The 144,179-nt window shown below is 41.2% G+C and overlaps 1 protein-coding gene across 2 annotated transcripts; it reads right to left on the bottom strand.

Annotated features, from left to right (window-relative positions):
* Window positions 1-81,814: 81,814 nt before the first annotated feature.
* Window positions 81,815-120,377, bottom strand: EGLN3 (egl-9 family hypoxia inducible factor 3). Of its 2 annotated transcripts, XM_007516824.3 has the most exons (5): window positions 119,697-120,370; window positions 90,997-91,116; window positions 89,005-89,141; window positions 86,187-86,260; window positions 81,815-83,453 (listed from the first exon to the last, which is right to left on the bottom strand). In XM_007516824.3, the coding sequence occupies exons 1-5, from the start codon at window positions 120,051-120,053 to the stop codon at window positions 83,422-83,424; spliced, it is 720 nt and encodes a 239-aa protein (XP_007516886.1). In that variant the 5' UTR covers window positions 120,054-120,370; the 3' UTR covers window positions 81,815-83,421. The 2 variants fall into 2 exon arrangements, with proteins under 2 accessions (XP_007516886.1, XP_060031176.1); XM_060175193.1 differs by lacking the exon at window positions 90,997-91,116 and having other exon boundaries at window positions 119,697-120,377.
* Window positions 120,378-144,179: the final 23,802 nt, after the last annotated feature.

The following is a 144,179-nucleotide window of genomic DNA, read 5'->3' as shown; positions in this document are numbered from 1 at the left end:
CATCTACTGAAAGAACTACAGCAATATATTAACAGCAACACAGTCATAGTAGGGGACTTCAACATCCCACTCTCTCAACTTGACATATCATCCAGGCAGAAAATCAATAAAGAAATGAGGGAGCTAAAAGAGGAGATAGATAACCTAGAAATACTTTGAAGTAACAGCAGATGTCGTTAAAGTTAGGGGCTCCAGCTGGCTGGTCTAGCTTTGCGGCGGTAGACAGAGACAGAGACTCGAGGACACACGGCTGGGCCGAGAAGCTGCAGTTTAATCTTTATTCATGAGCGAGCAAACAGTCCAGCACCTAATCACCACACCATGTGCTCCTCCATCATTCTCCAGCGGCTGCTGCTGGGACCCTGGCCCTCCTTAGCATAGGGGGCAGGGAGAAAGAGGGGCGCGAAACTAGCAGGGGCCAAACCAAATCTCTCAGTGGTAGAGGGAAGGGGACCAAACCAACACGAAGAATACCAACATATTCCCCCTTCTTTTTTTTTTTTTTTTTTAACTAAATGACCACAGTATCAGGGGTGTGGGGTGAACAGAAACCTATATCGTACAGGCATTTTCAAAAAAAGAAACTGGCACAAACATGGAGAAACATAGAAGCGAGTAACAAGAACCAGTGTGCTGTCAAGGGAAGGCCTGAGGGGGGGCATTTTTAACTCTGTGGGCAAAACTTTATCAGCTAGAAAAAAAAAAACATTTCCTGCCTCTGGGGGGTTCTTTTGCCTCTGGGGGGTGTTACTTGCCTCGACGGGCATTTTCTAGCATGGGGGAAGGGTGAGGCCTAGAGTTTCAAGGCAGCTGGCTAGAGTCAGTCTTTGAGAAACCCAGCAGCATAAAGGGAAGCTGGTAGTTTTGTGCAGTGTCCGAGGTGTACCAGTGAGTCCAATAGAAGTGCGAGTCCAAAGCAGATGTCCCCCGAAGAATTGCCAAGGGGTGAATTGTTGTACGTCTGACTCGATGGGGAATGTCAGCCATCGGAATTCTGCTTTTCTGTAGAGAACTTGACAGCTGCAATTCACTTACTTATGAAACAAAACTTGTAGCAGGTTAGAAGTTTACCACAATTGATAACTCTATTACAATAGGAAGTCCCTTCCAACATGATTCCAAGGCTATTTAAAGTTCAAACAATAAAATGTGGAAAGGCAAACATGAACCATAGAAATAAAAAAAGCCTCAGGCGTGAGAATTATTAGCATAACCGTAGCACAATCTAACGTTTCTAATTGAGAAGGAATTTGAGACTTTTACATATCAACAACGTCTTTTTAACCTTTTGTTACACCCATTTAAGATGGAGACACACCCTAGGTGTGTGCAGGTTTTTTTTTAGACCAACTTAGTTAAAATATATTGATTGTTAACTAATTTTTACCTCAGACTTTAAATGTAAGTTAATTTTATCTTTATGAGAATTACGTTGAAAACCTTTTTCATCTAACTTTGCCTGGTAAGAATTTAGCCTTAAAGTTACATTTTTAACCTTAAAGTTAATGTTACCAAACTTTAAACACACACATACACATGGTCTTCAATACACAAGGAGAAAAACTTTTGTTACGAAGACATGTCATTTTAAACACGAATTTAGATCTGTACTGTCTTAGCCGTTCGGGGAGTGCGTTGTCCAGCAGTGGCCTCTTGCACAACTTCAGCTTCAGGAATTGTAGGTAGCGATCTCTGGACGAATCTCTGCATATTCTAGCTCGTCTGCCTTTAGACCCATGCTGGAGATCTCGGCCAGGGGGCACAGTTTCGGCAGGGAGCCCGCGGTCTCCGGGCAGTCCGGGATCTGCCCAGACTTCATAGCAGGAGGGCGGGTGGGCCAGCCGTGTAGAAGGCGCAGCCGAGGTGCCCTGGGGTGGTGGCCACGATGGGCCCCCATGTCTGCTGCCCTGCTCCCAGCAGCCGAGCAGCGTGGAGGGAGCCCGCACCCAATGTCCTGCACCACGCGGTGGAAAGCCGGCTCCTGCAGGCTGGCATTGGGCTCCTGCGGGCTGGCGTTGGGCGGAAACCACAGAGTGGTCCAGAGATAAATGTTCCAGAAACAGCGAAACAGTCTCCTGAAGAAAGGGCAGAGGCCTTTGGAGATCACTTCACAAGCAGAAGAGAAGGCCATTGTAGATAAGTAGGCAAAGTCTTCACTTATCTGGGGGGATGCGCAGGTCAGGTCCACGTGGGCGCCATTTGTCGTTAAAGTTCGGGGTTCCAGCTGGCTGGGCTAGCTTCACGGCGGTAGACAGAGACAGAGACTCGGGGACACATGGCTGGGCTGAGAAGATACAGTTTAATCTTTATTCATGAGCGAGCAAACAGTCCAACACCTAATCACCACACCATGTGCTCCTCCATCATTCTCCTCCAGCAGCTGCTGCTGGGACTCTGGCCCTCCTTAGCATAGGGGCGGGGAGGAAGAGGGGCACGAAACTAGCAGAGGCCAAACCAAATCTCTCAGAGGTAGGGGGAAGGGGACCAAACCAACATGAAGAATACCAACAAGCAGACTTACTTCAATTCCCTTTCAACTAGAAACAGCAATGAAAATCACCTGAAAACTCGACAAAATATGACCAGGATGACCAGTACTTCTTCAGAAACTCACCTAGCCACAGTTGAGTACAGACACACATGTGGCTCATGGGCAGAAAAGGGGTGAGGGAGAGAGTTCAAGGACTATAAAGCCACACTTAGGGACTGCTGGTGCCAAGCTGGGACATTAGTAGCTAGGAAGCAACACTTCTGGGTTTAAGTTAAAACAACAACAACTATGGGGGGGGGGGGATAGACTTAAACCCTCACAAATTTACACCTGTGACTTTGTAACTTTCCAATCCTGTTACCCCACAAAGGGTGGAACAGCAACAGGGAGACCATAGGTGACATCAAAGTCACTAAACTAACCTGGGTACTCAGGATAGAATTTCCTCTTCCCCACAACTGTGATTTCTTAATAGCTCACTTAGCCACAAGTGGGTATAGACAAGCCTAAACTAGAGTGAGGGAAAAGGTCTCAAAACTTAAGACGTCATGCTCAGTGGCAGAATGTACCATTTTGGTATTTACAAAACAGAGCACATGGGCAGAGGAATTTGGGGGACATAAATCTTGATTTTTTTCATTGAACACTAAGGAGAAAGAAATTCCCTGGCTTTCAACATTATACTCAATGGTGAAAAACTGGAAGCATTTCCCCTCAGATCAGGTACTAGACATTATTACTATCATTATTACTATTCAACACAGTGTTAGAATTTCTTGCCATACTAATCAGGCAGGAGCAAGGAATTAAAGGGATACCTAAGAAGGAAGACAGGTAGAGAGGAATAGAAAACATATTCAAAGAAACTATAGCAGCAGGTTTTCCAAAGCTGTGCAATGTTCAAAATATAGAAATCCAAGGTGAATGCACCCTTATATTCTTGAATCCAAAAATAACAAACCTGCCTTGCAAGAATTACTAAAATGAATTTCATATGCTGAGACACAAAAACATCCCTAGTAAATATAAATATGTGAGTATTGAAATCATAAAAAGTGTCTTTTCTGACCATAAGGCAGTAACATTAGAAATCTCCCACAAAAAGAAACAAAGAAGTACACTCAAACTATGGAGAGTGAACAATAATAATGAATAATATCTGGGGCACCAAATAAATCAAAAGAGAACTTAAAATACTTGTAGAACAATGAAAATGAAGAGACCAACTCCCAGATCCTGTGGGATGCAGCAAATGCTGTCTCAAGAGGGAAATTTATAGCAATAAAAGCCCATAGTAACAAACAGTGATGATCTCAAGTAAGCTACCTAACAACACACCTGAGTCAACTAGAAAAGGAGCAACAAAGAGACCCAAAAGTCTGTAAGAGAAAGGAAATAGTTAAAATCAGCAGAAATTAATGTAACAGAATCCAGAGAGATGATCCAAAAGTTTAATGAAACCAAAAGAGGTTGTTTGAAAGGTCAAATAAAACAGATAATCCATTATCTAGACTCATAAAAAGAAAGAGAAAGCTATGATAAAAATAATCAGGAACAAGAGAGATAAAATTACAAATGAAGATAGGAAGGTACAAAAAAATTATAGATGAGTATAATAAGTATCTGTATGGAGATAAATTGTATAACCTAAAAGAGATGGATGCATTTCTAGAGTCATACCACCTGCCAAGCCTAACCCAAGAGGAAGTAGATAGCTTAAATAAGCCAATCACTAGTTTAGAAATTTTACTGGTAATCAAAATTCTTTCCAAGAATAAAAGTCCAGAGAAAGGAAAACACTAAGCAGATCTTGGACTGGAGTTGATGTACTGCACCAAAGTAAAAGACTCTCGGGTGGGGGTTCAAGTCCTGGATCATAATGGAAGAGGAGGACCCAATGGGGGTTGAACTGTTATATGGAAAACTGGGAAATGTTATACATGTACAAACTATTGTATTTTACTGTCAACTGTAAACCCTTAAACCAATAAAGAAATTTTAAAAAATAATAAAAGCCCAGGCCCAGGCAGGTTTACTAATGAACTATATCCCTCTTATACCACAATCTTATCAATTATCATTAAATCACTAGCAACAACAAAGACTTTCAAAGAAGAACGAACACCTATTCTCCTCAACCTATTCCAGAAAATTAAAGAAGGGTAAACACATTCTATGAGGCAAACATCACTTTGATGCTCAAAGCAGGAAGGAACTCTACCAGAAAAGAAAACTATAAACCTTTATCCCTGATGAACATTGATGCAAAGATACTGACCATGTTCTTAGTAAATTAAATCCAACAGCAGCAAATCAAGAGAATAAATTACCAAGATCAAGTGGGATTCATCCCTGGGAAACATGATGGCTCAACATCTGCAGGTCAATCAGTGTAATTCATCATATTCACACACACACAAAAAAAGATATAAATCACATGGTCAAACCAACTGATGCCAAAAAGGCATTTGAAAAGATCTAACACCCATTTATGATAAAGATCCTTCAGAAACTTGGAATTAAGGACCATCCCTCAACATAATAAAGACAATTTATGACAAACCCACAGCTAACATCATTCTCAGTGGGGAAAAGCTGAAAGCTTTCCCACTAAAATCAGGAACCAGACAAGGATGTCCACTATCTATCTCCACTGCTATTCTACATAGTTCTGAAGGTCTTTGCCAAGCAGGAAAAAAGAGATGTCAAAGGCATACAGATTAGAAAAAAAGAAATTGGGGCCCAGGAGGTAGCACAGTAGGTTATATGCACAGTGTGTGAAGCACAAGGGCTGGCATTAGGGTCCCGATTCAAGCCCCCAGCTTCATGGGTTTGCAGGTATTTATCTTTCTCACCCCCTCACTGTCTTCCCCTTCTTTCTCGATTTCTCTCTGTCCTATCCAATAACAGCAACAAGGGCAACAAAATGGGAAAAAATAGCCTCCAGGAGCAGTGGATTTGTAGTGCAGGCATGAGCACCAGTGATAACCCTGGAAAAAAAGGAAAAAAGGGGGGGGGAGATAATTATTAAATTCAGTAGAGTAGCAGGATATAAAATCAATACATATAAATTTGTGGCATTTCTGTACACAAAGAGTCAAAGGAAAGCTAAATAAAAGATTCTATCCCATTTACAATTGATCTCCCAAAGATAAAATATCCTGAGGTGAATCTCACAAAGGATATGAAGGATCTTTATAATGAAAACTATAAGACATTGCTAAAAGAAATAGAGACAGACATACAGAAGTGGAAAGACATTCCTTGTTCCTGGACTGGAAGAGTAAACACTATTAAAATGACAATTCTACCAAAAGCAATCTACAATTTCAGTAGAATTTTCAATTCCTATCAAAATTTCAACAGCATTTTTCAAGCAAATTGAACAACTTGTCCAAGAAGTTTGTGTGGAACCACAAGAGACCACAAATTGCCAAAGCACTTCTGAGAAAAAAGGAAAAATATGGAGCTATCACACTTCCCAACTTCAGTTTATACTACAAAGCAACAGTAATCAAAACACAAAGTTCTGGAATAAAAGTGGACACTTGGATCAAGGGGGCAGAACTGAGAGCCCAGAAATGGGCCCACCACCTAATATATGACAAAAGGGCCAATTCTATTCAATGGGGTAAAGAAGGTCTTTTCAACAGATGGTGTTGGGGTAATTGGACAGCCACATGTAGAAAAGTGAAACTATGACCACCACGTAACACCATACACCAAAGTTAAATCAAAATGGATTAAAGATCTAGATATTAGCCCAGAAACTCTAAAAGTCATAGAAGAAAATGTCAATGAACCTTTGCAGGATTTTCACATCAAAGATGTATTTGGAGACTCAACCCCCTGGGCCTGGGGAATGAAAACAAGAGTAAGTATCAAATACACAGCCTATATATTAAAAAGATTCAGTTTGTGTTTTGAAAAACTTTGAGACATACAATTGATTTTCCCCCTCTCATATTGATTAACTACTGATTTATATGTCTACATTTTGCTAGGAGTGTACATAAACATCATTCCCACCACCAAAAGACTGTGACCCATCCCTCCCACCCATTCCCACCCCCCACTGGCCCAGGAAGCCTACCCCTCACCACAGGGTTTTTACTTTGGTGCCCTACTTACAATTTGATCAGGTCCTGCTTTTAGTTTCCCTTTCAGATCTTCTTACTCAACTTCTGTTGATGAGTGGGATCATCCCATACTCATCTTTATCTTTCTGACTTAGTTCACTTAACATAATTCCTTCTAGCTCTGTCCAAGATGGGTCAGAGAAGGTGGGTTCATTGTTCTTGATAGCTGCATAGTATTCCATTGTGTATATATACCACAGCTTTCTCAGCCACTCATCAGTAGATTAGAAGCATCCAATAGCACAGCTATATACAAGATACTGGATACTGTACAGCAAACCCTAACAAAAGGACTTTTCAAAGTTAACCCAATTACCAAATAATGTGATGATAACATTAACTATCCATTGTCTTTTTGAACCCTAAGACAGCAGGAACCTCACATCTCCACTATAGAGCCCCTACTTCCCCCAGTCCTGGAACCCTTGGATAGGGCCCACTTTCCCGTATGCCTCTCCCAATCCATACCAAATAATATTGCATCCGCCCATCACAACCTAATCAACGCAACGATTGCCACCTCAACATGCTTCACCTCAGACTGTGTCCAGAGACTTCACGTGTGGAATGACAACCCTTCAGCTTCATTACTCGGGTGAGACCTTTCCTTTTATAGTACACTCTAATTTCATCTCAGGTGGTTCACTTTCTAACAAAGTCCCATAACCTAGATATACACCAGTTTCTGTGAGAGAGAGCTTACATTCACACATATCCATAAACTACTGCAAAATATATACCTGAAAGCAGAAGTACACTAGAGTTTAGAGTGAGTACCTCCCTAACACTTCCTCTCCACTATTCCAAGCTTTGGGTCCATGATTGCTCAACAATTTGTTTGGCCTCGTATGTTAACTCTCTTTTCAATCACCAGGTTCCAGATGCCACCAGGATGCCGGCCAGGCTTCCCTGGATTAAAGATCCCACCAATGTGTCCTGGAGCTCAGCTTCCCCAGAGACACACCTTACTAGGGAAAGAGAGAGGCAGACTGGGAGTATGGACCGACCAGTCAACGCCCATGTTCAGCGGGGAAGCAATTACAGAAGCCAGACCTTCCACCTTCTGCAACCCTCAACGACCCTGGGTCCATGCTCCCAGAGGGATAGAGAATAGGAAAGCTATCAGGGGAGGGGGTGGGTTATGGAGATTGGGCGGTGGGAATTGTGTGGTTTTGTTAATTAATCCTTTCTTAAATAAAAAAAAAAGAAAAGAAAAAGAAAACAAGAGTAAGTAAATGGGACTACATGAAACCAAAGAGCTTCTACACATCAAAAGCTAACTACACAAGGATAACCAGGCAACCCAGAAAATGGGAGAAGATATTTGCACATCACACATCAGATAAGCAACAGATATCAAACATCTATACAGAATTGACATAGATTTATAACAGAAGCAAAAAATAACCCAATAAGAAAGTGGGCCAAAGAACTAAACAGTTTTCCTAAGAAGAGATGCTCATCACTTATCATTAGAGAAATGCAAACTAAAACTACACTGAGATACCATCTCACGCTTGACAGAATGGTTTACATCAACAAACCAGGAAATGACAAGTGTTAGAGAAGTTGTGGAGAAAAAGAAACTCTGTGCCACACTGCTGGTTGATGTGCCAACTGGTGTAGCCTCTTTGGAAGTCTGCGTGGAAAAGTCCTTAAACAAAAACAGAATTACCTAATAATCCACAGTTCCTGGAAGCCATTTATTTATTTACTTCATGTTAACTTGCCAAAAACAAACAAAAAAAACCCAGAAGCAAGCAACTGTAAGACTTGTGAGAACTGCGGTGGTGATCTTTGGGAGGAGGGAGAGTGGGGATACAGAACGTGGATGTTGAGTGTGTCGTGGAACTATACATTGTAATCTTACAGTCTTGTAACATACTATTAATAAGAAGTTTAAAAATTTAAAATAAAACACCTCAATAAAAAGTAGCACAGTAAAAAAAAACAAAACAAAAAAAAAACCTGGTTGAGTGCACATGTTATAATGCACAAGGACCCAGGTTTGAGTCCCCGGTCCCCACCTGAAGGAGGAAAGCTTCACAAGTGGTGAATCAGGGCTGCAGGTGTCTCTCTGTCTCTCTTCCTCTCTATCTCCCCTTCCCTCTTGATTTCTGGGTTGTCTCTATCCAATAAATAAATAAATAAAGACAATTAAAAAAAACCATTTTTTTTTAAAGTAGCACACCTGAGTCCCAGGAGATAGCACAGTGGCTAGACCATGAGACTTAAGGCAGCATGATGGAAGGCCAGGAGGCAGTGTCTCACCTGCTGAAGCCCACAAGTTATCACATGCAAGGCCCCAGATGTAAGTCCCTGCTTCCTACCTACATGGGAGAAACTTGACCAACAGTGAAGCAGTGCTGCAAGTTACCTCTCCTCTCTGTCTTTCTCCATCTGTTTTCTCATCTTCTATGGTTAAATAAATAAATAAATAAATAAATAAATAAATAAATGGCTGCCAGGAACTGTGGAGTCATGCAGGCACTGAGCCCTAGTAACAATCCTGATGGCAAATATATGTCCAATAGGTTTCTAGTATTACGTGTGCCAGAGTGATACTTTGGTTATCTTTCTTTCTCTGTCATTTCATAAACAAATCTTTAAAATACATATGTCTATATATGTATATGTAGACATATATATATATATATATCCAATAGGTTTCTAGTCTTACGTATACCAGAGTGATACTTTGGTTATCTTTCTTTTCTTCCTGATTTCATAAACAAATCTTAAAAAAAAAAAAAGCAGCAAAGTCTAGAAGCTTTTTAACTCCCAGGCAATGTCTATATAGGCCAGGTGAGAGGAGAGTAGACCTGAGAAGTTATTTGCATCTTGCTGAATGATTTACATACAGAACAGAGTCAGGGTTCCCAAAAGGGTCTCCCCATGTCTCTGCCCTCACTAAGCCACAGATGATACAGCTTAAAAAAAGAAAAAGCCCCAAAACCTACAAGAGGGGTTTTGCCAAAGTACCTGGGAATTTGCATACCATAATTGTACAGAAATGAGACAGAAAAGCATCACTTTGTTTATCTTCCAGCATGCCCCAGAAGCAAGCTCACAGGAAGCCCTTACTGACAGAACATCCTAGGAGGTGGTTTCCAGAGAGTCATGGCAGATGGTGATTGACAGAGAGAACAACTGTGACTCTCATTTAGATGAGTGAGAATAAAGCCTTGAAGTAGCTGTCACCTTAAAGTTGCACAGAGATTGCATTTGAAAAGCAGAGCCTCTGTATTTGGTTTTTGCCTCTGCCTAACCCAATTCCCACCAGCTTAGCACCTTAAAATATCTTAGATATATCATTTCTGTTTCCATATCTCAACAGACCCTAACCAGGCTAAAAACAAGGTGGCAGCCAGGACTAGGGTCTCGTTGAGTTCTGGTGTTTTCCTCCAGGAACACTGGTTGCTGAGTAAAGAATCCAGTTCCACGTGGTTGTATGACTGAGGACCTTACTTCCTAGAGAAGAGAGCGCACAGATTTCTGCTATGTAACACTCTTCATATCCTGCCAATTCGCTCTTTCAAGGCCAACAGAAAGAAGACTCTGATCCTATCTTATATTTCTAGGCTTTCTTTTAAATGCTTTCTTGGTTGGGGGTGGGCTCATCTTCCCTTTAATTAATTCAAAGTCAAGCTGGACCAACAAGAAAGCTGACCTGGGAGGGTACCCATGTTGCCATGCATGCAAACCAGGTTCGAAGCCAGCCGCCACTGCATCAGGAGAAACTCTGGTGATGTGGTGTCTTTCCCTCTTTGTCTGTCTCTATCTCTACTTGAAAAAGTTGGCCAGGAGCAGTGGAATTCCAGCAATGACAATAAGTAAAATCAACTTCTCAGGGACTTCAGTTCACCTGTCAAATTCTCGTTTGCCAGTTCAAGGAAACACAACCCTGTGCATGTTTGTCTGTCACCTGTACCATATGGTTAGAATCAAGTCAGCAGACTGCCCATGCTTAAGGGGAAGGAATTACACCTGGGAGAGGTGTGGGCATTATCTTAGAAATCTGCCTACCACAAGACATTTCTTTGTGCTCCTTGGTCTACGTATGGAGGCTTCATTGTACAGCATTTCCTCTTCTGGCTGAAGAGAACCTTTTAGAAACAAAACTCCCTTCCCATCAGCACTGCACCCAGATTCTGTCAGTTCTGCTCTGAAATTTGGGAGCAGGGTGTAATGGGAACCTTTTTTACTCCCCAGTCTTAGAAAATCCTTATTCTTTCTATTGTTCTTTCTCTCAAGGGGGAAAAGAAAGGAGGCACAATACGGAGACCTCACAATCAACTCAAAATACCCACCAATTACATGGAATTGACCCCAGAGAAGGTCACCACACACAGGGAGACCTACAGTTGAAAGCACCTCAAGCAGAAAAAGTCTTTTGCCCAAAGGGAGATCATAAAGCAGGCTCAAGTTACAACACATTGCAAACACAGCGCCCGACTCCCTGTTGTTTCCCAAGGCAAATCAAGTGCTTATCTCTACCCCTATATGATTTTACAAAGTGGCCTACAGTCAGCAAGCTTCTTGACCTTACCCCACACTACAGCAATGAAGGGCAGAATTTCTGGACATAACATTTTTCAACAAGAAAAGGGTCTGGGGTTAATATGAGACTCCATGCTTTTATATTAAAGGAAAAAAATAATAGAGAGAAGAAGAAAATTTTGTTTCTGCACTCATTCCTGGCAGTCTTCCATACACCTGCCCCTTCACTGCCCCTTCTTCCTGGCACTTCCACCAGTTTTCTGCATCCCTCCTGCCTGGCTGGCTGGTGTTCAGCCCTCACTTCAACCCATCCCCCAGGCTCTCTGCCATCCCTCCTGGGCCTGCCTCCAACATTTGCCTTAATCCGTGATATGCTGATTTTCTAAAAGGAGAAGCCCTTTATAGTAATGAATAAACACTGCCAAATCACCAGTACAATTGAAAGAGAATACTCTTTACAGGGAAGGGAAAAAATTAAATAAATAAATAAATAAATAAATAAATAAATAAATAAATAGCAGGAGGGTGGGGAAGAGAAAGGGGAAGGAAGAAATACAGCAGGACCACCAAAAGACTAGGGAACCAACTCAATTTCTGTAACATAAAGCTAAATCTTCAGTCCAAGGCTGACTCAGACTCTGGGTGGGGAGAAATCTAGACTGAATCCAGGCACACAAAAGGAGGGATTGATAGCATTTCAAAGACCACATTGTTGAAGTCCCAGTTTCTAGGGCTCTGGAATGCTCTAGTTGACCTAACATTAACATCTCTGCAGAGCTGAAAGAGTTGTCCTCTGGCATCACTCAATTTTAATAAATAAGGCTCAGATAAGCCTGGGTCTGAATCCTAGTTCAATTACTTATAGATGTGTGATCTTTACCTGCTGTCTGTCTCAGTTTCTTGAGAATGGGAAGCAGCTTACCCATATGGTGGCAGCTGCAGTGAAGCCCATACTAGATACAGTTCGGTCTGTTAACAGGATTGGCAACTACACAGTTGGTGTGTAGCTGGTGCTCAGTAACTAGTGATGCTGGGTTTGGGATAATGCTGCTCTAGCTTCCACTTCCTGCTTCACTTAATTGTTTATTCAGTCTGGCTTCTTTAATGTTATGGAAGCCAACCTGAGCATCTTTAACTTATAGGAGGCAAGAGGCCACTTCCCTGCCCCCACCATTTTCAGAGTCTCTGAGACTTAAAATATAAAAATAATCACCTAAGATAGGAACTATGGAAATAGTCCTACTGTTGAGGCACATACTCCAGGCTGGGAAACTCAGGAGCTGTTTTCCTTTCAGTTAAACATCTGTAGAAGCATGTTGACAACTGAAGCCCAGAGTAAAGTAAGGGCTTTGGCCATACACACATTTTTACCATTGGTATCCCAAGAAGGTCAAAAGAAACAAGAATGCTTTTAGGAGAAGCTTTCCTGGAACAAAGTGAGTCAGATCAAGTCTATGAGCTCATTTGAAAACCCTGAAAACGCTGAACCAAGGAAAGCAGAATAACACAAGGAGATGCATTTTTACTGCTTAAAAACAGTCTTTAAAATATGTCTTGGGAGTCAGGCTGTAGCACAGTGGGTTAAGCGCAGGTGGTGCAAAGCACAAGGACTGGTGTAAGGATCCCGGTTCAAGCCCTGGCTCCCCACCTGCAGGGGAGTCGCTTCACAAGTGGTGAAGCAGGTCTGCAGGTGTCTATCTTTCTCTCCCTCTCTCTGTCTTCCCCCTCCTCTCTCCATTTCTCTCTGTCCTATCCAACAACAATGACAACAATAATAACTACAACAATAAAACAACAAGGGCAACAAAAGGGAATAAATAAATTAAATAAAAAAAGATGTCTCAAATATAAAGAACACATTGTTGATTCTGGAAAGATTTCTAGCATACAGTCAGCAAGTGACATGATAATTGTCTGTTTTGTTATAATCTCCTTAACTAGAAACCAAGTAGAAATGCCTCATGCATTAAATCAAATACTATGCCATAAAAGCACATGCTAGTCCTCACAACTATCTGGCAGCTGGTCCTAAGCTCTGTTTTCCAGGTGAGGGCAAAGTCACTAGATATTAAACAAAATATAAACAGTAAAGTCAAAACCCAGATTAAATTCTATCCCTGGCTTGGCTCTGAATACAAGCAGAATTCTCAAAATCTAGTGTGCCTAAGAAATAACTTGACGGGAGTTGGGCAGTAGCATAGCAGAGTAAGCACAGGTGGCGCAAAGTGCCAAGGACCAGAGGAAGGATCCAGGTTCGAGTCCCTGGCTCCCCACTTGCAGGGGCGTCGCTTCACAGGTGGTGAAGCAGGTCTGCAGGTGTCTCTCTTTCTCTCCCCCCTCTGTCTTCCCCTCCTCTCTCCATTTCTCTCTGTCCTATCCAACAACAATAACAACAATAACAACTACAACAATTAAACAAGGGCAACAAAATGGAATAAATATTTAAAAATATTTTTTAAAAAAAGAAATAGCTTGACATGTATAGTCAAGAACCTGCATACTCGGTTTTGTTTCCTCCTGCAAAGACTTATTGAATGTTCTATGTCAGTGAGAGTACAAAGAAGCTCTCTAGCCTCACAAAAGCTCATTGTCCACTGGTGGATATTAACAACACCAAAACCATGTACTGTAATACATGGTTTTTACTGTAATACAGGTTTTCAGTATGGTAATACTGAAAACCTGTCATCAGAGACAGCTCTCACTAATTCTTGTAAGATCTCCCCAACAACATGAGGGTTAGGGCAAAGAAAGCTTTTATTAGGCAAATATGAGGTGCTGGCCCATTTGTGTACATTTCCCCACTGGATGCTGGGGCAGGAGATGTGCACCTCTCATGGAAGAGGAAGAAAGTCCCAGATGTGCACCTACAGTGAGCCCATATCCAAGCCATCCATGACGGCCACTTTATAGCAGCAGTCTTGGGCTGTGAAGACACTGGAGGTAGAGTCAACCGGACCTTCCTGCTGGAATATTGTGCAGATGCAGTCACATCTGCCATGTTGTCCCCTCAGGCTACTGCTAGTTCCCATGAGAGTTGGGACATTCTCGGAGTGCCTGTTTCACCACGTTGTGCCCTCAGGGCATTGTCTATTTATCCCCTTGATATTTGGAGTGCTTTGGTCACTCCTCCCCCTTCCCATTCTCATGAGAGTTATTATCCTATCCTGGAGTGCTATAAGGTTACTCTTCCCCCTTCCCATTCTCACAAAAGCTGCTCCTATAAAAGCCCTTCTTCTCCTGCACCTCGCTCTCTTGCCAGCGCTTCACTTCACTTCGGTGTTCAGACGCAGGAAAGGTTACTGCAAGAGGCGGCCACTTTCGCTACCTCCACGTGGCCCAACCTGCTTCTCTAGCACCCAATTCTGAGGTGCCAGTGCAAATAAAGATTTGTGTTCCCTCTTCACTCTGGACCTTTTCTCTCTTCTCCGCGGCACCGAACAACACTTTCCAGTAGGTCAGTACCTTGATGCAGATCACAGAGAGAGAAACTACTGAATTAGAACACAGACTAGTCACACAAGAGAATAGTTTGGACAGAGATTACCAATTGCCAGACACCACTCACTCCCTTCTTGGCCCTGCTGAAGTCAGGGTGCAGGAGAACCCCTGAGTCATGGGAAAGCTTGACCACAAGAGGGCAGAGTGAGCATGAAACAGCCAGAACCCAAATCCCAAAAAACTCCTTGGTGAGATAGAAACCCAAGGCTGTGCACTTCATTAGTCGTTTCAATGCTGATAAATAATTGTTGTCCTGCTGTTCAGACAGGAATCAAAGAAGGGGTGTTTAAGCTAAATTATGGCACCTTGATACTGCATCACAGAACACAGCATGTGAGAAGAGGCTTCTCTCTGATCATCTCCATTTACACCCAATGTTCTTAGAGTTGAAATAGGGCCCATAGTTCAATCTGTGATATGATAGGACTCAGTGACTCAGATCTTCTGACCCCCACAAACTATCCCATCGCATGAAATATACAGTACTATACGCATCCCTTGGCCCCCAGTCATACAAGCATAGTAACAGTAATGTCAGGGACTTGGGAGTCAGCCTGCGTTCAAGTTTTAGCTCTATTACTACTACCTATGACTTTGGTCAGTTCACTTTAGGTCCATTACCCCCGCCCCCCTCCTTTATCCATGCATACAATAGACCCTGCGCAGGGGCCAAGTGGTAGAGCACGCAGTAGAACACATGTTATGTCCAAAGGTCCAAGTTCAAGACCCCAGACCCTATCTGCAGGGGTATTTCACAGGTGATGGAGTAGTGCTGCAGGTGTCTATAGTTCTATCTTTCTCTCTCCCCCCCCCATCAAAAGAAAGAAGAAAAAGAAAAATGAAAAGAATAAAAATGAAGAGGACTGGCTAAATAGCTTGGCTTGATTGCTGCCTTATGATATGCATGACCCAGGTTTGAGTCTGGATCCCACTGCATTGAAGGAAGCTTTGGTGCTGTGGTTTCTTTCTCTTATTTCAATTTTCTCTTTCTCTCTATCTCTGTATTTGTCAAAGAACGAGAGAAAGGAAGGAAGGAAAGAAAAGACCATGGTTGACATTAGAGAAAGCTGCTTCTGTAAAGCAGGGTCTCTGTAAAGCTGGCTCACAAAGGGAAAACAGCTTTGTGGAAGTGAAGATGGCTGTACTACTGTCACAGTTTAAGACTGGTGACATGGGAAGAAATCACTGACAGGAAGAAGCCTGGAGACTTGGTATTATTCACCATAGGTAAGTCACTCAAACTAGCATGACCCAGGTTCTAGCCTGGCCTCAATGCCACTGGGGAAAGCTTCAGTGCTGTAGTTTCTCTGTCTCTCACTATCTGAAAAAAGGTTAAGTTCAAGAGCAGTGAAGCACCAGGGATGACAAAAATAAACATACAAAAAAAAATTACCTCAGGGCCCAGGCAACGGAGCACCCATTAGAGTGCACATGTTATCATGAGTGAGGACCTGAGTTCAAGACCCCTGTCCCTGCTTGCAGAGGGAAGTGTCAAGAGTGGTGAAGCAGTGGTGGGGAAGAATCTCTCTCTCTCTCTCTCTCTCCCTTCCTCCCTCCCTCCCTCCCTCCCACTTCTTCTCTATCCCTCCTTCCCTCTCAGTTTCTTTCTGTCTCTACCAAAAGGAGAGAAAGAAATAAAGAGAAAGGAAGAAAGAAAGAAAGAAGGAAAGAGAGAAAGAAAGGGGAAAATCAAAAGCAGCTAGGAGGTGTGGATTCATTGTTCAGGCAATGAGCCCTGGTGGCAATAAAAATAAAAGAGAATCACCTCAAACTATGATCTCTAACCTCAGAACACAGAAAGTTGGTGGGGATCTGGGGAAAAGGAAAAGAAGATATGGCAGAAGGAAGACTGTTGTTATCTTGGGCCCAGCTGGGAAGCCCAGGCCAACCCTGGGCAGGAGCACTGGACAGAGCTAGAAGGGCAGGACTTTAATCCCCACTTCAGCCTGAGCCAGAAAAAGTACAGAACAACAAAGGATGGTTGTAAAACTTAAGCAGATCAGACACTATAAAATACTTTGTAATGCACCATTGAGGCGACCAAATAAGAGGCTTGAATAAATTTATATTCCAACTGCTAAACATTACAGTCAATTTAAATCCCACGAAAGTTTTGCAGAAGAACTATATAAATTAGAATGGATCTGCCACATTGTACAGTATCTAATAGACTGAGACATAAACAATCGGAGCTAACTCCCTCTTACTTGCTAAATCATCTTGAAATAGATCTGCTAGCTAAAGTCTCTCTCTACTTGTCTTGCATGAAACACTGGGAGGTAATTCTCAAGTTGATGCGAATTTTACTTATTATTTATTAGTGCTTTTCCTCTCAAGAGGGAAAAAAAAAGCTAAACCTGCCAGGGTCAGGAATTCATGGTATTTGATCTGCCTTCCTGTCTTGATAGTGCCCTGTCTGCTTTAGGATGGTTTTTCTTTCTTTTTTCTTTTTCATTTCTTTATTGGGGAATTAATGTTTTACATTCAACAGTAAATACAATAGTTTGTACATGCATAACATTCCCCAGTTTTCCATATAACAATACAAACCCCACTAGGTCCTCTGTCATCCTTTTTGGACCTGTATTCTGCCTCCCACCCAGCCCAGATCAGACACTATAAAATATAAAAATTCTTTTATTTGGTGCAATATGCCAACTCCAGTTCAGGTTCTACTTGTGTTTTCTCTTCTGATCTTGTTTTTCAACTTCTGCCTGAGAGTGAGATCATCCATATTCATCCTTCTGTTTCTGACTTATTTCACTTAACATGAATTTTTCAAGCTTCATCTAAGAACGGCTGAAAACAGTGAAGTCACCATTTTTTATAGCTGAGTAGAATTCCATGGTGTATATATGCCACAGCTTGCTCAGCCACTCATCTGTTGTTGGACACCTCGGTTGCTTCCAGGTTTTGGCTATTACAAATTGTGCTGCTAAGAACATATGTGTACATATGGGTGCATTGAGTTCCTTAGGATATATACCCAGGAGAGGAACTGTAGGGTCATAGGGTAGGTCTACTTCTAGCCTTCTAAGAGTTCTCCAGACTGTTCTCCACAGAGATGGACCAATTTGCATTCCCACTAGAAGTGCAGGAGGGTTCCTTTGACCCCACACCCTCTCCAGCATTTGCTGCTGTTACCTTTTCTGATGAACGAAACTCTCACAGGAGTGAAGTGGTATCTCATTGTTGTCTTTATTTGCATTTCTCTGACAATCAAAGACTTGGAGCATTATTCATGTGTTTCTCGGCTTTTGGATCTCTTCTATGGTGAATATTTTGTCCATTACCTCTCCCCACTTGCAGATAGGGTTATTTGTTTTCTTGTTGTTGAGATTTGCAAGTTCTTTATATATTCTGGTTATTAGCCCCTTGTCTGATGTATGGCATGTAAAGATCTTCTCCCAGTCTGTGAGGGGTCTCTTGGTTTGGGTAGTGGTTTCTTTTGCTGTGCAGAAGCTTTTAAATTTGATGTAGTCCCATAGATTTATGCTTGCCTTGGTCTTCTTTGTAACTGGATTCGTTTCATTGAAGTTGTCTTTAAAATTTATGAAGAAAAGAGTTCTGCCAATATTCTTCTCTAAGTATTTGATAGTTTGTTTCTGGTCTAACACCCAAGTCCTTGATCCAGTTGGAATTTACTTTTGTATTTGGTGAAATACAGTGGTTCAGTTTCTTTCTTCTTCATGTTTCAACCCATTTATTCCAACACCATTTGTTGAAGAGACTCTGCTTTCCCCATTTAATAGTCTGGGCATCTTCGTCAAAGATTAGATGTCCATAGGTGTGGGGGCTCTCAATTCTATTCTACTGGTCAGTGTGTCTATTCATATTCCATAACCAAGCAGTTTTGGTTACAGTGGCCCTATAATACAATTTGAGATCTGGGAGTGTGATGCCTCCAGTTCTGTTATTTCTTCTCAAGATTTTTTTTTTGGCAATTCTAAGTCTTTTCTGGTTCCAGATAAACATTTGTAGCATTTGTTCTACTCTCCTAAAAAATGTGCTTGGGATCTTGATGGGGAAAGCATTAAATTCGTAGATGGCTCTGGGTAGTATATTCATTTTGATGATGTTAATTATTCTAACCCATGAACATGGGATATCTTTCCACTTCATTGTGTCTTTCTCAGTTTCCTTGAGTAGTGACTCATAATTTTCAGTATATCAATCTTTCACTTCTTTGGTTACTATCTTCAGGAATTTTCCATCTACTCCCTTTTTTTGTAGTGTTTTGATCATAAAGCGATGTTGTATTTTCTCAAAGGCTTTCTCTGCATCTATTGATATGACCATATGGTTTTTGGTCTTGCTTTTATTGATGTGGTGGAACATGTTGATTGATTTACATATATTAAACCAACCTCACATCCCTGGGATCAACCCCACTTGGTGATGATGAGCAATCTTTTTAACATACTGCTGTATCTGGTTGGCTAGAATTTTGTTCAATATTTTAGCATCTGTTTTCATCAGAGATATTGGTCTCCAGTTTTCTTTTTTGGCTGTGTCCCTGTCTGCTTTTGGTATCAAAGTGATGTTAGCTTCATAGAAGCTGGAAGGGAGTATTCAAAAGTCTTCAAACTTCTGGAAGACCTTAAAAAGTAGAGGTATTAGCTGTTATTTGAAGGTTTTGTAGAATTCATTTGTAAAACCATCTGGTCCAGGACTTTTACTCTTGGGGAGGTTTTTGATAACTGTTTCAATTTAATGAGTTGTGATGGGCCTGTTCATGATATCTAGTTCCTCCTTACTTAATTTTGGAAGTAAGGTATCTAGGAAATCGTCCATTTCTTCCAGGTTCTCTAGCTTGGTGGCACAGAGTTGTTCCTGGAAGTCTCACATGAAATGCTGAATTTCTGCAGTGTCTGTTATGATATCTCCTCTTTCATTTATGATCCAATTTATTTGGGTCTTCTCCCTTTTTTGTTTTGTGAGTCTGGCTAAAGTTTTGTCAATTTTGTTCACTCCTTCGGAGAACCAACATTTACTTTCGTTGATCTTTTGCATGGTTTTCTTATTTTCAATGTTATTTATTTCTGCCCTAACTTCAGTTATTTCTGACCTTCTGGTTGCTTTAGGGTTCCTTTGTTCTTCTTCTTGTTGGTCTTTAAGATGTGGAATCAGGCTATTTATTTGTGCTTTTTCTTATTTCCTAATGTGTGTTTGTATGGCTATGAACTTGTTGGTTTAACCATTTTATATAGTATGGTAAGAGTTCCCTCTCTCAGAACTTTTCAAATTACTGATCACTCTTGCCTGCATGGACTTGTGTCTAAATAAGGTAACTAAAGGGTTCACAGTTGTGGAACTTGACAGTTTTTTCTATATTATTTTAATCCCTGAGTTGGAGCACAGTGGCTTAAAAGCCTCTTTTGTTCTTTTTCTTCCCTGTAGGCTATGGGAGCCTGAGGGATTTTAAACTATAAGTAGGCTTCTTAGCTTAATCATTGACTCCTGACCAAGAGATAAAGCAGGGTGGGACAGAGATAATCCAGTGGTTATGCAAAGAGACTCTCACAGCCCCACTGCTAGGCCACTGAAGCATAGATCTTCTCCTGAGTTTCCTTTTTAGTTCTCTGTCCCCTGGTGTCAGCACAGGGCCTCCCTGCTGATTCTGAGGGCAGTAGCAGTGGAGACTCACAGTTCCATTTGGTGAGTCTTAGGGGAGTCCTCTTCTCCCTTCAGCCGTCTTTTTGTTGGTGAAACAGACTGGAGGTCATGTCTCAACTGGTAAACTGCTGGACTGTTACCAGCCACTTAATCTCTCCCTAGGCTCCTCTCTGTCCATGAGCCACACGTGTTTGTAGTCACCGGTGATTTGGTGGATTCCTGAAGTCGTTCTAGTCCTGTTGTTGTGGTCCCAGGTGGTCTCCTTTGGTATTCCTAGTTGATCCAGGAGAGGAGAGGAGAGAATCACAGCTGCTGCTGCTCCATAGCCCCACCTCTGGAAGTCTGGAAGGTTTTTCTCTTACAGACACACAGAGGCTTACTGACACACAGCAAGTGGCTATTTTGCGAAAGTTGAAATCAACATGTCTATATAGTCTCACATTCTAATGCATATACATGCACTCACGTATGTACATACCCACAAGCAACACACTTGAAGAATATGGAATGGAAGGGGCCAGGCTGTGGCGTACCCGGTTGAGCACACATTATAGTGCACAAGGACCCAGGTTCAAGCAACTGGTCCTCACCAGCAGGGGGAAAGCTTCATGAGTGGTGAAGCAGCGCTGCAGGTGTCTCTCTGTCTCTGTCCCTCTCTACTTCCCACTCCCCTCTCAATTTCTGTCTCTATACAATAACAAATAAATATATTTTAAAAAAAGAAAATGGAATGGGGGGCAGCAGGTGGGTGGCTCACTCAGTACAGTGCACATATCACAATACGAGAGGACCAGAGTTCAAGCCTGGGCTACATGAGTAGTGCTTCAGGTTCCTTTCTACTCCCTGTCACTTCTCTATATCCCCATCTCTCACTCTCTTCAAAATAAATAAATTAATTAATGGCCACTTGGAGCAGTAGTGTTGTACAGGCATGGAGGCCCACTGATAACTCTGGTGACAAAAAAGAAAAGAAACACTACACACACACACACACACACACACACACACACACACACGAGGGTCAACAAGGCAACTCAACTAGACTGTGTAGATTTGTACCTGTTTTGTCAGTTGCACAAGCCATGACAAAGTCACTTTATTAAGTGATTGCTTTTAGGTTGTAAGCCTATATATCCCCAGGCCAGAAAGATGACAGGAAGTGGAGCAGAAGGGAGAAACTTCTGGGAGTAAGGGCAGGAACTGCTAGCTCCACCATGGCTGGATTTATTTGTTTGTTTGTTTGTTTCAGAAATGTGGAGAGGAAGTGGGATTACAGGCTGAAATGGACAGGGAGAGATACCTAATTGAGAAGTAAAATATCTTGCCCAGATATTTCAATTACTTCCCAACTTTATAGATAAGGAAATCAAGACCTGTGCATGTCAAATGACTTGTCCAAGGTCACCTTGGTTAGTTGTGGCTGAACTAGGAGTAGTACTTGAGCCCTCCTATTTCCTCTCTAGTACTCCGTCTTCCAGAAGTAAATCACTTACTTGACAGAGTAAGGGGGTAAAAAAAGTCTCAGGGTGGGTGAAAAAGCTCACTTGAATAATATGCTGCTTTACCATGCACATGGCTCAGGTTTAAGCCTAGGCCTTGCTGCACTGAAGAAAGCATTACAAGTATTGCTACCCCTCTCCCTCTCTCTCTCTCTCTCCCTCTCCCTCTCTCCTCGCCCCCCTTCTCTATCATGGAAAAAATAAATGAAAGTAAAGAAAGTTCTCAGGACATCACAAAGGACAGCACTACTAACAATCATGCCAAGAGCAAAGGTAAAGAATGACCAAAGAGTTTTGTGGTGGATAAGACCAGGCCAAATATCCCCAGACTTAGCCAAGTCAAAAGCCTAATCGGTATTAGGAGGGAAAAACGGGTCTGGGAGAAGGTGCAGTGGACAGGAGAGCAAAACGGGGCAGGGCGTGAGTGAGACGGGCATGACTGAACTTTAACTTTGACAAATACCAAATAACCCCTTATTTAGCCATCTGATATTTTGATGATTTTTTTTTAAGTATCAGTTCCACAAAATTCTTAAGGTGCTATTAGCTGAAAGTGATAGTTGGAACCTACTCTCTTTTGTGCCACTTGGGGGCAACACCTACATGTTTGATTTACTGAGATTTCCCACCTCCATTTGGTGCCTGAGAGCTGAAAGCAGTTGCAATACTGGACTGGGTAGTGGTGCACCTGGTTGAGTGCACACATTATCATGGACAAGGACCTGGGTTGAAGGCCCCAGTCCCCACATGCAGGGGGGAAGCTTCATTAGTGGTGCTACAGGTGTCTCTCCTCTTTCCCTCTCTATCCTCCTGTCTCTATCCTACTAAATTTAAAAAAAAAAAAAAAATGGAACAAGACCCCAACTACCAGCTTCTCAGAGCTCTGCACAGGCTTATGGATTTATTTAAAGCTAAACTGCTGTCTGTGTGGTTCAGGAAAAGGCAAATGTCAGCTGTGAAGTCTGGCCTGTAGGGACTGTTACAGGATAAGATCTCTCAAGGGGCTCTTCTCACAGAAGGACTACAGCTGCCAGCAGGGTGTCCACAGACAGAATGCAGTGAAAGCCCAGAATGACCAAGAGCAACAGGAAGGCCCATCAAGTTGCCTCTAGGCCCTTCTGAAGGGTAGGTAGGCAACATCCAGAAATTCAAGGAAGTTACTAGGCAGCCATCACCCATACCCTATATAGAGTAGCAGGGTAGTTCTCTTCTTCTTCTAGCGTTTGCCAGGGTAGTTCTCTGAAACACATTCTTACCAAATTACCATTCCTACTTCATAAATTTCAAAAACAATAGGACAAACCACAAGAGGATGGAAACTTGCAGGATATAACTCCAGGCCAGAGCAGAGGAAGAACAAGTGTGGGCCCTAGATGCAGAACCACTTAAAGATTAGCCTGGGAGTTTTGTTTGTTTGTTTGTTTTTCTCTTTTTTCTTTTTGCCTCCAGGGTTATTGCTGGGGCTCAGTGCCTGCACTATGAATCCAGTGCTCTTTTCCACATTTTGTTGCCCTTGTTGTTAGCTTTGTTGTTGTTGTTGCAATTATAATTGTCATTGCTATTGCTGTTGTTGGAGAGAAGAGGGGAGACAGAGAGGGAGAGAGAAAGATAGACACCTGCAGACCTGCTTCATCACCCATGAAGTGACCCCCCTGCAGGTGAGGAGCCGGGGGATTAACCTGGATCCCTATGCCTGGTCCTTGCGCTTCACCCTCTGTGCTGCCAAGCCTGGGAGTTTTTTAGGTCTACATCATAGCTCATTCCAAGCCTGGACCCCATCTAAGCAGTTTCCAACTTCTCTTTTCATCTCCAGATCTCCAGATCCTCTGTGACTCAGGGCTTCTCATTTGCTTGCTCACAAGCATCTCAATTCAAAGGAGGGAGATCAAAATGAGACTCATTAGCCTCCAAGATGAGTTCTTCCTTTTTTTTTTTTTTTTTTTTTTTTTTTTTTTACCTCCAGGGTTATCACTGGGGCTCTGTGGCTGCACTACGAATCCACTGCTTCTGGAGGCCATTTTTCCCATTTTATTGCCCTTGTTGTTTTGTTGTTATTGTTGCCATTGCTATTGTTGGGTAAGACAGAGAAATCAAAAGAGGAGGGGAAAAGACAGATACCTGCTGACCTGCTTCACCGCCTATGAAGCGACCTTCCTGCAGGTGGGGAGCCAGGGGCTCAAACCCAGATCTGTACACTGGTCCTTGTATTTCATGCCATGTGTGCTTAACTCACTGCTCTACCACCCAGCCCCTCCACTTATTCTGTTTTTTGGTTTTTTTTTTTTCCACTAGGGTTATCACTCCACCATTTCATAGGACATTTAATTGTTTTCTTTTGCTAAAGTGTGAGAAACAGAGTAGAGAGAAAGAGAGACACCTGCAGCACTTCTCTACCACTCATGAACCTCTCCCCCTACAGGTGGGTACCAGGGACTTGAACCCAGGTCCCTGTGCGTGGTAATGTATACACTCTATCAGGTGGTTCAATACCTCAGTCCCATTTTCTATTTGTTGGCATGGCTAATGTTTATACATTCTTCAAGACCCAAATCAGATATGTTTACCACAGGGGCCCCTCCAATAGCCTCTTTTCTGTTTCTCTCCTTGACTAATGCAACCCATTCTTTTCTGTGCTTCTGCAGTCTACAGGATTCTAGAGAAATCTGTCTCCTTCATGAAACAGCAAACACATTGGAAGCAGGTGTTATTTTTATCTATCTCTTTTTTTCATCAGTGATTTAACAGTGTTTTACAAAATTAATTTGGGGGTATATTTTCACATCCACATCAGAGTCAGAGGGCACTTTTATATAGCCAGTAGCTCATGCATAGGAGGTAATCAATAAATGTTGAATGATTCAGGCAAGACTTCAGTTATTAAAGGTGCTAGACAAGGTGAACTGGAAGTAATTACTCAGTTAGAATCCCTCAATATGCCTTTAACATACTACTAGAAATGGTCTGTGATCCAGGAGGTGGCACAGTGGGTAAGGCATTGGACTATCAAGCCTGAGGTCTTGAACTCAATCCCCAGCATTGCATGTTGCCAGAGGGATGCTCTGGTGTTCTCTCTCTCTCACAAAATATATATATTTGGTCATTACAAAATACAAGACTTGGGAGTCGGGCTGTAGCGCAGCGGGTTAAGCGCAGGTGGCGCAAAGCACAAGGACCGGCATAAGGATCCCGGTTCGAACCCCGGCTCCCCACCTGCAGGGGAGTCTCTTCACAGGCGGTGAAGCAGGTCTGCAGGTGTCTATCTTTCTGTCCCCCTCTCTATCTTCCCCTCCTCTCTCCGTTTCTCTCTGTCCTATCCAACAACGACGACAACAACAATAATAACTACAACAATAAAAACAACAAGGGCAACAAAAGGGAATAAATAAATAAAATAAAATATTAAAAAAAAAAAATACAAGACTTAATTTTTTAAATATAATTATTTATGTATTTCCTTTTGTTGCCTTTGTTGTTTTACTGTTGTAGTTATTATTATTGTTGTTATTAATGTTGTTGTTGGATAGGACAGAGAGAAATGGAGAGAAGAGGGGACAACAGAGAAGAGGAGAGAAAGACACCTGCAGAACTGCTTCACTGCTTGTGAAGCGACACCCCTGCAGGTGGGGAGCCGGGGGCTGGAACCGGGATCCTTATGCTGGTCCTTGTGCTTTGTGCCACCCGCCTTTAACGCGCTGCACTACCCCCCCTCCGACTCCCAAGACTTCACTTTTAGAAGTGGTTCTAGAAAGTAAGTATTTAGACAAATTGTATTTAGTTTTGCCTGCAGTTCTCAAGAGAATTTCCCCAGATATAAAGGAATTAGAGGCCAAATTTGCGCCACACAATCCAAACCCTTTGGCAACAGCTAAATGAGCCAGGAATGGATCGTTCATGAGCTGTTCCAAGTTCCAACTCTCAGAAATCAGTGGAATTTATAGTATCAAGGCCAGCATTGCCTTTATCAAGACAAAGTCATAGACAAGACAGCTAGGACAGAGGATAGGGTAATGTGACACTGATGTTACAATAGTAACCAATATTTTCACAACTTTCTCTGTGCCTTATATTGTTTTAAATGATTTTATCTAATGAGATACATCCTTGCCTGAAGTAACTATGAAGTAACTATCCTGATACTCTTTCAGTTAATTCCCCCTTCCTCTTTGCTTTAACTTTAATCTAAACTGGTTCCTATTTCTTGCTAAAAGGAAAACGAGTAAATTTACAATCTCCATTTCATAGAGGTAACAACAAAGAAAACAGCATTCTTCCTGGTAGGAATATGAAGATTTAATATGGAAATCTAGCCCTTCTACCTTCTAAACCCGAGCCAGTTTGGCCTCATAATTACGTGACATTCTAGTCCCATTAGACCATTTCTGTAGTTTACTAGACCAAAGCACCACTTCACTATCATTGTAATTACACTTGCTTTGTCTTTGGTGGCAAGACTCAAACCCAGAGCCTCATGAATGCTACCAAGCAGATGCTTTACCACTTCCTCCCTTTGCACCCCCTGTACTACCAGTATCCTTTACTGAAGATGGTTTACAAGTTGCCATATTCTAAATGAACTGAAGGAAGACCGACAAGGAAGCAGAATCAGAAGCTCATAACAATGGGATAAAAGCACGGTTCGAATCCTATAACAACTGTGAGGAGGGGGAAGCAGGCAGGGCTGGGCACTCAGCAGAAGCAGAGTGCTCTGTCTTCACAGAATCAAGTCAGGCCTGCAGAGCTGCATGGCTCTGGAATAATCCCCACCAGCAGGACAGAGAATGAAATCAGAACTTCTCCCTTAGTCCTCCAAGGGCAGAGATGAACCTGGACAGGGAGTAAATCCCAGAAAAAAGGAAAAACAGAGGCTGGTGTGTTTTCATATCCCAAAGCTCCCTAGGCTTCATTAGGCTACTTCAACCCTGATTCACCCAGGAACAAACAATCCTCCTTTGTAGCTAATCTGGGCTTCCTAGAAAGCCTCTTTAGAGAGGGAGCCTCTCCGACAGGTTTAGGCTTCCAACAGGGCTGCTAGTTGGCTGCTAGCTACTTCTGCTTTCATCTAGTAGATCAAGCCACAGCTGAAAATAATGATATAAAGCAATGTTACTTTAATAAAAATGAAAAGGAAATTTTTAATAAAAATAGTCATGGGGCCAGGTGGTGGCACACCTGGTTCAGCGCACATGTTACAATGTGTAAACACCTGGGTTTAAGCCCCTGGTCCCCTGCTGTAGAAGGAAAGCTTTGCGAGTGGTGAAGCAGTGTTGCAGGTGTTTCTCTGTCTCTCTCCCTCTCTATCCACCCCCTCCATTTCTGACAGTCTCTAGCCAATAAATAAATGAAAATAATTTTTAAAAAATTAAAAAATGATCTTGGAGGTGGTGCAGTGGATAAAGCACTGGGCTCTCTAGCTCTGAATTTGATACCTGGCAGCACATGTATCAGAATAATGTCTGGCTCTTTCTCTCTCTCTCCTATCATTCTCATTACTGAATAAATAAAATCTTTTAAACAGTTTAAAAATAACAAGTAAAATATAATCACTTGGGAGGGCATGTGCGGTGCCATGCGCAATACGCAGGTTCAAGTCAGGTTCTACATATGAACAACCAAGACAGCAGAGGAAACTCCAGTGCTGTGGCCTCTCTGCCATTTCCTCTTTCTGGAATCAAAAGAATGAAAATGTCTGATATCACAAATTAACTCACAAACATACCACACACAACACAAGCAACACACAGAACTACTAAAGTGATCTGCTTGAGAGACCTCTAAGAACAAACCTTGGGGTATTTAAGTAAATCACCACTAGGGTGCAGCATTAAACTTCCCCAGGGATGACACAAAAATGCAAACCTATTGAATTCAGCCAGGAACCCTAGATTAAGACCAAGGATAGGTAAACTGTTTTGTTTTGTTTTAAACCAACTGGAAGATAGCACAATGATTATGCAAAAAGACTTCTATTCCTGAGGCTCTAATGTCCAGGTCCAGCCCCTAGCACTACCATAAACCAGAGCTGAGTAGTCCACTGGGGAAAAAATAATCTCAGTGGAAACTTAAAAGTGTATAAAAAGACTGAAAGATAAATGAATAAAGAGTTGAAGGAAAGAAGGAGAGAAGGAATGAACAATTAACAACCTTTAAGGGAGGAGGAGCTGGGAAAAGATTACAGATAGTAAATCTAAAATCAATTCTGATGAGTCATTGCAATGACAGCTCTGATTTAGAAAGACAGATTCTTTTCACACAGTTTAAAAACTAGTAGCACCCAGCAAGAACAGAGCAAAGAGACAAGATGATTGATAACATGTTGAAGCTGCACAGTTGTACTACAAGATTCTATTTCTCTTGTATATTTACTGAAAATGTGTCAGTAAGAACAAAGTTAGAGCCCTGGAGTTGATAGGCATAGTTTTAAAATGCAGTTAAAGCTGAGAATAGCTGCCTGAGGCATGTTACCTCCTTAAACTTCATTTGCTCATCAAATACTAACTCCCTTTGGATTCAACTGGAGTCTATCTGAGGAGTTTTGTTTGGAGTATCTTAATAACTGCTCTTTTTTTTTTTCTTTGCCTCTAGGGTTATTGCTGGGGCTCAGCGCCTGCACTACCAATCCACTGTTATGGGAGACCATTTTTTCCATTTTTGTTGCCCTTGTTATTGCTGTTGTTGTTATAGGATAGGACAGAGAAACTGAGAGAGGAGGAGAAGACAGGGGGAGAGAAAGACACCTGCAGACCTGCTTCACCACTTGTGAATCGACTCCTCTGCAGGTGGGGGGAGTGGGGGCTCCAGCTGTGATCCTTATGCTGGTCCTTGTGCTTCATGTGCACTTAACCTGCTGTGCCACCATCTCACACCTTAATAGCTGCTTTCTAAGGGTCAATAATGTATTCATTTCAGTTGTTGGTTAAACACTCTGAAAGTGGTAAAGCCAATCCAGAAGAAAAGTTCAGAAATAATACTTGGGGGTCTGGGGAGAGATGGGAAAGTGGAGAAGTCTGGGGGTGGGAATGTGGAGAAGATGTCTGCGGCACTGTAAGGGATCCCCAATCTAGGGTGGGGAAAGGAAGGATCAGGGCAATAGGCTCAGGATGCAAAGAATTTAATGGTCAGTTTTTCTCCCTCATTTATTTATGAGAGAAATTAGAACTCATAAATCTAAACATAGGATGCCTCCATTTAGAAGCCCTTCCCCTTAAACAGTCAATTTTATTCATAGATTTATTTTTTTCAAGAATGAGAGTTACTTTCTCCTCTGATCCAACTTTCTAGCCCTTTACTCTGTCACCACCTTCTCAGGCAATATATTTTTTAAATTTTTTTCCTTTACTGGGGGATTGTTTTACATTTGACAGTAACTATAATAGTTTGTACATGCACAACATATCTCAGTTTTCCACATAACAATACAACCCCACTAGGTCCTCTGTCATTTTTTCTAGGACCTGTACTCTCCCCCCCACCACCCACCCACCCCAGAGTCTTTTACTTTGGTGCAATACACCAGCTCCAGTCCAGGTTCTGCTTAGTGTTTTCTCTTCTGATCTTATTCAGGCAACATTTTTTATCCAACTCCATGTTAGCTTATTAAACTCCAGCAAAAACTATTCTAGTGATAGTAGTGGACCCCTAGGAACATGCCTAAAATGGACTTCCTGGCTTTTTCACCCCTAAGATCCTTCTCATCTGCCCTACTCCTACTTTTTGTTTCCTTAAACAATCATTTTGGCCTGTTTTTCATCTTGCTGCCTTTCAACCACCAAATTGCAGGTGCTACCAGGACTCCATCCTGACTTCCCTGAGCAGACAACCTCAACAATGTGTCCTGGAACCTCACCTCTCCAGAGTCCTACCCAACTAGGGAAAGATAGAAACTGGCCAGAAGAGAAGCAATGATAAAAGCCAGAACTCCTACTTTACTTTCTTCGTATATATATATTGCCTGCAGAGTTACTGCTGGGGCTCAGTGCCTGCACTATGAATCCACTGCTCCTGGCGAACATCTTATTTTTCACTGTTGTTGTTATTGCTGTTCTTGCTGCTGCTGTTGCTGCTGCTATTGTTGAATAGGACAGAGAAATTGAGAGAGGAGGGGAAGACAGAGAGGGGAGAAAAAAATACACACCTGCAGACCTGCTTTTCTGCTTGTGAAGCGACCCCTGCAGGTGGGGAACCAGGGGCAAAAATAATTTTGATCGATATCCCCAGTGGGGGAGAAATGATAGTAGGTAGATATCAGAGTGCTCTGAACTCAAACTCCATCAGGAACTGGAGAGAGAGGAGGAAAAAGGGAGGGAGTTTTTGATGTAGTAATAGGTGTATGTGTAACTTGGGAAGGAAAATAAGATGGGACCTTAAAGGGGAGTGGGCAAATATATACAAATATAGACAGTTGTAGAAGTAATAGTTAACCCATATCTGCAACCTTGGGAGAACTTTAGCTTACAATGGAGAGATTAGGGATATAGAACGCTGGTGGTGGGAATAAGTGTGGAGTTGTATCCCTGTTATTTTGTAATTTTGTAAATCAATATTAAATATACATATATATGTAATTTCCCCCTTAGGTCAGGTATAAACTCTTGAGCCTACAGGAAACCCCATCTGCTTCCTTTCCCTGCGCCTGTTACTAGGTTCTTCATCACTGATGCCTTACCCAAGTGGTGAAACTCAAGCCCAACACACTTGGGCCTGGGGTAACTTTGGAGACTAGCCTAGAGAGGAAGAAAAGGAGATCTAGGGAGTCGGCTGTAGCGCAGCGGGTTAAGCGCAGGTGGCGCTAAGCACAAGGACCCGCATAAGGATCCCGGTTCAAGCCCTGGCTCCCCACCTGCAGGGGTGTCGCTTCACAAGCGGTGAAACAGGTCTGCAGGTGTCTATCTTTCTCTCCCTCTCTCTGTCTTCCCCCTCCCCTCTCCATTTCTCTCTGTCCTATCCAACAACAATGACAACAATAATAACTACAACAATAAAACAACAAGGGCAACAAAAGGGAATAAATAAATAAAAATAAATATAATAAATAAATAAATAAAAAGAAAAGGAGATCTACATGATCAAATGTAATAAGATTTCTTAACTTGGCGGCATGTAGGAATGAATTATAAGCAAGGACTTAGTTACACTATTGCTTTTGACACATTCCCTTGCTTAAAATCCAGTCATCTGTGTTTCTAATACTCAAGAGGAAGAGGCCAGGCCAGGCAGTAACTCAACCAGTAGAGAACAAGCCTAACACCATGTGTAAAGGCCCCACACCACATGGCAGGGCAGGAACAAGGTACTGCCCAGAAAAATAGGAGTGGTTATAGGTGTGGTTTGGAAGATGGAGGCGGGGCTTAGGTTTAAAAGCTCTCTTGCTCTCTCTCTACCTATGTAGATCATGTGTCTCTCTCTGTCAAGATTTCATTATGTGAGTATCAACACTGTTTTCTCTCTGCCTCTCTCTCTTCCTCTCATGTTCTAACATGTGAATGTTCTCAATTTTCCCAAATAAAAATTTAAAGTACCTAGGAAAAAGAAAAAAGAAAAAAGCTCACATTCACAAGTGACAAAAGCACATTATAAAGTAAATACATTATAAAAGTACATTATAGGGGTCCGGGTGGTGGCACACCTGGTTGAGCGCTTGTATTACAATGCACAAGGACCTGGGCTTGAGCCCCCAGTCCCCACCTGCAGGGGGAAAGCTTCATGAGTGGTGAAGTATGGCTGCAGGTGTCTCTCTGTGTCTCTCCCTCTCTATCACCCCCTTCCCTCTTGACTTCTGTCTGTCTCTATCCAATAAATAAAGATAATACATTTTTTTAAAAGTACATTATAAAGTAAATCCTATGCAATCTATAGTTTTGTAGGATGAAAAAAATGCCCCCCTCATAGTTACATTCATAATGAAATAGCATCCACTTAGACTTAGACACCCTCCTCACCTACTTCCTATTACAGTTCTCTCACTCACTCCAAAGCTAACCTTATCAAAGCAAGGACTGCAAAAGCTGAATAAGGGCAAGAAACTGTTATACTTTAACTATGATTCTTTAGTCACTATCAGGCCATTCCACCAGATGGGGCCCTAATCGGAGAATCCTGAGATTCCCAAACAGACTTGATTGGCCTTGAATGCGAATAAATCCCTCTCTCCATTGTTACCAGTCATTTCTGTCAGGAACAACAAAACAGACCTCTTTGTGGGCCCCCATAGGACCTTGCCCTCAACTTGGATCAACAATGTTAGATAATGTTACATCCTCCAAATGGAGGATGGACAACATACTCTATGCTGCACCTGAGGAAGATGGGTTGATATTGGGGCAGCTTAGAACGTTCCTACTTCTTCTTCTAGCATTTGCCCTTATTCCGTAGCCAGTCAACAGCGTCAGGTTGAGCCTGATGTAACGTTTCGAGACCTCCTTTGAATCTGGAGAGGTGGCAGTCGTTGACTATGTGGGTCATAGTCTGTCTGTAGCCGCAGGGGCAGTTCGGGTCGTCTCTGGCTCCCCAGCGATGGAACATAGGTGCACCAGCCATGGCCTGTTCGATAGTGATTGAGGAAAGCCCAATGTTCCTACTCATGACCACAGAATATGAGCTCAGATCTACAGGGATGCAGAGGTCACATAGGCTCCTAAGCTGAATATGGGCCCCAGATCGGTTTACAGTCAACAATATTTGGGGTTTACAGTCAACAATATTTATCCCCCTTTCCCATATTAGGGGGCTTCTCTCTCCCCTGATCCAGCTTTCTGGTCCTTTCTCCAGCCATGACATCATCTCCCCAGACAATAACTTGGATCCACCTGCATATCAGATTTCAGGCTCAGGCAAAAAAAAGAAAAAAACACTAGTATAGGTACAGGCCCTTTGTAATATAACTAAAATATGTCTACTAGCTGTCTACAAAATGGAGGACCCCCCAACACTTCATCTGCACTATTCGAGCCTTTAGGTTCATGACTGGTCAGCATTTGCTTGGCTTTGTATGTTAACTCTCTTTTCAACCACCAAGTTACAGATGCTAGCAGAATGCGACCAGACTTCCTTGGACAGACAACCTCACCAATGTGCCATGGAGTTCTGCTTCCACAGAGCCCTTCCCCACCAGGGAAAGAGACAGGCTGAGAGTAAGGATCAACCTGTCAACACCCATGTTCAGCGAGGAAGTAATTATAGAAGCCAGACCTCCAACCTTCTGTATCCTACAATGACCTTGAGTCCATACTCCCAGAAGTTTAAAGAATAAGAAAGCTATCAGGGGAGGAGATGGGATACAAAGTTCTGGTGGTGGGAATTGTGTAGAGTTGTATCCCTCTTATCCTATTGTTTAGTCAATATTTCCTTTTTTATAAATAAAAAATTTTTTAAAAAAAGAAAAAGAAATAACAAGACGATATTTGATTTGGCAGGGACAATACAATTTTGTATGTTACTAGATGTAATTTAATTTTTTTTCAATTAAATATCTTAGAAACCCCAAAAAATAAATAAATGGAAGATGATGAACTGGGTTCAGAACAGAAAACACTATGGGTGTTTCCACTGTAAAGGATGACAGAGAACAGAGCTAGTGTCTGTGCTTTTGCTGTGAGGTTTAACAAAAAGTTTAGGTATATAAAAATCACATGGGAAACAGTCAAGGGGGAAAAGGCCAGTTAGACATGTGGTGGGGGCATGAGTCTTTTAAACTTAGCTTGCCAGTGTTCAGTTACAGCAGATGAAGGTCCTAGGGAATAGCATCATTGCGTCTAGGGAAAGAAGACATGGCGAAGGAAAAGCATGAAAAGGGAGCAACTTCCACCAGATACTTGTTTTTGTAACTTCCTATGTCCATAATCCCTGGTGAGTTCATGTAGGTCTGTCCTACGCTTTTGACATCAGCCATATGCTAATTATGTTCACATCCCATAATTCCTTTTGCTCACCATAAGTAAAAACAATGTTCCCAACAATCATCCACAAGACAAAGGTTTTCAGACCTGATTTCAGTCTCATTTCCATCCCTAGTACAAGCTGTGCTGACTCATTTTCTGTCCTTTGAACATATCCTGCTTTACCTCTCCTGGAAACTTCTGCTCAAATTCGAAAGCTCTCAATTGCATGAGCAATTATCTCCCTTGATTCAGGTCTAACCTCAAGATTTCTTCTCTAAGAGTCATTCCACAGATACCATATTAACCTATTGGGTTAGGATGATAGCACAGTGGGAGCACACCAGCAGTTCCAGGCTTGACCTCTGCCATTGACAACGGAGTTGAATGGTGCTCTGGTAAATAAATAAATAAATAAATAAATAAATAAATAAACACAAACTACAAACCCTTTCCCAGTAGTTTATTCTAAGTCATAGCACCATGATATCTTTTCATCATGGCATTCACTATGTAGTATCACCTCGTCCATCCATGTGCTGTCTCCCCACACTGAGGGCAGGGCAAACACCTGATCTGTCTTATTTCTGACTGGGCATACAGAACTATTTCCAGCACACTTACAGTGATCGATGACTATTTGATGGAACGAAACATTATCAATGTGTGGAGTGTATACATACAGCCACTATGTACAGGAATGCTACAGTGTGTTTCTGTACATGCATATATACATATGTGGATTCACACATATCTCCAAAAGAGTGTGTGTGCAGATGAGTTGGCGAAATTAAGCACCCACGTCAGATAGCATCAGCTTAAACCCACCTTTGCCATTTAGTCAGGTGATTGCAGGTAAGATGCCTAGACTATCTCATTTTGCCTGGGTGGCAGTGGAGGTGATAAGGATCACCCTGGCATCACAGGCATCCAATGAAGTTCCCTGAGTCACTATAGACAGCACAGTAAGCTTTGAATATTTATTAAGAATTTAATCTGACAGAAAACATACTATACTGACCTTCTCACCTGTAGCAGGCTATCTTGACTATAGTAGCAGAATCTTTTGAGACCATCCTAGTCTTTCTTTTGAAAGATTATTCAATTTATTGCCAATAAAAGTTTTGTGTGTGTGTGTGAGAGAGAGAGAGAGAGAAAGAGAGAGAGAAAGAGAGAGGAGCCAGAGTACTACTTGGGTATATGCAACACTGAGAATCAAAACAGGGACCACAGGCATGAAAGTGTGATGCTCTACAGTTGAATTTTCCCAGCTGCAAAACTATCATCTATGATACCTAGTTGTAATGACAGCAATAATCAAGACCCAGAAGTTAATCAAAAGTAAATATTGCATCTAGTCAACTGTTAATTCATTGGAAGGCATTTCTAATTTAGATCATGAAAATTGAGAGTAAAAAAAAGATAAATAAAAAAGATGTAAACTATAATAATAATAATAAAAAAAACCATACTTGAGAAGTGAAAACTTCAGCAAACCCCAAGCTGCCGTGGCTGGTTGTTCAGCAAGTTGTACAAAGCAAAACTTCTTTATACAATAGTGTTACAGTCCTGGTTCTGACCACTAATGTTCCCAAGTGGGAGAGAATTGTCTAAAACTTAGAAAATCAGTTCATTTTTAGAAACACTGCCATACTTACCTGGCAGGGGAGATACCATGATCACAAAACAATGGCATTTCTCCCCCACTCCAGTACCTGGACAGTGAACTGCATCCCTGACACCTCTATCCAGAAGTCAATCAAAGAGCTATAATGCATAATACATGGAGTTCCTTAGGACCAGTGTAATGATCTCGGTTCAAGCCCCCGGCTCCCCACCTGCAGGGGAGTCGCTTCACAGGTGGTGAAGCAAGTCTGCAGGTGTCTATCTTTTTCTCCCCCTCTGTCTTCCCCTCCTCTCTCCATTTCTCTCTGTTCTATCCAACAACAATGACATCAACAACAACAATAGTAACTACAGCAACAATACAAAACAAGGGCAACAAAAGGGAAAATAAATAAAGATAAAACAAATTTTTTAAAAAATACATGGAGTTCCCTATAACTGCAGAAGCCAAAGTTTCATAGCTCAAGTGTTTGCATGGAGCCTCACACAAGCCTCCAGTGAGAGATGAGTTGAGTCTGGTCAGCTCTCTTCATCATCTATTCAGTGCCTTTTCAAGTCCTGACTTCAAATTATTGGGAAATATATAGGACAGAGGAAACTTTCAGTAGCTTGTGTTCTTCTGGATATGTGGACTTCCTCAGAGCTGTGGCCCCTGTCCTCTATAGTGAAACTATTTTGTGAATGTCTCATCAAATCTGGGGACTTCAGGAAAAAAAAAAAAAAGCCAAGGCACAGAAGTGATGTGAACTGCTCAGGGCAGAACCATGGCTGCAGATAGTCTCCCCAGTTCTAAATTCTGGGTTAAGTTAATTTTAGCAATTTATATAACATGATAGTTATGCAAAGAGACCTCATGCTTGAGACTCTGAAGTCCCAGGTTCAATCCCCTGCACCACCATAAGCCTGAGCTGAGCAGTGCTCTAGTTAAAATAATAATAATAATAATAAAAGGGTCAGGTGGTGGTACACCTGTTTAAGCACTCACATTACACTACGCAAAGACCTGGGTTCAAGCCTCTGGTTCCCACCTGCAGTGAGAAAATTTCACAAGTGGTAAAGTAGGGCTGCAAGTGTCTCTCTGACTTTGTCCCTCTCTATATCCCCTTCCCCTCGCAATTTCTCTCTGTCTCTATCCAATAATAATTTAAAAAATAAAACAAAATAGCAATTAGCAACCAGGATGTGACTGATCTCTTTGGGACTCACTGGACTTACGGGTGACAGCACAGGAGAAGCTCCATTTCTTAATTTAAATCTCTTGATGTGTGTGCAGAGTCATCTGTAACAGAATGGTTCGGTACAAACCAAGCTGTGGAAAATAAACATGGGGCCCTAGTATCTTTAGATATTTCTGAATACTATGCAACTGAGCTGTTCTTGAGTCTCAATAATTAATCACTGGGGGGCAGGGAGAGGAGGTACTCAGAGCTCACCAGGGAAGACGTAGGCCTCACTATGCATGCAGCTTGGCTTTGAACCCTGGTACCACACAGCAGTGCCACAGAACTGGTGGAAATTCTGGTGATATGAGTCCTCTCTCTCTCTCTCTTTCTCTGTCTGTCTGTCTGAAAATGTCTGTCCTGAAGAAATGAGTCACTCATGCACAAGACCCTAGCTCTGCAAAAATTGACAAATACTGTATTTCTTCACCTTACTCTGACCCCATGGTTGGGCCATGTTCTTGGGGGTTTCATATAGCACCAGGTTTTTCTTCCTGTCTCTCCAGTTATCAATGGTTATCACCAAAGCATGGGCATTTGTGACGTGGCTGTGAGCCCCCAAGCTGGCATCCAGCCTCCCTGAGCCATTGGTGGGGATTCTGCAGGCAGTCCAGAGGATTACTCTCCAAGGCACTGTTCTGTCCTTGCTTTTTACTCTACATAAAACCACCACCCAGGATACCTCACCTCCCAGCACCCTCTTTCCCCCTCATTCTGGACATGCCTAGCATCTTAAGAAAAAAGAAAGGAAGAGTCACTGACTTCAATGAGCTTATGCTTTTTGGTCCTGCAAAATCCCCCAGGCAGAAAATAGTAGGGGTCTAGCTACCCAATTAGAATTCAGGAGAGGAAAAAGAAATTCAGCCAACAAAATTCAAGTGAGTCTCTAGAAATGTTGCTGCCTAACCATCACAGGCCATGCTGCCTCTGGCTCCCTGGTGTTATCATTCTGAAAGGAAGATATTTTTAAATAATGGGATAGAGTTTTAACAAGACACCCGAGACAGCTGGACTAAAGTATGCATCCTTTGTACTGCATGAAGCAGTGGCTACACATAGGACTTTAGAATGATATTTTTGTTTATTGGTGTATGAAATGCTTTTAGTTCTATTTCAAAGCTCTTTAGAATTGTTTCCCAAAGTAAGGGTAATATCAAGTTATGTTTAAGATACTGTGGATCAGAATAGACTCCATGCTGTTACTTTAAGTCTCATTCAGAGGCAGCTCTTTGTGATGGTAAGGAACATATAGTCCAGTTGTAATTAACGGACCATTAAAAAAAATCCCTAAAATAACTCCAGTTAGCCCTTTTTCATGAAACTGGATAGTTGTTAAAACATAGATGTTCCAATTGGGTTCTCATTAGTGAAAGCAATGGTACTCAATAAAGATTCTATGGTTAGGTTACTTTATAAATGATAAAAAAACAAACAAACAAACAAAAAACCAACAACAACAAAAAAGAAACTATCTCAAATCTTAAATCAACAGAGCTTAAGCGTCTTTAACTAGAGATGGCAAAACAGCTCACTTGGATAGTGTCCATTTTGCCATGTGCATGAACCAGGTTCAAGCACAGCCCCTATTGCATTGAAGGAAGCTTTGGTGCTATGATCTCTTTCCCTCTAAGAAATCAGCATGGCAGAGGAAAGTCCCAGAAACAAAGAGCAATAAGCCACAAAGAGTAATCTTTAACTGGTTCATCTTGGTAGTCATATGTGGTTACTTAATGATGAGAATATAGCTAGGTCCACATTCCAAAATAATGTTCATTTGGGACACAGAGAAAGAACAGGAAAAAAAGGAAAGACATTTGGAAGTATTTATAGGTGTACGTGTGACTTAGAAACAAAGAAAAGGACTAGGAAGCTGGATCAGGAAAGAGAATAGTTCCCAAACATGGGGAAAATATGTAAGTCTTATTAACTATAAACCCCATAAATTTGATCTGGGGCCAATACTCAGCACTGGAGCCTATGTGCCTTCTGTATCCCTGTAGGTCTGAGCTTGCATTCTGTAGTCATGGCTAGGAACATTCCAGGCTGCACTAATTTCAGGACTCATTTTCCTCAGGTGGTAGAGTATGTTGTCCAGTCTCCCTTCTAAGAATGAAATAGTCCCTACCATTGTTGATCTACATTGAGGGCAAGGTCCAACTATGAGACCATCACCCCAGACAAAACCTTGGGTCCACCTGCATATTAGATATCAAGCTCAGGCAAAAACTAGTAAAGTCATGGGCCCCTTAGAATATACATAAGTAGACCTACTAGATTTTTCCAAAACAGAGACCCAAAATCTTCATCAGCAATACTCCTGCCTTTAGTTCATGGTCAAATCAATAATTTGTTCTGCTTTATATCTTAACTCTTTTTCAACCACCAGGTTCCAGATGCTACCATGGTGTCAACCTGACTTCCCTGAGCAGACGAGCAATGTGTCCTGGAGCCCTACCTCCCCAGACTCCTTCCCTACTAGGGAAAGCTAGAGACAGGCTGGGAGTATGAATTGACCTGTCAATTCCCATGTTCAGCAGGGAAGCAATTACAGAAGCCAGACCTTCTACTTTCTGCACCCCATAATGATCCTGGGTCCATACTCCTAAAGGGATAAAGAATAGGAAAGTTTTTAAGGGAGGGGACTGGATATGGCATTTTGGTGGTGGGAACTATGTGGAATTGTACCCTTCTTATCCTATGATCTTGTCAATATTTCTATTTTATAAATAAAAATTTTAAAAAAAGGAAGAGAAGGCAGGATCATATATATATATGTATATATATATATTTGCAGAATTAATAGTCAACCTATATCTGTGACTTGGGAGAACCACTGTAGTTTCTAATAGAGGGAATAGGAACACAGAACTCTGGTGGTGGGAATGGTATAGAATTGTAATTTTGTAAACCAACATTAAATCAATCAATCAATAAACTACAGACCAGAAACTATTAAATACTTAGAGAAAAATATTGGCAGAATTATTTTTCCATATAAATTTTGAAGACATGTTCAATGAAAAAAATTCAATTACAAAGAAGAATAAAACAAAAATAAACCAATGAGATTACATCAAATTAAAAGGTTTCTGCATAGCAAAAGAAACTACTACCCAAACAAAGAGACCCCTCAAAGAATGGGAGAAGATCTTCATATGCCATATATCAGACAAGAGACTAATAACCAAAATATATAAAGAACTCACCAAACTCAATAACAAGAAAACAAATGACCCCATCCAAAAATGGGGAGAGGATATGAACAGAATATTCTCCATAGAAGAGATCCAAAGGCCAACAAATATATGAAAAAATGCTCCAAATCATCGATTGTCAGAGAAATGCAAATAAAGATAAGAGTGAGGTACCACTTCACTCCTGTGAGAATGTCATACATCAGAAAAGGTAGCAGCAACAACTGCTAGAGAGGTTGTAGGGACAAAGGAACTTTCCTGCACTGCTGGTGGGAATGTAAATTGGTCCAGCCCCTGTGGAAAGCAATCTGGAGAATTCTCAGTAGGCTAGAAATGGACCTACCCTATGACCCTGCAATTCCTCTCTGGGGGATATATCCTAAGGAGCCCAACATACCCATCCCAAAAGATCTGTGTATACCTATGTTCCTAGCAGCACGCACATGCCCAATAACAGATGAGTAGCTGAGTAGTAAGTTGTGGTATATATACACGATGAAATACTACTCAGCTATTAAAAATGGTGATTTCACTATTTTCAGCCCATCTTGGATGGAGCTTGAAGGAATCATGTTAAATGAGATAAAGCAGAAACAGAGAGATGAATATGGGATGATTTCACTCATAGGCAGTTGAAACAAGATCAGAAGAGAAAACACTAAGCAGAACTTGGACTGGAGTTGGTATATTATACCAAAGTAAAAGACTCTGGGTGTATGTGAGGGGAAAGGGGGGGCTGAGGGAGGGTTCAGGCCCTGGAACATGATGGCAGAGGACCTAGTGGAGGCTGTATTGTTATGTGGAAAACTGGGAAATGTTATGTATGTACAAACTACTGTATTTACTCTTGACTATAAAAGATTAATCCCCCATGGGGATAGATAGCATAATGGTTATGCAAAGAGACTTTCATGCCTGAGGCACCAAAATCTCAGGTTCAATCCACTGTACCACCATAAGCCAGAGCTAAGCAGTGCTCTGGTAAAAAAAAAAAAAAAAAAAGGGATTAATTCCCCCAATAAAGAAATTTTTTTAAAAAGAAATAATACAATAAAGTAACATGTTCACTACACAGACCTATACAAGCTATTGGATTCGAGCTATGTATACTTGTTTTTAAATTTGGCTTACATTGTCTTTCCATTGAACATTAGTTGAAATGCTCTCTAGCTGTGGGAATAATACCCTAGTTTGACCCTTATATGGTCTTAGGTTCTGTGGCTGGCTCAATGGATTCTGCCGGGCTAGTGTTATGGGCGGGAGAGAGGATCCAGGAACTCGTGGCAGCTTGGTAACACAATTCTTTAGTCACCTGGGAGTGCCCCAGAGTTGGGTGTGAGCAGAGCGGGTTAAGCCACATGGCGCCAAACCACAATTGCTGCCTCCCACTCTGCACACCAGCCCATCTCCAGGTCAGGACATGGGAGAGAAAAAGAGAGCAAAACCAGGAACAAAAGTGGGTTTTACAGGAAAAAACTGGAAGTGGCAAGTCAGGAATGGAGATGGCTAGAAAAGGGGGTGGAGAAAAGAAAAAGGCACACTGGACGACTTCCGGAGGCGGAGCTACGAGCAGCAGATCGCTTTCTCTCCTCTCCTCTCCCGGATCAACTAGGAATACCAAAGGAGACCACCCGGACCGAAAACAAGACAGGACTATAATGACCACAGGAACCCAGTAAATCACCCGTGAGTACAAACATGCGTGGCTGGTGATAGAGAGGAGAGAGGGGCCTAAGGAGAGATTAAGTGACTGCTAACAGTTCAACAGTTTGTCAGTGGAGACACCACCTCCAGTCTGCTCCACCAACAAGGGGACAGCTGAAGGGAGGAAAGGACTCCCCAGAGACTCACCAAGTACAACTCTGAGTCTCCATTGCTACTACCCTCAGAATCTGGAGCAGCAACAGGGAGGGACACCAGGGTACACCAGGGTACAGAGATCTAACCGGGAAACTCAGGAGAAGACCTATAACTCGGTGGCATAGCTGAAGGGCTGTGAAAGTCTCTTTGCATAACCACTGGATTATCTCTGCCACACCCTGCTTTATCTCTTGGTCAGGAGTCATTGATTAAGCCAAGAAGCCTATTGACAGTTTAAAAGCCCTCAGGCTACCATAGCCTACAGGGGAAAAAAAAAAAGGCTTTTACACCACTGAACTCCAACTCAGGGATTGAAAAAACTGTTAACTTATATAAAATGGTTAAAACAACAAGAAAAAATAATGGAGACTCGAACCAGGACAAGAGTCCAGCTAAAAGTCCTCCAGAGGGCGAAGCACAAAACAACGAGTTCAACATCCAAACATTAGCTAAGGAAATAATAACAGGAGTGAGTAAAGAATTTGAAAAAATTGTAATCAGAACTGCAGGAACAACAAATGAGAATATGGAAGAAAATTCTAATAATCTCATGGTTATTAGAGAGCTGAAAGCTGAAATTGCTGACCTAAGAAGGCAACTAGCTGAACAAGCTAAAACAGTATCAGAGCAGGGCAACAAAATAGATGAACTCCAGAAAGCAGTAGAGGGCAGAGAGAATAGAATCAATGAGGCTGAAGACAGAATTAGCAAGATTGAGGATGAATTAGAGACAACTAAAGAAGAAGTAAGAGATCTCAAAAAGAGATTAAGAGATGCTGAAAACAACAACAGAGTCCTATGGGATGACTTCAAAAGAAACAATATACGCATTATTGGCTTACCAGAGGAAGAAAGAGAAGGGGAGGAAGAAAGCGTTCTCCAGGCCATAATAGCTGAAAATTTCTCTAGTCTAGACAACACCAAAGACATAAAGATTCAAGAAGCCCAGAGGGTCCCAAACAGAATTAACCCAGACCTAAAGACACCAAGACATATCATACTTAGATTGGAAAGGAATAAGGATAAAGAAAGGATCCTCAAGGCTGCAAGAGAAAAACAAAGAGTTACCTACAAAGGAAAACCCATAAGATTAGCAGCAGACTTCTCCATACAAACACTACAGGCCAGAAGAGAATGGCAAGATATCTATCGAGTGCTCAATGAGAAAGGCTTTCAGCCAAGAATACTATATCCTGCTAGATTGTCATTCAGACTAGATGGAAGCATCAAAACCTTCTCAGACAAGCAACAGTTGAAGGAAGCAACCATCACCAAGCCTGCCTTGAAAGAAGTTCTGAAAGGTTTCCTATAAACAACCAGACCACCACAAATAGAACATATATCAAAACACTCTAAAACTCTACAAGAATGGCGTTAAAATATTTTCAATCTTTGATATCAATAAATGTGAATGGCCTGAATTCACCTATTAAAAGACACAGAGTAGGAATATGGATCAGAAAACACAACCCAACAATATGTTGTCTACAGGAAACTCACCTAACGCAACAAGACAAACACAGACTTAAAGTGAAAGGATGGAAAACTATCATTCAAGCCAATGGCCCACAAAAAAGGGCAGGAACAGCTATTCTCATATCTGACATGATAGACTTTAAAATACATAAGATTAAAAAAGATAGGAATGGACACTACTTAATGCTCAGAGGATCAGTCAATCAAGAGGACTTAACAATTATTAATATCTATGCACCCAATGAGAAGCTATCTAAATACATCAAACTTCTACTGAAAGAGCTACAGCAATATATTAACAGTAACACAATCATAGTAGGGGACTTCAACACCCCACTATCTCAACTTGACAGATCATCCAGGCAGAAAATCAGTAAAGACATAAGGGAGCTAAATGAAGAGATAGATAAACTAGAACTATTGGACATTTTCAGAGTCATTCATCCCAAGAAACTGGAATACACATTTTACTCAAATCCACATGGATCATTCTCAAGGATAGACCATATGTTAGGCCACAAAGACAGCATCAGCCTATTCAAGAGCACTGAAATCATCCCAAGCATCTTCTCAGACCACAGTGGAATTAAACTAACACTTAACAATCAACAAAAGATTAGTAACAGTGCCAAAATGTGGAAGCTCAACAGTACACTTCTTAACAACTTCTGGGTCAAAGAGGAAATCAAAGAAGAAATCAAAATGTTTCGAGAGTTCAATGAAAATGAAGACACAAGCTATCAAAATATTTGGGACACAGCTAAAGCAGTCCTAAGAGGGAAGTTCATAGCTATACAAGCACACATTAGGAAACAAGAAAAGGCACAAATAAACAGCCTGATTGCACATCTTAAAGACCTAGAAGAAGAACAACAAAGGAACCCTAAAGCAACCAGAAGGACAGAAATTACTAAAGTTAGGGCAGAAATAAATAACATTGAGAATAGGAAAACCATACAAAAGATCAATGAAAGTAAATGTTGGTTCTTCGAAAGAGTAAACAAAATCGACAAACCTTTAGCCAGACTCACAAAACAAAAAAGGGAGAAGACCCAAATAAATCGGATAGTAAATGAAAGAGGAGAAATCACAACAGACACTGCAGAAATTCAACATATCATGCGAGGCTTCTATGAACAACTATATGCCACCAAGTTAGAGAACCTGGAAGAAATGAATGATTTCCTAGATACCTACCAACTTCCAAAACTAAGTAAAGAGGAAGTGGATAATATGAACAGGCCCATCACAGCTAATGAAATTGAAACAGTTATCAAAAATCTCCCCAAAAATAAAAGTCCTGGACCAGATGGTTTTACAAATGAATTCTACAAAACTTTCAAAGAAGAACTAATACCTCTACTTTTAAAAGTCTTCCAGAAGATTGAAGACACTGGAATACTCCCTGCCAGCTTCTATGAAGCCAACATCACCCTGATACCAAAAGCAGACAGGGACACAACCAAAAAAGAAAACTACAGACCAATATCTCTGATGAACATAGATGCGAAAATATTGAACAAAATTCTAGCCAACCGGATACAGCAGTATATCAAAAAGATTGTTCATCATGACCAAGTGGGGTTTATCCCAGGCATGCAAGGTTGGTTTAATATACGTAAATCAATCAATGTGATCCACCACATCAACAAAAGCAAGACCAAAAACCACATGGTCATATCAATAGATGCAGAGAAAGCCTTTGACAAAATACAACATCCCTTTATGATCAAAACACTACAAAAAATAGGAATAGATGGAAAATTACTGAAGATAGTGGAGTCTATATATAGCAAACCTACAGCCAACATCATACTCAATGGTGAAAAACTGGAAGCATTTCCCCTCAGATCAGGTACTAGACAGGGCTGCCCACTATCACCATTACTATTCAACATAGTGTTGGAAGTTCTTGCCATAGCAATCAGGCAGGAGCAAGGAATTAAAGGGATACAGATTGGAAGAGAAGAAGTCAAACTCTCCTTATTTGCAGATGACATGATAGTATACATGGGAAAACCTAAGGAATCTAGCAAGAAGCTTTTGGAAATCATCAGGCAATACAGTAATGTGTCAGGCTATAAAATTAACATTCAAAAGTCAGTGGCATTCCTCTATGCAAACACTAAGTTAGAAGAAATTGAAATCCAGAAATCAGTTCCTTTTTCTATAGCAACAAAAACAATAAAATATCTAGGAATAAACCTAACCAAAGAAGTGAAAGACTTGTATACTGAAAATTATGAGTCACTACTCAAAGAAATTGAAAAAGACACAAAGAAGTGGAAAGATATTCCATGCTCATGGGTTGGAAGAATTAACATCATCAAAATGAATATATTACCCAGAGCCATCTACAAATTTAATGCTATCCCCATCAAGATCCCAAGCACATTTTTTAGGAGAATAGAACAAATGCTACAAATGTTTATCTGGAACCAGAAAAGACCTAGAATTGCCAAAACAATCTTGAGAAAAAAGAACAGAACCGGAGGCATCACACTGCCAGATCTCAAACTATATTATAGGGCCATTGTCATCAAAACTGCTTGGTACTGGAACATGAACAGACACACTGACCAGTGGAATAGAATTGAGAGCCCAGAAATGAGGCCCCACACCTATGGACATCTAACCTTTGACAAAGGGGCCCAGACTATTACATGGGGAAAGCAGAGTCTCTTCAACAAATGGTGTTGGAAACAATGGGTTGAAATATGCAGAAGAATGAAGCTGAATCACTGTATTTCACCAAATACAAAAGTAAATTCCAAGTGGATCAAGGACTTGGATGTTAGACCAGAAACTATCAGATACTTAGAGGAAAATATTGGCAGAACTTTTTTCCGCATAAATTTTAAAGACATTTTCAATGAAACGAATCCAATTACAAGGAAGACTAAGGCAAGTATAAACCTATGGGACTACATCAAATTAAAAAGCTTCTTCACAGCAAAAGAAACCACTACCCAAATCAAGAGACCCCTCACAGAATGGGAGAAGATCTTTACATGCCATACATCAGATAAGAGTTTAATAACCAACATATATAAAGAGCTTACCAGACTCAACAACAAGACAACAAATAACCCCATCCAAAAATGGGGGGAGGAATTGGACAGAATATTCTTCACAGAAGAGATCCAAAAGGCCGAGAAACACATGAAAAAATGCTCCAAGTCTCTGATTGTCAGAGAAATGCAAATCAAGACAACAATGAGATATCACTTCCCTCCTGTGAGAATGTCACACATCAGAAAAGGTAACAGCAGCAAATGCTGGAGAGGATGTGGGGTCAAAGGAACCCTCCTGCACTGCTGGTGGGAATGTCAATTGGTCCAACCTCTGTGGAGAACAGTCTGGAGAACTCTCAGAAGGCTAGAAATGGACCTACCCTATGACCCTGCAATTCCCCTCCTGGGGATATATCCTAAGGAACCCAACACATCCATCCAAAAAGATCTGTGTACACATATGTTCTTGGCAGCACAATTTGTAATAGCCAAAACCTGGAAGCAACCCAGGTGTCCAACAACAGATGAGTGGCTGACCAAGTTGTGGTATATATACACAATGGAATACTACTCAGCTGTAAAAAATGGTGACTTCACCGTTTTCAGCCGATCTTGGATGGACCTTGAAAAAATCATGTTGAGTGAAATAAGTCAGAAACAGAAGGATGAATATGGGATGATCTCACTCTCAGGCCGAAGTTGAAAAACAAGATTAGAAAAGAAAACACAAGTGGAACCTGAAATGGAATTGGAGTATTATACCAAAGTAAAAGACTCTGGGGTGGGTGGGTGGGTGGGGAGAATACAGGTCCATGAAAAATGATGAATGAAATAGTGGGGGTTGTATTGCTAAATGGGAATCTGGGGAACGTTATGCATGTAAAAAAAAAAAAAAAGAAGTAGAAACGCAAAGCAGAAAATGACTGAGTTTGGAGTATGGCACCAAAGTAAGAAAGCAGAAGTATACTAGAGTTTGCAGTGAGTACCTCCCTAATACTTCCTCTCTACTTTTCCAAGCTTTGGGTCCATGATTGCTCAACAATTTGTTTGGCTTTGTATGTTAACTCTCTTTTCAGTCACCAGGTTCCAGGTGTCATCAGGATGCTGGCCAGACTTCCCTGGATTGAAGACACCACCAATGTGTCCTGGAGCTCAGCTTCCCCAGAGACCCATCCTACTAGGGAAAGAGAGAGGCAGACTGGGAGTATGGACCGACCAGTCAACGCCCATGTTCAGCGAGGAAGCAATTACAGAAGCCAGACCTTCTACCTTCTGCAACCCTCAATGACCCTGGGTCCATGTTCCCAGAGGGATAGAGAATGGGAAAGCTATCGGGGGAGGGGGTGGGATATGGAGATTGGGCGGTGGGAATTGTGTGGAGTTGTACCCCTCCTACCCTATGGTTTTGTTAATTAATCCTTTCTTAAATAAAATAAAAAAAAAATCAAAAAAAAAAAAAGGCACACTGGGAACTTCTGTAGCACCATTGCTATGGTTTTAGCTGATGGGAATTAACAATACCCTGAGGGGATAATGTGGTGGGGAGGAGACCTTTAGTCATTTATAAGACAAAGCAGAAGATTGGTATGTAGATAAAAGAAGTGGCCATACTAGCATAGGGTAGTTTGGACCCTGCCTAACTCAACCACATCTGCACAATTTCCCAACAGATTCTAGTGATCACAGGACTCAATCTGATCTGAAAACTTGGTTTCATGTTAAAGTTGCCAAAGAATACCCAAACCTCAACTAGTCCAGAGTGCTGTCTTTAAATCCAAGGTTCCAGGTGTGTAAAGTAAGGGTAATACTTTGTGTAGACTCTTCCAGATACACCTCCTCACTCTGGCCAGCTATGTGTGCCAGAGCACTGCCGAATAGTGGGCTTCATTCCAGTACTGATGTGCTATCTAGTGATGAGAACAGTGATGTGATGAAAAGGCCAGGAGGTGCATAGTTTGACCATAGCTGCAGATGTGTGAGCTGGATTACAGCCCACTGAAGACCCCAGTCTGTTGACTGGCAGGCTTAACTGCAGAACTGGAAGCAGACTATGGATCACACTAAGCCCAGCTGTTCTCAGGAGGTCAGAACTTGAGTCTTGTTCATTATTCTAAAGGAAAGGTGCAATTTCAGTGAATTATTATTATTATTTTAGTGGAGCAGAGCCTCACACATGTGCAATTTCACTGTTCTGAGCTGAGTTTTTCCAAAAGAGACAGACAGAGACACTGTAGCACCAAAGCTTCCTCCAGTACTATAGCACTCCCATGCAGGACCAGGGGCTCAAACCTGGGTCATGTATATGCCAAAGTAGGCTCCCTTCCAGCTGAACTATTTCACCTGACCCAGGAATTACATATGTGAGCTACAAAACATATGGTAGTGTTTAGTAACACATGAATTATATTTCTTTTTAAATTTTTAAAACATGTTTATTTATTTATTTTCCCTTTTGTTGCCCTTGTTGTTTTAGTTATTATTGTTGTTGTTATTGATGTCATAGTTGTTAGATGGGACAGAGAGAAATGGAGAGAGGAGGGGAAGACAAAGAGGGGTAGAGAAAGATACCTGCAGACCTGCTTCACCACTTGTGAAGCAACCCCCCCCACAGGTGGGGAGCCAGGGGCTTGAACCAGGATCCTTACACTGGTCCTTGACCTTTGTGTCATGTGTACTTAACTTGCTGCACTACTGCCTGACTCCCATGAATTATATTTTTAATATATAAGTATTCTGCACACACAAAAGATTCTTATGGTAAAATTCTCCAATGAATCATTCCTTCTAGTACCCATGCCTTGGCTAGCTGCCCTCTACCCCCACCTACACACACACACACACACATACACACACACACACACACACACACCTTAACTCCAGCATTGGCCATGGGACTTGCTTTTGCCTTGGAACATAAACAATGGGGATACGAGTGTAAGGTATGTTCAAGGCTTGCACCCCAAGAATACTACACTATATATATATAAAAAAAATCCCTGACTTTTAGAGATAAAGAACTAGATTGTTCTAACTTACCCCAGAACTAGCACCTACCAACTCACCCACCAACTGTGCACAGCTGCATTAGTGAGCTCAAGACAGAGCAGCTGTACTGTGGGAAACAATGCACATTGTTGTTTAAGTCTTTAAAGATACTAGGTTTGAGCTGGAGTGAGTTTGACTTTCTTGTGAAATTGTGCTGGTTAGTGGTAAACCCATCATTTGTCCAGTTAAATAATTTCAGTAACATTTTAGCCCAAAGTGGACATTGTACTTGATTATTTGTTTATCTATGAACTCAAAAAAAGTAATCATTTTAAAGTATCATGAAAGTGTGTAGAATGACCCTGAAGATGTTTTTAATAAATAATAAACTTGGGTCTTCTGCATTACAATCACAAAATTAAAAACAACATTTAAGAGTAAAAAAAAAAATAGGGATCTGGCAGTGGGTTAAGTGCACACAGTAAGAGTGTACTAGGCTTGTGGGAGGACACTTGTTAAGTAGTAATAGAAATCTGATATAATAGATATAAGAAAGGGGGGTCTGTAAAAATTAACCTCATTATTTACTTGTGATATTCTGAGAGAGAAAATGTGGGGGTCTTTTGGCTCCTGGCACATCGTTACTATGAGATGAAAGGATAATGCATGCATTGGTTTAATGCCCTCATTTGTAAGTAAATCTTAAGTAAATTTGTAAGTAAAAGTGTGAAAGACAGTGTGTCATATTGGAAAAAGACAAAAATCAGTGATCAGCAGTAAAAGAAAGGCAAAAAGGAAGAAAGGGGGCTGGCCAGTGGCATACCCCCTTAGAATACGCATGTTACAATGTACTAGGACCTGGGTTTAAATCCCCCTGGTTTCCACCTGCAGTGGGAAAGCTTCATGAGCAATAAAACAGTGCTACAGCTATCTTTGTTTCTCTGCCTTTTCCCTCTTTATTTCTGTCTCTACCTAATAAGCAAATTTAAAAAAAAATTAAAGAGAAAGACAATCTGATACTGTCAGACTTCCTGCTCCCAGAGTTCTCTCTGTATTGCAATGATGACATAGAAAAATATGAGACTATGTGTGGTCCAGGAGGTGGTGCAGTGGATAAAGCACTGGACTTTCAAGCATGAGGTCCCGAGTTCAGTCCCTGATAGCACATCATGTACCAGATGATGTCTGGTTCTTTCTCTCTCTCCTCCTATCTTTCTCATTAGTAAATAAATAAAATCTTTTAAAAAAAAGAAAAGTCTGAGACTAGTAGAAAGCATTTATTAACAAAAATGCTGTACATGAAAATCTGGATTTTAATATAAAGTGTTGTTGGTAATCAATTTTACCTAAATATTTCCCTCGGCTGATACCGAAAAGACTGTTCTTAGTGTGAAGCATACGATTTGTAGATTAGACTACTGAATGAGGTAGCCAAGAGCTAAGTCTACAGTGTATAGAAACTGCTGCATCAATATATGAAGTTTATCAAATCCTAATCTTTAATTATTTTTAAAATATGGTAACCTGTAAGAGACAGAAACTCTTTTTGAAAATCTAAAAATCATACAAGTAAAATAAATATGTTATCATAAAGGAGACAATATATGTTTTAGTTAAGGAGGCATGGCCTCCATGCACAGAATTATTAGAAAGTTGTAAGGATAGATGAATAAATGCAAAATTCATTAGTACACATAATAAGTGCTCAGACAGTTTTGGAGGAGAGATTAGTCAGGAATGAAATCTCTGGGAAAAGTCTTAGAGTAAGGAAACTTCCATTTAATATGGTAAACAACACATCCATTCCCTCCTGCTACTGCCTGTAATTATAGCAGAGGGAATGTTTTCAATGGCTTCACAAACAAAGAACATAAGAAACAACAGCAACAAAAGCTATGTACTAATAATATCTGAATCAGCAGACAAGGGAGAGTTAGAATGTGAGCTGGGTCTTTGATATGTTGAATCTCTTAAAAGCTTAGTCCAGGGAGAACAAAAGCAACTGGTGGCATAGCTATATGCAAATAATGCCAAAGGACATAAAATATGGTGATGGTGTGTATGATACAGCAAATCCTAACGAAGGGATTTTTCAAAGTTAACCCAATTGCCAAACAATGAGATTATTGAAATAACTATCTATTGTCTTTTTAAACCCTAAGATAACAGAAATCTCTCTCTTCCTCTATTGAGCCTATGTTTCCCCAATCCTGGAACCTCTGGGGTGGGGCTCACTTCCCTGCATGGTTCTCTAAAGTCATACCAAATGATATTGCATCCGCCAATCCCACCCTAATCAATGCAACGAGTACCATCTCAGCATGCTTCACTTCAGACTGTGTACAGAGACGTCAGGCACGGATTGCCAACCCTTCACCCTCACCACTCGAGTGAGACCTTTCCTTTCATAGTATTCTCTAATTCCATTCCAGGAGGTTCACTTTCTAACAAAGTCCTAAAACCTAGATATAGGCCAGGTCCCATTAGATAGAACATATATTCACATGTATCCATAAATTAGGACAAAATATATACCTGCAAGCAAAAGTACACAATGGTCTGCAGTGAGTCAGTATCAACTTCATAATGAAATAGCATCCACTTAGACCTTGATACCCTCCTCACCTACTTCCTATTATAGTTCTCTCACTCACTCCAAAGCTATCCTTATCAAAGCAAGGACTGCAAAAGCTGAATAAGGGCAAGAAACTGTTATACTTTAACAATGACTCTTTAGTCACTATCAGGCCATTCCACCAGATGGGGCCCTGAGATTCCCAAACAGACTTGATGGGCCTTGAACTTGAATAAATCCCTCTCTCCATTGTTACCAGTCATTTCTGTCAAGAACAACAAAATAGACCTCTTTGTGGGCCCCCATAGGACCTTGCCCTCAACTTGGATCAACAGTGTTAGATAATGTTACATCCTCCAAATGGAGGATGGACAACATACTCTATGCTGCACCTGAGGAAGATGGGTTGATATTGGGGCAGCTTAGAACATTCCTACTCATGACCACAGAATGTGAGCTCAGATCTACAGGGATGCAGAGGTCACACAGGCTCCTAAGCTGAATATGGGCCCCAGATCAGATCAAATCGATGGGGTTTACAGTCAACAATATTTATCCCCCTTTCCCATATGAGGGAGCTACTCTCTCCCCTGATACAGCTTTCTGGTCCTTTTTCCAGCCATGACATCATCTCCCCAGACAATAACTTGGATCCACCTGCATATTAGATTTCAGGCTCAGGCAAAAAAAGAAAAAAACACAAGTATAGCTACAGGTCCTTTGTAATATAACTAAAATATGCCTACTAGCTATCTACAAAACAGAGGATCCCCCAACACTTCATCTGCACTATTCAAGCCTTTAGGTCCATGATTGGTCAGCATTTGTTTAGCTTTGTATGTTAACTCTCTTTTCAACCACCAGGTTCCAGATGCTAGCATGATGCTGACCAGACTTCTCTGGACAGACAACCCCACCAATGTGTCCTGGAGCTCTGCTTCCCAAGAGCCCTTCCCCACTAGGGAAAGAGAGAGACAGGCTGGAGTATGGATCGACCTATCAATGCCCATGTTCAGTGGAGAAGCAATTACAAAAGCCAGACCTTCAACCTTCTGCATCCCACAATGATCTTAGGTCCATACTCCCAGAGGGTTAAAGAATAGGAAAGCTATCAGGGGAGGGGATGGGATATGGAGGTCTGGTGGTGGGAATTGTGTGGAGCTGTACCCCTCTTATCCTGTGGTTTTGTCAATGTTTCCTTTTTATAAATAAAGAATTTTTTTTAATGTAAAAAAAAGAAGCAGAAGAATGTGAGCTGGAAATGAAAGAAACCCTGAAACAAGCCAGCGCACTTTACAGAACCACTAACCTCTAAAAACCACACTAAAGGGTAGATAGACAGGGGGAGATAGTTCAGCAGTAGAGCCTGAGTGGTGCACTGGCCTCTTTCTCTGATTAAAAAAAGAAACTTTAAAAAATATTTTGTTTACTTTAGATAGAAACAGAAATTGAAAAGGAAGGAGGAGGGAGAAAGATACCTGCATCACTGTTCCACCACTCATGAAGCTTCCCTGCTGCAGATTCGGTCTAGGGGCTTGAAGCCAAAATTAACTTTTTTTAAATTTATTTTTATTTTTCCTCTTTCGTTGCCCTTGTAGTTTATCATCATTGTTGTTGTTATTGCTGTTGTTGTCATTGGATAGGACAGAGAGAAATCAAGAGAGGAGGGGAAGACAGAGAGGGGAGAGAAAGATAGATACCTGCAGACCTGCTTCACCGCTTGTGAGGTGACGCCTGTAGGTGGGAAGCTGGGGCTCAACTGGGATCCTTATTCCAGTCCTTTCACTTTATCCCATGTGTGCTTAACCCCTTGGGCCATCGCCTGTCTCCCTAAAATAACTTAAAAAAAAATCCTTAGGACCCTGGTCTCTTTGTCATAAAATAAACAAATATCAACATTGTCATGAAAGAGGATTAAAATATGGTGAGAGAAATCTTATGTCCACACCATTACTCCTATCCTGAAGTGTGTTCATCTTCTGTTTATGTTTTTCATGTTTTTACTAACATGGCAACCATAGTATTTTAGAATTCAAATGGACCAGGGTAGACTAAGACTAGGAAAAGGAGATATATGAAGTCTGTTAAAGAGGTTAGAGCCTGTTACTAATATGTGACTTGTCAGAGCCAATAAACAAAGAGGAAGACAGGGGCAGGTGGGCATGACTAGCAGACGTCATTTTAGCATAGGATGTAACAACCTGGGAATAGTAATAACAGGAGAACTGAAGGTGATTTTAGCAGACATGTGGTGAAAACACAAGCAACAAACTAAGTGGAAAGTCTCCTCAGTCCTGCTCAAACACAGCATAGCTCCCAGTGACTTCAGCTGGGAGTCAAAGTTGTCACCTCAATAGTTTTTGTAACCTTAAGAATAGCAGTTCTCACTCAGCATGAGATCAGCTGTATGGAGATGCCATCTTCCAGTAGTGTACAGACAGCCAATATCAAAGAGTCTGGGGCAGTAGAACAAGAGCATATTCTTGCTACATGAGAGCATATTCATTATATCCAAGGCTTCCTTTGGGTGCTCCAGGAATGAATTAGAAAGGCAGGGATGATAATCCAGGGAACTTGGGATATTGATGCTGCCTCAGTGATACTTGTCCATAGGATAATTGGGTTAGAGGACATTCAAGTCAAAATAAACTTATTTCTTCTTTCAATTTCTGATCCCACTATAACAGTGCAAGATTTCACCATTTCACATCTAGGCTCTTATTGAAAAAGCAAAAATCCAGGGGCCAGGCAGTTGCACACCTGATTAAGCATGCACACCACATTACACAAGGACCTGGGTTCTTCATGAACATTTATTACATAAAGAACACTGGTAAGTTTCTTCAGAGAAACTGATAACATTGACCCATTGTGTTACCTATATGAATTAAATGGTACCTGCTTTCTAACCATCTAGACTGACAGTTCACAAAGGCAACCAACTTTTTCTGTCAATTTTTTTTCCCAGTGTGTATAATAGCAAGTGATTAACTCATGAAGACCTGCATAAGTTTCCAAAGTTCTTATCCAAAGAGAGAAAACCATTATGCATATGTGAGAGTGAAAGTGGACTCTTAAGTAATTGGATCATATAATCATCTGTTACTGGAGGGATAGAGTATGCTCATAATCAAGACCTTTGACAGAGTTATACCAGAAATATAAGGTGAATCTGATAAGTGTTCAAAGCAAAAGAATAACCAGTAGGTCTGTAAGAAGTTACTATGCAGTTGACAGATATTTACAAGATAGAAATAGTCCATCAAAAAAGAGTTTCATGAGAAACAGAAAAGCAAACAACTGCAGAGACAAATGTTGACATCAAATACCTAGGAAAAGTGCCGTTAACCATGCTTTAAAGTGATGAAAAATTCACACACAAAGGCCAGACTCACTAAAAAAAAAGGGGGGGGGGAGAACACTCAAATTAATAGAATCATAAACGATAGAGGAGATATCACAACTGACACCAAGAAATCCAGAAAATCATGTGAAACTTCTATGAAGAACTATACGCCACCAAGCTAGAAAATCTGGAAGAAATGGAAGAATTCCTAGAAACATGCCCTTCCAAAACTGAACCAAGAAGAACTACAAAACCTAAATGCACCAATCACAGACAAAGAAATCAAAACCATTATTAAGAATCTCCCCAACAACAAAAGTCCTGGACCAGATGGCTTCACAAACGAATTCTACAGAACCTTCAGGAAACAGTTAATACCCATACTCCTAAAGCTTTTCCACAAGATCGAAGAAACAGGGACACTCCCTTCCACCTTCTATGAAGCCAACATCACCCTGATACCAAAAGCAGATAGGGACACAGCAAAAAATGAAAACTACAGACCAATATCTGATGAGCATAGATGCCAAAATATTAAACAAGATCCTGGCCAACCAGATACAGCAGTATATCAAAAAGATTGTTCATCACGACCAAGTGGGATTCATCCCAGGAATGCAGGGCTGGTTCAACATACGTATGTCAATCAATGTCATTCACCACATCAATAAAAGCAAAACCAAAAACCACATGATTATCTCAATAGATGCAGAGAAAGCCTTTGACAAAAATCCAATATCCATTCATGCTCAAAACACTACAAAAAAAATGGGAATAGATGGGAAATTCCTCAAGATAGTGGAATCCATATATAGCAAACCTACAGCCAACATCATACTCAATGGACAGAAGTTGAAAGCATTCCCATTCAGATCGGGGACTAGACAGGGCTGTCTACTATCGCCATTACTCTTCAACATCATATTGGAAATTCTTGCCATAGCAATCAGGCAAGAGAAAGAAATCAAAGGAATACAGACTGGAAGGGAAGAAGTCAAGCTCTCACTATTTGCAGATGATATGATAGTATACATAGAAAAACCTAAAGAATCCAGCAGAAAACTACTAAAAGTTGTTAGGCAATATAGCAAGGTGTCAGGATACAAAATCAATGTACAAAAATTAGTAGTATTTCTTTATGCAAACACTAAATCTGAAGAAGAAGACATCCAGAAATCACTCCCATTCACTTGCAGCAAAATTAATAAAATACCTAGGAATAAAGCTGATCAAAGAAGTGAAAAACTTATATACTTAAAACTATGAGTCACTATTCAAAGAAATAGAAACTGATACCAAGAAATGGAAAGAATAAATATCATCAAAATGAATATTCTTCCCAGAGTCGTATACAAATTTAATGCAATACCCATCAAAGTTCCACCAAGCTGCTTTAAGAGAATAGAACAAAAACTACAATCATTTCTCTGGAACCAGTAAACACCTAGAATGGCCAAAACAATTCTTGAGAAAAAGAAACAGAAATGGAGGCATCACACTCCTAGACCTCAAACTATATTATAAGTTCATCATCATCAAAACAGCCTGGTACTGGAACAAAAATAGGCATACAGACCAGTGGAACAGAATTGAAATCCCAGAACTAAACCCCCACACCTATGGACATCTAATCTTTGATAAAGGGGCCCAAAGTATTAAATGGAGGAAGGAGGCTCTCTTCAATAAATGGTGCTGGGGAAAATGGGTCGAAACATACAGAAGAAGGAAAATGGACCACCTTATCTCACCAGAAGCAAAAATCAACTCCAAATGGATCAAGGACCTGGATGTTAGACCAGAAACTATCAAATACTTAGAGGAAAACATTGGTGGAACACTTTCCCACCTAAACCTCAAGGACATCTTTGATGAAACAAACCTAATTGCAAGGAAGACTAAAGCAGAAACAAATCAATGGGGCTACTTCAAATTGAAAACTTTCACACAGCCAAAGAAACTATCACACAAACAAAAAGACCCCTCAGAGAATGGGAAAAGATTTTCACATGCCATACATCAGACAAGAGACCCCGGTTCCATGGCTGCCAGTTCTTAGCTACATCGCCCCGCCAGATATTCGTCGGGATGCAGCATCATCTAAGTTCATTTCCCACGTCTACACTCGACCGGACCTGCCATTATATGCGGATTTCTTCGCCCACCCTGTCCAACGCTTGACGTCTCGTCACCCAATCTGGTCCCCTATGCCTACACTGAACTTCTCTGTTCCAGACTCTTGGAAACAGAGTTGGCAGTCAGCTGAGGTAAAGAACAAACACCTCATCACAGACCCCTGCAAGCGTCAACCCGGCTTTGACCTAGCACGTTATGATTGGGCCCTCCTCAATCGCTATCGAACAGGCCATGGCCGGTGCGCCGCTATGTTCCATCGCTGGGGAGCCAGAGACGACCCGAACTGCCCCTGTGGCTACAGACAGACTATGACCCACATAGTCAATGACTGCCACCTCTCCAGATTTAAAGGAGGTCTCGAAACTTTACATCAGGCTCAACCTGATGCTGTTGACTGGCTACGGAAGAAGGGCAAACACTAGAAGAAGAAGCAGGGAAGCAATTACAGAAGCCAGACCTTCCACCTTCTGCATCCCACAATGACCTTGGGTTCATACAACCAGAGGGTTAAAGAATGGGAAAGCTATCAGGGGAGAGGATGGGATATAGAGATCTCGTGGTGGGAATTGTGTGGAGTTGTACCCCTTCTATCCTATGGTTTTGTAAATGTCTCCTTTTTTAAATAATAAAAAAAGAATAATGAACCCACCTTCTCTGACCCATCTTGGATGGAGCTAGAAGGAATTATGTTAAGTGAGCTAAGTCAGAAAGATAGAGATGAGTATGGGATGATCCCACTCATTAATAGAAGTTGAGAAAGAAGAACAGAAAGGGAAACTAAAGCAGGATTTGAATAAATCTAGAGTAGAGCACCAAAGTAAAAACCCTGTGGTGAGGGGGAGGGTGGATATTCGGGTTCCCGGGGCGGGGGGGGGGGGGGTTGGGGTGGGTGGGTGGCATGGGACACAGTCTTTAGGTGGTGCTAATGGTGTTTATGTACATTCCTATTAAATTGTAGTCATATAAATCACTACTTAATTAATATGAGAGGGAAAAAATTGATTGTATGTCTCAAACTTTTTAAAGCACAGACTGACCCTTTTTAATATATAGGCTGAGTCTTTGATACGTTGACTCTCTCAAAAGCCTAGACCAGGGAGAACAGAAGTAACTGGTGACACAGCCATATAAAAGATGTTGGATATTATACAGCAAATGCTAACAAAGGGACTTTTCAAAGTTAACCCAATTACCAAATAATGTGATGATAACAATAACTATCTATTGTCTTCTTGAACCCTAAGACAGCAGGAAACTCACACTTCCACTATAGAGCCTAGATTTCCCCCAGTCCTGGAACCTTAGGGTGGGGTTCACTTTCCTGCATGCTTCTCTCAATTCATATCAAATAATATTGCATCTGCCGATCACAACCTAATCAACACAACAAGTGCCACATCAGCATGCTTCACTTCAGACTATGTCCAGAGACTTCAGGTGTGGAATGAAAACCCTTCAGCTTTATTACTTGGCCACCAGGTTCCAGATGCAGCATGATGCCAACCAGACTTCCTTGGAAAGACAACCCCACCAATATGTCCTGGAGCTCTACTTCCCCAGAGTCCCACCCTACTAGGGAAAGAGAGAGGCAGACTGGGAGTATGGATCGACCAGTCAATGCCCATGTTCATCAGGGAAGCAATTACAGAAGCCAGACCTTCCACCTTCTGCATCCCACAATGACCTTGGGTCCATACTCCCAGAGGGATAAAGAATTTGAAAGCTATCAGGGGAGGGGATGGGATATGGAGATCTGGTGGTGGAAACTGTGTGGAGTTGTATCCCTCCTATCCTACAGTTTTATTAATGTCTCCTTTTTTAAATAAATAAATTAATTAATTAAAACAAAAAAATCACACACAAAGGTAAGCTCCAAATGGATCAAGGACTGGATTTTAGACCAGAAGCTATAAAATACTTAGAGGAAAATATTGGCTCCATCTAAGTTGTATAGCCATCTTCAGTGGCACAAGTCTAATTGCAAACAAGACAAAAACAAAATAAGGCAATGCGACTACATCAAATTAAAAAGCTTCTGTATATCAAAAGAAACCACAACCCAAAGAAAATCCTTACAGAATGAGAGAATATTTTACTTGCCATACAACAGACAAGAAGCTAATAACAAAAATATATAAAGAGCTCACCAAACTCAATAAGATAACAAATGATAGGGAGAGGATATGAACAGAATATTCTGCATAGAAGAACTCCAAAAGGCCAAAAGACATGAAAAAGAAAGGCCAAAAGACATGAAAAAATGTTCCAAGTTATTGACTGTCAGAGAAATGCAAATAAAGACAACAATGAGATACCACTTCACTCCTGTGAGAATGCCATACACCAGAAAATGTAGCAGCCAACAAATGTGGGAGAGGTTATAGGGACAAAGGAACACTCCTATACTGCTGGTGGGAATGTCACTTGGTCCAACCCCTGTGGAGAGCAGTCTGGAAAACTCTCAGGAGGCTAGAAGTGGACCTACCCTATGACCCTGCAATTCCTCTCCTGGGGATGTATCCTAAGGAACCGAATACACCCATCCAAAAAGATCTGTGTACACCTATGTTCATAGCAGCACTCTTTTTAATAGCCAAAAACTGGAAGCAACCCAGGTGTCCAACAACAGATGAGTGGCTGAACAAGCTGTGGTATATATACCCAATGGAATACTACTCAGGTATTAAGAATGGTGAATTCACTATGAAGCTATTAAGAACCATGAACCCACCTTATCTGACCCATCTTGGACAGAGCTAGAAGGAATTACGTTAAGTCAGCTAAGCCAGAAAGATAAAGATGAGTATGGGATGTCCCCACTCATCAACAGAAGTGCCCCATAGCAGGGCACCAAAGTAAAAACCCTGTGGTGAAGGGGAAGGTGGCCATTGGGCTTCCTGGTGAGGCGGGGGGGGGGGGCATAGTGGGGGGAGGGAAGGAGGCGGGTGACCGGTTTGGATGGGGCATAGTCTTTTGGTGGTGGGAATGGTGTTTATGTACACTCCTATTAAATTGTAGACATATAAACCACTATTTAATTAATATGAGAAGGTGAAAAATTGATCATATGTCTAGAACTTCTTAAAACACAGACTGAGTCTTTTTTATATATAGGCTGAGTCTTTGATATGTTGACTCTCTCAAAAGCCTAGACAAGGGAGAACAGAAGCAACTGGTAGCACAGCTATATATAAGATGCTGGGTATTATACCCCAAACCCTAACAAAAGGGACTTTTCAAAGTTAACCCAATCACCAAATAAGGTGATGATAACAATAACTATCTATTGTCTTCTTGACCCCTAAGACAGCAGGAACCTCACATTTCTACTATAGAGCCTGTATTTCCCCCAGTCCTGGAAACTTAGGGTGGGGCCCACTTTCCTGCATGCTTCTCTCAATCCAAATCAAACAATATTGCATCCATGGATCGCAACCCAATCAACGCAACGAGTGCCACCCCAGCATGCTTCACTTCAGATTGTGTCCAGAGACATCAGGTGTGGAATGACAACCCTTCAGCTTCATCACTCGGGTGAGACCTTTCCTTTCATAGTATTCTCTAATTCCATTCCAGGTGTTCCACTCCCCAATAAAGTCCTCAAACCTAGATATAGTTCAGGTCCCCTGAGACAGAGCATATGTTCACACATGCCCATAAACTAGGGAAAAATATATACATGAAAGCAGAAGTACACAAGAGCCTGCAGGGAATACCTCCCAACACTTCATCTGCACTATTCCAGTCTTTAGGTCCATGGTCATTCAACAATTTGTTTGGCTTTGTATGTTAACTCTCTTTTCAGCCACCAAGTTCCAGATGCCAGCACGATGCCAACCAGAATTCCCTGGACAGACAACCCCACCAATGTGTCCTGGAGCTCCACTTTCCCAGAGACCCACCCTACTAGGGAAAGAGAGAGGCAGACTGGGAGTATGGACCGACCAGTCAATGCCCATGCTCAGCGGGAAAGCAATTACAGAAGCCAGACCTTCCACCTTCTGCAACCCACAATGACCCTGGGTCCATACTCCCAGAGGGATAAAGAATTTGAAAGCTATCAGGGGAGGGGATGAGATATGGAGATCGGGCAGTGGGAATTGTGTGGAACTGTATCCCTCTTATCCTATGGTTTTGTTAATGTCTCCTTTCTTAAATAAAATAATAATAATAATAAAAAGAATGGTGAATTCACCTTTTTCACCTCATCTTGGATGGAGCTTGAAAGAATCATATTAAGTGAGATAAGCCAGAAAGAGAAGGATGAATATGAGATGATCTCATATATGAACATAATTTAAGAAATAAGAGCAGATAGGGAAACACAAAGTAGAACTTAGACTAGGTTTAGCATATTGCACCAAAGTAAAGTACTCTGGGGTCTGGGAAAGGAGGGTGGGTAACTTTTTTGTCTTTGTGCATGGTGAAGGAGAAGGATCTAGGATGGAGGTGAGAGTGTTTTAGAGAAAATTGAGAACTTTTTACACATGTATCAACAACTTTATTTACTGTAAACCATTACTCCACTCAATAAAAATAATTTTTAAAATAATGCAAAATTAATGGAAGTTCTCTACATGCACATGTAAGTCCTAAGAGAGAGAAGCTGATGGAAATGCATTATTTTTTTTCCAGCCGTTGGTTAGCTCAGAAGGTGACAGCACTTTGCTAAATAGCAACTACACTTCTAATAACTGTGATATTGTGAATTATAATCAAATTTGATACTTGTGATGTGGTGATTTATAACACAAAGTTTAGATTTGGTCTTAGTCCTGCTCCTACAACAGAGCTCCTAAACCCTTTGAAGTTTTCCTGAGATGAGAGCAATCTGCAGAACTTTTGTTGTTCAGTGAGGTGATGTTTAAAAACTCCCAGAGATGGGGGCTGGTTGCCAGTAGAAGCAATGATGAGATTAGAGGGGTGGAACTTTCCTTTTTACCTAACCCAAAGTGTGCCTCTTTGGTGAAGAGTAAGGAGACAACTGTGAATAAGCCCAGTTATCAATGACCAACTGACTTCATCAGCCAGGCCTGTGTAAGGAAACTTCCATTGAAAACCCAAAAGGATGGGACTCTGAGGATGTCCATGAGATGGAGAGAGAGAGAGAGAGAGAGAGAGAGATTTTATCCTTTTATATCAAAGAACTAGCACAGCAAGTTAAATCTTTGAATCCTGGGAGTCACACTAATTGTCAAAAGACATGGGTGTTGTAAGCTATTTTTGTCAGCTTGTCAGAAGCATAGGTGACAATGTAGATGTGCATCTAAACTGAGGGTTGGGGTGGGGGGTGTGGAGACTGTGCTAAAGGACTAAGACCTAAAGCTGTGAGATCTATTGCTTTCTCCGGATATATAATATCAAAGTCATATTAAATTTAAGACATTGAACTAGTGTTGGAGAATTACTTGGTGGTATGTTAATACAAACATATATACATATAAAATACGTATGCATCACTGTCAGAATTATATGTCAATCAGAGGTGAGATCATATACAGAATAATAATTACTTCTACCACTACTACTAGGCAACTACGTACAAAAGAAGATTTCAGTTAGGTGCTTTGTTTCCAGATAGATATTTTAAAAAACAAAGTAAACATACTAATACTGACAAAGGCAGTCTGTGATGAATTCTTTGACATTCATAGAGTACTGCAATGGGAAATTAAGACAAAGGATAAAAATGGAATTAACATTTAAATTTGTTTTGAGCAGATATGATTGTGACAGGTAGAAAGAAGAGAGGGGCCGGGTGGTGGCACACCTGGTTGAGCGCACATGTTACAATGTGCAAGGACAGGGGTTTAGAGCACCTGTTCCCCACCTGCAGGGGGAAAGCTATGTGAGTGGTGAAGCAGGGCTGCAGGTATCTCGCTGTTGCTCTCCCTCTCTATCTTCCCCTTACTTCTTGATTTATGACTGTCTCTATACAATGAGTAAGTAAATAAAAATAAATAATTTAAAAAAAATAACAGGCTGAAAATTTTTCCTTTTAACTCAACTACTGTTTTTTCAGATATATTTAACTGCTGGTTTCAGAGTAGGTAAAAACAAACCCATAACTACCACTGGATCAATGGTTCACTAAGGAAGGATGAGGATCACTAAGGATCAACGGTTCACATTCAGGAGATGGAGAACCAAAGTTATTGTTGTATTTAAGACTATGGCTATGTGGGACTAAAAGTTCAGAGCTGTTCAGGAGAAAGTCTAGCAGGAAATCACCTCTTTCCACTGATGTGCAGCCCCTGCACGGAGCACCTTCAAAGTCCTTGCATTGAAGGGGAAGGTATTCAAGGTAGGAGGCTTGGCAAAGGCAGTTAAATGCAGAGGCTGTGCTCTCTTGATATTGCAGCCTCAGAAAACCAGGTCAATCCACAACTACTAATAATGTAGGCAGAGAAGCAAAGACAAGCATGTTTTGCTTTTGAAGCTAAATCCCCAGAGAAAAGCTGCTTTGCTCTGTGTAGGTAAAAACAGACAAAGAGTTGTGAGAAAATGGTCATATCTCCTTAACACTTTCATCTCCTGGCTGCCTAGCAACTTTCACAGGTAGAATGTGGAGGAGGAAAAGTCCTGTGGATGCCCAAGAATAAGCAGGTACCATGTCTGCAATGTCATCTCTTGAGGGTTTTAGTAACACAACCTCTATGAGGCTGAGGAACATAAACTCCAAAGAGCAGCCCCATGGGACAACAGACTTCCCTGTAACCAATGAAGTTTGGCAAAGGGCTCTTCCCTTTTCATGTCTCTTCACATAGAATCTTTCTGGTTGGTTCTTTGGTTTTCTTTCATGGGCTGCCAGAGGAAGAGGAATGTGACCATACTATTTGAAGCCACAGGAATACTATGGCTTAAAATTAAGAGCAGTGGGCCAGATGGTGGCGCACATGCTTGAGCACACATGCTACAATGTGCCAAAAAGTCAATAGCTTCAACAGGCTAATAACTAATATAGAAATTTTATCAGCAATCAAATATCTTCCCAAGAAGAAAAGTCCAGGTCTGGATGGCTTTATGTATAAATTCTAGAAGACTTCCAAAGAAGAACTAGCCTGATTCTCCTCAAAGTCTTCCACAAAATTCCAGAAAATAATTCATCAGAGCAAGTGGGATTCATCCCTGGGAAACAGAGATGGTTCGATACTCACAATTCCTTTTTCTTTTAAATAATTTGTATTTGTTACTAGTAGCTTATTACAAGATTATAAAATTACAATGTATAGTTCCACACCATACCCATCACCAAAGTTCTGTATCCTCATCTTCAAACCTCCCAAAGATAACCACATAGTTCACACAAGTCTTATAAGTAGTTTGCTTGCTTCTGTTTGTTTAGATTTTTTTTCTGGCAAGTTCATGTAAGTCAGCTCTCTAGATTCCACATATGAGTGAAACCATCTGATATCCCCTGATATTAGGGGAAAGGTTTCTTTCATCTTTTCCTCATTGAGAATTTATGTTAGATATGGGTCTATCATAAATGGCATTCATTATGTTGAGAAATTATCCTTCTAGTCCCAATTTCTGCACAGCATTTATCATAAATGATTGTTGAATCTTGTCAAATGCTTTTTCGATATCAATTGATATGATAATGTGATTTTTATCTTTTCTTTTTTCTTTCTTTTTTATTATTTATTATTTTTATTTCTTTTTTATTATTTTTTTCTTTATTGAGGGATTAATTATCTTTCCTTTACTTGATATGGTAGATTATACTGATTGAATTGTGGGTATAAATAGCCAAAGAGTGGGCGCAGGCTACTTAGATGTTGATGTTGATGGCATGATAATATACCTAGGAAACCCCAAAGACTCCACCAAAAACCCCACTAGACATAATTAATAAATTCAGCAAAGTAGTAAGATATAAAAACCAATATACAAGCCTATGGAATTTATATATACAAATGAATCAGATGAAATGAAAATAAGAGACTCAATCCCATTTAGATTTGAACCCAGAAAGATAAAATACCATTGGGGTAAATCTCATGAAGAAGGTGAAGGGCCTCTACAGGGAAAACTTGTAGGGCATTGTTATAACAATTAGAGAAATGGAAGAACATTCCTTGTTCCTAGATTGGAAGAATAAACATTATTGAAGTGGTCATTCTACAAAAAAAAAAAAAAATCTATAGTTTCAATGCAATCTTTATCAAGATTCTAATGACATTTTTTCAAGGAAATTGAACATGTCCAAAAATTGTGTGGAACCACAAATAGCTAAAGCACTTCTAAGAAAAAGGAAAAATATGGAGGCATCATGCTCCTCAGATTTTTATTAGTCAATATTACATAATATTGACTAATAAAACAGCACAGTGCTGGAATGAAAAATGAAAAGTTGGATCAGTGGAGCAGAACTGAGAGCCCAGAAATGGGCCCACACTTACACAACCACCTAACATGTGACAGAGGAGCCAAAACAATTCAATGGAGTAAAGGAGGTCTCTTCAACAGTGCTAGGAAAACTGGACAACCACATGGAGAAAAGTAAACTAGACCACCACCTAACACCATACTCCAAGGTCAAGTCTAAATGGACCAGAGATCTAGATATTAGACCAGAAACTAAAATTTATAGAAGAAAATATCAGTGAAACTTGATTAGGACCTTCACATCAAAGATGTATCTAGAGTCTTAACCTCATGGATGGGAATGAAAACAAGAGTAAGTAAATGGGACTACTTAAAACTAAAATGCTTCTACAAACTGAAAGAAAACTACACAAGGAAAACCAGGCAACCGAGTAAGACATAAGCACATCACACATCTGACAAGTGGCTGATAACAAACATCTAGAAAGAATTGGTACAGCTCAACAAAAGAAAAAAAATAACAACACAGTAAAAAAAAAATGTTTCACTTAAATTACATTAGATAGATGCACACTATAACTACACTGAGATTCCATTCCACTCCTTGTGAATGGTCTACATCAACAAAATGGGTAAATACAGATGTTGGCAAGGTTGTGGAGAAAATGGACTCTGCTACATTGCTGGTGGAAATGTTTTCCCCTTTGGAAGACTGTACAGAGACTCCTCCAACAAATAAAAATGGACTTAGCTTATGATCCAGCAATTCCACTCTTGGGCATTTATCCAAAGGACACTTGAATACTAATTTGACGTGATATATACACCCCTAGGTTCATAGCTGCATTATTCACAATAGCTAAAGGGTAGAAGCAGCCTTAATGTTCATCAATAGATGACTAGCTAAAGTTATAGGACATATGCTCTATGGAATACAAGTCTGCAATAAAAAAGATGATATTGTGTCCTTTGGGACAAAATGGTTAGAACTGGAGGTGATTATGCTTAGCAAAGTAAGAAATGAAAGACAACTACCAGATGGTTTCACTCACATCTGAAATTTAGAGGACTGAACATATGAACTTGCAAAACAAAATAAAATACCATAAGCAAACAAACTATGTCTAAGACTTTGTGATAACTATGTTGGCTATCTTTGGGAGGTGAGAGGGTAGGGACACAGTGCGTAGGGTGGTAGATGTCTTGTGGAAATGTACCCTGTAATTTTAGTTTTTAAACTCAAAATTAAAGACGAATTTAAAAAGAAAAGTCACAGGATCCCTTAACAGAGGAGCTGGAGAGTTTGCAATGGCCAGTCTGGAATGATTTAAACTTCAATGTGAACAATGATAGGAGTAAATTAAAACAATCTACAAAAACAACCCTGATGCTAGAAAATTTATTTTGAAAGAAATGAGACTAGGAAGGAAAGCCTTGCAAGCGGTGAAGCAGTGCTGCAGGTGTCTCTTTGCCTCTCTTCTTCTCTATCCACCCCCTTCTTGATTTCTGGCTGTCTCTATCCAATGAAAAAATCAAGGTAATAAAACAAATTTTAAAAAATTAACAAACAAAACAAATGCATTAAAAAAAAAGAGACATCTGCAGACCTGCTTCACTGCTTGTGAAGCAACTCCCTGCAGGTGGGGAGCCGGGGGCTCGAACCAGGATCCTTACTCTGGTCCTTGTGCTTTGTGCCACGTGTGCTTAATCCACTGTGCTGCCACCCAACTCCCCAGTAACTGTTTATTCTTACAAATGTTCAATAAATATAAAAAACTCAAAATAAAATATTAGGGAAATTTAAATCATTTCATTTAAAGATTAAGATTATTAAACTAAGAAAAAACTCAACACTGTAAGAAAAATTTGCTAAAACAATTCATTTAACAAGCAAAGATTGTTACACTAGATTAAAAAAAAAAATCAGTGGTTCTGGAGGTGGTGCAGTGGATAAAGCACAGGACTCTCTAACATGAGGTTTTGAGTCTGATCTCCGGCAGCACATGTAGCAGAGTGATGTCAGGTTCTTTCTCTCTCTCTTCCTATCTTTCTCATAAATAAATAAATAAATAAATAAATAAATAAATAAGTAAAATCTATAAAATAAATCAAATGTGTAAATGTCACATTTAAACCTATGTATTCTAAAAGCTTGAAAATAAAAAAGATTTGAAGGGTGAGGAAGATAACATAGTGGTTATGCAAAAGACTTTCATGCCTAAGGCTCAAAGGTCCCATGTTCAATCTCAGACAGTCATAAACCCGAACTGGACAGGGCTCTGACTAAAAAAAAAAAAAGTAAAAGAAAAGGAAGAAAAACTTAGGCAGATCTATAAATATCAAAAGATAAAATTTAAACAGAAATCATTATCATAAATAGTTTGAGTGGCTAAGAAAGTTGTGATATATATAAGCTGTTAAAAAATATGAATTGGGGTTTTATAGAGATAGCTTTTGTAGAGATAGTTATTGTTATAACCAAGTTATCTGGGAATTTGGCTTAATTTGAGAATCCCATGGCTAATATTTGCTGTATCATTTAAGATCTTACCATGATTTATATTATTTAATGCTATTTCCAAATACCAGTTGCTTCTAGTCTTCTTGGTCTAAGATGATAGGTGATTTAATATTTCAAAGAAAAAGTCATTATTAGAAATGCATTAACAATGTACGCCTACTGTTAAAATTCAATCAGGTTACCAATTTGAAATTTTAACTGCTCAGATTGAAGGAATACATACTCAGAACTGGGGTCTATGTAATAAAAAGTTCCAGATATTCAATCTATTTCCCCCTCTCATACTATTTATAGTTATTTATAAGACTATTAGTTCACAGGAGTGTATATTAATACCATTCCCACCTCCAAAGGTCTGTGTCCCTACCCCACCCCCCTATAATGAAGCTGAAAATCTACCCTTGCTCTCCCCCCAAAGACTTTTACATTGATGCAATACTCCAAACTCAGTCAATGTCTACTTTGAGTTTCCCTTTCCATTCTTCTTTCTCAACTTCTGTTGATGAGTGGGATCATCCTATACTTGTCTTTCTCTTCTGACTTATCTCACTTGACATAATTCCTTCTAGCTCCATCCAAGGTGGGTTGGAGAAGGTGAGTTCATGGTTCTTAATAGCTGCATTCTATTCCATTGTGTATATATACCACAGCTTTCTCAGCCATTCATCTATTGTTGGGCATCTAGCTTGTTTCCAGGTTTTGGCTATTATAAACTATGCTGCCTAGAACCCCTGGGGCATGGCTCATTTTCCTTCATGTTTCTCTCAGTCTAGACCATTTGATCCTGCATCTGCTGAGCTCAACCAAATCAATGCAACCAGTATCACCTCAACATGTTTCATTTCGGATTGTGTCCAGAGATGCCAGGTGTGGGATGTCAACCCTTCAACTCTATTACTCTGTTGAGAACTTTTCTAGCTCATAGGACTCCTTAATTTCATTTCAGGTTGTGTATTTCCTAAGAAAGCCACAGAACCTAGATAAAGACCAGGGCCCTTGAGATAGAGCACGTATGTATATGTATCTGTAAGTTAGGGGAAAATATATACCTAAAAGTAAAAGTACATAAGAGTTTGCAGTGACTCAATGAGTACAACAAGCAAACAGACCTAAAAAAGACAAGAGAAAGTACTTAATAAAATAGTTTCTACTAAGACCTAGATACCCTCCTCACCTGCTTTCTATTTCATTCCCCTCAATCATTCTAAGAACAACCTTGTCTCTAGATATTGGCAAACTTTAATGATGGCTCTTTTGGTCACTACCAGGCCACCCCATCATGTGGGACCCTACTCAGGGAATCCTGGGATTCCCACATTGATATGATGGACCTAGACCTCCAACAGATCCCTCTCTACACCGTCACTGGTCATCTCTATCGGGAACAACATATGGACCTTCTTGTGGACTTCTACAGGACCTTGCCCACAATGTGGAACAACAATGATAAGGATAAAGAAAGCTGGGACAACACAGTCTGCCACATAGCCTGCAATGACTGCAGCCTACACTGTTCCTAGCTATGACCACAGAGTGTGAGCTCACACCTACAGGGATGCAGAGGTTACACAGGCTCCTATACTGAATATGGGCCCCAGATCAGACCAGTGAGATTTATAGTTAGTGGTACTTATATACTCTTCCCATATTTGGGAGCTACTCTCTTCTTTTATCCAGCTTTCTAGTCCTATTTCCAACTCTGACACCATCTCCCCAGATAATGCCTTTAGCCCACCTGCATGTTAGCTGCCAGGATCAGGCAAAACTAGTAAAGGCCTGGGCTCCTTGGAATATACCTAAAATAGACCTACTAGCTTTTTCCAAAATGGAAACCCCAAATCTCATCTGCTACATTCTTACTTGTAGGTTCCTGATTATTAAGCAATTTGTTCTGCTCTATATCTTAAAGTTTTTCGGCTACCAAGTTGCAGATGCTACCATGAAGCCAACCTGATTTCCCTGGGCAGATGACCTCACCAATGTGTCCTGGAGCCCCACCTCTCCAGAGCCCTACTCCACTAGGGAAAGACAGAAACTTGCTAGGAGTATGTATCAACCTGCCAATGCTCATGTCTAGGGAAGAAGCAATTACAAAAGACAGACCTTCCACCTTCTGCATCCTATAAAGATTTTTGGTCCATGCTCCCAGAGGGACAAAGAATAGAAAATATTCCAATGGAGGGGAGGGGATGCAGAACTCTGGTGTTAGGAATTGTATAGAATTGTACCCCTCTTATCCAATGGTCTTCTTGATCATTATTAAATAAATGATTAAAAAAATGAATTCATATATCTATATATGCTATATATATACCTTCAAGATATAGCATCTATCATATATGCTATATCTTGAAGGTATCATGTTGAGTAAGATAATCCAGAAACAGAAGAATGAATACTGAATGATCTTACTCAGAAGTGGAATTTAAGGACAGTAAGGGAAAACATACAGAAAAACTTGGACTGGGCATGCTGTTTACACCAAACAAAGAACTCTGGAGAAGCATGGAGATGGATGGAATGGAGGGGCTCTGGGACCCTGGTGCATGATGGTAGAAAAAGACTTAGGTTGGAGGAGATGAGAGGTTATACCTATTTGTCAACAACTATACTGTGAACCATTATCCCCCCAATAAAATAGAAAAAAATAGTTCTCAAGAATTTTTCAAATAGTTCAAATCACAAAGAAATTATTGGAAAATTCCAAAATTTCTACTAAAATGCCTTATATGTAAATTAAAATTGACAAATATGAGGAGAAATATATGGGCACTGGGAACTCTGCACAGAAGTGAAGAAGGACTTATATTGGTGGTGTGCAGACATCTACCACAGAAAGATAAGATGCTGTCTCCATGTGACAACTATCCTGTATTTTTTATATTTGTTTATTACCAGAGCTCTAAGAAGCTCTGGCTTATGATGGTGTGGTGTGAAGAGAGCTGAACCTAGAACCTGGAAACCTCAAGCATTAAGAGTGTGTTTGCATAAACATTATGCTATCTTCCCTGCTTGACAATTATCTTGTAAATCATTATTTCATTAATAAAATCACCTTTTCCCCATTGTTTTTGATAAAATAGAGTGACTTTGAGGGGGGAGGTGGGGGTAGAGAGGAATAGAGGAAAGACAATGCTTCACCCCTTGTGAAGCTTTCTTCCTTTACTTGGCGACTAGGGACTTGAACCAGGGTCTTTGCACATGATAACTTGTGTGCTCAACCGAGTATGTCATTACTTGGCCCAAATAAAATCATTTTCTAAAAAATAGAAAAGATCAGTGTGTAAAATCATTTCAAATGAATGGGCCAGGGAAATAGCATGATCAGAAGCACAGCAGACTTTTGGGGTTAAGGCACCATTAGCTTTAGGTTCAGACACTAGCACCATCATAAGCTAGAGTCAAGCAGTGCTCTGTTAACAGGCTAGGAGTATGGATCCACCCGCTAACGCATATGTCCAGGGAAGAAGCCATTACAGAAGCCAGACCTGCACTCCATAATGATCCTGGGTCCATACTCCCAGAGGAATAAAGAATAGGAAAGCTTCCAATGGAGGGGATGGGATGTAGAACTCTGGTGGTAGGAACTGTATGGAATTGTACCCCTTTTATTCTATGGTCTTGTGAATCATTATTAAATCAATTAAAAAATGGATGAAAGGAATACACACACACACACACACACACACACACACACAGAGAGAGATCAATTCATGACCAAAATCTTAGTTATGAATAAACCAAGTAGCCAAAATAGCATTCAGATCAGAGGAACAAAAATTCAGAAATTCAAGAACCTGAATTTTAGTGCCCACAAGCACCGTCTGAAATAGAAGAGGATGTTTTCTTACAAAAGAAGGAAAAAGAAAAAAAAAAAAAAAGCAACAAAGAAAAGCAACTGAACGGAAAAAATTATAATTCTTTTACACACACACACACACAAAAAAACCCTAGAACTAACATTTGAGATTATCTTACTATGAAGACACATTATTTTGTGCTAGAAGAAGCTACAGATTTTGATTAACTAGAGAAAAAAAGGCTGTCCTAGACAGTAATACAGATCAAAAATTTAAGTTTAACTACTAGGAAAAACAACAACAACAGAGTATTGTATAAAGAACAGAGTATTGTACAGAGTACAGTCAAAAACAGGAACAAGAACAAAAGCAAGCAACCAAAAAATGGCCCCAAACAGGAAAGAAACATAACAAACAAGAAAACAGGCAGTATGGGAAAGCATCAATGTCAATCCAGGTACTTCAGTGACTATGAAAGATGGCTTGTGAGGGGAACAGAGCTATGAACTATTTATAATACCCCTAAAATGACACCAAAAAGCAATAATAAAAGAAGTAAATATGCAAAAAATATATATGTATATATAAACATATGAATCTATACACATAAACCAGAAACAGGCTAACTATAAAGATAAGAGGAGTCTCATATTAACCTCAAACATAACAATTCACTAAAGAAAAAAGATCATTAAAAAAATACATATATAATACTCCACAACAAAAAGTACAAACAACTGTATATTATCCCAGAAGTTCAAAGCACATAAAGCAAAAGCATTGAAAAAAAAAAAGCAGATTAAAATTCAGATACACAGATTTAATAGTCTTGGAATCTTCTCCCATACACATTCTTCAGGTTTGTCCTGTAGTGTTACCAATGTCTTAGTATGTTATTTATTATGTTATTTATCCCTAGGTCATATATTTTTGTCCTGACAGCATTTTGGGAATGCACTGTAGTTATAGAATGGTAACAAGAAATAGTTGTGATCAGTCTTGAATAGACCAGGAATCTGCCCCATGTGCCTTCTGGAGAAAGCATTTGTCTGGCACTGCCAACCAGACTCACAGACAGAACATGCTTTCTAAGGGGATTATCTAGTGGAGAGAGTGGAGGTCAGGCTAAACAGAAGGAAACTGAGGCACACAAAGCTTAAAGAGAATCAATCGTACAGGTGATTGCAGTTAGAAACAGCTGCACTGGGACTGCAAGCCAGACCTGACTCCCAAGTCCACTTTGTTTTCCAAATGCCCTGCTGCTTCCCTCTCCTTGGCAAGCAACTGTGAAAGGCACCTATATCTCACAAATATCCCTGGCAAGACACTCCTGTGAAGTGAGCCTGCTTTGCCGTGAGCACAACCCAGGTCTGAGACCAGTCACCACCACACTGCAGGAAGCTTTAGTGCTGTGATGTCTTCCCCTCTCACAGTCTTTTTCTACGTCAGAAAGTTGGTTCAGAGAGGCAAAGCCCTGACAATAACAACACTGATATTAGCAAGAAGCCAAAACCACAGTTGTTCTTAGCCTCTGGTAGCACTCCTGCTTATCACCCCCCCCCCCCCCCAAGCCACAGCCTTGGCTCGACTATTAGAAATGAGTGGCTCACCTGTGGAGCTAGCGTTCCCTGCCCTCCTGTCAGAGCTGGACTTTTCCTGGTACTGAAAATGCCATCAGCAAAGACCTGTAGTGTGACACTTCCCACCCTGAATGCAGGAGACGCTGAGTCTGGCTCCAGTGTGGTGACAGTGACTTTGCAGGGAACTTATGGTGTCCAGAGAGGAACAACTGAGCTTTCAGGATATCTTCGTGCCTAAGCTTATTGAAAAGATGAACATCAGCTGTGAAGGCACGGTGGTTAAAAAATCTCCGATGCTGCTCATAGGAGCTGCTGGGGGCTGCCTGCCAGAGCCTGGGGTCATCTCTGAGGTAGCTTGGCCTCCGTGTCCATGCTCTCTACAGGGAGGGGCAAACACAGGGCTGAGAGCCAGGGAAAATATTAACCAGCACCTACTGTAAATGCAGGTGTGTGAGTGTGTGTATTAAAGCTTCTGCCTCTAATCTAATACGTAAAGAAATTACTATGGTGTAATTATTCTCCTTGCAGATGAAACTTCTTAATAATACTATTCATTGCACTGGCATAGGTCACCTCAAAAGCCAGCCTAAGTGCGTATTTCAGTGACATGATTTAATGAGCAGAACACCAAGTGTTGGGGTAGGGTTCCTTGTGACTCCTCCCCTTCTTCCATTCTACCAAGGCCTCAAGTGAGGCCTGAGGCACAGCCTACCTCCAAAAATGTGAAATGAAAAGAAAGGAGAAAGTGCTTTCAGCTGCTGCTACCCAGCAGGGCACCACACTGCCTGCTTCCCCTTCCTCTAAGCTCCCAGAACCTCTGCCTTCCCCTGAGAACCACTTGCTGAGTCTCACACTCCCAGAAGCCCAAATGCCTGTGACTCTCGCATACTAATCAGTGCCCACGTGAGATGCAAACAGACTGCCTGCCACCACTTAAGCCTGTCTTTCACAAAGTCTAGCTTTCCCCTCTTGTTTCCATGATGAATAATTAAAATTTCTTCATTTTGGAGCTTTGTGCTTATATGATTCCACAGCTCCCAGCATTTTTATTTTATGCTAGAGGGTGAGAAACAGATTAAGAGACACCATAGTCAATCCCACACACCACCATAAGCCACAGCTGAGCAGTGCTCTGGTTTAAAAAAAAAAAAAAAAGAATAAATCAACTTTAAAAAAAAGACACTGGGGGTCGGGCGGTAGCGCAGCAGGTTAAGTGCATGTGGCACAAAGCGCAAGGACCGGCGTAAGTATCCTGATTTGAGCCCCCACCTGCAGGGGAGTCGCTTCACAGGTGGTGAAGCAGGTTTGCAGGTGTCTTTCTTTCTCTCCCCATCTTCCCCTCCTCTCTCCATTTCTGTCCTATCCAACAACGAACAACATCAACAATAATAACCACAAGGGCAGCAAAAAGGGAAAAAAAAAAATGGCCTCCAAGAGCAGTGGATTCATGATGCAGGCACTGAGCCCCAGCAATAACCCTGGAGGCAAAAAAAAGACACCATAGTACTATCCCATTGCTAGTGAAGCATCCCTTTGCAGTGGTACTACTATGTGGTGGCCAGGGACTCAACTCCAGGACCTTGCTCATGGTAAAGTATAAGCTCTACTAGGTGAGCTATCTCCTTGCTCCCTCACATCTGGTTTTAACAAAGACTGACTGGGAATCTGATGATCCTGTGTGATGTAGATCCTGTGTGCCCATCCTGGCTGCATACACTTCTGAGAAAAGCCCTCAGCAGTCCTGCAGAGAACTATGTGCTTCCACCTACCACACTGGCCACAGGTGATCTGGTCATAGGACAGTCAGTCCCCACTTCTCATCCAGCCCTCAAAGATGAGCCTGCCAAATCCTCTTTCCTTGGGAATTTCAATCTGAAAGCTGCTAGAGGGTCACATAACTGGGAAGTCACATAACTGCGATATTGCTGTCTGAAAGAAACTCTTCAGCTGCGAGAAGAAACAGAGCAACGGAAAGAAAAAGAGAAGAAAGCTGATCATTTCCTCAGTTTCTGGCTACACTCTTTTCGTTTCCTCTGATAGTCCAGTGAGTTGCCCAGTGGTCTTGGATGTCCATGGCATTTCCTCTTGCATAAGGAAGGCTAACCAGAGGATGAGCATGATGGCCCAACCATTAACAGTTAAATCCTGGGATCCAAACTGAAGTGAATGTTTCTGCCTCAAAGCCTATGCCCACAATTGTACTGAACCATTGTGTGGCAGACTCCCTCAGGTGCACGACGGCCCTGTCAGATGCCAGCAGGGGTGTGCTGGTTGCCAGCCTAAGTCGGAAAGGTCATGGCATCCTTCCCTTAAGGAGATAATGCTACAGAAGCTACAGGATCACATGATGCAAGTCTTCAATTTGTTTCTACCTAGTGGCTCCTCAAGCCTCACTCCTCTTCAAGGGAGCATGGGAGGAGCGAAGTGAGGCCCTCCTGGAAGACAAGGGTTAACATGACCCTGGGCTGGTACCCAGACTAAGCCCCGAAGTGAGATTCAAGTGGTCACGTCAGATTTGGGCTGCTCTGTATCTGTGTGAGTTAGTGAGGCGAGTCAGTGGATGGCCTTTGGCAGAGGGAGAACATCACTTGGAAGTTCTCAGGTAAAGTTCTATCATAGATCTCTGTGAATAAAGAGCAATAGTGTTGGTGGTAATGGCAGAAATTCCAGCTTGTCCCAGCCTCAGTAGAGTACGACCACTTTCTTCTTCAACAGCTCCAATGAACATTCAGGCTCTATCAGGGGAATTCAAACAATTTTGCACACCACATGGAACCACAGTCCCTTTGTACATTTGTAAACTGCTAACTAGGTTTTTCATTTTAACCTTAGACAGCTGCAAAGAATAAAACTCCCATTATATGGCAAATATTGATGCTTTAAAATACGACTGTTTCAGGGGCTGGAGGGATAGTTTACTGGGTAGGGTCCAAGCTGTGCAGGTCAGGCCTGCGCTATAGCACCACGATACAGTGCCACAGCTCTGGTGCTACTGCATCCTCTCTTCTGTCTCTTTCTGCCTCTCTCTAAATGAAAAGGCCAGGGAGTAGTGAAACTGCATGTGTGAGGCCCTGGCGACACACACACAGTTTCATTAATCTAAATCGAATAAGAGAACTGGACAGTGAACTAAAATATAACTAAGTGAGAGGAGTGGAGAGCTTCTTTAAGGAGCTGGCATCTTAATGACCCATCACCACTGATGCACAGCACAGGAGCAGCAGACTCTAGGGAACATAACCAACAGAAAAAGGAATTATTAAAAGGCAGAGGGTTCATGCCCTGAGATTCCAGGATTCCAAGTTGAGTCCCTGGCAACATCATAGGCCAATGCTGAGCAGTCTTCTGGTTTTTATTATTTTAAAAATTATTTTAGAGATATAGTCTCTACCTTTTCCCCCCTCTACTCTCCACCCTCATGCTGCTGCTCTCAGTTTCAGGACCAAGAGCCATCTGTGGCTGAATTTGCTGATGGCTTCTAGATGTGTTTTTTGCCTCAGAGGGTCTGGTAGGGGAGAAACAGGATGTTGGTGTGTTTATTCCCCCATTTCCCTTCTTGCAGAGACTCATGGGTTGGCAGGTTTCCTCCAGCCCCTATCAAGAAGTTCTAAGAGATAGCTCTAGTGTCCTGGCACCTCACAGTAGGTGCTATTGCCACTGAAGGAAGTTTCAGTGCTGTGGTCTCTCTTCTATTTGAATGAAGAAGTACTTATACCAGTGAAATCAGCCATGCACAAGACCATGGTTCCACTAGGAAACAAAACAAAAAACAAAATATGCTTTTCTACCCCAAGTGTTTCCACTAATTGCTTCCTTTCTACCCCTTAGGCCTCGCTGGTACTACCAGCTGTTAGTCACAGATACCATACTTTCTCTTGTGCTTCTATAACTTCCCTGCCTTACCAAAAAAGCCCTGTATTATCATTTCTTCTCCAATGATTCTCATGTGTACCATCAGTCTCTTTCTGGGTCTCTAGTTGGTACACCATGTTAAACTGTTCAAATAATAAAAATTAAAAAATATAATAGTAATTATTATCAGTACTACTTTTAAATCTGTTTGGTAAGTGTCTTCCATCCTGAGAGGCCATCTCACACATCTTTTTAATTTTTTCTTCCTTTCTTTTTTTAATTAGTAGGCTTTTAAAATTTTTTTAATCTTTATTTATTGGATAGAGACAGCCAGAAATCAAGAGGGAAGGGGGAGGTAGAGAGGGAGAGAGACAGAGAGACACCTGCAGCCTGATTCACCACTTGCGAAGCCTTTCCCCTGCACATGGGGACTGGGGGCTCAAACCTGGGTCCTTGCGCATTGTAATGTGTGCTCAACCAGGTGCGCCACCACCTGGCCCCTTTCTTTTTTTTTTCAAATGCCCATCTAGAGTGGTGCTACACACTAAGTGTTGGATTGCAAACGTGATGCATAGGAGAGCTAAGTGATACTTGAGAGGCAACTCAGAACTCAGTGTCGACGGGGGCCAGAAAGTTCATGCCTGTAGCAGTATTCCCAGGCAGGGGCCTCCCAAGGGAGTGAGGTCCGTCACTGCAAAACCCAGCCCCCCTTCAGGTTAAAAACTTCCTCTTCACCCTGGTGTTAGTTGGAAAACTTTCAGCCAGAACCATATTTGGTCATATTTGAGGAGAGGGGCATGTCAAGTTGAAGGCTAAGAGGAAAAAAAATATATATATATATATATATATATATATATACTTTAGCTGAGATCACAGTTTACTCCTAATATACTTGTCTGGGAAAGCCTTAGCTGGAGGTCACATGACTATCAACCAAAGCAAAGCAAAACAAAAACTCTTCCCTTCCATTGGGTGGCCACTGGCCACTTTCATTCATCTCCATCCAAGAGACATCATGTTAAGCTGTGGCTGTGTCAGACTGTGGGAGCTTGACGTGGCCTCAAGGCCATGGAGGACAGGACACAGACCATGCTAATCACTGCAAGTCACAGCTGCCTCTTTTTTTTTTTTTTAAGTGTGTTTCCTCTATCAAGATAACATAAATTTACTGGCAAGAGGAAGCTTACAGAGATCCGGAAGGGGACACAGGAGGTGAGAGTCAAATGCCCAGTTAAAAACAGGAGCGTGTGCAAGAGAAAGTGTCCCTGCCCTTTGAGACTAAGCCAGGCTTCCCACACTGGAACAGAATCGCCCTTGGCATAGTGTATTGCATGCAACCAGCCCTTCTGTTCACTTTCTGAGAGAGCCAAAGAAGGCCAAGATGCCTGAGGGTTTGGGAAAATAAGAAGCCACAAGGAAAGGATGTAGAGGTTGGTTAAAAATAAAACTTATCGGATGAGAATTAAGTCCTGAGAATGTTATCTCTCCCCACAGGAGGGTGGAAAAAAATAGGCATGTCAAGGAGAACACAGGCCTCAGGATGAATAAGCATAAAAATAGGAGGAAATGACCAAGCAACCTTGCCAAGCTTGCAGGAGGGCTTTTCTTGAGGTGCTCCCTCCAGGATGGCCTGACAACCCCCCAGGGAACCATAAGAAACTGGCGAAGGGGCTGTTCTAGGTGAAGAGAGACATTTTACCCTCTAGCCTTTTTTCAAATTGCTATATATACTGGGTTGTCAGAAGTCATGACGCATTTTTACATAGAAGAACAGAAAAATATGCCATGACTTTTCTCGCAACCCCCCCCCCCTTTTCTTTTCATTTACATTTAATGTCTTTTCAGGAAAACAAAGGTTTATGAAAAAGCTTCTTGGGAAAGTCACAGTTGCCAGCATTCTTATGACAGGCAATCTGGTCCCCAGTGAATTTTCTGAATCCAGACAGCTGACAAGTACTGCAATCCTTTCTTAGCTGCCAGCTTCTGCTACCTTCATCCTTTGGATGCTAGGACCAGCAATCCTGGAGCTAGGTAGTGGAGCACCTGGTTGAGCGAACATGTTACAATGTGCAAGGACCTGGGTTCAAGCCCTTGTTCCCATCTGCAAGGGGAAAGCTTTGCAAGTGGTAAAGCAGTATGGCAGGTGTTGTCTCTCTGTCTCTTTCCCTTCTCTACTAGCCCCTTCCCTCTCGATTTCTGGCTGCCTCTATCCAATAAATAAATAGAGATAATTAAAAAAAAATTTTTTTAAAGGAACAGCAACACCACTCCACCCCGGCTTTTCTCAGATTAGCTCTGCTGTGAGTTTGGGATACTCCCAAATTTCTTCAAAACATACCTACCACATCTGAGCTACAGTATTTACCCTCCCTTCCCTTTTATTTTTCCAGGAAGCTTTTGAATGATAAAATAAATCTTTCCCATTCCTTGGTCCCAAGTCATCCTCTAACGTCACATCTACTAGGATTTATCACCAGGGTTATATCCTTGTCCCATGAAACAGGCACAAAATAAAGCCTTGCTACATTTTAATGACCCAGCATTTATCTCCTAAAACAATGAATTTTACCCTACAACTCCACAACTGTTCTTAAGTCTATATGCAAATTCTGACTTACAAGACACAAGGGCCATTCTCCAAGATGTTTCTCTAACTTAAAAAAAATTTAAAAAACTGAATCACAATGTGGTCTTCATGTTCTGAAATTTTTTAGCACACAGGAGCATAAGCAGCAACTACTTCCAAAACAGCTGACTTTTCTGAGTGCTAAGTTTATCAAAGGTCAAACAAACAGGATTCAAGAAAGAAATTGGCTGCTTTTTCAGTAATCAGTCTTTCAGAACATTTAAGTAAGCAAGAGTCATGTTAGAAAGAAATTAAATATCCTCTAAAAACTACTTTCAAAAGATTAGGCAGAGGTTGGCAGATAGGTTACCTGGTTAATGTATCTGCTTTGTAATGCACTTGAAAAGTTTCAGTACTTTGGTACCTTCCCATCTCACCTTGCCTCTCTTTTTCTATTTAAAAAAAGGGGGGGGGGAAGGAGAAGAAGAAAAAAAGAAGAAGAAAAAAAAAGGCTGGGGTAGATAGCATAATGGTTATGCAAAGAGACTCTCATGCTGGAAGCTCTAAAGTCTCAGGTTCAATTCCCCACCCCACCCACCCCCCAAGCCAGAGCTGAGCAGTGCTCTGGATAAAAGTAAATGAATAGAATTTTAAAAAATTACAAGAAAGAAAAAAGAAAAGTCATATTTAAGTGACAAAACCCTGGTGGTGATAAAAAAAAAAATGTAAAAAGATAATGCAGAAATTGTGTAAGTACCTCTAGCTACCTAGGTAACTAGAAAGTTCGCAAATCTTCACTCAGCATCACTCAGAGATGATTAAAAAAAAAAAAAAAAAAAATCCCAAAGATGGTAGGGCTGCTTCCTTCTTCAGTGTCCACTGGCAGATGGAGAGTTATCAACAGCAGAACTCCCCTTGACATCTCAACTCTACTTCAAGCCCAAACTAGAATGGAATCAGTATTCTTTGACATTCAAAAGATTTAGGACTGAAGTTCAGTCAGGTCTGTATTATCTCTATTTAAGATTAATTTCCCTTGTGTTTGTCCTCAAGAGTTGATCAAATATGAAAGTATCTGACATGTCCAAACACTTCTTTCATACAGACTGCTGACTTGGCATGGCATTTCCCATCATAGCTTTATAAAAACACAGGAAATTTCAAGACTAAGTAGCCAAAAGAAATTGGGGCAATCCAGCTTCTAAGACACCAGTCATTTAGCAATGGGGAAACAAAATCATGTCTGAATGGATAACTCATGATTTAGACAGCACAGAATCTAATTGGTATTAACTACTCTACTAAAGATCTATTTAATGCACTTAGGTAAGACTTTTTGTTTCTATGAAATTAGATCTTTGGTTTAAAATTTAATCTGCTGCCACTGGACTCTGCACTATATAGGTGACGTAACACTGAGGTAGGCTCTTAACATTTCACTGCCAGGAATATAAAGGAAATTGATGATTATTTGCCAAATACTGTTTCCTGAGTGGGGCTAAGTCCTTCCCTAAGTGGACTGTCAAATAAAGGAGCTAAAAGCCAACAGTACATAGCTGTATCTTCCTTGTTATCTTCCAGGATTCAAACTCTGCCATGAAAAATCAGTGCATTAAAAACTGGTTTGCTAAGCAGTTTATAAGACCTTTGTTTGGAAGGAATAAACAAGTCCTAAGAGGTCAGATCTTTTGGTAAGACAAAATGTCAACTAACACAAATGATGCAATTCATATTTATTAGAAAACAAAGTATTTCTTAGCAAATTGTCACTATTATTCTCATGACACTAGTATATAAGTAACTTGTATATATGTTTTCTAATACATATCCTCTTTCTTATTAGATTTTTTTCAAAGTTGTTCCAGAAAGGAATGTGCTCCATCCTACCTGAAACTCCTGTTTATTTTTACAGTCCCAGAACATTGAAAGATAGAATTTTTTTTTTTGTTCAGTTTTCAAATAAGAGTAGTCAGTGACCTATTCAAATAAGCAAATAATGAAATGACAATATGATCAAAGCATTCTAAAACTTTTTAAATCTAAACATCAATGATAAAAAAGATGTGTGTGCAAACATTCTGGTGAGCCTTTCCTATAATTAAGAGAAAATTAGTCAAGCAAGCACTGAGTTAATTGCGTGAGTTTATTCAAGTTGTTTCTGAGACCTTAAGTATGTGCCAGGTACTGTTTTAGGTACAAGGAATACATTCCATTGACTAAAAACATACACAAAGTCCTGTCTTCATTGTGTTTACACTCCAAAGGAAGAGTACAAGACAACAAACATAATAAATAAGCCATACAGTAAATTAAAAGGTGATTTAAAAAAAAAAAGCACTTGTGAAAATGAAGACAAGTCTCATGTAAAATTGTGGGGCAGGGATTAAGCTTTCTTCTTGGAAAGTATATACCCATAATTGACAAGAGAAAATATTTCTAGCATATATATATATATATATATATATGTATGTATATATATATATATATATATATATATATGGGATTTTTTCAAACAATAAATTAAAGGAATTAAAAAATATGAGAGTGGAACTGAAAACTGGGAAGACCAACTTTGATAAAACAGGTGCTTCATACTTTTAAGGCACCAGTGCCTGGGCTGAATCTTCAGTAGCTCTTAGTAGGATCCTGTGATTCTGGACACATTTCCCAGCACACAGTGGACCTGGAGAGGTGGGTTTGTTGAAGGGAGATTGCGAGAGACACTAGAAAAAAACTGAAACAACATTTTCAGGATTCTGCTTTATTTTAATTCCATTTCCTAAGAAGGGTGAATTCATCACAAAAGAAAACTGGGGAGAAAATTGAGGAAAATACCCCATTTCTAACACAATCTCCACTCTTACATTGTTCAAGATGCTAACATCTCTACTGTTTATTGATATATCAAATCTTTCAAGAACACTGTCAGAAGCTGTGGACTCTAAACTACCAGGCAGATATTTTTTTTCCCCCTCCTTTAAATTCAAATACCATTTTAATAAAACAAAATAATGAATGTCCTGTTTCAACTTCTGGAGAATTTAGGTTCCCCAGGTTAAAATGAAAATAGAGAATCAATGCTGTTGTCATCTTTGATCAGAAAAATCGCATTTTCAGTAAAATGAGGCAAAGATAAAAAGAGTAGGTTACAGAACTGGGAAGAAAAAAAAAAAAAGGAGTGTCCATCCTAACAGACACTTATAAATGGACATGACAGCAGCCCTTTCCAGAGATAAGGTCATTAGATTGTGTTAATTCTCCAGAAACACCAACATCTGGAAATTGTTCAGATGACACAAATTTATGTTTCCTGCTATTAAGGCTTCAATGATGTCTCTCTGTGGCATGTGTCAACCTTTTTTTTTTTTTCTTTTCACATCAAGAAGTGTACATAAAGTGCAAGTAAGATCCATTCCCTCATTTGTGCTTCTGGACTCGTTTCTGGTAGCCAGTGTTACCAAACCTATCAGTGAAATTACCAGCCAGCTAGATCATCTGCAGATGTGTATGGAGTTAGCAAATGAGTCCATCGGATATAGTGTGTGGAGATCAATGCAGTCTTGACAAGAAAACACAAAGTACCATATATATGCAAGACAAGGGTGTGAATGACACAAGGAGTAAGTTCAAGTTTCGAAGAGGCCATCTTTGGAACTCAACTCTTAAAGAAAATTTGGGAATAGTGACTAAAATATTTGAATAAGGTTTGCAGGTTTCTGAGTACAGTCAGTCTTCAGTGAGGGCAGATTCAGTATTTCCTAGGTTGAAGACAGAAAACAGAATACAGAGGGTTAAGGATTCAGATCTGATGAATTTAATGTCACAAATGTTTCTCATCTTACATAACAAGGTTTGTTTTCTTGATAGAGCTGCAAAATGCATTTTCTCTGGTATTTGATTAGTGTACATTTCAAATGGCTTGTAGCTTGGGCAATGTGATATGTCTGTAGTTTTCTCATTAATATGCCAAGCTTGATACTCTTGATACTTCAAGAGAACACAGTTGGTCCAGGAGGTGGCGCAGTGGAGGCAGGGGTTTACCTTCTCAAATCAATCTGGCAGGGAGGGAAAATATTTCAATGCAACACTAATTGGGAAATGCCTTCAATCTGGTTGGAGGGCACAGAGGTGGTATTAAATCATATTCAGTTTATATTACCTCATATTTCTGGAGAGTCATGCCTCAGCCCAGTATAAAAAATTGACACGGTAGGGGCTGGGTGGTGGTGCCCTCAGTTAGTTGAGCATATACGTCATCATGCTCACGGACCTGGGTTCAAGCCTCCAGTCCCCACCCACAGGGGGGAAGCTTCACAAGTGCTGAAACAGTGCTAGTGGTCTCTCTCTCTTTCTCTCTCCCCCTGCCTCTGCCACCTCCCCTGCTTCCCTCTCAATATCTCTCTATTTCTATCCAAAATAAGTACAACTTTTTAAAAATTAACACTGTAACTGGGCTCTATCATGTTGTCTTTGTAATGTGTCATAACCTCTGGAAAAATTCAGTGTTATGCTTGGTGTATAATCATCAATGATTTTTTTTTTTAATCAACTATTGATACTTTCCATAGTCAGGGAGGTAGTTCAGCAGGTGGGGCATATTCCTTGCATGTGTAAGGCCCTGGGTTCAACTGGCACTGTGTAAAAAGGAGCGGAGTTCTGGAAGCCCAGGTGATAGCACAGAGGCCTCGTGCACGAGGTCCTGATTTTGATGCTCACATATGCCAAACTGATGCTCTGGGCCATTCTCTTTCCTGCCATCTCACTCATTAATAAACAAGTAAATCTTTTGTTAATAGAGTTATTTCATTAAAAACAAAGGACTCTTTAAAAGATAAACTATTTCAGTCTGGCAAAATAGCTCAACTAGATAGTGATGCCTGCTTTCACATGTACATGACCTAGGTTCTAGCCCAGTTCCCCCTGCACTGGAAGAAGTTACAGTGCTGTGGTGTCTTTTCCCGACTCTCTGGGGGGAAAAAAAAAAAATCAGCCCAGAGCCATGAAGGCCCAGCGATGGTGATGATGATGATAAATAGTAACAATAATAATTTCCCATCTTGTGTCTGTGATCTATGACTTCAGACCAAAATATTTAGCCCCCATTTTTTTTTTAAAAGTCTTTCTGGAATTTTTTTTTAATACTCTGAATAGCACCAATGACAAGACTGTCAGGTGAGCAATTTCCTCACTCTCCATATTCCTTTTGCTGGAAAATGAGTATGTGCTTAGCCTTCTCCTCCCCTTTATGAATGTTGATCTTTCCTTGAAATGACTGAGAAGCAGAGAATTTATTACAAAGACCATTCTCTGTCAACATTCATAAAGGGGAGGAGCACAAGCTTTCCTATCCATTTGGCCAAAAAATAAAAGCCAATTTTTTCCAAATTGCTTCCAGCATTATTGCTTGGGCTTAGTACCTGCAGGTACTGCTCCAGGTAGCCTTTTATCTCCCTTTATTTATTCAATAGGACAGAGAGAAATTGAGAGGGAAAGGGGAAATAGAACATGAGAGAGACAGAAAGACACCTGCAGTACTTGCTTCATTGCTTATGAGGGTAGGGGCTCGAACCCGGGTCCTTGAGCAGGTAAAGTGTGTGCTTAATCTGGTGCACCACCACACCACCCCTATATGAAAGCTAATCTTTGAAAAATTCTTTCCCAGTTGTTTTTTGTGTTTCGCTTATTACTTCAAAATGGGGTGGAACTTATTAGTGATGATTCGGAGAGCTGGTGACATTATGCACAATAATTATACCATAATCTACTGGCATTCACACAGAAAGTCTTTGCATTTTTTTCTGATTTTTCCTTAGCAAAGCTATGGCTAGGATTTCAAAACTAAGCTTATCAAGCTGTCTTTACAGTAGAGCTGGGTTGGCAGTATAATGGTTATGCAAAAAGACTTCCATGCCAGAGATACCAAAGATGCCAAGTTCAAAAACCCAGCACTCCCATAAATCAGACTTTGGTGGTGCTCTCATAAAAGAAAAAATTTTTTTTCATATAACACAACAGTGTTTTAGAAAGTGTAAGTGTGTACTGTTTTTGTTTTTTTTAATAAAGAACTAGGGAGGTAGCCTCAGAGGTATCTCTGAGGTCACTGGTTCAGGCCCTAGAATCATCATAAACCAAAGTTGAGTGATATCCTCTGGTTAAAAAAAACTACACACACACAAATAAACAGTCAATAGATCAGTGGTGGGTGCAGTATGTTGTATGCACATACATATAAATGTGTGAAGCTATTGTGGTCCGAGAGGTGGCGCAGTAGATAAAGCACCAGACTCTCAAGCATGAGGTCCCGAGTTCAATCCCTGGCAGCACATGTACCAGAGTGATGTCTGGTTCTTTCTCTCTTTCCTCCTTTCTTGTGAATAAATAAATAAAATATTAAAAATAAATAAATGTGTGAAACCATACTAAAATCTTACAGTATTGTAAACCAATATTAATCAAGTTCTAAAAGCCATAGAAAATTATCAAACACATACTAGTTAAGTTCCTGAATTTCTTTTTGGCTTCTGCTCTTTCTTCAGCATCAAAGTACCAAACAGTCATAGCATATCTGTGAAAGATAAACAGACATAAGAAATAAAATGAAATCAAATAAATTTTTTTAATTCACACCAGAACCAACATTTTCCTACCACTGGAACTTGATCCCAATTTTTATTTAAAATGAGCTTTTCTGAGTTTCAATCCTATTTAAATATAATTTTAAAATGTAAGAAATTCCAAGTACGTGCCAGGCAATATATATATAAACAGGCAATGATCATGTGAATATAACTGCCTCTTCTTTAAGGAGCTCAAACATACGAAGGGAAGACAGGCAATTTAGCAAATCAGGTAACAAGTCATGACGGTCTACTCAGAAAGAACTAGAGGAGTCACTGGGAGACTCAAGTTGATGAGGGTAACAGAGAGAAGAGATGACATGTCAATGAAGATCTTATTTGGGGGGCCCGGTGGTAGTGCAGCGAGTTAAGCGCACATGGCGTGAAGCACAAGGACAGGGGTAAGGATCCCAGTTTGAGTCTCCGGCTCCCCACCTGCATGGGGTGGTTGCTTCACAAGCAGTGAAGCAGGTCTGCAGGTGTCTGTCTTCCCCTCTTCTCTCAATTTCTCTCTGTCCTTTCCAAAAGCAACAAAATGGAGAAAATGTCCTCCAGGAGGAGTGGATTCATAGTGTAGGCACCAAGCCCCAATGATAACCATGGAGGCAGGAAAAGAAAAAAGAACTTATTTAAATGGCAGGATGCTAAAAATTCTTGGCCTTCTTTTAGTTTTGAACATCAGGACAAATATGCAAAGGAATAAAGATGCCCTGAACCTTTCTACTTCAGTCCCACTAATTTTCTTTATCCCATTCATAGAAGAGACTACTACAAGAGTCATTTCATGCTTGCGTTTTCAAAATCTGTCATCTTAACAGTTATTACTAGCTAGTGGAATTTCTGTCACATTTGATTGTTTTTCAAGAGCTTCCCAAAGCATTTGTTGTTTTCCCTCTAACTCTTGCCAGTGAGAAATTGGGGAATAATCAGGGAAATCTGCACAAATGGTAAGGTTCAATTATTGCATCCCATTAAAAAGTCACAAGCGGGAGTCGGGCGGTAGTGCAGCAGATTAAGCACACATGGTGCAAAGTGTAAGGACCGGTGTAAGGATCCAGGTTCAAGCCCCCGGCTCCCCACCTGCAGGGGAGTCGTTTCACAGGCGGTGAAGCAGGTCTGCAGGTGTCTGTCTTTCTCTCCCCCTCTCTATCTTTCCCTCCTCTCTCCATTTCTCTCTGTCTTATCTAACAACAATAATAACTATAACAACAATAAAAAAACAACAAGGGCAACAAAAGGGAAAATAAATATTTAAAAAAATTTTTTTAAAAAGTCACAAGCAAGTTTTAGTGGTAGGTTATCTGCTCAACTAGGGTGAATTCCAGTTTGGCATTTAGTATACAACTCGGGGGCTCAGAGCTTACATTTTACATTTTAAGGACTTTACACACATGATTTTATTAATTAAGTTTGTTAATGTTTAATCACTAGTCTTTTACCCAGTTAGATTTGTTAAGGTTTCTTTAATCATTATCCTTCTACACAAGTTCTCTCCTTCTGTCCACAGTGATTACAATGTTGCAAGCTATACCCCTCCAGTACTTCAACAAAACCACCTGCTTTACAACTTTAGCTATAAAACAAAGGTAATGAGAGGAAAACTCTGAAAATTAAGATGATAGATATCAAGAGTTTCTAGATTAATAGTAAACAAGTCTAAACTGTTTAGTCATTCTGAAGACTAACAGTACATGTGCTAAGGAAGAGATTTGGCTTTTTTTAATCTCATTGTTGGAATATTAAGGGTATAGTGAGACTAAACTAATTTTAATTTCAAGAGGAAAAAAAAACCAAAACCAAGTCATCTTTCTTTTTACAAGGATTTTCTACTGCTTGCAATTGGTAACTCTTAATTGTTTTATTTTATTATTTAAGAAAGGAGACATTAACAAAATTATAGGATGGGGGGTACAACTCCACACAATTCCCGCCACCCAATCTCCATATCCCATCCCCTCCCCAATAGCTTTCCCATTCTCTATCCCTCTGGGAGCATGGACCCAGGGTAACTGGGGTAACTCTTAATCTTATCCAGTATCAACCAGATATGATTGTTAACATCCTCCATGAGTATATAAACATTAGGTGTTTTTTCTTTTTTTAAAAAAAAAAAGGGGGGAGGGAGTCGGGCTGTAGCGCAGCAGGTTAAGCGCAGGTGGCGCAAAGCTCAAGGACCGGCATAAGGATCCCGGTTCAAGCCCTGGCTCCCCACCTGCAGGGAAGTCACTTCACAAGTGGTGAAGCAGGTCTGCAGGTGTCTGTCTTTCTCTCCCCCTCTCTGTCTTCCCCTCCTCTCTCCATTTCTCTCTGTCCTATCCAACAACAACAACAATAATAACTACAACAATAAAAAAAACAGCAAGGGCAACAAAAGGGAATAAATAAAATAAAAATTTTTAAAAAAACTTTAAAAAAAAAAGGGGGGGAGAAACACTAGAAATTTAGAATCTAACATGCTTACCTAATAGATAACAACTTGTGAAGTGAGTTCAAACTGACATTAGGTTTTGTCTACTACAGTAGCTAACATTTCTCCTCCTTTAACTTTTAATCAACTCCAAACTATCAACTTTTTGGTTGAACAACACCCCCCTCCCCATTCCAACATCTCACCCCTCATATACAGAACACAGGGTTAGAGAACTCTCTGGAAACTGGGCTTTGTGTAGGAGGCTGTGATTCTGGTGATTACCTGGTGGCATAAGAAGGCTGGACTTCATGTGGGTTCCTTCGGTCTGACCAGAAGAATAAAAGTCTGTCGAAAATGGGTTCCACATCTGCTATGAATGATTTTCCTTCTGGAAATATCCGTAAGACCCCACCATGTAGCTGAGGGACACATATATGACGAATTATTTCTTGATCTCACATAAAGTTGATTAACAATGATATTTTAGGCTCATTTAGAAACAAAAGCCCTTCAAGGATTTGCAAAATAGCTCACTTGGATATGGAACTGCATTGCCATGTATACGGCCCAAGTTCGTGCGAGGGCCCCATCACACTAAAAGAAACTGGTGCCATGGTGAGTCTGTCTTCTTCTTCTTCTTTTTTTTTTCTCTCTCTCTCTCTCTCTTAGAAAAAAGTCATCTTCCAACATCCACTCCTAATGTATATTATTCCCAAATTGTTATTACAACCTAACACTTGAATGAAATTTTAATTTATGCGAGGCTGGAGATCTTTATTTACTCAAAGTAAAAGAAATTTCATAAACTCACAATCATAAATGAAGCTGATGGACACAAAATGGAGGACTGTATGACTTTGGTAGAATATTTAACTAATTTGCAACTTGCAATCCACCCCGCCTCCAGCAATTCTATGGGGTCCAATGTAATATAACAGCTTCTCATGATAACCAGTATACATAGCTTCCCCTTTGGTTAGAATTTAATTTTCTTCTGAATTCCCGTAGTTCCTATGTGACCTTGTTAGTTAGAAGTGGCATATTCTTTCCTCAAAAATCTAAGATAAACATATCTATACCTTTTACTACACTTATCATGTGAGTTGTTTTATTTATTTTATTTAAATATTTTTATTTATTTTCCCTTTTGTTGCCCTTGTTTTTCACTGTTGTTGTAGTTATTGATGTCATTGTTGGATAGGACAGAGAGAAATGGAGAGAGGAGGGGAAGACAGAGAAGGAGAAAGATACCTGCAGACCTGCTTCACCACCTGTGAAGCGACTCCCCTACAGGTGGGGAGCCGGGGTCTTGAGCTAGGTATTTATTTATTTATTTACACATATACCCAACTATTCTAATAAAGTAACCATACCAGGGTAGAATCAAAATCTCACATATCAATGTTTCCCCACAGCACAGGGCAGATACTCAAATATTTTTAAATGACTTCCTATTTTGTGATTTAATATCATTAGTCTGATAATGCCACTTTCTTGTCTATAGCCCCATCATTCAAAATTTTCAGACTCTTAAGAGACATGCTATAGTCATGTTACCAAACAAGGAGAAGGGACAAGCCTTGTCAGTAATTCACTGGTTTCCCAGGTTCAGTTTTTCTCTCTATGGTAACAGTATCTACCCTAATGAACAAGATAATGGAGGCACAGATGGTTCAAAAGTCAAAAATAACTTACAGGGTTTTCCAGTTTTTCAGACTACTAAATAATTCTTAACTTACTGGAGGCAAACAAATTCCAGACAATTGTTTGTAAGTATGGAATCCTACTTCCTAGCTCTATCTAGTTATATCTCTATCTAGTTATATGTTCAGAAATATAAAAATGTGTCATAAAACCTTTGACATTCATAAACCATAGAAAGCCATGGCAAGAAACTACCAATGAGACTCTTGGAGAAACTTTTCTTAGAGACAACTTTATAATTTACAGTTCTATTTTTGTGGCATTCTCTCAAGATTTCTGCTGGAAGAATAGAATAAAATACACCCAGAGGCATGTCACTCTGGATTTGGTTTAAAAAGTGTCCCCTGACCCTAAAATTACAATTCACCTCTCTTCATTAACCATTCTTTCTATAGCCTAAGAAGGACTCTATGTATCCACCCCTATTATGTTATAACTTCATTTTCTTTAATTTTATCAATACCACAGGGTAGGGCAAGAGGAAATATGAAATAGAAATGATTATTCAGTGAGAAACATAAACTCTAAGTGATCTGAATTATTTTTCCAAAGTGTCTAAGCCCAAAGTACCTTGGCATCCCAATTCTTGTTCAAATAGTAGATGCAAGTGATGCAGCGGCCGTCCCCGTTAGGGTTGTCTACATGTCGAACATAGCCTGTTCCATTTCCTGGGTAGCAAGCCACCATTGCCTACAGGAAAATTCCCCCAAAAAAGCTGGTTAACAAAGCTGAGACAGTCTTTCCCCACAAACAGCTGAATAACACTCTCACCGGGGACTGTGGCACTGCACATACAACACATAAATTTCAACTCTTTAAACTTGCAGGTTTAACAGCCAAGTCATGCCTTGTGGCTCGGCTTACTGGTAAGTGGTTAAATAATATTTCAATAATTCTCAAACATTTTGGACAGTAAACCATCTATATCATCAGGGTGCCTGCCCTCTGAAAAAGCAGGCTCTGGGTTCCCACATTAGACCCACAAAAATCAGAATCAGTATGGAGTTTAGGGATTAAGCCTGTTACTGATTGCCACTGAATTAATTACCTGCTGCATTTGCACAATAGCTAGGGATACTTGCATTTACAAAGAGACAGGCAGGAACCAAAGGAGGAAAAGATCAGGCTAACTCACTGAAATACTTAGGATAGAGACTGAGCACATGTATAAGCAGTCCCTACTTGCTATAGAGACCTTCCCTGAGCAGTGGAGCAGTTCTTGTAGGTGTTTCTCTTTTCTATGCCTCTCCTTTTATCTCTCATATGTATCAAAACCAAAGAAAAAAACAGCCACCAGGAGCCATGGAGTCATCATGCCTGATATATGTTAGCACAAGCAGCAGTCAGGTCCCAGTCAAAAGAAAGCAACCGATATCCCTTAATGTGTTTCTCAGCACTTGTCTTCTTCCTACTCAACATTATCAAAGCATACGATAACCTGAAGGTCTTCCTTTGTCTAACCACTACTTAAGTAACTAGGTGGAGGAATAAAGCATACTGAACATTTTGTACAATATTACCATAAGAGACTCAGTATTAAGAAGGTAGCAAGTTTCTTAACATGGGGGGGGGGGGGTGATAGCAAGGAACAGGGGAAGAAATAGGCAAAATAGCTGGGGGGCAGACAGCATAATAGTTATGCAAAGAGACTCTCATGCCGAGGCATGAGAGTCCCAGTTTCAATCCCCCTATACCACCATAAACCAGAGCTGAGCAGTGCTCTGGTAAAAAGTAATTATAAAACAAACAAATAAATAAATAAATAAATAAACCAGTTTTAAAAAAATTCTCTGATGAGAAATAGGCAAAGTACAATTCCCCCACCCACCCTGACACTGTCGTGTTTCTAAAATAGTTTGAGGGCTGGCAATTTAGTGCATCTGGGAAGGTGCTTGTTTTGCTATGTGCACAAGGTCTGAGTCCCAAGCAAATCACATGGGAGTACTATGGCACTGAAGGAAGGCATCAGGGCTACAGTGCTTTTTTTTTTTTTTTGCCTCCAGGGTTATTGCTGGGGCTCAGTCTGCACTACTACGAACCCATTGCTCCTGGAGGCTATTTTTTCCCCTTTTGTTGCCCTTGTTGTCTATAGTTGTTGTTGCTGCTGTCATTGTTGTTGCCTAGGACAGAGAGAAATAGAGGAGGGGAAGACAGAGAAGGGGAAAGAAAGGCAGACATCTGCAGACCTGCTTCATCGCCTGTGAAGTGAACCCCCTGCAGGTGGGGAGCTGGGGGATCGAACCAGGGTCCTTATACAGGTCCTTGCGCTTTGCGCCATGTGTGCTTAACCCACTGCGCTACCCGCCCGGCCCCCTGCAGTGCTCTTTCTTTTCTCTTTGTAGCAATGACCCCTCCCCCCAGAAAAAAAGCATACATATGCTATTTTTTTTTAATTTCTTTATTGGGGAATTAATGTTTAACATTCAACAGTATACATATGCTACTTTATAATATAATAATAATTTAAATTTTATTTTAGAGAGAGACAGATAAAGTGTGAAAGACACTACAACACCGAAGCTTCTTTTAATGCAGTGGGGGTCAGGCTTCAACCTCGGTTGTGCATATGGCAAAGCAGCACACTATCCAAGTGAGCTACTCTGCTAACCCAAATAAATATTTTTTCAGTTGTTATTGTTATTATTATTTACCAAAGCAGTGCTCAGACCTCTGGCTTATGGTGATGATGGAACTGAACCTAGGACATCAGAGTCTCAGGAATGAAAATCTTCATCATATCCATTATGGTATCTCCCTGACTTCTCAAATTAAATATTTTATAGAACTAAGACACATAGGGAAAATATAAGAACTAGCACATAAAATGATGACGGGGGGGGGGGGGGCCCTCATGCCTGAAGGCTCCAAAGTCCCAAATTCAATCCCCTATACCCACCACCTGCCAGAGCTAAGCAGTACTCTCTCTGGTAAAAATGAAGAAATATCTCCCACCTCCACACACACAAGTAACAACCCAGATCTATTTTCCCTCATAAATGCTAGTGTTGCCTATCTGTTAAAAATAACTAATCAGGTAGAACTCCAAGCTAATTTATTAGCGACTCAACAAAACATCTCCAATGCCAAGACAAGTCATACCCAGCAGTAGCACAAACTAGAGCTGAAGTTAAGACCATTAATTTTGAATATCTTTCTGCAGGTGAGACTTCGAGGCTAAGATTTAACAAAGGATGGTACCATTATGCAAAGGATGGCTTGAGGGGAAGTAAGTGGTAACATGCAAAAATGATGGGCTGCTCTGGGGAGGAAGAGGAAAATAAAGTCACCTATAATCCCTAAAAATTTATGTGTCCCGGGAAGCAACTATTAGGATTATAAAAGCCACCACTGAGCTAATAATGAGAGTCACTTAAGCCACTAACAATTACAGGCTGGATGCCCTGCCATCTCAGCCTCTCCCCACTGTGTAGCCATGAAAAGAAAAAGTATTTATTTAAAAAAGGAGGGGGTCAGGTGGTAGCACAGCAGGTTAAGCACATATGGCGCCAAGCCCAAGGTCCTGCATAAGGATCTTGGTTCAAGCCCCCGGCTCCCCACCTGTAGGGGAGTCAATTCACAAGTGGTCTGCAGGTGTCTATCTTTCTCTCCCCCTCTCTGTCTTCCCCTCCTCTCTCCATTTCTCTCTGTCCTATCAAACAATGATGACATCAATAACAGCAACAACAATAATAACTACAACAACAATAAAACAACAAGGGCAACAAAAGAGGGAAACGCAAATTAAAAAAAAAAAGGAGACAAAACCATAGGATAAGAGGGGTAACAACTCTACACAATTCCCACCACCAGATCTCCATATCCCATCCCCTCCCCTGATAGCTTTCCTATTCTTTATCCCTCCGGGCGTATGGACCCAAGGTCATGGTGGGATGCAGAAGGAGGAAGGTCTGGCTTCTGTAATTGCTTCCCCACTAAACATGGGCGTTGACTGGTCAGTCCATACTCCCAGCCTGCCTCTCTCTTTCCCTAGTAGGGTGGGGCTCTGGGGAAGTGGAGCTCCAGGACACACTGGTGGGGTTGTCTGTCCAGGGAAGTCTAGTCAGCATCATGGTAGCATCTGGAACCTAATGAAGTTGAAGGGTTATCATTCCCCATATGAAGTCTCTGGACACAGTCTGAAGTGAAGCATGCTGAGGTGGTACTCGGTGTGTTGATTAGGTTGGGATCAGTGCATGTAATATTATTTGGTATGAATTGAGAGAAGCATGCAGGAAAGTGTGCCCCACCCTAAGGTTCCAGGACTGGGGGGAAATATAGGCTCTATAATGGAAATGTGAGGTTCCTGCTGTCTTAGGGTTCAAGAAGACAATAGTTATTGTTATAATCACATTATTTGGCAATTGGGTTAACTTCAAAAAATTCCTTTGTTAGGATTTGCTGTATAATACCCAATATCACCATAATTTATGTCCTTTGACATTATTTGTAATATAGCTGTGCCACCAGTTGCTTCTGTTCTCCCTGGTCTAGGTTTTGAGAGAGTCAACATATATATCAAAGACTCAGCCTATGTATTAAAAAGACTCAGTCTGTGCTTTTAAAAGTTTGAGACAATCAATTTTCCCCCCTCATATTAATTAAATAGTGATTTATATGACTACAATTTAATAGGAGTGTACATAAACACCATGCCCACCACCAAAAGACTGTGCCCCATCCCACCCACCCCACCCCGCCACCCTGGGAAGCGGAATATCCACCCTCCCCCTCACCACAGGGTTTTTACTTTGGTGCCCTACTCCAGATTTAGTCAAATCCTGCTTTTAGTTTCCCTTTCTGTTCTTGTTTCTCAGCTTCTGTTGATGAGTGGGATCATCCCATACTCATTTTTATCTTTCTGACTTAGCCCACTTAACATAATTCCTTCTAGCTCCATCCAAGATGGGTCAGAGAAAGTGGGTTCATTGTTCTTAATAGCTGCGTGGTATTCCATTGTGTATATATACCACAGCTTTCTCAGCCATTCATCTGTTGTTGGGCACCTGGGTTGCTTCCAGGTTTTAGCTATTAGGAATTGTGATGCTATAAACATATGTACAGTGATGCTATGAACATATGTACAGTTTTTGGTTGGGTGTTATGGAGTCCTTGGGGCATATCCCCAAGAGAGGAATTATTGGGTCACAAGGAAGGTCCATGTCTAGCCTTGTGAGAGTTCTCCAGACTGTTCTCCACAGAGGTTGGACCAATTTACATTCCCACCAGCAGTGCAGAAGGGTTGTTCTGTCCCCACAGCCTCTCCAACATTTATTGCTAATGTCCTTTTTGATGTATGCCATTCTCACATGGCTGAGGTGGTATCTCAATGTTGTGTTTATTTGCATTTCTCTGATAATCAGTGACCTGGAGCAATTTTTCCTGTGTTTGATAGCCTTTTGGATTTCTGTAGTGAATGTTCTGTTCATATCCTCTGCCCATTTTTGGGTGGGGTTATTTGCTTTTTTGTGGCTAAGTTTGCTGAGCTCTGTGTATATTCTGGTGATTAGTCTCTTGTCTGATGTATGGCATGTGAAAATCTTTTCCCATTCTCTGAGGGGTCTTTTTGTTTGTGTGATAGTTTCTTTGGCTGTGTGAAGGTTTTCAATTTGAAGTAGTCCCATTGATTTGTTTCTGCTTTAGTCTTCCTTGCAATTAGGTTTGTTTCATCAAAGATGTCCTTGAGGTTTAGGTGGGAAAGTGTTCCACCAATGTTTTCCTCTAAGTATTTGATAGTTTCTGGTCAAACATCCAGGTCTTTGATCCATTTGGAGTTGATTTTTGCTTCTGGTGAGATATGATGGTGATTCACTTTCCTTCTTCTGCATGTTTCGACCCATTTTTCCCAGCACCATTTATTGAAGAGAGCCTCCTTCCTCCATTTAATACTTTGGGCCCCCCTTATCAAAGATTAGATGTCCATAGGTGTGGAGGTTTAGTTCTGGGCTTTCAGTTCTGTTCCACTGGTCTGTGTACTTACTTTCCTCCATAGTTGTCTTCATTTCTGTGATTATTAGGTTTACTATTGCTTGTATACTTTTCTTATCTATGGTTACTTCTGACTGATCTGGAGTTTCTTCTGGGCTCCTGTCCTGATACATTGTGGTAGCAGTTTTATTTGCTCTTGATTTAACCATTTTTTTTTTATTATGTGGTTTTTATTTTTCTGTTCTGTCGTTCTTCAGTTGTTGTGTTTGAGTACAAGCCACCCTATTCTAAAGATCTTTATGACAAGTGCAGTCACCAATCTCAGAAATTATAACAATAGTAACTGAGGCAAGGATTGATGCAGTTCAACCAATACCATTTAGCCAAACAACACCTCCAGTCCAAGAAAAAATAGCAACCAAACAAAAGAAAAAGAAAGAGACAGGAAAAAAGGGAAAACAAGAACAGACAACTATGCAAATCTACTGTCCACTATAAGTTCTAGGGATAGAAAAGGGAGAAAAGGAAGTAGGAAGACACACACACAGGGCCCACTCCGAGTCAGATTTCTTCCCCAAAAGAATTCACAAGTGAGTATCAGTGAATTCAGAAAACAAAAGGAGGAAGGAAGAATTTAAAAAAAAAAAAAAAGGAAGAAAGAAAGAAGAAAAAAGGAAGAGCAGTGAAAGGAAAGGAAAGAGGGTTTTTTTTTTTTTTTTTTTTAATGATCTAGGAGGAGGGAAAAAGGCGAGTGGAGAGAAGAGGTAGAGAGAAACAAGTTCCTCTCACAATGGATAGGACAGCCAGTCACCTAGCAATGGAAAAAACAACAACAGTTAATTTTGGTCAACCTGAAGAAGGTGGATGGAAAAGGGACATGTGTATATAATAATAGTCATAATAAAATAAAATAAAAGAGTGGAAAACCTCTAACAGTCTGCAGCTTGGACACTGAGCAAAGACAGCCAATTGTAAGAAGTATCCAAAAAAAAAAAACCTTCCAGGAGTCGGGCTGTAGCGCAGCGGGTTAAGCATAGGTGGCGCAAAGCACAAGGACCGGCATAAGGATCCCGGTTCGAACCCCGGCTCCCCACCTGCACGGGAGTCGCTTCACAGGCGGTGAAGCAGGTCTGCAGGTGTCTATCTTTCTCTCCTCCTCTCTGTCTTCCCCTCCTCTCTCCATTTCTCTCTGTCCTATCCAACAACGACAACAACAATAATAACTACAACAATAAAACAACAAGGGCAACAAAAGGGAATAAATAAATAAAATAAATATTAAAAAAAAAAAAAAAAAAAAAAACCTTCCACTTGGTCTTTCCCAGGCAGGAATGAGGCTCTGAATGGTCAGGTATTTTGTCACTCAAATAGAGTTCCAGTCACTTAAAAAAAAAGAGAGAAGTTAAAGGAAGAGGCTTGGAATTACACCCCATGGTGAGCCAGGAATCTTGGTAAAGAAAATAGCTCATCAGGGAACCTGCTAGGAGCAGCTGAGCTGCCCCTGGGGGCTGGTACTGGGGTGAGTTGGGGGCTGTTGAGCTGAGAAATAATCAAAGGATTTTCCTTTGTCCCTCTGACCTCCGTTTGTCAGCTCAAGAGAGAGTTATGGGACTGTATTTTGGTGTCACTCTGAGCAGCCTGTGTTCACCCTCCTACAAACAGCCCAGTATCCTACCCTATCCAGTGGATCCCGGGTTGCAATCTGCTGCCTCTTCATAATCTTATATTCTTAAAGAGCTCAACTCTAAAGAAAAGGTCAGTGGTCTGGATGCCTGCCATCTAGTTCACTCTGTAACTAATTGTGTGAGCCTGAACTCTTGTTTCTTTTCTATAAAAAGGGGCTTGGGTTATGTGGCCTGTGACAAGGTCAAGAAGATCTAAGACTCAATCTGAGACAATAGCCCCCTAAGAACCAACAGTGTCCATCAGAATTACAAAGTATTTTTCTGTATCAGGAGCCAGTTTAGATTCAAATATTTAACAAATAGATTTAAAAAGCCCACTGAAGTACAACCATTATGAATTGCTGCATCTTATAATACACACAGGAAAATCTAGTGACTTTCAGGGGACTCCTTACTAGGATAGAAAGGGTATGTATCATCAAAGTAGATTATTGTTCAAGATAGAAGAACATAAGTAAATAAAAAAGAAAAGAACACAGACTTTTTTCTGGTCAGAGTGAATCTTCAGCCTCTCCTGGTTCCTGGAGGCACAGATCAAGTTTGAAACAATGAAAGGAAATCATTGTGGGACTCAGTGGGCCTGTCAAAACTATACTGGCCAGTTTTATCAGTGTTTTTCTGGACAAGAGCCATAGAAGATGGGTCCTGGCTTGGTTACATTCCCAGCTATTTATTAGTCTTTGGCATAATCTAAAACCAAGAGTCAAAAGGATACACTAAGAAGCTAGTCTCACTTCTGTGCCAATTTGTGCACGGGGCAGAAACAAACCCCGGAAATTGATCCGTTCAACTGAGTTGCTATCTAAACCTCATCAAGCCAGGGAAGGTATTTAGAGTGTATCAAGAAGGATAATGCTTCACAACAATTCAGTATGGGGGCCAGAGTACTTCAAGTATCATGTGACAAACCTGCCAAGAAATAAAGCTGACACTGATCAGGGCAACATCTTATTTTTATTTGCCAAACTCCCCGGCTGGATTAATATGTTAAGTATATAGCGTTTTTTGGCTATGATGATAAACCCACAGGTTCCTTTATGCATTCATCATGCCATCATTCATTTACTGTGAACTTCCTGGCTCCAGACCAGAGATCTGCCTTCTGGAAACTATGGCAGCCATGCTCAGACAGGGACTGTGTAAGTCATTTTTGAAGATGTGTACAGGTTTAATTATCAAATCCAAGTAACAAAAGCTGTTCCCTAGGGAGTCAGCAAACACGTTTCTAGCCATGTGCACAGTCCAGGCTTGAGTCCAGGTACTGCATGGAGTTGTCATAGCACTAAGAGGAGATTTGGTGCTGTGGTATCTCTTCTTCATATATCTGAATGGAAAGGAATGGAAAGGCAGCCCTGCATCAGTGAGCATCATGCACATGCACAAGATCTTGGCTCTAAAGAAGGAGGAGGAAGAGGAGGAGAAAAGGATATTCCCTAGAAACTACAAATGAAGAAGAAAGTAGTTAAGTAATTGTTCTATCAGATTTATTGGTGAGCTGACTTCATACCACCACCCAAATAGAAAGACACCCAAATGGCATGGAAGGTCTTTACACTACACACATCAGACAAAGGACTAATAACCAAAATACATGAAGAACTCAGTAAACTAAGCATGAGCACAAAACACACACACACACACACACACACACACACACACACACACACAAAAACAAGCAACCCCATTAGAAAATGGGATCAGGACATGGACAGACATTTCACCGAAGAAGAGATTCAGAGAAAGGTGGTCAAAGTCACTGATCACCAGAGAAATGCAAATAAAGACAACAATGAGGTACTACTTTACACCTATGAGAACAGGTGAAAGGGCAGAAATGACAAATGTTGGAGAGGATGTGAAGGAAAAGGGATACTTCTGCACTGCTAGAAGTGCAAAATGGTCCAACCATTGTGGAAAGCAATTTGGAGGCTTATTGGGACACTAGAAATGGACCTACCCAGTGACCCAGCAATTCCTCTCCTGGAGATTTATCCAAAGGAGACAGAAACACCTATCAGAAGAGATCCGTGTATACCTATGTTCACAGCAGGACAGTTTGTTATTGCCAGAACCTGGAAGCAACCCAGATGTCCAACATCAGATGAGTGGCTAAAAAAAACCCTGTGAGATATATATATATATATGTAACAGAATACTACTCGGCTGTTAAAAATGATAGTCTCCTTTGCATCTTTTTGGATGAAACTTGGGGACATGTTGAGTGAGATAAACCAAAAAGAAGACAAATATCAAATAGTCTCACTTATTAGTGGGATTGAATAAAGTAGGGAATGAGGAGGGAGAGCACAAAGTGAAGCATAGACTGGACATGGTGTATTACATCAAAGCAAAGGATTCTGGGGAGGGAGGGGGAAGAAGGACAGGAAGAAAATTTGGGGGGGCCTAGTACATAATGAAATTGTGTGCATATGTCAATGATAGCACTGTAAAGCATTAACCCCCTCAAAAAAAAATCTCATCAATCTCAGGTAAAAAAAAATTAAATCCAGGAGGTCCAACACAATACCTAAATAGAATGCTTTTAATAGAAACCTACTACAGCTTATGCATAAACTATTTCAAAAAGCTGACCATCTCCACAATCCTTTCAGCATTTTAGACCTACAGGTGAGAAGGGGTCTATCTGTCCGGATCATTCTCTGTTGTAATTAAAAATGTGAGGACTCAACCAAGTGCGCCACCGCCTGACCCCCCCTTGTAATTAAAAATAAACAGAAGGACTTGGGCTTTGGCACAGCTGGGATCAGGTCTAAACAATCAAAGCTTTATTTGGGTGGTAGAGTAGTACGGTATTTTAGGTACGGCAAAAAAAAAAAAGCAATTATTAGCAAAGGTAGGAATAAGCTAGGCTCATAAGTCCATGAGTTAGTTACCAGAAGTTCAGCCATAAGTGTTCATTTATTCCGGTCAGTAGCAGTATGGTGGGTCCTGGGAAACCTCAGCTGGGGTCACCGAGAGCCACAGAAGGTGCTGGGAAATAAGGGGTTAAGAATAGACCAGACCCAGGAGAAAGGTTAATTACCAAGGTTTAAATTCACGTGTGTGAGGCCTGGGAGAAGCAGCCAAGAAAGGGTTGATCACCTAGGAAAGCTGAGAGCTGGAAGCAAGCAGTCTAGAACCAGAAGCAGGCAGCGTGTAGCAACAGAATGAGTCTATTCCACCTGGCACTAAGCTCCGTCCTGACTTCAGCCCATATGTGTATTAATCCATTTGTCAGCTACATGCTAATTACATCACAACAATTCTCTAGTTACTCACCACTTAGTTCACTAATAACAACCAACAGAACAGACTTGTACAGAATGTATTTTCCTTAATTCATATCTTTGGAGTCAGCTTTGATGTTGAACAACTTACAGCAGAGTGGCAGTCTATCTAAATTATAACTCTACAAATAAAAAATATTAAAAGATCTTACTTATTTGTAACATTCACAATAAACGTGAACCTATTTTTTCAAAATTGTCAAAAAGGAGCCAGGTGGTGGTGCATCTGGTTAAGCACACATATTATAATGTGCAAGGACCCAAGTGGGAAGATTCCCAACTGGTGAAGCAGTGCTGTAGGTGTCTCTCTCCCTCTCTACCCCACCCCCGATTTATCAAAGGAAGGAAGGAAGGAGAGTATTGGTAAAAAGTTTTTTAAAATTTGTCAAGAATAACATAAATGTAAGGCTGTCTAGCTGAGTGACCTTTAATGGGTTAATGTGATACATAGTCAAATCTGGATCCTTCGAAATACTATGCAGAAATGTCAATCTTTGCACAAATCTGAACTATGAATAGTCTTGAGTACAAGTATTTTGAATAAAATGAATCTTCAGTACCAACTGATGTGTAATAAACCTCTTTTCACACCTGTAAAAATGGGTTTGTAAAGACCAGGCAGAGAACCTCAGTGAAATACTCAGTGCAAGGCCTGGGAGGGACCTACTAAATGCTGACTAATGTCAGCTCTCTTTACAACTAATGATGTGCTTTTTGTGTTCCTCTTAACTGAGGCTTTGGAATGTCTCCCCTTCAAGGATCCAATTCTACTTAAACGTTTTGACATGGAGTTGTCACGGCATTGAAGGAAGATTTGGTACTAGCGTATCCCTTCCATATATATATTATTTTTTAAATGTTGCCTTTGTTGTTTTATTGGTGTAATTATTGCTATTGTTATTGATGTCATTGTTGTTGGATAGGACAGAGAGAAATGGAGAGAGGAGGGAAAGAGAGAGGGGAGAGAAAGACACCTGCAGACCTGCCTCACCCTTGTGAAGCGACCCCCTGCAGGTGGGGGGGGCCTTAGACTGGGGGGGGGATACTCAACAGGATCCTTACGCAGGTCCTTGCACTTTGCACCACTTATGCTTAACCCGCTGCGCTACCGCCCGACTCCCTGTATGTATGTACGTATGTATGTATGTATGTGTGTGTATATATATATATATTAATTATTAGATAGAGACAGAGAGAAATTGATAGGGGAGGGAAAACAGAAAGAGACATTTAGACCCCTGCAGGTGAGGTCAAGGGGCTTGAACCTGGGTCCCTGCACACATGCTCTTAACCAGGCATGCTGCCACCTGCTCCACCCCCTTCTTCTTTCTATATGTGAATGGAAAGGCAACTCTGGAGCAGTCATGTAGATAGGAATGTGTTAGTTTCCTCAAGAATTTGGTGTCTTTTGCAAAGACCCACTATCTTTAGAGTTCAGAGAGTAGTGGGCAATCAGATTTATATGTACACTTTAAAAAATATATATTTTCACCCCAACATTTCACACACACACACACACACACACACACACACACACACACACACACACACTGCATCAGGCAGGCTACATTTGGAAGTCACATCTTCTTGCTGAGTTTCTTCCACAAATGGGCTATTAACACAGTAATGAAGGCCCAGGATTCCTTGTCTGGTTGCCACAAGAAAAAACTATACAGAGTTAAAAGTATACAGACCTGAGAAGAAATACAAAAGACCATGCATGTACCTTCTTTAGCTTAGAAAAAGAGCCAAGCAAAGCAACTTGTCAGAGGTGTGGATATATCAGCTGACATCCTCTGGGCAGAAATGGGTTTAGTTCATATTTGAGCAACAACCTAAATTGCAAAATTGAGGTGACAAAATGCCAGTGTTTCTACTCAGCAGTGGGTTACAGCTGCAGCAGGCTCCACTCCAGGGTGTACTGGTAACTTAAATACAAGTTAAGTCATTTTGGGTTGGTAGTGTGTGTTCGTTCGGCACCTATTTTAAGGCATACACTAACCATGGACAGTGAGCAGGGTGGCCCTGTGATTGTACTCTTTCTGTCCTGTAATCACAAAGGCATGCACAGAGGAAGGGACCCCATCTGGTAATTCATATGCGTAAAGGGAGCAGGGTGTGGGGGTTTTGGGGGAATTGTTAGTAAGTAATTGGAAGAAGGCCCTTTACGTGCCAGTAGCAACTCTGCAATTGAAGTTCTTGTATTTAAAAAAAAAAAAAAAATCTGGGGCACCAGGTTGAGCACACATGTTATAATGTACAAGGGCCCAGGTTCAAGTCTCCAGTCCCCACTTGGGGGAGGGGCTTCATGAGTGGTGAAGCAGTGTTGCAGGTGTCTGTCTCTCTTCCTCTCTATCTCTCCCTTCCCCCTCAATTTCTAGCTGTCTCTATCCAATAAATAAAGATAATAAAAAAATAAATTGAAAAAAAAATCACATAGCTTGTGATGTTTTGAAAAAAATAATCTGTAAGCAGACTGTTATTGTAGGCAGGCACATCACGGGAAAGTCTGAATTGAGACAGTAAAAGAAGCATGATCTTTACAAGCTTTGTGATTTAAAAATTAAAAGATACATTAAGCCAATGTGTTGTTTTCCATTTGGTTCTGAATAGGAGTGAAAGCACTCCAAAAAGCGAGGGCAAGTGACTTAAATCCAGACACCATGAGAAACAAACTGGAATGATTCCTTTAGCCTTTCGTTTCCATCTTTGTTCAGTGGTATCTGATCTTTAAAAGTATTTGTGGGATCCACTGTTGTGCCCACTTAAATGCCTCCAAAACAATGTCAAGTTATTTCAGATGTTGGCATCTATACAAATTTTTCTCTAAATTTCAAGAAAATGTCACTCAACAAAGCCCCCACTGCTGCTAGCTCGATGCTTTCTATGATACTAAACCGAAAAGTAGACTCTCAGGGTGATAAAAGTTCAGGAGTATTTAAAGTGCTTTAGGGTTTTCACAAATTCCCTCTAAACTTCCTCTAGATTTGCATCTGAAATTAGGTGTGGCTAATCTAAGTGAGGTAGGGGGGAAGAAGAATTCACCAACGATCACAACTTATTTTGGCATCTGGCTCATGTGCCTTGCTGGTCAGGAGCAAATGTATTTCCTTCCTCCTAGAATCTCTAGCTAAAGACTAAAGAAGCAAAGGAAGGGAAAAATAGGAAATATGCTTTTAACATGAGCCGTGTTCAGTTGCCATGCCTGCCGCCCTTGCCAACGTTTCACTGTCTAACTAAAATGAAAGATTAGGAACATTAGAGTCAAATACCTGTGAAGTAAGTAATCATTTCAACAAACCCCAAGTTATTCATTTCTATACTGATAACTACTCTTCCTAAATTGATACTAAACCCCTGTTCATCCTGAACCCATGGTCCCAGATCCCTGTTGTGTATTACCTCTCCTCCAGCATGGGACTACCACCACTCCCCCCACACCTGAATTCTGCCATAAAGCTAGGATTTCCAAAAATGAAAGAGACATAAGATGTTGTAACCAGCTCTGTGTTGCTCCAGAGTGGTGGGCAGTGCCTGGAAGGCAGTGGGCATCTTCCTCACAGGGTAACCTAATCTTACGGGCGAACTTTTCACTTGTGTCCCTCCTATTACTGTAATAGATTACAGATTATCCAAACAATTGTCAACACCAACCTAGATTCTGGAACTTTTTCTTTCTAGCTCTCCTAGTTCAGTGATAATTCTACCAAACGCCTTGAGAGTCTTCAATAGCTGGGGGTCCCACCTCAGAAATGCACAAAGAAAGATAAAAGAGAGAGAAGCCTGCATACAATTACAGGGGCTTCCCTGGCCTGTTGAGGCTAACTGTATAGATCAAGATTAGATGACTCTATTCCAGGGATGCCTTGCTTCCTTACTGCATGACTTGTATTACCCTCCCCCCAAGAAGTCATTGAAACTCTCAGAGGCCAGGAATTTAAGAGATTGCCATTCCTTTTCTGATCTGTGGTTAATTCCTTTCCTTGGAGAGGATTCAGCCAGAGCCCAGCAATTAGGCACAGTAAACAGGCCGGGAACATCGGCATATCAATACAGGCTGTTTGGGTTTGGGAAGGCGGCCCTTCCCGCGGAGGCCTGGCGCGCAGCCAGCCCAGTGACTGCTGAGTGACAGGGCTACGTGCGCTGCGTGAGGGTGGCAGCCAGCCCACACCCGAGGAGCACACCGCGGCAGACCGCAGAGCAGAGGAGATCAGCACAGCATGAGGGAGCCCTCCCCCTAGCTCTAGCCGGGTCACCGCAGAAATGCTTTGAGTAAGGGCTTCCTTAGAATTTTTAAATCTGCAGAAAGTCAGCCAGGCCCTGGGTTAAGGACCTCACCAAGGGCATTTAACTAAAGCATTTCTATTGTCTTTACCGCAGAGAGTTAACAGCTGCCATTTCCTAGGGAATCCAAATAGCCAGGTGGCATCACAGGGTGGCACTTTACAAACAATGTCATTTAATTTCCTGGTTATGGGAAGGGTGAGCAGCAGGGCTCTGTCCTGACTGACACTCCTTACAAGTTCTCAGCAGATGCCATTAACACTGGAAGTTATCTTGTGAACTTAGAAGCTAGCTTTCCCTAGAGAAAACTTTGTGAGTAATCCTGAAGGCAATATGAAGATAGGAATTTACAGTATATAAGGTTGTGAGAAACAACCTCATCACAGAAAGTAAACTCTATATGAACCTCTTTAAAGGCTCTGAGCATAAGTGGGAAAAAACAAAGCTTGTGACTGTTGAGTGGTCAAGGAAGTAAGCAGGGGGTTAAGCTCACTTAGTGCAAAGCACAAGGACTGGCATAAGGACCCCAGTTCGAGTCCCTGCTCCCCACCTGCCGGGAGGTCGCTTCATAAGCAGTGAAGCAGATCGGCAGGTGTCTGTCTTTCTCTCCTCCTCTCTGTCTTCCCCTCCTCTCTCCATTTCTCTCTGTCCTATCCAACAACAGCAACATCAATAACAACAATAAAAACTACAAGGGCAACAAAAGGGAATAAATAAGTAAATATTTTAAAAAAGGAATTAAGCAGGGGTTATCTTTCAGTTCTCACCTGAAATTAATCTTGAGAAACTTAAGAAACATGGTAACTTAAATATAGCTGGTGTGCTGGGTGGGACGACAGCACAATGCTTATGCAATAGACTTTCAGGCCTGTTGCTGAAAGGTCCTTCATGCAATCCCCCAGAACACCATAAGGCAGAGCTGAGCAGTGCTTTGGCAATAAATAAATAGATAAATAAACAAGAAAGAAAGGAAAGATGATGAAAAGAGAGAGAGAAAAAGTTGGTAAAAGAAGACTTCGTTAATGGATGTTATATGAAAAAAAAAAATGTAGTTACCAGTCAAACATGTCATGAAAAATGACTTGAAGAAGTCGTCTTTTAGGACAGAAAAGACCTGAATGCCTGCAAAACACTTTATCTGTGATTCTCAATGAATTTAAGATTAAACTGGAATATGGCAAGTATGCTGGGAAAAAATAAAGCTAAAGAACATTGAAGGAAATCTGATCTTATATTTATATTTGCATTCCAGCACTTAGAAAAATATATCTGCTGTTTGAAATGACACATGGCAAGTCAGCTAGAAGGAGAACTCATGAAGCTGAGTAGCCCCACTTACTTGCTGAACAAACGTTTCGTGTGTGTGCTATGTCTAACACTGTTCTAGGCGCTTCACAAATACAACCTCATTCAATAGACAGAATAGCCCTATGAGATAGGAGCCACTGCTATCTCCTTTTTGAGATGAGAAAACTAAGGCACAGGGAGATTAGGTAATAGAAAATTTCAAACCAAGTTAGCCTGGCTACAGTGTGTGCGGCCTTACCCATCAAAGTAAGCTTTACTAACTAATTCAGCAGTTGCTCTGATGTCTAACATTAACCAAGTTGCCCTATTTTATGAGGAAACTAAGATCTTCAGATCTATTTGAAGTACCTCACAACCTTTCATCCTTATCGAACATCTTTTCTGTAATGATAGAAACTTAAAAAACAACAACAACAACAAAAAAAACCAGGGCTGGTGAATAGCACAATGGCATAAAGCAAAACAGCTTTAGGTCCAAGGTACTAAAGGTACCAGGTTCAATCCCCCAGCACCACCATAAGGCTGAGCTGAACAGTGCTGATAATAAATAAATAAATAAATAAATAAAATAGAAAATTAAAAGACTGGAAAAAAAAAGGTTTTATTTTAAAGTAACATGCTTGCCATTAAATCTATAAATAAAGCTCTGGGGAGGGAAGAAGAAGCCAAAGGCAACAATGATACTAGCTGTTTAAGTTTTCTTTACTTCTACTATACTCACAAGTTCAATCTCACTATAAAATCTCTGGAATGCAACCTGTCAACTATCAGTCTATATCTTACCTGCAGTTGCTGCTTCATTTTTTCATGGCTTGGGAGTGTGGGAGGTCAGTCTCTCTAAGACCCTACTTACTAGCCCAGGTCAACACCAGGCAAGGTTTTCAAACTTATTCTAAAATCAGAAGACAAATAACCAATGCAGGGGAAAAAAAAAAAAAAAGCAAATACAAAGAGCTTACTTCTCTTTGGAAGCAAAGGACTCCTAGACGTGCAATCAAGTCTCCTTAGTGTTTCAAGGAAGTTTGTTTACAAGATATCTCAACTCTACAACACTAATTAGAGTGCCTTGAACAGAGAAATTTCTACAATCGTGTTAAGTGGGATATACTGGACACCCCCCTACTATGGAGTAAAAGATCAACACAAAGAAGATGTCTTACAAAGTAAAAGGCTCTTTTAAGAAAGTAGGGGAGGGGGCTCCTTGGGCAGACATCAACAATGTGTCCTGGAACTCCACCTCTTTAGAGCCTTACCCCACTAGGGAAAGATAGAAACAGGCTGGGAGTATAGACTGACCTGCCAACACCCATGTCCAGCAGGAAGCAATTCCAGAAGCCAGACCTTCCACCTTCTGCACCCCATCATGATCCTGCATCCATGCTCCCAGAGGGATAAAGAATAGGAAAATTTCCAAGGCAGGGGATGGGAAGTGGGACTCTGGTGGTGGGAATTGTACCCCTCTTATCCAACAGTCTTGTCGATCGTTATTAAATCAATTAAAAAAAATTAAAGAAAAGAAAGTGGGGAGGGGAAAGGGAAAAAAAAAGAAAAAGAAAGAAGGAAAAGACACTATTTGGGGAACAGCCTTTGGGATGCATTGGATCGACCTTCTCGTGGTGCATCCCGTGAGTACCCATTCACTGGGGAAACTGACGATCCTTCCTAGCCGACTGAATCCACATGGATCCCAGTCACTTTCAAAGCCAGCAACAAGCAGCTCCTGACAGCTTTCAACCTGACCTGTTGACTGGCTACGGAAGAAGGGCAAACGCTAGAAGAAGAAGAAGGGAACAGCCTAGGGACTAGAAATGCAGAAATGCCTAGTTTTGAGTCTCAGGGACAGGGATGGTTTATTTGTGTCCCAGTGTTCCTCCATTCAACACATCAGGAGAGAATCTGCTCAAGTTCTGTTTCTGAAAGATGTATTTGTAGGTACAACTTACAGAAAGGGTGGATGTATGTTGCTTTACATACTAACATGTTGGATTTGTCTTAAAAGATTTCCCAAAAGGGACAAGGTGGTGGCACACCCAGCAGAGCACAAGGATACCATGTACAAGGACCCAGGTTCAAGCACCTGGTCCCCACCTGCAAGGGGGAAGCTTCATAAGCAGTGCAGTGCTGCAGGCATCTCCTGTCTCTTTCAATGTCTGTCTTTATCTAAAAATTAATTAATGCTTTTAAAAACATTTCCCCAATGAATGAAAAATACTTGCAGCTTTAGTGTCAGCAATGGAAAAATTTTAGATCAACTGATGAACTCTGATGTTTCTCTACTAGGAAATGTTGTAGGTTAAATACCACTGCTATTTAACCTTCGACTATTAATTTTTTAATTAATTAATTTCCTTTTGTTGCCCTTGTTTTATTGTTGAAGTTATTATTGTTGTTGTCGTCGGTGCTGGATAGGAGAGAAATGGAGAGAGGAAGACAGAGAGGGGAAGAGAAAGACACCTGCAGACCTGCTTCACTGCCTGTGAAGCGACGCCCCTGCAGGTGGGGAGCGGGGGGGGGGGGGGGGGGGCGTTTGAACCAGGATTCTTAAGCCAGTGCTTGTGCTTTGCACCATGTGCGCTTAACCTGCTGTGGTACCGCCCGACTCCCCAATTATTAATTTTTATTAGTGTTTCTCACACCTTAGCAAGCAGAAGACTCACCTAGAGGACTTGCAAATTTCTGAGTCAGTAGATATGGGAAGAAGACCAAGAATTTGCATCTACACCAAGCTTCCTGGCAATGGACCAATGACAAGCCTGGATCAAGGCTACTCTCTGGCAAAAACCACAGGACTGTGTGCAATGCCTCACCCCTAAAGATCGAAGGTAAGGAGTGATTAGCCAAATGCACTAGTTAAGTTTGGGGCACAGGAGGTGGTGAGTTGAACAAAAGGTGAGAGGAATTCAAAGAGCTGATCCTGGCCTGGTCTGCACAGTGTGATTCCAGGCAGGAAACACTGGAGTTGAGGATAACTGTCATGTCAGAGCTGAGTGTGCTTTCTTCTAGAATCCGATAAAAGTCACTGAAAGCATCTATTTGTCCTCTCAGGTGGAAACGTATTCTTGATTTTCACTGACTTCCCTGTGATCCTGAAAGGAGGTAGGTATTATTGGGCTCATGTTCTTAATGAGGAAGAGAGCTGACTTCCCCAAGATCACAGTGAGACTAAACAAAATGTAAACTTTCCATCCATCCTAGTGCCTTCTAGTAGGTGTTGACTAAATTTAGTGAAATAGGAAAAAAATAAATAAGTAAAGCTCAGTCTTATAAATGGAAATTGAAGTCCTTACATGCTGCTTGTCAGTGGCTGAGTGGGCATCAGAGCTGGGCACTAGCCTCACTCTGCTGGGTTCCCTGCTAGTCTGAGCCAGACCTGTGTGTATAAGCTGTATGTAGGTGACTTGTACTTTCTGGAGCAAAGAACAGCATTTCAGAATGAAGATTGCTGAAACAGCTAATGTGTCGCTTTGCCGTGGGTATAACCCAGGTTCAAACCTGGCCCCTCTGCTGTTAGTGCCGTGGACTCTACTCTCTCTTTCTGCCTCTCTGTCTCTGCCAATTAAAAAAAATAATAAATATAATATAACTTGACTAAAGCCTCAGCTTTAAGATGACCCTTTACTGCATATTAATCTAATAAAGTATTCTCACACTTTAACATTAGATGTGTCAAAACCTTTCTTCCTAGCAACATATATATGTACATATTTTTATATATACATACAAAAATTTTTAACCAGAGCACTGTTCAGTTCTGGCTTATGGTGGTGGGGGGAGGAGGGGATTGAACCTAGACTTTGGGGCCTCAGGCATGAGAGTCTGTTGGCATAACCGCTCTGACATCCTGACATTTTTTATATCAAGGCTCTTTTGAAGCACTTATAAATGATCAGAGATGAGGTGAGACACTGAAAGTATACGTTGAAAAAACTTAGACCAACAAAAGTATGTATCAGCTGTCTGCCTTCACGGAATCTGAGAGAAATGGAAGGCAGAATAGGCAGTCAAACAATTAGCGGTAGTGGGGAGGCCTGGCTGAGCCACCCATGGAGCTCTAGGGAGAAGAAGACCTCATGGAGATGGTACTAAGACGGGTTTTGAAAAGTAAAAGACAACGGGGTAGCTCATTATGCCTGGCAAATCCATTTCTAGCATTTCAGGGATTGGGAGGGAGGAAGGTGGTGCATGGAAGATTAAGTGTAGAAAGGTCAGATGGGGTCAGACCTGAAGAGTCTTTAAAAGCATGCTGAGAAGCCCACAGCATATACATTAGACAATTGGGGGAGAGATTTAAAAAAAAAAAAAAAGTTTTTTTAAGCATGGAGACTGTATGGCTAGATTTGGATTTTGAACAACTTGTACTCTGGAAAAAGCACATTAAAATGGATTATAAGAAGAATGAAAACTGAAGGCAGGTGGCTTATAATTAATAATAATAGTAAAGTCCTTTAAAATAGCTCCCTCAATGATTTCTATGATGAAAGCAAAACAAAATTTAATAATAAAGTTGGCAAAGTTTCAGGTTCCACAATAAACCTAAAAAAAAAAAAAAAAGCACAAAATAAGATAAAGTTTAACCAGTATAACTGCATGTTCTTTCCTGAGCCTCCAGTATTTGTATCTTAAAAAGGTTTTGCCTAGGGGGCCAGGCGGTAGCGCAGTGGGTTAAGTGCACATGGCGCAAAGTGCAAAGACCCGCGCTAGGGTCCCCACCTGCAGGGAGGTCGCTTCACAAGCAGTGAAGCAGGTCTGCAGGTGTCTTTCTCTCTTCCTCTGTCTTCCCCTCCTCTCTCGATTTCTCTCTGTCCTATCCAACAATGACAATGACATCAATAACAACAATAATAATAACCACAACAATGATAAAAAAAAAACAGTGCAACAAAAAGAGAAAAATAGCCTCCAGGAGCAGTGGATTCGTAGTAGTGTAGGCACCAAGCCCCAGCAATAACCCTGGAGGGAAAAGAAAGAAAGAAGAGAAAAGAAAAGAAAAGAAAAGAAAGGAAAGGAAAAGAAAAGAAAGGTTTTGCTTATCGACACTGGTCACTCAAATTAGTCTGGCTAACAGTATGAATAGGAAATCAATCTTTGTGAGGCACTTGGATTTCTGACTAATGGGAGGGGAACTGACATATCTCTTTTTCTATGAGACTGAAAGGTATTCAAACTGTTTTAGTGTATCTTTACTACTTCCAGGTTATGCTCAGGTAGAAGAATAGTATCCTGGGTGGGGAGGAAGCATAATAGTTATTCAAAAAGACTTTCATACTGAGGTTCTAAGGACCCAGGTTCAATCCCCGACAGCACTATAGGCCAGAACTGAGCCATGCTCCGGTTTTTAAAAATAAATTTAGATAAATAAATAAGAAGTGTAGTACGTTGAATACTCCCCAAGTAGAGTCAAACAGAAATATCACTGACACCAGGAATAGTTTTTCATTCTGTCTTCTTCCCACTGGCAAATAGTTACTACTACCAAGTGTTTTGATTATATGTATTTTGAGATTATTCTCATATATAATGACATTTTGGTCTCATTTGAAAAGAATAATATTAATATGAGAAAGCATATTTACTCCAGAACTTGAGAAATGTTGACCAATATATATCCTAAAGAGTAAAAATCTGGCTTAATTTAGTAAGGTATTAGTTTTGTACTGAACACTAAGGATACCAAGGAGGTGCTGGATGAATTTGATTCAAGATCTGAATGCCTGCATTCTACAACTGCAAACTCACGTGTCCCTATAGCTGGGACTGGGTCACACCCGGGTAGAAAACATGACACCCAGTCACTGCCAGTTCACCAGATACAAGAACAGGAACTCACCCACAAGTGAATAATAGCAAAGGAAGATACAAGATGATGGTTAAGTGCCATGCTGGCTGGGTTAAGATTAAAATAATGGAGGGAAATGGGGTACACATACTATGTATAATGAATCAAGCTAACTAATCTTACTTGGCAAACAGACTCAGAGTTCTGAATTTGAGCCGACTGAAGGGCTTCTGGCATTCTGCCGAAACCCAATTCTTGAGACTGGCAGCATAAAATGATTTGTTGGTCACATTTACAATTTCAGTGTCTCTAGATTCAGCTACCTGCTGGGCACCCCTGGCAGTTGCCCAGCAGAACACAGCTGAACTATCATTACTGTCAGAACATGTGTATGTGACAAACACTGGAGAAAAATGACACCCATTTCTTAGGGCAATAATAGTTAACAGTTACAAAGTACTGCTATAAAGGAATTTTCAAGTCAGTTGCTGTAACAATTAACAAAAAAACAACCTTCTCCACAGTGCTAGCCTACAAACTGCTCGTTCGTGTTCAACAGGCTTCCTTGGTGTTCGATAGGCCAAGATCAAATTGTCATTTAATTTATCAAAGGTGAGTCAAAAGCAGAGGTCTTGCCAAACTGAGTAAATGTGGCCCACATGCCAGGTGTCTTCTGAACTTTGTCCTTACATGCAAATGCTGAAGTACTTGGAGATGGTTTGCCATGGTTTAAACTCCATCCCCACATTTAAGTTTTGTCAGAGAAGTCTTCCACACATAGTGTGTTTTCAGAATGGAATTGTAACATGCAAAGTTTCTTATTACTTGCACATTTTGAAATCCTTCTAGATGGAGTTATCAATTAAGAAAGAATTTACAAGTTTAACTTGAGTCTATCTAGTAAGGTCATAAGGAAACAATTCATGATACCCTAATATCAAATGTACAGACAGGTGACATAACTCCACCTATGATGAAGAAATCAATTTTTAAGTCAGAACTATATTTACAATTCCCATACAACGGGGCTGGGCAGTGGCACACCTGGTTGAGAGCACGTAATACAGTGTGCAAGGACTTCAGTTCAAACCCTCCCCTACCAACCCCACCCCTGCAGTGAGAAATCTTCACAAGTGGTGAAGCAGTACTACAGGTATCTCTCTGTCTCTCTCCCTCTCTATATCCTTCTTCCCTCTCAATTTCTCTGTCCCTAACCAAAAATAAGTAAACATATATATTTCTTTAAAAAAAAAAAAAATCCCATAGAGAAGAATGCAGTTGAAGATACTGTCTCCCGGCCTCCCTGCCTTATAAATAGAGCACATCCAGCCAGGAGAGTCCCTTGCAAACTAAAACACTGTAGCTGGGGCCCAGAGCCCACTCCAGTTCCTCTTTAGGTCCTGCTGAGGAGCCATTTCTCCAAAGATAAAAATACCTTAATGTCTGAATGACTGAAGAACTGGGTATAGGAGAGTTCTGAGAACTCTCTAGTTCCAGAAATCTGTAGAATTAAAGCGCCATGTACCTTCAATCACTTCATCTTAAATAAACAGAGATTGGTGAAAGCTCAACAAAGAGGAATAAAAATGATTAATCCATGCAAAAGGGAGCGACTTAAAAGTGAAAACAAAGCTAGTGACTATTTCATATCAGTCAACTTTCAATTTGCTTCTTTGGATAGTTTTATAAGCATTTTCACTTCTTTTCCCTTATCCAAAAAATATAATGAGAGGGACTTCACGATTTGTGATTGAATATACAAATACCCTCTGGTTTCTTAATTCACTGCAAGCAGTTAAGATTGTTGCAGAGTGGCCGAAATGGAGCATATTGTATTATAAAGCCACACATACATTCACTCACTCCTCTTATCTTTTCTGTGTTCCCAAGTATCAGTCAACAGTGTACACATTACCAAATATCAAGCAACAGAATAAGGCCAGAATACTATAAAACTCACCCAATAAAATGATCTATCTACTTCACTGTCCCTGAGGCTATATTCTGTGAACTACTCCGGTGGATTGATTTCTGTCCTCTAAGAGCTAGCTGAGTTATTTTTAAATACAAGCCTTTTATAGGAATCTCCTTACAGTGAAATGTTCTAGTACTTCAAACTCAGTGTCTGATCCCATTAAAATTCCTCATTTATAGACAGATTCTTTTAGGTTCTTACCAGAGACATCACTTAGGGCATCTAGTCCTCAAAATGTGCTCTAAAAAAAACATCTTGGGCTGATGGAATAGGTCACTTGGACAGTGTGCTGCTTTGCCATGTGCATGACCCAGATTCAAGCCTGTTACCTATAGCACCAAAAGAAGCTTCAGTGCTGTCGTCTCTTTCACTCTCTGCCTCTAAGAACAAAAAATGAAAACAATAAAAGGACTTGTTCTGCATCCTGTGACTATGATTCTCCATGGTACCTGGGTACCATCCTTTACCTAGGTTACTATTATCCCTCATTTTACACTTGGGGAAAACTAAGCACCTTACCTAAGGTTAATAACCCCGAGCCTAAGTCCCGAACCCTTATGAAAAGTCGCATTTTACCAATGACTTTGTCATCTTGAGAAATAATTCACTCACTCAGTTTGCTGAAGACTGTGGTTCTGAAGAGTAAGTAGTACAATGCTTGCAAAGTATTTAGCACAGTACCTTATGGAGCAAACTGTTCATAAAGGTAGATACTGTTTTTAGAGTTACTAGCTACAATAAGATGCTTCAGGCATCAGTAAGATGCTTCAAGCAGAAGGCTTTTGGTTCTACTAATTCACGCATTCTCTGGAAAACAGCTATGCAGTCAAAGGAAAAGGAGCCAATTATGGCCAGTATTTATCTTGGATATAGTTTACATTCTCTGAAATGAAATAACAGATAAGCCTTTGATAGCTGAAAGCAATGATCACGTGTTTGAAGTTAGGGGGCGCCATACTATAGTTTATTACAGGAAACCACCTCCCAACTAGTCTTTAGCTAGCTGGGATTCCTGTTTCCCTCACCCCTCCCACCACCACCACCAAGTAAAGTTAAACAAATTCTGCATGGGGGTAACTTGTAGGGCAGGAAGGCAGAACTTTAAAAATATTTCTTTCCAAACTTTTGCACAATTTCAATTTTAGGTTAGATATATTTTATTTCTTATGCCTCTGTTATTGCTTCACTGAAATAAAGGACATTATTAGATTATCTCATGACCTTTGAAAGTCAGGGGAAAAATAATTACAGTGAATGTATCAATAACCATAAAACATGGTAAACAGAAAGAAAAGGTAAACATAGCCCAATAATTAAAGTACCTAAGAACAATTGGTCCAAAATAAATACCTATAGTCTCTCCACCTGCCCCCGATAGCATAGTGGTTTTACGAAAGACTTTCATACCTGAGGCTGAGGCCCCAGGTCCAATCCCGGTTACCACCATAAACCAGAGCTCAGCAGTACTCTCGTAAAAAAAATAACAATAAAAATAATAAATAAATAAACAAATAAGAGGGGCTGGGTGGTGGCGCACCCGGTTGAGTGCACATGTTACAATGCACAAGGACCCGGCTTCAAGCTCCCAGTCCCCACCTTTGGGGGGGAAGATTCAAAGTGATGTAGGTGTCTCTCTGTCTCTCCTCTATCTCCCCCCTCTCAATTTCTGTCTGTCTCTACCCAGTAAATAAAGATAATAATAAAAATATTTTAAATAAATAAATAAATATGTTGACAGTTGTTGAAAACAGATAATGGAAGCTCATTATTACTGGCCTCTCCACATGTTTGAAAAATCCCATAATAAAAAGCTGCAAAATCAACTTTTTGATTTAAAAAAATACTTCTATTTATTTATATTTATTTAAAATATATAAATGCTTCCTTCTAGAACTTTATCTTTTACTGAAAACCTTCATTAAGGAAGCAGCAGAAAACTAGGATTAATCTCTGTGGGAAGAAGCACTAAGAAAAGCACTGAGCTGAAGGAAGAAAAGTACCTGTTTTTTAAAAAAAGGGTGATTAAATTAACATGGAACTAACAGACTTCAAATAAAAGCCCTAAGATCACAAGACATACTTCTTTACACAAGCAAAGAAAACTTTGGTTTTTTTTAACTTTTGACTAATAATTGTTTGCTCAAGCCTGGTTTTGCATTCAGTTCTACATGATCAGGAAATATTCAAAACCAATGCAGATGGGGTTGGACCAAAGAACCAAAGGGAAGCCAGAAGTATAGTTAAGGACAGGCATTTCTTTAGTGGACAAAAAATTAATTCTTCTCTATTCAGTCACCTGAGTTAACTGATTTTACCCCAAAGAAAGCCTAGAGCTCAAGAATCACCTTGAGTAATCTTTCTTCCTTTCCCACAGGTACAGTGTTTTCCATGCATTCTGAATTTATACTCTAGTCTAAACCCTATTGGGGGGGGGGGGGTAGATAGCCATATAATGGTTATGCAAAGAGACTCTCATGCCTGAGACTCCCAGGTTCAATCCCCCACACCACAATAAGCCAGAGCTGTGCAGTGCTCTGGTATTTGCCTCTGTGTCTTTCTCTCTCTGCATCTCTCTCAAAAATAGAGTAAATAAAATACAAAAATAAATAAATAAATAAACCTTATTAGTGTCCATTAAGTCAAAACTTAATAAAAATACTTATATAATAGTGACTTTTTTGCCAATTAATTCTGACCTCCTTGAAGTAAATTCTGGTCCTAGAATACTTAAGGTAGAAATTCATAACACCTGAGCCTGAAAAACACTTTAAATAAAAATGGAACAAAACAAGAAACTGGTAAACCATCTGATTTTCCAGGTTGAAGTCCCAAGCCCCTTTGCTAAATGGAGGGTAGTCTTCCCCCTCCCCCATGACCAGCAGGCAAGGTCCTGTCAGGCAAAAGACAGAACTAATCAAGACAAATGGCTTTCCAATCCATCACCAAAATAATGGAAGAATAGGAAAGAGGCACTTTACATCAATCTTCTACAGTCTGGATAATTCTGAATTTTCTTCAAATTTAAATTTAAAGACAGCATGTGCATGTTACTTTTAAGATCTACTTCATGACTAGTTTTAATGATTTACTTTCTTTGTGCCTGCTTAATAATGATGCTGTCACTTTATTTACTACAGCCAGAGTGGAAGCAACCTAAATGTCCATCAACAGATAACTACCTAAAGAAATTATGGGATAGGGCGAGGTTAGATAGCACAATGGTTATGCAGAGACTCTCCTGTTTGAGGCTCCAAAATCTCAGGTTCAATCCCCCAGCACCACCATAACCCAGAACTGATCAGTGCTCTGGTTAAAAAAAAAAAAAGAAGAAGAAGAAGAAGGAGGAGGAGGAGGAGAAGAAGGAGAAGGAGAAGGAGGAGAAGAAGTAGTTATGCGATATATATTCCATGGAATATTACTCTGCGGACAAAAAAGATGACATTGTGTCCTTTGGGACAAAAATGGATGGAACTGGAAGTCATTTGCTTAGCAAAATAAGCAAAGAGATGAAAGACAATTACCAGATGGTTTCACTCATATGTGGAATCTAGAGATCTAATTTACATGAACTTGCCAAAAACAACCAAACAAACAAAAATTCCAAAGAAAACTGTTTATAAGATTTATGAGAACTAGTTATCTTTGAGAGGTGGAAACTTTGGTGGTGAGTGTGAATGTAGTGTGGAACTATACTGTAATCTTACAATCTTATAACAAACTATTAATAATAAACACATTAATAGAATAGTATTAAAATAAAAATAATGGTGCTATCACATATTCATGTCCTCCTGGTTTGAAAGGTATGAAGCACTGATTTCTCCCTTTTGCCATTCACCTCCCTCCACCTCTTTATTTCTATACATTTCCAGTCTTCATTTCTTTCAACATTAAAAGTGCTCCCCTTAGCTATGGGACAGCAGAGGTAGGTTTTAGCTTAGAATCAATTTTAAATTCAAAAACACTATGTAATCTGTTTTTTAAGGTACATACTTGAGTGTTTACCTTCCTTCTCATGCAAAGTATTCTATAATTATGAGTGTCTCTAATGCCAGTCCACAACAAAAAAAAATCATTCAGAATTGCCACTAGAAAATTCGCTGGATTATCCTTTGTAAAAAGGAACTAAAAGTAATGTTTATACACCAGCAGCATGGTCCTACCCCCACGTTTCTGACAATTTACCCTCAGATGTTTTGAGACAAATTATAGACAAGGAGTTACTTCTGGCAATTCTAAGCAAAACATGGTTTATTTTCAGAATTTGCTTTTCCCATCAATGGATACTTAAAAAGGGAGAGCTCAGCAACAGGAGAGAACTTTCTCAAATGTATGATCAAATAGTACCCACTGGATGCAACAAGCCAATGGCAGCGCTCAAAAATGCAGTTTTATCCTTTCACTGGTCAAACTTTCCACACCTGCCAAATTCTACAAGCCAGCTGCCACACTGCAACATCCCAAATGTCTACACGATTTTAAAGAGAGTTTTTGCAAGAAGACTTTAAAAACAAAATAAAGGCAAAATTCGGCAACGTTTCTAGACATACGTGATCATGAGTTCTTCATGTTTGTGTCTCGGTTGGTACACAGTGTGTCTAATAACCTGTCCCCCACTTGGACTTCCGAGCCTCTTGTCTTTAAAAATCAAAATGTCACTGCTTGTCCGACAGTCCACCACCAGAGCCATTATTTCAAAACTAAGAGAAGGTCATTACACTTATAAACCAGAGTCCCTTAGTGTGGCCTTTTACTCAGAGGAGGAGTAAGGAGGATAGGAGACTGGCTGACTCCTTGGTTGGCTAAAAACTAAAGTTGGGGGGGCCAGGTGGTGGCGCACCTGATTAAGTGCACGTATTACCTACCATACACAAGGACCTAGGAAGCTTGTGGAGTAGGTGAAGCAGCAATGCAGGTGTGCGCTCCCCCCCCCCATTTCTTTCTATCAAATAAAATAAGACGAAAGTTGGCTTCCACCCCAGGGCAGGCGACAGCGACAGAGCGCGGGCTCTGCTTGTCCCTTGTCCTACCTTGGACCTCTCCTTGACGTAGTATTTCCCCAACCGGCTCCCGCAGTAGAGCACCAGCCGGTCGATGAGAGACAGAAGGAAGCTGATGGCCTCGCAGCCTTCCTCGTTGCCCCCGATCCACGTGATCTGGTCGCCCCGCAGGTGCCGCTTGGAGACGCCGGAGCGCGGCCCCGCCAGCTGGCCGTCCCGCAGCGCCCCGGTGCAGTGCAGCTGCTTCACCCGCTCCAGGACGCAGTCGCCCACCACCTCGCCCAGGAAGTTGTCCAGGTAGCAGAAGCCGACTTCATGCAGGCAGGGCACGATGTACTCCAGGGCGATCTTCTCCAAATCCAGCTTCATGATGTGTCCCAGGGGCATCTCGCCCGCCGCGCCGAGCTCGGGGACCCCCAGCGTGCACCCCGCGAGGGGACCCACGGGCGCGAACCACGGAGCTGCAGGGCGCACGGCTGGCGCCTGGGCCACCTGAGACGGCCCCGCTCCGCCAGCCACCACGGCGCCAGGAAGAAGGGAAAGTTGCTTCCAACTCGGGGGTTCTGTTCCCTGGCCGGCAGGAGTAGTGCAGGGTTCCTCCAGCCGGCGCCCGGCTGGCCCAGCGAAGAGTTGAGCCCCTTAAGAGATGCGGAGCCACCACTGGTGGCGGCCCCGGGCGGGGAGAGGCTGAGGTCCAGCCCGGAGCCAGAGACTACAAGCGTCGCGCGCCCCGCCCAGGCCCCGCCCCCGGGCCGCCCTCTCGGCGCACCGCGGGCCTCCCCGGGACTTCAGCGCCCCACCGACCAGCCAGAGCTGGGGAGCTGGGGCTGGGGAGAGGACATGCGGTTTAGAGCGCAGTCGATTTGCATAAAACCCCAGAATAAACTTTTAAAAAACCAGGACCCCCCCAACTCAGAAATGGTAAGAATAGTTAAACCACCACGGTCAGGGCTTTTGAACAAAACAACATACCCAGGAATACTATATAAAACATCTTGTTGGGCAGGGGTAGATAGCATAATGGTTATGCAAAGACACTCTGGTGCCTGAGGCTCTGAAGTTCCAAGTTCAATACCTGGGCCACCATAAACCAGAGCTGAGCAGTGCTTTGGTAAAAATAAATAAATAAACCAGCTTGTTTATCTGACACCTTGCCTTGATGCCCTTTCCTCTGCTATGCAACCTAGGTTTGGAGACTCAAGCCACGGAGGCGGTGGAAGAAATATAATCTTAAAGAAAACTAACGTTGCAGAAACAAGCTGGGAGTACAGGTCGACCTGCCAACGCCCATGTTCAGCGGGGAAGCAATTACAGAAGCCAGACCTTCCACCTTCTTGGACCCATAATGACCCTGGGTCCAAGCTCCCAGAGGGATAAAGATAGGAAAGCTTTCAAGGGAGGGGATGAGATACGGAGTTCTGGTGGTGGGAGTTGTGTGGAATTGTAGCCCTCTTATAGTTTTGTCAGTGTTTCCATTTTATAAATGAAAATTAAAAAAAAAAAAAAAAAACTAAGGTTGTTTGAACCTCTGCTACTCTGTGCACGGTCCAATGTGCGGGGGGTGGGGGGGGGTTAGGATGGGGGCTGGGGCGTGCACAGTGAAGAAATGCCGAGTCATTGCTGATTGACCTTCCCCCACCCACCCTCACTCCCACAAAGACAACTTGTTTTCCTTTGCTGAGTGTTTTCATCCACTTAAATTTCAAGCGTCTAAAATGTAGTATTCGGAAAAAATGTCTTAAAAAATAATTACTTGCTCCTATAACAGGTAATATAAATATGTTCCCCACTTTTTCACAAAGAGTAGCATTAACTTAAGAGGTAGGGTCACTAGAGATGAGTAGTTATCCAAAAGTAAGCAGAGGAGCCAGGTAGGTGGTGGTGCACTTGGTTGATGATGCATAGTAGAAAGTATAAGGACTCGAGTTCAAGCCCCCAGCCCCTCACCTGTAGGAAGGGAAGCTCCTGGAGCGATGAAGCGTCACTGCAGCTGTTTTTGATTATCTTTCCCTCTCTATCTCTCCTTTCCACCTAGGTTTTTGGTTATCTCTAGTCAATAAATAAAGATAATAAAAAGATAATAACAAAGGTAAGCTCATGGCATTTGGATTTTTTTTTAATTCTTTTTTTCTAAAAAACACCAGTGATCAGAATCAAGAAAAAAAGAATAACAATTTCCATTCAACTTACATTAATTTGCGCTGGAGTTATGCCTTAAAGTTGAACAAAAGAATGTACACACACACAAAGAATGTACACAACACCAAAAAAAAAATAATAAGCCATTTTCAAAGAGAAGATGGTAAAAAAGGATGCACGGTACACAATCCTCTACAGTTTCCCCTTTATAGTATCCTTCTCACAGCCTTCTCTCTGCATCTGAGGGGAGAAATAGAAGAAAAGGAAATAAGTCCAGACCAAGGAGGGTTGCTGTGGGAGGGGAGACCAGACAGAGGCAGTTGGTGGGGCAGCCTGAGCAGTGTTCAGGAGGAATGGCTGAGGAGATAACTCAGCTGCTAGAACGTGGGGCTTGTGTCCCTGAGCTTCCTAGTCCCATCCTGTGGTCACATGTAGCAGTGTAGTACTCTAATTTGTCTCTTTCTCTGACATGTGAAATTCCTTCCTGCATATATAGTAAGTATTAAAAAAATAAAATAAAATAAAGCAGGGAGACGGGCAGTAGCGCAGCGGCTTAAGCGCGTTTGGCGCAAAGCGCAAGGACCCTTCAGTAAGGATCCGGGTTCGAGCCCCCGCCTCTCCACCTGCAGGGGGGGTCGCTTCACAGGCGGTGAAGCAGGTCTGCAGGTGTCTATCTTTCTCTTGCCCTCCTCTCTCTATTTCTCTCTGTCCTATCCAAGAACGCTGACATCAATAACAACAATAATAACTACAACAATAAAATAAGAGCAACAAAAGGGAATAAATAATTTTTTTTAAAAAAAAGATAAAGCAATAACTTTCTAGCATGAGGCCACAAGTTTGACCCTAGGCATTATGCGTGCCTGAGTGATGCTCTCTTTCCTTCCCTTTCTCTTCCCTCCCCCTCTCTCCATATATAAAATTTAAAAATATATATATATATATTTACTTATTAATGAGAAAGATAGAAAGACAGAAAGAATCAGACATCACTCTGGTACATGTGTTGCTAGGGATTGAACTTGGGACCTCCTGCTTGAGAGTCTAGTGCTTTATCCACTGTGCCATCTCCTGGACCACTATATTTAGTTTTTCAAGAAGGGGTCTGGCTAACAGCTCACCAGTACAGTATTACTACTCTTGAGGACCTGAATTCAACTTCCATGGGAGTACCTGCAAGGGGAAAGCATTGCAAGTGGTGGAGCAGTGCTGCAGTGTCTCCCCTCCCTCTCTGTCTCTCACCCTCTCTCTAGAGCAGGTGTGGGGAACATTTGACTGAGGACTCTACAAGGCCCATGAAATCACTTGGTCCAGCCCTGCCATGGTGGGACTCTTGACTCAATAAATCTAGAAGCTTTTTTTCATAGTAATGTTAACTTAACTTAAATTTTAATTGATAGTTTTGTATGACTCTCGAATGATGTTATAAATATCTAAATGATCCTTGATAGAAAAAAAAAAAAATGGTCCCCCCAACCCTGATCTAGAGGAAAGCAGTGGAGCTGTATAGGCACCAAGTTACAGCTATAACTCTGGTGGTAAAAAAGGAAAAAAGAAGGAAAATAAGCTTTGGTGATACTTCTAGCAATATTGAGAGGAGGTTCTCTGCCAAGACTCGGATTAGTTGGCACCAGCAGGAGGTGCACCTACTGAGGTTAAATGCTTGAGTTGGCCAGTGCTCAAGTTGCTGTCATCTAAATTCCTACAGCAACTCCGTGATGACAGGAGCCCTTCAGCATTGGACCCCCAGACTCCTGCATGTCTAATAAATAGTTACTAGGAGCCTGGTAGTGACTGTGGCAACATCCACTGGGATCCAAGCTAGTCAGGAAGTCTGTTTGCAGGGGACAGGTCTGTCTGCATGAAGGACTAGGGGACAGCCCCAGAGAGAATTCACTGAGTAAGAGTATCAGGCAGACCAGAGAAAAAGCTCAAAGGCCAGAGAGGGAGCAGTTAGGTCCCCTGCCGGGTATTTATCTCTTGGTTTTCTTCTCCACCAAAGATCTTACTTGTTCTGTAGCAAGAGCCTGAACAAATGAACTGGGAGACTGAAGTGGAGGTGCCATACCAAGAGGGAGGAAGGCCTTCTCACACTTCTGCTTGAACCCCTCCAGCTCTCTGCCCCAGAAGCAGATAGATAATGCCAGACCTGGAGAAACCTGAATGTGAGGTCTTCCTAGACAGTGCTTTGTGGATTTTGTAGCCTGGGGGACTGTCTCTCTGAAGTAGATATCTTTAAAGAGAACTAAGGTTAAAAGGGCAATAAGGGCAGTAATGAGAGATAATCCTTACTGCTGGCTGAACATTTTCTATCTGAAGGTTCTTTGTAGATGCACTTGGGAGCAGTTTGGGAGAAAGCTGCACTGGAAGAGCATTGGACTTTCATACCTAGCTGGTTTAAGCCCTGGCACTATGTGTACTAGAGTGGTGCTCTGATCTCTCTTCCACCTCTCAACCCCCCTCCTCTCTCTGCCTCAAGCTAATCTTTTTTTTTTTTTTCCCTCATGTGTAATGCATAAAATAAACAGATACAACTGGGAATAATTAGATGAGGATTTGCAGAGGACCAGAAATCTTTACTAGTAGGTGGAGCAGCACTGATACATCAAAGGGAAAAGGAAGGAAGGAAGGAAGGAAGGAAGGAAGGAAGGGAGGGAGGGAGGGAGGAAGGGAGGGAGGGAGGGAGGGAGGAAGGAAGGAAGGAAGGAAGGAAGGAAGGAAGGAAGGAAGGAAGGAAGGAAGAAAAGGGGAGAAAATCACCCACTTCCCTGAATGAACATGTTGACCCAAGGCCGGGGAAATATGACTTGTGATTCAGAGAATGTTTCCATAGCTTCACTATTATGAATATGTCAGCTTGACAATAGTTGACTAGAATGCTTGTAACATTAAGTTACTTTAAGTTCTAGAAGCTGATAGCCTGAAACCGGTGTGGACTACTTTGACTGCAAAGTGGGGGCAGTTTAGGATATTCAATCTTTTGTCACCATCTCAGACTCAAACGAGTGCCAGTCAAGATCTCCTGATCAACTTTGGGCAGCCAGCACTGCACTTGGCACAGGAGCTTGTGATGCCGTGCCTGGCAGAAGGCACAGTGTGTGCGTAGTCTGAGGGGGCACAGACAGGCTGGAGCCATGTGGGTGTTGAGTCTGAGCCTCAGAGTGGCAACCCCCAAGCTGATTGTTAAAGTGCATTTGTTATAGCTATTTGTTTACTAATTTGTGTCATTATAATAATGAATATGAAAATATGCTTCCTATTAATAACTAAAACAAATTAATTTCCCTGTAATTCATTTCTGACAACGTTGTCTCCCAGTGACAACTGCACTCTGCTTGGCAGTCATTTCCAGACACAGAGTTGAGAGCTGAAGAGAGGAAGATTTTCATTTCTTTGCGTTGGACTGGGAAGTAGAAGGAACTCTAGTGTCATCTAGTCTGGCTTCATATGCCTAAAGAGACGTAGCCAGACGGGCTGGGTAGGAGGTGACTTTTCTAAGTAAGGAGTCTGACAAGTGGAAGAGGGAACCTCGAAGGCTTCAGTTTGCTTGGCTAGAACAGGTGAACTCGCACTCTTATCCTATCTCTGTATGTCTTTTGTTAATGAGGTAAAATGTGGGTGAGGGAGATAACGTAATAGTTATGCAAAATGACTTTCAAGCCTGAGGTTCCAAAATCGTTGGTTCAAGCCCCCCTGCACCAACATAAACCAGAGTTGACTGTATTCTGGTCTCTAGCTTTCTCTATCTCTGATCAAAATAATGAGGTTAAATGAGCACACCCCCACATAGGTGAATAATTCAGTAACATGTTGTACATTAATAATGTCATGCAGCCACCACTCCAAGCGAAAACCCTCCTCCCGTTAAAGGGCTATTATTCCCCAATTGTCCTCTAGTCCCAACCCTTGACAGCCACCAATGTACTTCTGTCAACGGACTTAGCACATAATGAGAGTTCCCAATAAGTGGAATCACAGACAAAGTTACTTCTTTGTACTTATCACAGTGTTTCCCATGTTCAGTTATGTTGTACCACACATCAGTACTTTGTTCTTTTTTTATCAATCAGTAATATTCCATTGAATGGCTATGCCACTATTCATGAACTGATGGACATTTGATTTGTTTCTACCCTTTTGTTTATTATGAGTAGTGATACTATGAACATGTGTGTGTAAATATTTCAGTATCTGCTTGCACTTCTTTGGAATATAACTAAGAGTGGAGGGGTCCGGGCAGTGATGCACCTGGTTAAGCATACATAGTACTAAGCATAAAGACCCACACAAGGTTCCAGGTTCAAGCCCCCAGCTCCACTTCACAAGTGACAAAGCAGTTCAGCAGGTCTGCCTCTCTTTCTCTCCCTCTCTCTCTCTCCCTCTCTCTTTCATTCTTTCTCTCTCCCTCTTCCCCTCCCTCCCTCCCTCTCTCAACTTCTCTCTGTCCTATCCAATAAAATGGGGAAAAAAATGGTTACCAGGAGCAGTGGATTTGTAGTGCAGGCACCAAGCCCCAGTGACAGCCCTGGAGACAAAAACAACAACAACAAAAAACTAAGAATGGAAATGGTGGATCACATGGTAATTCTGTTGTACTTTTTGAAGGATTGCCAAATTTTTTTCCATTCTCAATTGCACCATTTTATATTCTCATCAATAAAATGAAAGAGCTCCACCACCACCACCCCACACACTTCCTCCTCCTCCTCCTCCCCCTCATTTCTGGGGTTTCACTTCTGGACTGACTTTTTCACAGAAAACATACCACAACATCACTCTGGTACTTGCAGTGCTGGGATTAAACACAGGGACCTCATGTTTGAATTTAACACTCCATCTTCTATAGCCCCTCTTTTTAAATTTCTGATGAAAACTGTCTACATTTCTTCTGCTCTGTGACACCTGGCTCCCTTCCTTATAGAATAAGCCCTCAAATGTTTCTGCCATAGGGAGCTGAGTGGTAGCACAGCAGGTTAAGTGTACATGGTGTGAAATACAAGGACGGGCGGGCGTAAGGATCCCAGTTCGAGCCTCCAGCTCCCCACCTGCAGGGGGTTCGCTTCACAAGAGGTGAAACAAGTCTATAGTAGTCTTTCTCTCCCCTTCTCTGTCTTCCCTTCCTCTCTCAATCTCTGTCTGTCCTATCCAGCAACAACAACAGCAATGGCAACAATAAAAATAACAAGGGCAACAAAAATGGGGGGAAAATAAATAAAATTTAAAAATATGTTTCCGCCATGTTATATCATCAATGCCTTATTTATTGATTTACCGCACATCTTGGTAACACCATATATTCTAGGCATTGTGCTAAAAGGGTTACAAGCATTATTTCAGTTAATCCTTATGGTGTTGCCAAGAAATACATACTATTATGATTCTTCATTGTGAATCAACAAAAAACAAGGCACAGAAATGCCGAAGAACTTGCTACAATCTCATAGTTATAGTGTAACAACAGTAAACAAAATCTGAGGTGAAATCAGGAGAAAATTCATTTTGAGTCACCTACTAGGCATAGGAATATTTTGCCCTTGAGGTCTCGGGGTCTCTCTCTCTCTCTCTCATAATTCTCATAACATTCTTGCCTGCATTGACAGTTTTTTTAAATAGTATTTTATTTTATTTATTTATTCCCTTTTGTTGCCCTTGTTTTTATATTGTTGTAGTTATTATTATTGTTGTTGTTGTTGGATAGGACAGAGAGAGAAATGGAGAGAGTAGGGGAAGACAGAGAGGGGGAGAGAAAGATAGACACCTGCAGACCTGCCTCACCACCTGTGAAGCGACTCTCCTGCAAGTGGGGAGCGGGGGGCTTGAACCAGGTTCCTTACACCAGTCCTTGTACTTTGCACCAACTGCCCTTAATCCACTGTGCTACAGCATGACTTCTGCATTGACAGTTTTAACTATTACACTTACTGATCCTCGGTATATGAAAGGCAATCAGCAAAATATGACACAGATCATTTAGTTATATTAAGAGAAATATTTCAAACTACAAGTTAGGATTTGTGCCTTGCTGCATCTCAGTGATGACCCAGTGTTTTCAGAACTTCTGCAGAAATGATTGGCTGCCAGTAGTCCTTTGTAATGAACCACACTTCAGTCCAGTGGGTTGTGTGGTTCACCCCAGGACACAGGAAGTGCGTTTAACTTAAATGGAGCTGGTAAAAAAGAGGAGGGTGCCTGAGGGAATTTCTGCATGAGCTCACTGTTACGAATTGGGCTTGAGAAAGCTGCATCTAATTATGTCCCATTCCCTGTGGAATACAACTGTCTTCCTCCTTCTCGGGTCTAAGGACAAGGTAAAGGAAGTGACGTTCTATGCAGATTCTTAATTATTGCTAAGCATCTGAACAACTTTAAGTCTCTCTAATTTTTTCTTTGATAATCCTGGCTGTGCAGGTTCTGGGAAGTGCTACTCATCAAGAAGATCATCAATATGTTCCAGCTCAGCCCTTGTTTAAGCCAAAATTGTCTAAAAAAGATTTGCTCTGGCAAAAACAAAACAAACAAACAAAAAACAACCTGACATCAGTCATAAACGTGTGGCAGCATCAAGTTTATAGGACTATGGAGTGTCTTATTAATTAATTAATTTTAATATTTATTTACTATTTATTTATTTTTAAATATTTATTTATTCCCTTTTGTTGCCCTTATTGTTTTACTGTTGTAGTTATTGTTGTTATTGATGTTGTTGTTGTTGGATAGGAAATGGAGAGAGGAGGGGAAGATAGAGAGGGGAAAAGAAAGATAGACACCTGCAGACCTGCTTCACCGCTTGTGAAGTGACTCCCCTGCAGGTGGGGAGCCGGGGCTCAAACCTGGATCCTTACACCGGTCCTTGCACTTTGCACCACGTGCTCTTAACCCGTTGCGCTACTGCCCGACTCCCTCTTTTTATTTTTTAATCTTTATTTCATTTATTTTGGATAGAGACAGAGAAATTGAGAGGGAAGGAGGAGATATAGAGGAAGAGACAGGAGAGACACCTGCAACATTGCTTCACTGCTTGCAAAGCTTTCCCCCTGCAACTGGGGACCCAAGGTTTGAACCTTGGTCCTTATGCATTCTAATGCGTGTGTTCAACCAAGTGTGCCACCTCCTGGCCCCTTCCATGGAGTATCTTAAAGAAAAAATTACTTAAATTATGCAGCCTTTCTCAGAGGTGCTTTTATTCATTAAGATTTCACATCTTACTGCACTTCATTTAATATCACTGCACATGTTACAAAGTAGAGGAATTTCTTCTTCTCCTCCCCCTCCATCTTCTTGTAATGCTGTGATAACATACTTATTTTATTGTTTTTTGTTTCTTTGTTTTACCAGAGCACTACTCAGCTCTGGGTTATGGTGATACTGGATATTGAGTTTGGAAACTTTGGTGCCTCAGACATGAAAATATGTCAGCATAACCATTATGCTATCACCCAAGCCCTAGAATGCACAAGGACCAGGGTTCAAGTCCTCGTTCCCCACCTGCAGTAGGGGGAGCTTTACCACTGATGAAACTATGCTGCAGGTGTCTCTATTTCTCTCTCTCCACTTCTGTTTCCCCTTGTCCTCTCAGTTTCTCTTGGTCCTATCAAATAAAATGATGATGACGATGATGGTGGTGGTAATAATAATAATAATAATAGCACTTTTTCAGCAGCAGTGGAGGTGACTCAGCATACAGTGCAAGATCTGCATGTGTGAAGCCCCAGGCTCAAGAACAGGCAGCAAATATGCTGGAGGATACTCTGATTCTATCTCATAAAATGAATTAATAAATAACATTTTAATTGCAGAATGGTTTTAGATAGAAAGGCTGTGGAGATTTATACTACTTGGCTAGTTTCCCCTAAATCACACACACACACACACACACACACTTCTATTTTTATTATTATTTTTCTTTACCAAAGCACTACTCAACAATGACCTTTGATGAGTGATTTTAGGATTAATCTTGGGACATCAGAGCCTTATGAATAAAACCTTGTGCATAACCATTGTGCTATCTGCCAGGCCCAATAGATATGTCATTATTAGCTTTAGTATATTCAGATTTCCTTTGTCTTTTTACTTAATAGTCTTTTGTTTTGCAGGATCTGGTTGAAATTAGTTCATTATTGGACGGGGGAGATAGAATAATGGTTATGCAAAAAGATTTACAGGCCTGAGACATCAAAGGTCTTACATTAAATCCCCAGCATAAACCAGAGCTAAGCAGTGCTCTGGTAAAAACAAAAACAAAAAACAAAAAAAACCCCATGGTTTTCAAGGAAGTAATGCCAAGTCAATCCTTCACCCTTTTATTTTTCATTTTAAAATTGTATTTATTGGGTGGAGATAGATAGCATAATGGTTATGCAAAGAGACTGTTGTGCCTGAGGCTCCAAAATTCCAGGTTCAATCCCCCTTACCACCATAAACCAGAGCTGAGCAGTGCTCTGGTAAAAAAAAAAAAAAAAAAGTATTTATTTATTTATTTAAACCAGAACACTGCTTAGCTCTGACTTATGATGGTACTGGGATTGAACCTGGGGCCTTTGGTGCTTCAGACGTGAAAGTCATTTTGCATAACCATTATTCTAACTCCCCAGATCCTTCAGGCTTTGATCTCCTACAGAAACTTCTAGAGATTTCCCCAGTGGAAGAAGGCATAGATACCTATAGAAGATGCCTTCTTCCCTTCCTCATAGCCCATTGCACTGGCCCAGGTATGGTTGCACTGTTGGCAGGCCCTCCCCGTACAGTTAGGGATTTGTGGAACTCAAGTCAGTGATTTCTCCTTTCCCTTTCTTACCTGGCAGTAGAAAGAGGGCGTACAACCTGCTCCAGTGGCGCAATTGGTTAGCACGTGGTACTTATACAGAAAGGGGGTACTAAAAACTCTATTGTTCACTGTTCTACTCGACCTTCCTTCTGTTCACCTTCTCCCTAGTTCCAGAGAAGGACAGTGAATGTTATAAGGTAGTGGTTCAAAAATACCAATGCCTAGGGGCTGGGTGGTGGCGCTCCTGGTTGAGTACACGTTATAAAAATACTGGTGCTCATAGGAATCTTCTGGCAAGCTAGTTACAACACAAATTGCAGGGTCTCACCCTAACACTTCTGGATTTAGTAGGTTTGAGTGAAACTAAATAATTTGCATCTTAGGGAACTGGATGGTACCTAGTTGAGTGCACATGTTATAATGTATGAAGTCCTGAGTTCAAGCCCCAGTCTCTACCTGCAGGAGGAGAGCTTTGTGAGTGGTGAAGCAGGGCTGCAGGTGTTTCTCTGTCTCTCTTCCTCTCTATCTCCCCCTTCCGTCTTGATTTCTGACTTTCTCTATCCAAAAAATAAATAAAGATAATAAAAATAATTAATATTTTGCATCTTAGGCACGACCTCTGGAGCTGCTGCTAGTGAGGGGACACACTTTAAGATCCACTTCTTCTTCTTCTTCTAGCGTTTGCCCTTCTTCCGTAGCCAGTTAATGGCTTTGAAAGTGACTGGGATCCATGTGGATTCAGTCGGCTAGGAAGGATTGTCAGTTTCCCCAATGAATGGGTACTCTCGGGATGCACCACTGGAAGGTCGATCCAATGCATCCCTTAAGATCCACTTTGTTAAGCCAATGACTTTATGGCTCTACTTCTGTGACTTAGTGTAGGGTGAACATGTGGCCTAAGCCAGTAGTTTTCCTCATTAGTTGCACATTAGAATCACTTGGGAGCTTCTAAAAAAAGACCTACTGCTGGGCCCCACACTAGAATAATAAATCTAAAGATCAGGCCTAGGTAGCAGCAATTAACAATAATAGTAACAGGGGGCCGGGTGGAAGCACAGCGGGGTAAGAGCACATGGCGCAAAGCGCAAGGACCGGTGTAAGGATCTCAGTTCGAGCCCCTGAGTCCCCACCAGCAGGGGTGTTGCTTCACAAGTGGTGATTGCAGGTCTGCAAGTGTCTATCTTTCCTCTTCTCTGTCTTCCCCTCCTCTCTCCATTTCTCTCTGCCCTATTCAACAACAACAGCTATGACAACAATAACAATAACAACCACAACAAGGGCAACAAAATGGGGAAAAAAATGGCCTCCAGGAGGAGTGGATTTGTAGTGCAGGCACCAAGCCCCAGTGATAACCCTACAGGCAAAAATAAAATAATAATAATAATAACAATACATAAAAATAAGTAATTAGTAGTACATAATAGCTAAATAGAAATGAAGTAGCGGCAGTAAGTCGTAAAGCACTATGGGTGGCTCGTGAAGCAGGACTGAGAAATACTGGTCTATGTGAAGACTGAAAAGAAGAATTTATATTGAAGGGAGAGGTCTTTTTTTTTTTCCTGCTGAACACAGAGAAAGGAAATAAGCAGGTCTGTGGCCTCTGGCAGTCATGTAGTTGTCGTGGAGGGAGCTAGTCACAGGATCAAGTTAACAAGGAGGAAGGCAGAAGAGAGTGTTGAAAGAACTTCGAACTTGGTGACATCACTGAGCTGCTTATCTTACTATTCCTGGAGCCTGTCCTACCCTTGGACTTCCAGTTATGTGAGATAATGTGTTTCCTTGTTTTCAAAGTCAGCTGAAGTCACAGTTTTCAGTTACTAGCAATCAGAAAAATTCTAACAGATAACAGAAACGGTTACCCTGTGGCCATAGTAAAGTCTGTTTTCTCACGGGAGAAACCTCCTCCTGATGACCTCGCTGGCCTCTTTTCTGAAAGCACCTGTGGACATGCTTTCCTACAGATGACTGAATGCAGCGGCAACAGACAGATGGGTAGTGGATGGTTCAGTGTTTCTGAAGCTTTTCTTCACTGAGAGACAGCGTGTTTACAGCTCACAGCTCTGAAATTCTGTGGAGAAATCATCTTCTTCCCAACAATGGAAATGAACAGGATAAGAAAAGACTTGGCTCGTCATCTTGTGATTAAAATAATTCATTTGCTCTTCCTACATAAGCAAATAATTTCCCAGTTGTATTCTTCACTTTATTTATTTATTTTTAAATAGATAGAAAAAGAGACCATAGCACTGGAGCTTCCTTCAATGCAGAGGCGGGGGGGGGGGGGGGCAGGCTTGAACATGGGTCACACAGATAGCACAGCAGTACACTGTGTATGTTATTGAGCTATTTTGCCAGCCCTGAGTTTCTACATGGTGAGGGAGCTAGTAATCCAAAAAAGGCTCTTGTGCTGGTTGTTCTTTATTACTAGAAAGAAAAAGCAGAATGGGTCGGGGTAGATAGTATAATCATTATGCAAAGAGACTCTTTTTATGCCTGAGGCTCCAAAGTCCCAGGTTCAATCCCCTACACCTCCATAAACTGGAGCTGAGCTGTGCTCTGGTAAAAAAACAAAACAAACAAAAAACCTTTTTGTTCTTTTAAGTCTTGACTAAAATTCTGCTGTCTGACATAACAAACTAGTTGAACACTGAGTGCTTATTTATTTTACTTATGTTTTTAAATAGATACAGATAGATAGATGATAGATAGATACCAGAACTTTTTGCAGGAAATCTATGGGAAAGCATGCCCACAGTTGCTTTTAGAAAGGAGGCTAAAACTTCTTTTAATGCACTGGGAGCTGGGCTCAGACCTGGGTCCTACACATGGCAAAGCAGGACACTATCCAAGTGAGGTATTCTGCCAATATATTTCTGACAAAATTAAAATCAGTCCAGAATGTAGAGTGAGATAGTCCCTTTTTGAAAGACCTAGTTATTACTTATTAGTTAATGCTTATTTCTGGTTAAGTGGAACCATGGGAGTATTTTATATCTATTATTTATATTTCCTAGTTTTCCCTCCAATGGGCACTTTTGTAAAAACAAACATCTATTTAAGGATATGGTCTTCCTTTTCCTACTTAGAAACATATCTTTAATTCTTCCTTATGCTGGTCATTGACTTTCTGGGACTAAGCACCATAAGCACCATTCCCACTATTTTATGCACTGCTCTATCCGAAGTTGTTGTTAAATTCGGAGGCTGGAATCGGCCTTCCAGGACCTTGCCCTCACCACAGAGCAGCTATGGTAGGGACTACCCCAGTCTCTGAAGGGTATCCTTCCCTGCCACTCAAGGAAGATTGGTCCTGAAACGAGTGCAGCCTGCACTGTTCCCAGCTGTGACCATGAGCTGTGAGCTCAGACTAATAGGCACTCAGAGGCTTCACAGGCTCTGGCAAAATATATATCCTGGGTCGGGTGGATGGAGGTAAATAGTTAATTCTATCCACAGAATATTTTCAAGAATGGGAGCTACTTTCTGCCCTAACCGAACTTTCTAGCCCTTTTCTCTACTCTGACACCATTTTCTCAGACAATGTTTATTTTTTTAAATTTTTTTTATTTTTGAGAGAGATGTAGAGAGGGAAGGACACAAACACCAGAGCACTGCTCAGCTTTCTACCCCTGCCCAGACAATGTTTTTATTCAACTTCATGCTTAGTGATCAAACTCAGGCAGGGACTACCATAGACAGGGTCCCTGGAAACATACCTAGGGTAGACTTCCTAGCTTTCTTACACCCTGGGATTCCTGATCTCATCTGCTCTGTTCCTACCTTTTGGTTCCTGTTCCTTAACCATTTTGTCTCACTTTATGTCCTGCCACCTTCCAGAGACCAAGTTGCAGATGCTACGATGATTTCATCCTGACTTCTCTGGGCAGATTATTTCACCAACCTGTCCTGGAACCTTACCTCTCTAGAGGTCTACCCCACTAGAGAAAGATAGCGACAGTCTGGGGATATGGATTGACCTGCCAATGCCCAATTCCAACAGAAAAGCAATTACAGAAGCCAGAACCTACCTTCTGCACCCCCCAAAAAAACTCTGACCCATACTGCCATTGGGGGAGAAGTGATAGGAGGAAGAGGACAAGAGGGCTCTGAACTCAAGCTCCATCAGGTCCCAGAGAGAGAGGACAGAAAGGGGAAAGATATTTGGATGAAGTAACAGTGTTATGTATTTCTTGGAGGGAAAGAGAGGACTGGACCTGGAAGAAAAGGGGGGAAATTATGTACAAATGCAGACAGAGATCTGTAGAGATGATGGTTAACCCATGTCTGCAACCTTGGGAGAACCACGGTGGACTGCAATGGAGGGAGATGGGATTCAGAACTCTGGTGGTGGGAACAGTGTGGAATTGTACCCCTGATGACATGTAATTTTATACATTACTATTGAATCACTAATAATAAAGCAAGAAAAATAAGTAAATAGGAAGTGGCTGGAATCTTTGAATTGCATTTCCCAGATTCCTTTGCTAACTGGCTCAGATGGTCTTGGTGGGAGGCTATAGAGTGGGAACTAATTGAAGTGAAGGAGAGACCCCTTAAAAATAGAAGTTTTGGGCAGTGGGTGTAGCATCTTATTGTGGCAACTCACAACCAGACATTGAGGGCTCCAGGTGCCTCCAGCAGTTCCAGCAACCAGAACTTCTGGCAGCAGCCAGTCCTACCAACAACCACACAGTCCCACACACAGGGCTAGGTGCCAAACATTCCCAGATCCTGTGACACCAACCTTGGGTGTGGACTGACTTCCAGTACTTATCTCTAGTTTACCTTATTAACATCATTTTGCTCCTCCAACCTGTATAGTGCTTTTGACTGATTCCTTCATTCAATTCCCTTTCCTTGAGATATCTAGAATGCTTTCTTTTTTTTTCCCCTAGTGGACACTGACTGCTGCACACATACACTCACTTCTTCCACCAAATTTATCAACAAATCCTCTCAACTCTACTGACAAGTTCTAACTTTAACCTCTCCTTGTCTCCTGTTGTCCAACGATCTCCACAGTTTGGACCACTGACATCTCCCACTGCGATTACTGCCATCCTGCCACTCAGAGGGGCAAAAAACAGAAGGAGACTGCCCTGCTTTTTCCCTCGCCCCACATTAATTCATACTCTACACATCAAACCAGTGCAATCTTTCTTGCTTAGAGAGAATCACTCCCATTTCTGAAACCCACCACTTAAAATTCAACCTCACCTAAATGGCCAGTGAGTTATCATGACTAACCCATCACTGTGTCTCATCTTTACTCACAGTGAATCAATGATGTCACTTTTAGCTCTTGAGACAACACAAGCTCTCTATGTCAGCAGCACTGCATGTGTGAACGAGGCATTTTCACCTAATCTTCACAAAGGTGGCTTTTCATAGTTTCCTATTTCCTCAAAAGGTCTTTCTTACCATCCTAACAGAGGAGTGCATGGCCCATCTGAGTCTCTTGTTTATTTCCCTTAGAGTATTTGCCAAAATTTGACATTTTTAAAGAATATTTTATATAAGGGGCCCGGTGGTGGTGCACCTGGTTGAGTGCATATGTTACACTGCACAACTAGAGCCCAGGTTCGAGCCCCAGTCCCCACCTGCAAGGGGAAAGCTTCATGAGTGGTGAAGCAGTGAGGGAGAAGTGATAGGAGGAAAAGGACAAGAGTGCTGCAGGTCTCTCTGTCTCTCACTCTCACTATCCCTCCCTTCCCTCTCGATTTCTGTCTCTGTTCCATAAATAAAGATAATAAAAAAAAATTTTTAAAGAATATTTTATATAATATTCTATAGAATTTTTCTTTTCCCATTTAAAAAGCCTACTTCTCAAAAAAGTAAAATTTTTTTTCAGAAGCTCTCAAGTAATTTAAATGCATTGAAAGTAAAAGTTTTATCTAGGCAGTATCTGTTCTATTGATTCCATGTTTATGGAACAAATTAATCCGAATTTATTTATTTATTTTGTTTCTTTATTGGGGAATTACTGTTTTACATTCAACAGTAAATATAATAATTTGTACATGCATAACATTTCCCAGTTTTCCATATAACAATACAACCCCCACTAGGTCCTCTGTAATCTAAATTTTTTTATTAATGACTTAATATTGATTTACAACATTATAAGATAGCAGGGGTATAGTTCCACACCTTTCCCACCACCAGAGTTCTGTGTCCCCATTCCCTCTATTGGAAACTCCATTAGTTCTCCCAAGATCACAGATATGGGTTGACTATTATTTCTATAACTGCCTATCTATATTTATGCATATTTGTCTATTTTTTTCCTATGATCCTCCCTTCTCTTCATTTCTAACTCAGGCCTACTACTTCTGAGTGTCCTTCTTTTTCTTTCCTTTCTTTTTTCCTCTTCTCTCTTCGGGTCCTGATAGAACTATAGTTCAGAGTTCTCTGGGTATCTTCCCCTAACACTTACCCCTCTGGCACCAACATTCTTTATGGGGTGCAGAAGGTGCAAGGTCTGGCTTCTGTAACTGCTTCTCCACTGGACGTGGTCATTGGCAGGTTGATCCATACCCCCAACCTGTTTCTATCTTTCCCCAGTGGGGTAGGGCTCATGAAAGGTGAGGTTTCAGGACATATTGGTGAGGTCATCTGCCCAGGGAGTTCAGGATGGCATTGAATTAACATCAGCAATTTGGTGGCTGTGGTGTGATGAATTTCTGGAGAAATTGTGATTGTATTTTGTTAAATTTTCAAGTGATATTTTTTTTCCCCAAGCTTATCAGGAGTGTGATCTGAAATGGCTCCTACTCCATAACCATACCCCATTTGTTTGTTTCAATGAGCTTCTGTTTTTTACATCCATTTCTTCCAAGAGTTTGAAACCAAGGGTATGTTACAGTGTCTTCTGCCATGACTCATCGACTGTGTGCTTTATAAAGAATGCTGCATGTATTCATGCAGGAAAATTCATGAAACCTGATTTATTTTAAATAACTTTTTTATTATTAGATGTTAAATTATGTTTCCTTAGAGAATAAGCCAAATTAACTAAAATCTAAAAAGTAGGAAGGGGGAAAAGAAACATTTTGCAAAAACAAGGCAAATTGTTAAAAGAAAAAGAGGTGGAAAAATCTATCCTTGAACAAACAAGATGTTCTACAAAATCTGATTTAGTTCAAGTTCTGTTGATTTTTTTGTTTTTCCCTCAGTTATTTAAATACTTAGCTAAAGATTATTCATTTATCAAAGCTGAGCTCTGAGTCACTTTTAAGACTATGAACAAGCAGAGAACTTCGCTGAGAAGTTTCTGTTTTCTTATGCCCTTCATTTAGGCATGCATGCTCGCATTCCTCCATTCACTCACTTATTCTATCAGCGATAGTTTCCATGTCTTCCATGTGTTAGTCACTGTTTCAGATGCAAGGTCCAAAGGTAAACAAGTCCTGTGCTCCCAAGGCCCACATGCATAAAGGAGACAGACAACAAGGAATTACGTAAGGAAGCACATGATTCCAGGTACTGACTAGGTGTTTTGAGAAAATGCAGCAGAAGACTGTGACAGGAGGTAGAGGCACCAAGTCATCTACCCTAAGAAAGCAATACTTCAGGGCCAGAAGATAATTTATTTAGTAGAGCACATGCCTTATCAAGCATGAGACCCCAGGTTTGAGCCCCAGCACCATATGGGAGTAGTATGGAGAATACCAGAGGACAGACATAGATATTGGAGCACTACTGTTATATTTCTCCCTCTGTCCGTTCTATCTGAAATTAAAAGAATAAAAATATTGGTCTGGGAACAGTGGTATGATGCCTGTGTGAGGTCCTGGCACAGGAAGAAAGAAAGGAAAAAAGAAAGAAAGAAAGAAAGAAAGAAAGAAAAAAGAAAAAAGAAAAAATATATATATCTTGAAAACACAGTTACTAAAAGAAGCCAGCAGGGTAACATTGAAATTTTAGAATTTTGGGACTGTGTGGTGCACCAGGTTGAGAGCACATATTACAATGCACAAGGACCTGGGTTCGAGCCCCCAGCCCCCACCTGCAGAGAGAAAGCTTCACAAGTGGTGAAGCAGGGCTGCATGTGTCTCTCTGTCTCCCTTCCCTCCCTCTCTATCTCCTCCTCCTATCACTTTCTGGCTGTTTCTATCCAATGAGCAGATAAAGATTAAAGAAGAGGAAGAAGAAGAAGAGGAGGAGGAGGAGGAGGAAGAGGAGGAGGAGGAGGAGGAGGAGGAGAAGTGGTCCGGGAGGTGGCACAGTGGTAAAGCTTTGGACTCTCAAGCATGAGGTCCTGAGTTTGATCCCTGGCAGCACATGTACTAGAGTGATGTCTGGTTCTTTCTCTCTCCTCCTATCTTTCTCATTAATAAATAAATAAAATCTTTAAAAGAAAGAAAGAAAGGAAGGAAGGAAGGAAGGAAGGAAGGAAGAAGACCATTTAAAAAAAAAGAAAAAGAGGGGAGTCGGGTGGTAGTGCAGCAGGTTAAGTGTGGAGCAAAGCACAAGGACCCGAGGAAGGATCCTGGTTCAAGCCCCTGGTTTCCCACATGCAGGGGAGCTGCTTCACAAGCAGTGAAGCAGGTCTGCAGGTGTCTATCTTTCTCTCCCTATCTCTGTCTTCCCCTCCTCTCTCCATTTCTCTCTGTCCTATCTAACAACAACGACATCAATAACAACAATAATAACTACAATAATAAAAACAAGGGCAACGAAAAAGGAATAAATAAATATTAATTTTAAAAAAAGAATTTTTAGAATTTTCAAACATGACAAGATTACAAAATTATGATGGTGTCCTCATTCCTTCTTATCTTGTCCTTCAGCTTACTCACCCCCTCTTCCAGGTACTTCAAAAAAAAAAAATCTAAAAGTCATAGTTTGGGACAGCAAGACAGCTTAGTTGAATAGTGTGCTTGGTTTGCCACGTGCAGACCTAGATTGTTGGCTGGTCCCCACTGCACTGAGTTTTGGTGCTGTGGTGTCTTTCTCTCTCTTTTTCAAAAGATCTATTTGGGCTGGGGAGGTTGCATCATGTTATGCTAGAGACTTTCATGCCTGAGCTGCTGGTGTCCCAGGTTTAACCCCCAGCATCTCCATAAACCTGACTTGATCAGTCAATTGGCCTATATTTCTCTCTGTGTGTCTCTCTTTCATTAAAATAAATAAGAAAATGGGGTGGCGGAAATCACAGAATGGTTATGCAAAAAGACTCATATTTAAAGCTTTACGATCCCAAGCTCAATCCCCTCAGACCACTGTAAGCCTGGATTGAGCAGTGCCCTGTTATAAATAAATAAATAAACATAGTAAATTGAAAAATAAATATTTTTAAAAGATTTATTTATTTTTGAGAGAAAGAGGAGGGTCAAGAATGAGAGCAATACTCTGCCACAAGCAATGCTGGAGATCAAACTTGGGACTTTATGTTTGAGAGTGTAAAGCTTTACCCACCATGCCACCTCCTGAACTACAAAAAAAATGTTCAGTCAAGGTTTAAAGTAAGTAAGTGCAAAAAATATCAACAAAGTTTTATTCCTCACCTCCTCCTTAGCCCTAGTAACTTGAATACTTGTAAGGAAGTACCTAAAGTCAAATTCATTCCAGAATTTTATATCATATTTAGGGCTCCATCTCTGTTGATTCTCCAAATAAATGTTTTTTTACCTGTTTGCTGAATTATCCTGGCACTTGGATCTCATCCTGCCAAAAACCAAGGGAGAGGGAAGAACAATTGTAAAGATTAATAGGAAGACATAATGCACACAGCCTGCGGACCAAGTGATTTGACTGGAACATGGCCAGGCCCTTTCTATACATGCTGTCCATGGCTACTCTCACACTTGGATGTCTGAGAGGGACTGTCTCCTAACTGTGTTTTCTTAGGCAGCCCATTTGTTCCTCCCTAGAGCAAACTAAAGGTGCAGTCAACAACACGGCATGTAGATTAAATCAAGCACAGCATAAAATACTCACTAGGTAGCTCAGTGCAGAAAAAGTTTGCAGAACACTGTGTTCTTTTGACTGATTTAGAGAATGAAATCAATTATTTATTTGCATGAGAGAACCCAACATCATTCTGACACATGTGATGACAGAGATCAAATCTAAGAGCTTGTGCTTTGTAGGTCCAATGCTCTTGGATTTGGTCTGCATAAATACTATCAGGATATGAATACCACCATCACGACCACCACCAACAACAACTACAGCAACAACAACACTACCCTCCCTCCCCTTTTTTTTAACCAGAACACTGTCTAGTTCTGGTTTAGGATGGTGCTGGAGATAGAAAGGAAGTGAGAAAGACAGAAAGAAAGAAAGGAAGGAAGGAAGAAAGATAAGAATTAGGTTGGAGTTTAATAAGTTGGCATTTATCTTCTTTCCAAGTATACTATAATTTTGAGATTTGCTGTAGTATAACATATATACTATTCACTGCTTATTCTCTGTCCTGGTTTCTTAGCTCTTTTCTTTCTTTTAAATTTTTTATATTATCTCTATTTATTAATTGGATAGAGATAGAAATCAAGAGGTAAGGAAGAAGCAGAGAAGGGGAGAGACAGAGACATGTGCAGCCCTGCTTCACCACATGCAAAGCTTTCCCCCTGTAGGTGTGGACCAGGGACTTGAACCTGGCTCCTTGTGTACCATAACGTGCTCTCAACCAGGTGCAGCACCACCCAGACCCCTTTCTTAAGTCTTTTCTACTACGATTTATTTTATTTTGTTTATTTATTAATGAAAAAGACAGAAGAGAGAGAGAGAGAGAAAGAACCAGACATCACTCTGGTACATGTACTGCTAGGGATTGAACTCAGGACTTCATGCTTGTGAGTCTAGGCCATAGCCAGTGCGCCACCTCCCAGACCACTCTACTATGAATTTTTCTTCCTTCTTTCCTTTCCTCTCTTTCCATTGCCCTCTCCCAGGTGATATTACAGCCATCAATTTACTCTTGGTTCCAGTGACAACACTAAAAGCCAAGGTGATACAATGTTTATATGGAAGTAACTTTCTATTTTTAATGGTACCTGTTTATAGCTAAGCTATGCACACATCTGAAACTTGGAGCCCTCTTTGACCTAAAGTCTCTAAGGGCAAGAACCAGACAAACTCTCTTTTGCACTATATTCTGGTGTAGAGACATGGAGCCACTAGGTACCATTAAACAGGTGATGTTAGAATGCATTTACAGGCTGTAAATACAAAAAAAGATGTATCAGAGCTGGGTGGTGGCGCACCTGGTTGAGCGCACATGTTACAGTGCTCAAGGACCCAGGTTCGAGCCCCTGATCCCTACCTGCAGGAGGAAAGGCTTTGCAAGTGGTGAAACTGGGCTGCAGGTGTCTCTCTGTCTCTCTCTCTATCTCCCCTACTGTCTCAATTTCTGACTGTGTCTATCCAATAAGTAAAGATAATAAAAAATTGTTTTTCTTTTCTTTATTTATTTTTAACCAGAGCACTACTCAGCTCTGGTTTATGGTGGCACAGGGGATTGAACCCAGGACTTTGGAGCCTCACGCATGAGAGTCACTTTGCATAACCATTATGCTATCTTCTTCTTCTAGCATTTGCCCTTCTTCCGTAGCCAGTCAACAGCGTCAGGTTGAGCCTGATGTAAAGTTTCAAGACCTCCTTTGAATCTGGAGAGGTGGCAGTCGTTGACTATGTGGGTCCTAGTCTGTCTGGAGCTGCAGGGGCAATTCGGGTCGTCTCTGGCTCCCCAGCGATGGAACATAGCGGCGCACCGGCCATGGCCTGTTCGATAGCGATTGAGGAGGGCCCAATCATAACGTGCTAGGTCAAAGCCGGGTTGACGCTTGCAGGGGTCTGTGATGAGGTGTTTGTTCTTTACCTCAGCTGACTGCCAACTCTGTTTCCAAGAGTCTGGAACAGAGAAGTTCAGTGTAGGTGTAGGGGACCAGATTGGTGACGAGAGGTCAAGCGTTGGACAGGGTGGGCGAAGATATCCGCGTATATTGGCAGGTCCGGTCGAGCGTAGACGTGGGAAATGAACTTAGATGATGCCGCATCCTGACGAATATCTGGCGGGGCGATATTGCTAAGAACTGGCAGCCATGGAACCGGGGTGGAATGGATGGTTCCAGAAATTATCCTCATGGAGGAATATAATTTGGAATCGACCAAGTGGACATGGGGGCTACGGAACCATACTGGGGCACAGTATTCTGCAGTGGAATAGCATAATGCCAGAGATGATGATCGTAGTGTGGAAGCGCTCGCGCCCCATGAGGAGCTGGCCAGTCTTGCAATGATGTTATTCCTTGCGCCCACCTTTGCTGCAGTTTTTATGAGATGTTCGTGAAATGACAGAGTGTGATCGAGAGTAACGCCAAGATAGACTGGCTGGTCTTCATGCCAGATTCTCGTATCGTCAAGCTGCACATTAAGCTCACGCGAGGCCGAGGCATGGTGTAGATAGAAAACAGATGATACCGTTTTTGCAGTGCTAGGGATTAGTCGCCATTTTTTACAGTAATCAGATATCAGAGACATGTCTTTCGTGAGTGTTTCCTCGAGGATGTCGAACTTGGATGCCTGAGTTGCACAGCAGATGTCATCGGCGTAGATGAACTTCCTTGAAGAAGTTTCTGGGAGGTCATTGATGTAAATATTAAATAGCGTAGGAGCCAGAACAGAGCCCTGGGGGAGGCCACTTGAGACAAGTCTCCATCTGCTAGACTTGTCACCCAGATGCACCCAGAATCTTCTGTTTTGCAGAAGAAACGATATAGTGTTGGCCACCCAGGGAGGCAGGCATCTTGAGATCTTGACTAGGAGACCACGGTGCCAGACCGTGTCATAGGCTGCTGTGAGATCAACAAAGACAGCACACGACTTTAAATTCTTCTGGAATCCATTTTCAATGTAAGTTGAGAGGGCCAGGACTTGTTCGCAGGTAGATCTTCCTGGGCGGAAACCAGCTTGGGTGGGTGATAGGAATTTCTCTGTAAGAGGAGAAATACGTGACAGAAGCAGCCTCTCAAGGAGTTTGTAACACACGGAGAGGAGAGAAATTGGTCTATACCTGGCGGCCAGTGTTGGGTCTTTCTTTGGTTTCAAAACTGCTATAATCTTTGCACGATGCCAAATTTTGGGTATAGATTCAGATTCCAAGATGTGGGACAGGAATGAAGTGAGCCACTTCTTTGCCGCGGGGCCCAAGTTAAGAATGAGTTCTGGGGTGATGTTATCATAGTCAGCAGCCGTTCCCGGTTTAACCCTCTTCAAAGCGTCTTCCAGTTCAGACAGTGTAAAGGGAGAGAGTTTTGGAGATGGACAAGATAAACGGAAGTGGGATGACCACTCATGGGAAATTTCTCTTTTCCAGACTGGGTCGATCTTAGCACGTCCAACTTGAGTTAGGTGACTGGCCACTGAGTTTGGAGATACGGGAGGATGGGAGATGGGAGAGGGTTGGCTACTGGCACCCAGACTATGAAGAAGCTTCCAGGCCTTCCTACTTGAGTGGGTGAAGTTCAGACTTTCCGTGAGTTGTTGCCAGCGGGCTTGGCGTGCTGCATCCAGGGAGGCAATGAGATGGTCAGCCACATCTGGGTTGCCCGACTCATTATACTGCTTTAGTAGTTGCTCGCATTCAGCATCAAGACAAGGCA

This window comes from Erinaceus europaeus, chromosome 16 (assembly GCF_950295315.1).
Source record: "Erinaceus europaeus chromosome 16, mEriEur2.1, whole genome shotgun sequence".
NCBI lineage: Eukaryota > Metazoa > Chordata > Mammalia > Eulipotyphla > Erinaceidae > Erinaceus > Erinaceus europaeus.
Note: the sequence above shows the minus strand (reverse complement) of the source record. Positions and strands in the feature narration are given on the sequence as shown.

What these genes read in the sequence shown, in the direction of transcription:
- EGLN3 (XM_007516824.3), bottom strand. Translation starts at nt 120,053, where the DNA reads ATGCCCCTGGGACACATCATGAAGCTGGATTTGGAGAAGATCGCCCTG. An exon ending in ACGTCAAGGAGAGGTCCAAG is followed by an intron (nt 91,117 to 119,696) that starts GTAGGACAAGGG and finishes ATTTTCCTGTAG; the next exon opens with GCAATGGTGGCTTGCTACCC. An exon ending in GAAATTCAGGAACTTAACTA is followed by an intron (nt 83,454 to 86,186) that starts GTATGTGTTTGA and finishes TCTTCAACCTAG; the next exon opens with GAAATACTGAATCTGCCCTC.